This window comes from Mus caroli, unplaced genomic scaffold (genome assembly GCF_978045245.1).
Source record: "Mus caroli unplaced genomic scaffold, Mus_caroli_1 scaffold_1, whole genome shotgun sequence".
Classification (NCBI taxonomy): domain Eukaryota; kingdom Metazoa; phylum Chordata; class Mammalia; order Rodentia; family Muridae; genus Mus; species Mus caroli.
The window spans coordinates 61,343,905-61,488,083 of record NW_028227256.1 but is presented as its reverse complement, the minus strand read 5'-3'; the positions used below and the strand labels follow the sequence as shown (position 1 = coordinate 61,488,083).

General features: G+C 40.6%; 2 protein-coding genes and 1 non-coding gene across 11 annotated transcripts; 2 read left to right on the top strand and 1 right to left on the bottom strand.

The window, feature by feature from the left end:
• Positions 1 to 16,313: 16,313 nt before the first annotated feature.
• Mettl21a (methyltransferase 21A, HSPA lysine) lies at positions 16,314 to 26,883 on the top strand. 3 transcript variants are annotated; one of them, XM_021167306.3, is made up of 4 exons: positions 16,314 to 16,402; positions 17,136 to 17,307; positions 18,450 to 18,561; positions 25,840 to 26,883. In XM_021167306.3, exons 2-4 carry the CDS (start codon positions 17,161 to 17,163, stop codon positions 26,235 to 26,237), a joined length of 657 nt encoding a protein of 218 aa, XP_021022965.1. In that variant the 5' UTR covers positions 16,314 to 16,402; positions 17,136 to 17,160; the 3' UTR covers positions 26,238 to 26,883. The 3 variants fall into 3 exon arrangements, with proteins under 3 accessions (XP_021022965.1, XP_085694041.1, XP_021022984.1); XM_085837915.1 differs by having other exon boundaries at positions 16,363 to 16,566; XM_021167325.3 differs by having other exon boundaries at positions 16,363 to 16,633.
• Positions 26,884 to 29,730: 2,847 nt separating this feature from the next.
• Creb1 (cAMP responsive element binding protein 1) lies at positions 29,731 to 100,943 on the bottom strand. Of its 7 annotated transcripts, none has more exons than XM_029474398.2 (9): positions 100,844 to 100,940; positions 82,244 to 82,365; positions 74,717 to 74,863; positions 73,980 to 74,021; positions 66,295 to 66,395; positions 62,347 to 62,489; positions 58,366 to 58,548; positions 56,325 to 56,475; positions 29,735 to 36,487 (listed from the first exon to the last, which is right to left on the bottom strand). In XM_029474398.2, the coding sequence occupies exons 2-9, from the start codon at positions 82,355 to 82,357 to the stop codon at positions 36,343 to 36,345; spliced, it is 1,026 nt and encodes a 341-aa protein (XP_029330258.1). In that variant the 5' UTR covers positions 82,358 to 82,365; positions 100,844 to 100,940; the 3' UTR covers positions 29,735 to 36,342. The 7 variants fall into 7 exon arrangements, with proteins under 7 accessions (XP_085694037.1, XP_029330266.1, XP_029330273.1 ...); XM_029474397.2 differs by having other exon boundaries at positions 100,728 to 100,939; XM_029474406.2 differs by lacking the exon at positions 58,366 to 58,548 and having other exon boundaries at positions 29,733 to 36,487; positions 100,728 to 100,943.
• Positions 86,919 to 87,027, top strand: LOC115032565 (U6 spliceosomal RNA). Its single transcript, XR_003838210.1, has one exon. It is a non-coding gene; the product is annotated as a U6 spliceosomal RNA (small nuclear RNA).
• Positions 100,944 to 144,179: the final 43,236 nt, after the last annotated feature.

Below are 144,179 nucleotides of genomic sequence, written 5' to 3'. Positions count from 1 at the left end.
CAAAACACATGCACTCCCACGAAAAAGCCTGTTTTGAGAGAAAGCTTCTCTATCCAGCTCTTTCCGTTCAAACCTTCTCTGCCTGATTCAGCCCTGTGAACACAGGTTTATATTTAGCCCCACTTGGAGTCTCCATATGTTCCTTCTAAAAACATTTCCTGTTAAGGAACTTGCAGTTTTGCTCTCTTAGAGAAATGCTGAGTGAAAATGCCTGAGGTGGGTCATGTGTTTGGCATCATGTCTGACTGAAGCAGGCATTAGGGAATATCTCACAGGAAGTTCTCCTGTCTGCTACCTGAGTTTATCTTCCTGCGTATCAGCTATTTCTTGCCTTTACCCACTGTCTGGATACTACTCTGCTGTGAGGAGTAGAGAGGCCTGAGACTGGAAGACATCACAGCATGAGGGGAAACAGGAAGAGACAAATGACCTCTTGTAGGTAGAGAGAAGCCGTGATGTTTGGGCTACCAGGGCAGAGCTAGCTTGGAGTTCCCAGACAAAGCGAAGTCTCTGGGTGCCAAGCACGGGCTGTTTTGTTTCTTAATCTCCTCCTCTTTTTATTTTAGTATTATTTTTAATTATTTCTCTTTAATTTTTTGATATTATGATATAGTTACATCATTTATCCCTTCCTTCCCTTACTCTCTCCAAACCCTTCCATATACCTCTCTTTGCTCTCTTCCAAACCCGTGGCTTTTTGTTTTGTTTTGTTTTGCTATATACATATAAGTATATGAAGTGGAAACTTAGGGGTTCTTTGGAAAGTTAGTTGGATGGTGTTGTGCTGGGGCAAACACATGGAGGAACGTTTAGCTGCAGCAGATACAGGTGAAAGGATGTTCTGCTAAAGCAAGCATGTGAAAGGACGGGATGCCTCACTAATGACATGAGCATGATTTGCTCTGCCTTACATTGTGTAGTTGAGCTGCATTTGCTGGGTCTCCATAGAGAGAAAGACACAAAACCCTCTGGTAGTGTGCTGCAGCTTCTTGCTGCTTCCATGGGCTAGGGCTGATTGGCAGAGTGATGTCAGCTGAGACAGAGGCACTTGCTGATGCACATGCTGAAGTAAGACCTGTGGAGGACATGTGATGTTTGGAGGGAGTATAAATAGGACTTGACAGACACTGACAGAGGCTGATCTAGGTTTGCTTACAGAGCTAGCATTAAAGTTACACCCCACACCCCCATACATATACATACACACACACACATATATATGTATATATATATATATGTATATATACATATATATATATATATATATATCCCTAAGTCTGTATAAACTCACTCGTGTATGTGGTTTAGGCCTGGGCTGTAAGAGCCAGAGGATGAGGGAGTTTGCTGTGAGACTGTGACTCCTAAGAATGTCAGAAGTTACACCAATAAAACCTCAGCAACAAGATTACTTAAACACGAGCTGAGTAGGGTCATCAACAATAGACAAGCTAAAGTGGATTTGAGAAAGCCCTGAGGCCTTAGGGCTACACACAGAACTACAGACAACTAAGCAATGCTGAGAGGAAAAATAGTTTTCTCCGGGAAAGAGCACACACTTGGGTTTTTAATGAGTGGATCTTGGCCAGCTTCAGCAGTAGGTCCCTACGTGGGGAACAGTCTGTAGTCTTGGCAACAGCCTAGATTGTTTGGGGGTTACTATAAGACTGATTTGGCCAACAACTCAATTAAATATAATCCATTCCCAGTGTCAGAAGCATCCTTTTTTAACAAGATGTCCAGCTGGGGTGCTGCCTACCCCATTATTTTCAGTTTTCATTTAGAACACCTTCATTTTTGTATTTTAGAAAGTTTCTGATGTATTAGGTGTCCTACTACTCCTTAAATGGCCCTTACTTTAGACTGTCTCTCCCTATATTCCCTTCCTTGTCACCCTCCCCCACTGGACCCTCCCATTCCAGCTCCCTACACGTTCCATCCATAACTATATTATTTTCCTTTCCTAGGGAGATCTATCTGTCCCCTCTAGTCCCTTACTCTATACCTAGCCTTTGTGGTTTTATGAACTGTAGCTTGGTTATCATTGACTCAACAGTTAATATCCACATATGAGCAAATGCCTACCATATTTGTCTTTCTGGAAACATGTTGTCTCACTTAGGATGACTTTTTCTAGTTCCACTTATTTACCTGAAAAATGATGTGGTTTTTCAGCTGAGTAATACTCCATTGTATAAACATGTCACATTTTCTTTTTCAATTCTTCTGTTGATGAACATCTAGGCTATTTCCAATTTCTAGCTACTATGAATAGAGCCAAAATGAATAAATATGGTTGAGCAAGTGTGTCTGTGGTAGGAAAAAGTGTCCTTTGGGTATATGCCCAAGAATGATATAGCTGCATCTTGAGGTAGATGGATTCTCATCTTCCTGAGGAAACTCCACACTGATTTCCACAACAGCTGGGCAAGTTTGCACTCTCCTCAGTAGTGAACGGGCACTTCCTTTACTCCACATCCTCACCAGCATAAGCTGTTGCTTGTTTTATTTACTCTTAACCCTTCTGACAGGAGTGGAATGAAATCTCAAAGGAGCTTTGATTTACATTTCCCTGATGACTAATGATATTGAATGTTTCTTTAAGTATTTCTCAGCCATTTGAGGTTCCTCTTTTAAGAATTATTCTGTTTAGATCTGTACTCCATTTTTAATTGGACTGTTGTCTTTCTTGATATCTAGGTTTTTTTAGTTCTCTTACATATTTTGGACACTAGTCCTCTATTGGTGGGGAGTTGATAAAAATCCTTGCCCATTCTGTAGGTGCCACTTTGTTCAAATGGCAGCGTCCTTTGCCATGTGCAAGCTTTCCAGTGTTATGAGGTTCCATTAGTAAATGTTCAAACAATCTTTCCCTGTGCCACTGGGTTCAATTTCACTTTATCAGGTTCAGTGTATAAGGTTTTATGTTGAGGTCTTTTATCCATTTGGAGTTGAGTTTGTACAGAGTGATAAGTTCGGATATATTTGGATTCTTCTACATGCAGCCACCCAGTTGATTAGCACCATTTATTGAAGATACTGTCTTTGTTCTTCTGTGTTTCTGGCTTATCGAAAGTTAGGTGTGTGGATTGATGTCTGGGTCATTGATTCAAATCTGTCAATCAGCGTGTCTGTTTTTGTGTTACTACCATGCTGTTTTTATTACTGTAGCTCTATGGTGATATAGTGAGGTTGGGGGTACCTCACACTGTTATTTGATTACTCAGGCTTCTTTCAGCTTTTTGTTGTTGTTTCCATATGAAGTTGAAAATTGTCCTTTTAAGATATGCGTAGATTTGTATTGGAATTTTGATGGGGATTTCATTGAATCTGTTGATTGCTTTTGGTAGGATGGCCGTTTTTACTACGTTAATCCTACTGATCCATAAGCATGGGAGATCGTTCCATCTTCTGATATCTTCATCATTTTCTTTCTTCAGTGTCTTAAAGTTTTTATCTTTCAAGTCTTTCACATTATTGTGAAACTTTACATACCCCAAGATATTATACATTATTTGAGACTTTTGTGAAAGATATTGGTTCCTTGATTTCTTTTTCAGTCCATTTGCCTTTTATATATAGAAGAGCTACTGATTTTTGTGAGTTAATTTTGTACCTAGCTTCTTTGCTGAAAGTGTCTCTCAGCTATAGGAGTTTCCTGGTGGAATTTTTTTGGGTTACTTATGTAAGCTATCATATCTTCTTCCTTTTCAATTTTCTTTTTTTTTTTTTTTTTTTTTTTTTAAAGATTTATTTATTTATTATATGTAAGTACACTGTAGCTGTCTTCAGACACTCCAGAAGAGGGCGCCAGATCTCGTTACGGATGGTTGTGAGCCACCATGTGGTTGCTGGGATTTGAACTCTGGACCTTCGGAAGAGCAGTCGGGTGCTCTTACCCACTGAGCCATCTCACCAGCCCGCTTTATTTATTTATTTATTTATTTATTTATTTATTTATTTATTATATGTAAGTACACTGTAGCTGTCTTCAGACACTCCAGAAGAGGGAGTCAGATCTCGTTACGGATGGTTGTGAGCCACCATGTGGTTGCTGGGATTTGAACTCTGGACCTTCGGAAGAGCAGTCGGGTGCTCTTACCCACTGAGCCATCTCACCAGCCCTCCTTTTCAATTTTCTGATCACCTTCAGTTGCCTTATTGCTTTAGCTAAGACTTCAGGTACTTACTGAATAGGTATGAAGAGAGTGAACAACCTTGTCTTGTTCCTGATTATAGTGGAATTGATTTGCGTTTCCCTTCATTAAAATTGATGTTGGCTATGAGCTTGTGGTAAACTGCCTTTATTGGGGGTAAGGTATGTCCCTTGTATTCCTAATCACTGCAGGGTTTTTATCATGAGGGGAAGTTGGATTTTGTCAAATGCCTTTTGTACATCTAATGAAAATATTATGAGATTTTTGTCTTGGTTTATTTATATGGTGGACTACATTTATCAATTTACATATGTTGACCCATCCCTGCATCTCTGGGATGAAGCCTATTTGATCATGGTGAATGATATCTGTGATGTGTTTTTGAATTCAGTTTTCAAAAATTTTATTGAGAATTTTGGGAAATTGGTCTGTAATTCTCTTTCTTTGTTGAGTCTTTATGTGGTTTAGATACCAGGGCCACTGTGGTCTTGTAAAACAAATTTGGCAATGTTTCTCCTGTTTCTTTCTGTAAAATAATTTGAGGAATATTGACATTAAGTCTTCTTTGAAAGTCTAAAAACCAAACCAACCAACCAAACCAAACAAAAACAAAACAAAAATAACCGCTACCACCACCACCAAATCCCAGAAAGTCTAGTAAAATTTTGTGCTAAAATTATCAGGCCCTTGACTTTTTTTTAGTTGAAAGACATTTAATGGCTGTTTCTATTTCACTAGGAGATATAGGTCTGTTGAAATTGCTTATCTGATTTTGACTTAACTTTATTAAGTTGTATGTATTGAGAAAATTTCCATTTTCTTTTAGATTTTTCAACTTGGTGGAGTAGTTCTTGAAGTATGCCCTTATGATTCTCAGGATTTTCTTGAGGTCTGTTGTTATGCCTCACTTTTCATTACTAACTTTGCCCTTTTTAAAATTTCGATAAGCGTTTGTTGATCTTACTGATTTTTCTCAAGGAACCAACTCCTTGTTTCATTGATTCTGTATCTTTTTATTTGCCTGTTTCTATTTTAGTGATTTCAGCACTGAGTTTTATTATTATTGCCTCTATTCCTATAGGTATGACCTTTCTTTTCCTTTTCTTCCCTCTTCGATCCTTTCCTTTCCTTTCCTTTCCTTTCCTTTCCTTTCCTTTCCTTTCCTTTCCTTTCCTTTCCTTTCCTTTCCTTTCTTTCTTCCTTCCTTTCTCTTATTTATATGAGTACACTATAGCAGTCATCAAACACTCCAGAAGAGGGCATCAGATCCCATTACAGACGGTTGTGAGCCACTATGTGATTGCTGGGAATTGAACTCGCGACCTCTGGAAGAGGAGTCAGTGCTTTTAACTACTGAGCCATCTCTTCAGATGTGTATGCTTCTTGTCCCTTGGTAGGCATCTTCTTTAGGTTATGGACATTTTTCTTCTATAATTTTGTTGAATATATTTTCTATGGCTTTGACCTGGATTTTCTTCTTTATCCTCTAGTTCTATTATTCTTAGAGTTGGTCTCTTCATAGTGTCTCAGATCTCCTGGACATTTTATGTCAGTTTCTTTTTTCTTTTCTTTTCTTTTCTTTTCTTTTCTTTTCTTTTCTTTTCTTTTCTTTTCTTTTCTTTTCTTTTCAGATGTAACATTTTCTTTGTATATCTGTTACAGAGCTGAGAATGAGAGTGTGAGATTGAGTTTGGAGACATGGAGGGAGAGGTGGGGATCTGCAGTTAGCTTACCTGTGTCCCTGGTAGAGTGGCCTGTGGATTCTCAGGGAGTGCCTGTTGGAGTTGGGAGCTAGGATGAAGTAATGAGTATATCTGTGTTGGGGGTGGGGGGCGGGGGTGGGGAGTTGGTAGGGGAAAGCCTTCGTGATCCAGTGGAGGCCAGGGCAATGGAGGCCTTAGCACGTGTTCTACAGAGCTGGGGGATTAGATTTAAAAGAGAGGAAGGAGAGATAAAGATCTGTAGCTAGTCTACCAAGCAGGTAGGCTTGGCCAGAGTGCAGACACATGCTTGGTAACACACTCTCTGTCTCTGTCTCTGTCTCTGTCTCTGTCTCTGTCTCTGTCTCTGTCTCTGTGTCTGTCTCTGTCTCTCTCTCTCTCTCTCTGTGTATGCACATGGTGCACATGCATGTGGAGGTCAGAGCTCGATATTCATTTTCTCCTCTTTGCTTCCCACCTTATTGCCTTAAGGCATTTCTCTCATAGAACCTAACGCTTGCCATTTAGGGTGGGCCTGGCTGGACAACTAGTGCTCAGAATCAGCCTGTCTCTGTTTCCCAACCTGGAGATACAGGCATGCATAGCAGTGCCCATGGGTGCTGGGGATTCAAACTCAGTCTCCATATTTGCAAAACAAGCCATCTCCCCACTCCCTACATATTAATTTTAAACTGAATAAATGGTTTATTATTTTAAGTTTAATGCTGCTAATATAAAAAATATCAATAATTATGACTCATATAAATAAAAGTCCTTTAGAATCCTCAACAATTTTATAATTTAATGGATTCCTAGACCAAGGAGCAGAAGTGATACATTTAAACAGTTACTTTGAATAACCTTTCAAAAGGTTGATATCTCAATATATTTATCTTTAAACTGAGATTACAGAATACTCTTTGTCCTAACTACACTGCAGGCTTCTGTCTATAAAGACACATCAATATCAGGAGTATGGATTTCAATTCCGAAACACAAGGAACTCAAAGACATTTCCTCACCTTTCTGTATACTGGAGATTGATAGCCTAACCAGTTTCCCTCGGATTACACTAATGAAAGTTTACCACAGCCCAAGTTTTCTGGTAACAAAACTAATTTTTGACTCTACACCACATAAACAGTTCTTGAACTTTGACAGGTGGTGTTTCTTGCTACTCTAAGTATGGTAAGTGTAAGGGGCTAGGGAGATAGCCAGCTCATTAGTAAAGTACTTGCATTGCAAGTGTCAGTACCTAAGCTTGATCCCCAGCATCCATAGAAAGCAATGGATGACATGGTAGTGCGCACCTGTGATTCTAGAGATGGGGGGGGGGGTCCCTGAGAGTAGGATCCCTGGAACTCCATCCCTGGGTAGCCTGGCGTCTGTGGAGAACTTCCAGGTCAATGAGAGACTGTCTCAAACAAAAGTGGAAAGTGCTTAAGCATTGCCACCTGGTCTCCACATGCACTCACATGGAAACTGTGCACACAGATGAGCGTGCACACACACACACACACACACACACACACACACACACATGCACACACACACATATACACACACTGGTTTAAGTAAAGCTGCTTTCTTCTATCTCACTGAAATAACTTGCCACAGTAACTTGATATTTATAACCATGTGACCTTAACTTAGAAAGTAAGTTCTGGGTGCAAAGTTGACAGTTTACAGAATGACAGCTGAGCTTTGCCCAAGTACACCACCATGCTTGATTTAGGGTTCACAAGGGGTTTATTTAAAGTATTCTAGCTTTTTTAAAAAAGCTTTGATTCTAAGTAACAAATTAGAGACAAATAAAACAAACAGTGAATCAGCATTATTATCCACTAATGCTATGAGTTAGTCACAGAGTCAGTGGAGTAAGTGATTATTGTGAGTAGGTGTCCACGTGGCACGCTCTGATTCCTCCTCACTGCCCAGTTCTTCCACAATGTAGATGTCACTGTCTCATGCTTTACAAAGGTGAAGAAGTGATCTTGTCGATTTAAAACCCAGACACTGATCCCATGTACTTGAACCTCGGCCTCTCCCCGCTTCAGTATAAAACTGTGGAGTTTAGACAAATTCATAGTTTATGAACATTTTCATTGAATTGTCCTTATTTGTTTGTCTCAGAGGTTGGGTTACTGGCTGTTTTATCTCCCTGCCTCAGAGAGATTCACTGAAGTCCTAAGAACCCTGTATCTGTTGTGTTTCTGTTGCTGTGATAAAACATCATGATCAAAGCAACTTAGGGGAGAAAGAGATTATTTAAGCTTATGGTTCTCAAGGGAGAGCCCATGATGGTGGGGGAACCATGGCCACTGGCAGCCAGAGAAGCTGACAAAGCCAGCCCTGTCCTAGACAGGAAGCAGAGAGAACAAACTTGGGGCAAGGCTACAAACTCTCTAAGCCAGCCCCCAGTGGCATAGGTGACATATTTCCTCTAGCAAGGCTGAGGCTACTAACAGTTCTAATACCACACCCAAACAGCATCACTAACTGGAGACCAAGTTAAATACCTGAACCTATATGGAGCTTTTCTCATTCAAATCATCACACACTCAAATCTGTAAAAAAGGAATTACTTGCAAATACAGATATTTCTCAATGTGTGGGGTTTGCTCCTTATACAAATCAATCATAAGTTGAAAATGTTTTAAGTCAAAATGCATTGAAGAGATGACATGGTGGTATAGGCCTGGAGTCTCAGCAACATGAGAGGCTGAGGCAGGAAGTTCAAGTACAAGGCCAGCCTGGGCTTACAGAGTCAGTCTAAGGCTAACCTAGGCAACTCAGTGAGACCATCTCCATGTTTCCAAAAAGTAAAAAGAGGGCTGGAAAATAACTCAGCAGTAGAGTGCTTGCCTTAGTACCAGAGAAAGGGCAGGCACTGAATAGTATCTAACCTATGGACTATCATAGCTTGCAGTACAATACACTGTGGTGTGTACATTGTTTCTCCTTAAGATCAAGACATTGATTGTGAGACACTGGCCAGCATCTCAAGGTACTTACCAAATAATGCTAGCCTGAGGAAGGATGAAATGCAGCCTGAAGTAGTTTCCACTGAATGCACGCTGCTGTCCCCATTGCTGTACCTGAATCATTGTAAGTCAGGGACCATCTCTACTTATTTGCAGATATAACCAAGTAAAGATGAGGTAATATGGGGCTGGGGGTGGGTCTGAAAACCAGTAACTGGTGTCCTATATAAAGAGGGGGCCTTGGAGACAGATGCAGAGGGAGAACATTCATGTGAAGTTGGAGATAGAGCCTGGGTTTCTCTTGCTACAGCCAACGGGCACATGGAAGGCCACCAGAGGCAAGGGAGGACCCTTTCCTGAAACCTATGGGGAGAACAGGGCTCTGATGATTGTGACATCCGAAATTCTTTGTGTGTACTTGTGCATGTTTCAAGGTGACTTGTTTATTGTCCTTTTCTCAAAGCAGCCCTGGGAATGAGTATAGTAGCTTGCTCTTCTGGAGCCAGCTGAACGTAAGATCTGGAGAACGGGTCATGACCTTCGCTGTCCTGCTGTAGGCGGATCAAGTAGATTCTTCTGGACAGATTATCATGGAATGAGCAGGAACTAGAATGAACTGAACTCATAATCTGATGCTGCGTGACTTTCCTGGGAAGACATCAACACCCCAGATAGGGCACTGACAACAGACACAAGGAATGATTCCACCCAAGTTCAGTGTAGTGAAGCAGTGAGATTTTGGGGGGGTTACTCACAGGAGTGTGGGTGACTCAGAGGCAGCTGCATCACTCGAAAGCCCACCCCAGCCTGAGTGGTGATTCATGAAAGCCATATCCTTGGAGGTTGCTGTCCAGCTGGAATGCAGCGCCCTGCTGAGAGACTCCTCTCTTAAGAATTCTTGCTGCTTTTATAACCTTGAGAAGGGACCTTTACTAGTCTTGTAAGTTTCGTTTGCTTTCTGGGTCTCACTAGGTCCCAGGAGGGGCCTGGGAATGCTTCATTTTGGAGGAAATAGCTGCTCAGCATCTGGTCCTGACTGCGCAGATTTTAATGGGCTAGTTATAAAGTGAGGTCATTGAGAATCTTAAAACTGTAATGAGACACTGCCTCGGGTGTAAGGTAAAGAATGGGATAGCAAGTCCTTCCATTTGACAAAACAAACGTGAAGGCAGTGAGAAGCCCTTGGAGAGACCTTCGGGCTCCTCATTGCCTTCATGATTGTTCAAAGGCTGCATAAGTAGAAAAGAGCAGTTGTTTAAATGTGTTTCCCCAGTTCTTGTTCTGGCCTGGGTTCGGATCAATGCATGTTGTGCTGTCCAGTGGGCTTTCCTTACACTGCAAGGTGCACCTCATCACTAACCAGCCTTTCCAGAACAGGAGACCAGCTCAAGGAGCTTTAGTGACTGCGAGAGCAGCACAAGTTCAGGCCCTATCCTATCAAATTCCCTGATCTCCCCGTGGCATCCATCACCGGCTGCTGCAGGGCACTTGGATTGCTTTAAGAGGTTCCTTCCAACAAGTTGGATTCGGGATCACAGAAGAGTGGCCAGGTTTGCAGGGTTGTAGAAAAAAGTGAAACGCAAGCTTCCCGAGAGCAGCAGCCACCTAGGGAAAACCTAGAGGCAGCACCCACTGAGGAAGCCGGAGAAAGGCAAGACCAGAGACAGCTGCTCCAGATGTTCCAGGAAAGCTGCTAGGCCAGAAGGACCCGGTTACGTTCTGTGGGAAGGTCTGAGGGAGAGGGAGGGATGGACTGCAGGTCAGGGACCAGGCCACAGGAACTCTGAGGCAAGTCTGAGCCACTTACACCCCTGACTGTGCTGGAAAGGCAAAGAGCACCTTGGAGAGAAGCTTGAGAGGAAGCTAGGGAGCCTGAAGGGGACAGGAAACAGCTGGAGTGTATGCTTCCTCAGGGTCAGTGACAGTGAGGGGACAGGACCAAGGGCATTTGCGCTGGTGTGCTATTTTGTCCTACAGTGGACAGAAAGATGAACCAGAGATCATGCTTCTGTGCCGCAAGTTGCTTTTTTTTTTTTTTGAGACAGTCTCACTGTAGGTAAGATCCGACTGGCCTGAAACTCACTATGTAGACAGAGATCTTCCTGTCTCTGCCTCCTGAGTGATGGGATTAAAAGCCTGTGCCACCACAGCTGGCCTGCTGTGCCACAAATATTTTCTAACTTTCTAACACATATTCAGGACAGGGTTGTTTTGGCAAATGTATGTCCAGTTAGCATCACTAAATCATGTATGAGGAACGGACAGAATGTCTGTGTTCTGTCTACAGGATTTACTAAAAACAACCCCAAAACAAAAACAAAACAGAACAAGAAAACCCACCATTAACCTGTTCATTAGGATCCTGAGTGGTATTGAGTAGTATGTATCAGACACGCAAGTAACATTACACACAAGAAATGGTGCTTTATCCCATTATCCTGGTGCCCATGGGGCCCAGTAGTCCACATGTATCCACGAAGGGCTTAGGACTAGAAATACCTAGAATCTGGCAGCTGTGCCTGTGGGTTTCTGCAAGCATCTGCTTTTCTGCTCACACAGCACTCTGACAACAGCCCCTACAAGTGTGATTTTATATCGTCTTTGTTCAAGGGACCAGCCAGATTCAGTGTGTTAGGATTGTTTTCCTTCTGCAAAGAACACCACCAAAAACAACTCAAAGGGCTTAATCTAATTAAAGAACTTAATGGCTCACACAGTGGAAAATTCTAGGCTGGCTGGATCCAGGTGGTTAGAGGTCACTAACAGGAGCTGCCTCTCCCTGTCAGGACTGAAAAAGTGCCCTTTTTTGTTTAATGTTGCTAGAGCGTCAGATACATACAACCCAGGATCCCAATGAATAGGTGAATGAATGAGTGTGTGTGTGTATAAGTAAATCATGTAGACAGAACGTCAACATTCTGTCCTCTAACCAGTTTTCACTGGCTCAGTTCTCTTGGATCAGATAACAACTAACTGGCTGGACTCAAGGTCCTCTCCTTCACCAACAGCCTGGTTTTCTGAGAATGTCGAAAAGCCACAGAATGGGCTCTGGTCAAGCTTTGGCTCAGCCACATTTTCACTTCTAGTCCATGTGGACTTCAGATGGAAGGATGTGCCCAGAGGTCAGGCCCAGGACCCACCTTAGAACTGGATCCTAAGATAGCACACCCCAAATATACAACAGTAAGAGCAATTGTTCTGTGCTGTGTCCTGTTGGGGGAAGAATTCTAAGTAGGAACCCAGTTCCTTCCTCGTTTTGTAGTGGTCATCTCTTTATCCTTATTTGATAGATGGAAAGCAGAAACAAATCCCCACAACCAATAGTCTCCAACGTATAATAGTCTGACCTTAATGACAGTGTAAAGATGACGTGCATTTAATAGAAACCGTACTTTGAGCTTGGAGCTTTTCCCAGGCTGGTGATAGATGCAGCAGGAACCTCCCTTGGGATGCTGAACAGTGCAGCAAGCTACAGCTTCCAGTCAGCAGCACAGAGGGCTGTCTGCAGCAGTCTGTGTTGCTAAGCTGCTCGCTGCTCCTTACGTGCAGTGTATTCTGTGCATTCTCAACTCAGTATTGTTTTACTGGCAATGGGCTGAGCCGATTCAGAACTTGGACCCCAGAAGCTGGACTTTTGACCATTCGTAGGAGAGACCTGCTCCAGGAAAACAGGAAATAGACAGCAAACAGGCAGCAAAAGCAGATGCCCACAGCGACTCTGACTCCTTCTCTGTGAAGCCTTAGGCTGGACTTCCAGCTTGGTCAGAGGCGAGGAGAAGAGTAAGGAATCAGGTCGTAGCAAGGTGACTGCTGCTTCTGTGACCCAAACATGGACACATTCCAGAAAACAGGAAGGACAGAAGAAGTGTCCTTCTCTGCGATTCTTCTTGAAGGTGCTGCGTGATGGCAGTAGGCAGCAGTTCTTGTTTTGTTGATGAAGAGGTGTTGCAGGGTAGAGCTGGGGGCAGGGATGGGTCAGTGGGTAAGACACTTGCCATGTAAGTGAGGGCCTGAGTTGGGCCCATGGTCCCCAGGACCAGTAAGGCCATGTGTTTATACCTAGTGTTCTTACAGTGAGCTAGAAGACAGGAGGCCTCCCAAAGCCTGCAGGTCAGCTGACCTGGCATAGGCAGCTGTGGACAACAATGACATCCTGTCCCAAATGAGGGCTGCACCCAGGGTTTTCCTTTGACTTCCACTGAGGTGCCATGGCACACACGCAGCTGTACATACATATACCTCCCCCTCTCATCTCCCCTCCCTCTCTCCCCCCACCCACACACACGGGGGCGAGGAGCAAATGAGCAAGAGAGCTAGATTTATTGCAGCAGGGAGGGAACTTCCCACTTATCTATATTTAATAATCGTGTCTTTGAACAAGCTGACAGTAGACAGTAACAGAAGAAAAGGCGATTTCATTTTATGCATGGGTGAACCAGAGGAAAGGAAAATGAATACCCCTAAGCCTTCATGAGATCTGGAAACTTAGAGAGGATCCCGGATTACAGAGAGCAACAGGAGCATGGGCCTCCTTGAGGAAGGTGTTGAGAGCAAGCTGTGAGAGGAAGGAGGGAAAGTCTGAGAATATATTGGTGAGACCCAAAAGCTCCTGGGTAAGGAAAGTTGCTCAGAGTGACAGAAACCATCTGAACATGACAGTGACCTCCTGTGGTTCTGCCTCCTCTAGTTGAGGAGCTTCACAAGGGAGAGTGTACATGACCATCAGTTTCTTTTCAGAAAGCTATCTGAAGAGGTGAAGCAAACTCAAGAGAAAGCCCCTAGTAACATCCGTAGAAAATAGCATCCCCAGCAACTGCACTTCAGCGTGGCATTCCCCGAACTACTTCACTGTCAGCTAACTGCCTCTGGCCTATTTGTATGTAGCCTACTCTGAGTGTGCAGGAAGGCGGCCAGCCATCACTCTGTGAAGGGGCTACTACACATCTGGAGGGGAACCAAGCTCGTTCCCTATCTGTTTTGTCATATCCCAGGAAAGGACCACAGGAAGGAGCCCAGGGCATCTTTCTCGAAGGAAAAAGCACAATCATTATATTTAGATATATTTCCAAATCACCCCCAGACAATGCAAAAAGTAGACCCTTTTGCATATCCTCAGCAAAACTGAAAGGAAGGCCAGGGATGTTGGCTCACAAATCAAGATCTCATTCAGCAAGCCGAGGCAGGAGGATTGTCATGAGTTTAAGACAAGGCCAGGCAGTAGAGCGAGAACCTGCCTGAAAGGAAACTGAACAACCAAAACCAAGGGAGGCTGCCAGTGAAGTGTCCTCTCTGTTCTTAGAGGTACACCGTGGTTAAGGAGTCAAGTCCTCTTAACTGACAATGACACCGGGGAGTCAAGAGGACTAGGAAGATCTTATAAGCCTTGAAGGTCTCCAAGAATTCCTACCTTGCCAAACAGTCACACTAAAGCATGTACCTCATTAATTTTGTATGACTCTTTTGAGGGCACATACATATGTTTACTGTATGTGTGCTTTGTGCATACAGGGGACTGAAGAGGACACTGGGTCCCTGGCACTTAGGTGGAGTCTTGGATCTTTGTGAGGCATTATGTGGGTGCTGGGTTCTGAACCTGCATCCTTTGCAAGAGCAACAGGTGCTCTCAACCACTAAGTCATCTCTCCAGCCCTCTACCTCACTCATATTGGAAGTCTCCCAAGTTGTTAGCACCCCCCGTTGTGGTACCACGTAAGCAATGCTGCAGCATGCTCTGTTCTCCACGGTTACAAGGTTTCTTTCTTACTCCTGTTTCAGTTGTGAAGCTCCAACCGGGGACCTGGTGCTAAAGAGAGCCTGAATGTTAAGACACAAGCCTTGGCTAGGCATGGTGACACACAACCTGTAATCTCAGCACTTGCCAGTCTGAGGCAGGTGCATCTGAGTTTGAAGCCAACCTGGTATATATAGTGAGTTCCTGGACAGACAAGGCTATGTAGAGAAGAGAGATCCTGTTTTAAACTAAACCAAACCAAAGTCCTGGAGTAGTGAGAAAGGAGCAACTACACAGTTGTGAGGGGCTCTTTCACCCACGTTCTGATGGTAAGAACAATTTGTATGGTCAAGTATGAACTACGGATAGGAAAATCCCTGGGAAGGGTATTAAAGACAGGCATATAGCAGGCTGAGCACTTAAACATGTACTCTATCAAATGCTCATTTCTCTCTCCCCCAAGGATTAAACAAGTCTTTCTTCTCAGATATTTAGAGGCTCACCAGTGGTTTCTGTTTGTGCTCTCTTTAATGTCTACACTGCTATAGACGTTGATTTTCCTAAGTGGATGTGTGCCCTTTCTAAGCAAGTCGGCAATAATTCCAACACTGGGAGCTAGGAGGGGCAAAAGGAACACCTCTCGTTGGCAGTGTGCTGGAGAGCTTGGGGGAAGTTTTAAAGTCATATACATATGTATGCAATCCTCCCCTGTGTGTGTATACATTTTCAGTGGAAAGATGGAGAATAGGGAGACAGAATGGCTAGCTAGATTCCAGGAATCTGGGGAGGTCAACCCATTTACATTTTTGAACGTTTTTCTGACCCAAAGTCTACACTTTCCTGTGCCTATTGTAGGTCCCCAAAAGAAAGAAATAAAACAGAAAATACACGGAAGAAAGGTATTTCTTCTTCTAGTAACTACATATCAACGTGCGTATTCACCGATGAAATTGGATTAGCTCTTTCTAGTGCAAAAAAGTGAGATTTAATAATAAGAAAAGGTAACGGGGAAGCTGAGAAGCCGAGATAGCACAAAGCCATGGAGCAAGTAAGGAGAAAACTTACTAAGAGAAAAATGGAGGAAGAAAAGACCCAAACAGGAAACTCAGTAACTTGAGGAAAGGGCTCTTACTGGTCCCCAGTTTACTGCAGGCCACTTGCCCCCAGTCTCCCGCAGCTGGTGCTGGAATGTGGAGGTCAGGCGCGCCCCCTGCCGGCCAGGAGAGGCGAGGGCAGTCGCAGCTCGGCAGGGTCCTGCACGCGGAGACCCTTTGGTGGCCAGGTCCGGGGATGGAGTTTGCAGCCGAGGCTGCGGGCCAGGATTTAGAAAGGCGTCCGCTTCGGCAGCTGGGTGGCGGCGTGGAGCGACGCGAGCGCCCGAGCGCATGTGGTCGGGCTCAAAACCGGGCTTGGGCGCCGCACGCCCACTCCCCAGCCGCACCGTGGTTAGGGATGCTCGGTAGCGTCTCTCCCACTTCACTGCCACCAAACGCGGTGACTACGTTTAGTTCTCTACTTCGCTACGCATCCTTGGGCGCCAACGTCGCCGACTAACTGTCCACTTTAAGGTCGGCCTTTCTCCCTTGCAAGGCACCCCACGCCCCTGTGCACTCGCCCTCCCTGGCGCCCCCAAACCGTAGGGCCTCACAGGAACGACACAGCACGGGCCAGGGGGAAGCGGTGGTACCGGGGAAGGGGACCGGAAATCCGCGTCTCCCTTCCCCCGGAACCAGCTTCCACCGCCTTCTGCCAATCTAGCCTTTTAAGGAGGAGCTCCGCACAGCGACTGGGCAAGGCTGTGCGCTTGCGCGGCTCGGGCACCCTCCCGGAACCGTGAGTAACTACGTGGAGGCACTGCAGGGTGGCCAGCGGGCTGTGTCGGCGCCAAGCCTCCACCGGAGGGTCCGAAAGGAGTCTCTGCAGTGCCCTGCTCCCACCCGCGCTGGGTTCCCGGGACTCTTAAGTGGGCGCGAGGGAAGCGCATCTGTGGCCCCCAGGTGTCGTGCGGGACGTGCTTTTTGTCCCGCGGGTTGTCCGCCAGTATTGTCGACTCCAGCGCCCAGGGTGACTCCATTCACTCTGCCGTAGGGAGCCTTCTAGGGTCAAAAGGCAGGGCGAACCCTTAGGATTTAGCAGAAATACGCATTTGGCTCCTTTGTCCTAGCTGAACATGAGGATGTAGGTTGGCGGACCAAACAAAAATTTAAAAAAAAAAAAATGTGGGAGCTGGGTCCGGACAGATCAGGTGCCCAGGGCTGTCACTGACATCGTGTACCTTTCTTTATGTAACTCCAAACCCAAGTAGTAACAGGAGCCTGTAGGGTACCACAGTAGTTAGAGATGTCTAGGTGTTTCCTCCTCAGAGTTATTAGTTGACACCAATTCAGAGCCAATTTTCACTTCCCTCAAGTCTCGGAGGAAAAACTGTTGAAGAAATTGGATGCACCTCAGTCTATTTCTTAGTTTGAACTTGTAATAGCGTCAACAGCTTTTCCAAGTTACTTAAGTAAGATACAGCACACAACTTCTGACTCTGGTGTCACTCAGGATTCTTTTTGCATGACAGGTCTCAGCAGAGATAGACGGAAGAAATGGCCCTGGTACCCTATGAGGAGAGCGCGGCAATAGGGCTCCAGAAACTCCATAAGCCTTTCGCCACCTTCTCTTTTGCGAACCACACCATCCAGATCCGTCAGGACTGGAGGCAACTGGGAGTTGCTGCAGTGGTGTGGGATGCGGTAAGTCAGCACGGCAGGGCCTTTGAAAACATCCACAGCTGCAAGACTGTATTCTAAAAAGGAAATTGATGACTTTATTGAGATATGATTCATATATAGTCTCCACCAATGTAAAGTCTGCAAAAACACTGGGTGGTTCAGCACATCCATAGTAGTACATCCATTACATTATTTACAGTTTTTCATGGTCCCTGCATCTCCTTGACCACCAGGCATTCCCTTTGCCCCCTTACATACATTGCACTTTGCAAAGCTGAGGGAAGTGAAATGACTTAGTTAGCTGCCCAGTGAGGACCGGAAGACTGAAAAGAAAGCGTGGGCCTGACTGCTCTGGGCACTCATTAAGTTCGTTTCTGAAAAACCACACAAAGAATGTGTAGAGGCAGAGTCTGAAACTGATGTCATGGTTTCAGTTTTTCTTGGTTTGGAAAGATTATTGCTTTTCTGCTTCTTATGAAGAGTCTGACTTCAGCTGTTAAATAAATGATTGGCTTAAAGACTTAGTTATACTCCTAGGGTATAGCTCCGGCGGGGGCGAGGGAGGGGTAAAAATTATCGAGTTGTAAGCAAATGCTCATTCAGCATGTGAAATTCCAAAACCCGCTGATGCCCAGAACATGCCCATGGTCCCTGTGGGACAGTGACTCAGCGTCAGGGCTCAGGCAGCTGTGAGCACTGAGACTCGTCTTTCTAGCATGGCTTAGGAACCAGACAGCCCCTTGAAGAAAATGAAAGATTCACGTCATTTCTTCCAGAGCAGTTTTGTAAACTTCATGGAGATGTGCTGTGACACAGGAGGAAATGAAGCTTTTTAAGCTAAGCTGGCCGGTAGCTAGCTCACTGTTAGTAAGAGGCTTGGGGCACACTGTTTGCTCTAATATGTTACCTTGTAGCAGCAGCAGCAGAGGCTGCGGCAGCAGCAGCAGTGGCAGCGGCAGCAGCAACTAAGTTCCTGTGCTTTGGGAATTGTACTTTTCAGGCAGGGAGGGAGGGAGAGGAGAGGGAGGAGAGAAGAAAGGAAGGGGGAGAATAGGAGTATCTTCGTTCACTGTTTCTTCCTGCCAGCATTCGGCATCCTGAAGTGACACAGCTCTGCAAACGCTTGCTGACCTCAGTCGTGTTCACATTGTGTTTTGACTCAGGCTGTCGTCCTTTCCATGTATCTGGACATGGGTGCTGTGGAGCTCAGGGGCTGCTCTGCTGTGGAGCTGGGTGCTGGCACAGGGCTGGTGGGCATAGTGGCTGCCCTGCTGGGTAAGTGCAATGGTCTGGCTCACCCCTTAGTGAGCAGAACTTATTGAGAGGTACACTTGCTGTTTCCATAGCAGAAAACACATGGTTGGGATTCCCCTTTCTGAGTTAGCTTCTCCCTCCCATCCTGTAGACAATAACCCTTGTATACAGTCTCTTTGGTTTAAAATGTCCGTAGACTACCAGACTTACAATCCCGTGAGGTAAGTACAACAGACAAGCATAATCCTTTCTTGTTGAGGAAAGGGCTGGTTTTTTTCCTCCTAGGGAGGGTGGGGCCTTCAAGTATCCCCCACTGACATTTTAAGAAATTATATTAACAGTATAATTCTTAGTTGATAACAATCTATCTATCAACCTTTATCTGAGACAGGCATTTATTAATTTTTTTTTTTCTTGCTGGAGACAATAGTCTCCTGTAGTCCTCCTGAGTAGCTGCGATTACAGACATGCTGCACCGCTGTGCGTGGCTACTTTGACCATTTTTAAATTGCATTGTTCTCTTTTTTCCCCCCCACTGTTGACTTCTTTCTACAACTTCTGACTCATTGTTTAAGTTGTCCGTGATAACTAAGTTTTAGTTCAGCATCTTTCATGCCAACCACCCAAGTATTGTCATCTGGGGCTCTTCTTACGGTGTGGTTTCTGATTCCGTGGCTCTGGAGTGGGGCTTTAGAGCTTGTTTTGTAAAAAGCTCCCAGGATAATTATGCCAATGCTACAGGTTCTCAGAGCACACTAATAGTGTGTGTGTGTGTGTGTGTGTGCGCGTGTGTGTGTGCGTGCATGCACGTGTGCGTGTGTGCATGTGTGTGCGCCTGCCTGGGATTACAGAGCCTTGAATTATTTGTGCTCTACCCATGCTTTAGGCCCAACCTAAGCCCCTCTTGTCCCACCCTTTTTTTCCTTCTGATTCCTTTTCTGTTTCAGTGCCGAGTTCTGTGTTGTTTTGCTCAGTCTTGATTAGAGAGGCGGAGATGGTGGACATAAGTATCTTAGAGCCGGAGAGATGGCTCAGTGGTTAGGAACCCTGGCCGCTCTTCCAGAGGACCTGGGTTTGATTCCATCCCCCACATGGCTGCTCAGAAAAGCCTGTAACTTCAGTGCCAGCGGATCCAGCATCCTCTTCTGGCTGTGTAGAATCTGTGTAAGTGCTACACAGACACGTACCCAGGCACAACACCTATCCACGTGAAACTGAAGGTTAACATTTTTAAGGTACATATCGATTGATTCTTCTGTCTGTCTGGAAGCAAAATAAGCCATTGGTGAGACTCTTGTTGGCCGTGTGTCATTTTTTTATCCTTCAATGGTCCTTATAAACATTACCATGGATGTCATATATTATTTTTAATTTTGTTTTTCAACTGAATCTGGCATTTTGAGATATTAAGCCACATTTAGTGTCCTTATCAGCAGAGATTCAGGACTCAAAGAAATGTCAGCTCAAACGAGGTTCTTGGTATGCTAACTAGTCCTCCCCCATCTCCCTCCTCCCCCGATTCTCTACTGTAAGCATAGGCTTCTTGCAAAGTTTTGTTGGCTGGTATAGAGACATGTTAGTGCATAAATCTATAGTTGTAGTTATAATTAATTTTGACACCTCGTTTGTTCCATTTGTTTGAGCGTGGCCACAGTGCTAACCTCTAAACACTGACTTCTCCATCTGTAAAATGGGGTAGTGATAGTATTTGCTCCTCAGTGAGGCTCAAGATGGGCTAGTTTCCATCTATATGTAATCAGCTAGGTGGTTAGCTCTTTAGCTGACAAAAGATGTGCTCTGTGATGTGTGAGTGTGTATGTATATATGTATGCATGTGTGCTATGTGTGTATGTGGTGTGTCTTAGTCAGGGTTTCTATTCCTGCACAAACATCATGACCAAGAAGCAAGTTGGGGAGGAAAGGGTTTATTCAGCTTACACTTCCATACTGCTGTTCATCACCAAAGGAAGTCAGGACTGGAACTCAAGCAGGTCAGAAAGCAGGAGCTGATGCAGAGGCCATGGAGGGATGTTCTTTACTGGCTTGCCTCCCCTGGCTTACTCAGACTACTCTCTTATAGAACCCAAGACTACCAGCCCAGGGATGATCCCACCCACAAGGGGCCTTTCCCCCTTGATCACTAATTGAGAAAATGCCTTACAGTTGGATCTCATGGAGGCATTTCCTCAACTGAAGCTCCTTTCTCTGTGATAACTCCAGCTGTGTCAAGTTGACACACAAAACCAGCCAGTACATGGTGTGTGTGTGTATATAGGCATTGTATGTGTATATGAATGTGTGTGTATGTATGCATGGTGTGTGTGTATATGTATGCATTGTGTATGTGTGTGTGTATACGTATGTATACATGATGTGTGTAAGTGTAAGTATGTGGTGTGTATGAGTGTGTATATGTATGTGGTATGTGTATGTATGTATGTGTTTATTTGTGTGTTCGTGTGGTATAGTTTAAAAGATCCTTATATTCAGTATATATTAATGCTGGAAATTAATACAGTGACAATTATTCCTTAACCAATCTTTTCCCAAATAACCACACAGAGACCTTTTAATATTACAATACCTTAGGGCTTAGCTGGGTAGACTCTCAACAAGCTCGACTAATTTAACCTGTCCACCCAGCCCCATCCAACCACGTGGACAGCTATACCTTCCAGGCCTGTAGTCACATCCATCTCTCTTCATGTCTCCTGGCAAAAAAGGCTTTCCTCCTTCTTTTCAGAGTTCCTGTCCCCTTCCCCGAAGTCCTACCTTCCACTTCCTGCCCAGTTAATTGTCCAGCAGATTTTTATTAAAGCCAATCAGAGAATGCTTTAGGTAGGTGAGGAAGGACAGACACAATTTCACACAGTGAGTGTACCACCAACAGTGTAGGGTAGGTGAGTGTGAGTGTGTGTATGTGTGTGTGTGTGTGTGTCGGTGGCTAGTCTGGGTGCTTCTGTTTTTAATGAGGAGTCTGGAGCCGTGGGATTAAAGAGGTCAAGGTTAGGTTCTTCAGGCGCTATTTTAGACTGAAGGATAGCAGTTGCTTCAGGTGTCTGTGTGTGTCTGAGGCTGAGGCTCTTCACTCATTCTTGAACAGTGCCAACTGCTCAGATACTGGGATACTTGGCTAGTTTGTGAGTAAGTCATGAACAAGCTAGGGCCTAGAGAGATGGCTCGGCAGTGATGAGCATATTGTGATGACCTGCTCTGCACAGCACTTCAGTTTGGTTCCCAGCACCTACATCAGGTGACTGACAATTGACTGTAAGTCCAGCTCAGGGGGATCCAACACCCTCTTCTGGACTCTGGGCACTTACACTCACACATGCATGCACACACACACACACACACACACAGAGTTTAAAACTTAAAAAGGGGCTGTAATGGGATCTGATGCCCTCTTCTGGTGTGTCTGAAGGTAGCTGCAGTGTACTTATATACAGAAAATAAATAAAGAATTCTTAAATAAATTAAAAAAACTTAAAAGGAAAAATGAGCCAACCATATTGAAGACTTTTTGGATATTTTTCTCTATAAAACTGATGTAACTTTATTACAAAAATAATTATCTTTGAAACAGGTGTCCTGTTTGCATTTTGATATATTTCCTTTCATACGCTTTTTTCGTCTGTATTTACATATTCACAGTTGTCATTATGGTTATATATGTTTGTGTGTCTGTACATGTGTGTGTGCATATCTTCATATGCCTATCATAAGCATTTGTGTTGCTATATGGCTTTCCTACTCAGTATGAAGTATTAGATAGGAGAGATTTTGATGTTAAAAATTGAGAGTAAGAAAGCTTTAAAAATAGAAACAGGACTAAAACATAGTGATTTTGAAACAGGAAAGGGGTTGATTGTTCCCTTTCTAAAGTTTGTGTTTTGCTAATCTTAGTCTATTGTCCCTGACTGCAGCGGTTACTTTAGAAAGTAAAGTGCCTGCTAGCTGGGCGGTGGTGGCGCACGCCTTTAATCCCAGCACTTGGGAGTCAGAGGCAGTCGAATCTCTGAGTTCGAGGCCAGCCTGGTCTACAGAGTGAGTTCCAGAACAGCCAGGGTTATACAGAGAAACCCTGTCTGGAAAAACCAAAACCAAAAACAACAACAACAAAGAAAGTGCCTGAGAGATCAGGGTAGGTACAAAAAGGTTAAAAGAAGTAAAGGATGCTCTGCGGAGTGTCAGTATTGGATGTGAGGCTTTCGAAGTGAAGGAGCAGTTCCTGTGTGGCAGATGGGCTGTGTATTCAGGGTCAGTAGAGTAGACCTGTGTCATAAGTAGGTCTGATCATGCGTTCTCAAGTGTTGACAGAGGGTTAGTAAGTAAGTCACCTCCCCAAGGTTGCAAAGCTATGAATCATGGTGAGACTTTGAAGCTACTTCTGACTTTCAAACTCAGAGCTTGAATTTTAAAAAAAAAAATCCCCTGAATCTTTATGCTAATTGGAAACTATTTCTAGATGGGGGGAAAAATCCCATTTTTGAAGATAGGACTTGGTAGGTTGGGTTGGGTCAGAGAATCTGCATTTAAAAAAATCTGTAATTTGATGCCCAGTTAAATCTGGAGACCCTGTCCTAAAATATAATGTTTAGGAAGATGCCGTCTGTTGAGTAGCTGCCATCCTATTACAGCTTTCTGCTGAGCCTTGGACCTGTGCTTCTGAAACGATCACGGCTCCCTGGCTCTTTCCCAGTACCTCAAGCGGCACAAGACAACACATGGACATCTCTTCCCTTTCCTCCTTGATTCGGAGTTGGTGCCATTGTCTACGCAGTCACCCAGGAGTTGGATAGGCTGTGTATTTAGTCTCATTCTTAGACCAGCCTTCAGTGACAAGTAGACCTGACTGACTTGCTGTTCTCTTCATGTGCTGTAATGAAGGGGACCACAGAGTTGATGGATTGTGGTTAGATTTCAAATTCAGTCGCCCTGGGCCTCTGTGGAGTCTGTCTCAACTATCTCTCTCTAATGCTGACTTAAGCCTTCACCGTCTCTCCCATGGATGACCATAGCCGCCTTCCACCTGGCCCTTCTGCTTTCTCAGACTTGCTTCAGGAGTAACTGCCAGATAGTTAGCTAAAGTGTACAATTAACTGATGTGCTCTGTGTTTAAACACATCTTTCTGTTGCTACGGACTCCATCCCGGGCTTGTATGCAGTTCATCAGCTTCTTCCATGTTTTGTGGAGTTTTACCTAGAATGGCCTTTCCCTTTCCCAGTTCATGTGGCCTTGTCTCATACGTAAGTTCAGGAGGTCCTTCCTTTGGCCTCTCCCTCTGGTGCACAGCTGCCCTGCCTCCCATTGCGTCATCCCACTGCGTCACAGTTATTCTTAGCTGTCTCTCACTCAGGACTGTGATCCAGGTAAGGGTTTTCTTGTTCAGCTTTGTGTCTTTTACATACATTACATGGTATATGTCTGAATGTTTAATCAAAAATAAAACAGTATTTGTAAACAAAAACTAAAAGCAATGACAAAGGTTTACACATTGTTTTCCGTTCCTGAGTGACAGCCCATTGTGTTTTTACTAGGTCCATTTTCATTGTCATTCATGGACTAAATTAGCTTGCTTTTCTATTAGCAGTACTTACCTTAGAGGAAAATATTTCTCACTCTCTTCTTGTTTGGTCCAACATCATGTCCTTCCTACCTTGCTCATGAGGCTGTAACCAACCTAGGTAAAAATTGGGTTCTCCTGCCAGGGTTCCCAGACCTGTGCTAGGTCAGCTCTGTGGCTGGAGTGAGCTGGAGTGAGCTGGCTGGCGGTGGTCACTTAGATATTTGTAAACTGGTAGATGTTAGGGTAACGTTCGGTTGATATTACAATCCTATGTCAGCTCTGGAATGCCTTGTAAGATAATAGTACCTACTTGGTAGAGATCTACTTGCTTTCCTATCCAGGATAGACTTAGAGAAGTTATCAGGGTTAAGTGCTGAGGTGACGCTTAAACGAGTAGAGCACTGTGTCCTGCTAAGAACTACACAGATATAAGGAAACAGTCAAACCAGGAAGGCTGCCTGCAGTTTTCATTATCAGAGAACAGTCATTGAATTGTGCTTATTGGGCAACACTGTGGGTGAATCATTAGAGTGGCATAGGCCCAGGCTTGGAGACTTGGACAGCTTGGGCATTTTGATTGGCAGCACCATCTGTAAAGCTCAGATTTAATTGCATACCGCCTTAGTGTTGTATCAAGAGAAGAAACACCTGGTGTGAGCTGCCACTGGAAGGGGTTGGGGTCCTTGGGGAGATTAGAAAAGTATGTATAAAGGAAAGATACTATTATGAAGGAATAAAACAATTGTAAGTTTTAGATTTTCTGATGTCAGAACTAGCCCTGACTCCACTTTGTAATGGTTTGATGTAGTTCAGTCTTCTTTTACCCACATTGGTTTAGAAAAGTAGATGTTACAGTTCACTGTCTAATAACCCATAAAGACAGATGAATGAAACACTGTGCCATCAATTCCTCCTCTGCATGTAGAACAGCATTTGGAGAACATGTTACACATGAACCTGGCACACACTAAGTCTGCACACTAACTCAGAAGACAGTTTCTCTTAAGTTATGTTGTATCACACAAACAGCTTAGCTGCTTCAGAATAGCATCGTAGTGGCCTGGAAATTCTCAGTAGCTGAGTTGTCTCTTGTGAGTGTGTTTTAACCTTAGTTCCTCTAAAGCAGACTTGTTTGTTTTTGTTTTTGTTTTTTTTTTTGAGACAGGGTTTCTCTGTGTAGCCCTGGCTGTCCTGGAACTCACTCTGTAGACCAGGCTGGCCTCGAACTCAGAGATCTGCCTGCCTCTGCCTCCCAAGTGCTGGGATTAAAGGCATGCGCCACCATGCCCAGCTTAAAGCAGAATTTTTTTGGTTTGTATTTGTATCTTTTTATCTTGATAGCTATATCCTGCTGCTTGATTTTCTATTCTTGGATTGTCCCTGAGCCCTACTGATTTGAAGGTTATGACCCAATGAATCCAGTTGAATGGTGACTACTCATGAAAGTTGGAGAATTCAGGAGCACTGGCTTGTGTTACTCTGTGACTCTACAATATACTAGAACCACGTTGGCAAACAGTAGGCATGGCACAGAAGCAAGCTGATCATTTATTTCTATTTACACAGCATAAAGAGTTCTGCTCTGGTCTGGTTACCTGCCTGTAGAAGGGTATGGTATTCTGCATAATAGCTGGGTATTTAGAGAATGCCTTGTGTTAACTAGATAAGACTCTCCATTTACTACGGTCGTACGATGTTCACCTTCCTTTCCTTTTGTTCCACATTGTAGGTGCTCAGGTGACTATCACGGATCGAAAAGTAGCATTAGAGTTTCTTAAGTCAAACGTTGAAGCCAACTTACCTCCCCATATCCAACCTAAGGTTGTTGTTAAGGAGCTGACTTGGGGACAAAATTTGGAAAGTTTTTCACCTGGAGAATTTGATCTCATACTTGGAGCTGATGTCATATACTTAGAAGATACCTTCACAGACCTTCTTCAAACACTGGGACATCTCTGTAGCAACAATTCTGTGATTCTTTTAGCTTGCCGAATCCGCTATGAACGGGATAGTAACTTCTTAACAATGCTGGAGAGGCAGTTCACTGTGAGTGAGGTTCACTACGATCCTGAGAAGGACGTACACATTTACAAAGCACAGAAGAGAAACCAGAGGGAAGACTTGTAGTGGGCAGTATTTTCTAAGAATTGAATGTACCAGGGAAGGTCTTACAGCTAGAACTGTTAGCCATGTTAATGACGTGACTGACTGCAAGTCAGTTCGCTCAGAGCTGCACATGTGTACTTTGTAGACGGTGCCTTGCCTCATAGCTGTAACTGTCAGCCAGATTGGCTCCCTTCTGCAAGTGGACATGTGAGGTCTGGCTGGTGTTTATTCCTTATCCTGTGTGCTCACTGGGTAAGCAGTCCCCACTGATGGAGACTGGTGACCTGGAGAGTCAGTCATACATTCTGGGATGGATTTTGTCTCAGTTTCCTTGTCTGCTGAGTGTAAGCAGATTTATTACATATATTCCCTGAAATGTGTGTACTGTTGGAGTCTCTTGTGTTAGTCTTTTTTTGTGTTAGATAAGGCCTTACTTTCTCTTCGGCTGTGGGCTGGACTGAAACCGCAGGCCAGGCTGACCTCAAGCTCGCAGTGGTTCTCTTCCCGGGATTACAGGTGTGTGCCATGCCACCTGGCTGACTGCTTAGTTCTTAAGCACCCTGAGATGGAGATGAGTTCTCTGGGTCTCATATCACACCTTTTTACCAGATTTCAGGAGTAAGGATATAAGCAAAGAAATAAAAATAAAATTTTACATTTGAAACTACCTAAACTTGTAGGTTAAAAATACTTCTAAAACCATGCTTTTGTTTGTTTCAACTTTGCTGTTTCTCAGTTTTGCAGTATCTATTTCTTAGGGTTTGTTTGTTTTTTTCCTTCTAGTATGTCAGTTTTTCAAAGTTCAATCTCGTTTCTTCACAAAGGTTAGCTCCCAAGGAGCAGTCTGTATTGCACCTATAATCACCCATTTGGTCTACAGCTCCTGGTGGGCTGCAAGCTGCGGGGAGGCCTTGCAGCTTTGCTTCCCCAGGGTCCAGTAAAAACCAAGTCATCAAAGAGAATTCCAGTTATAAGTAATTGATGTTTCGTGGTGCTAGGGATCAAAAACCAGGGTTTTACGGAACTTGGCAAACATTAGCCTTGAGTTATTACATTCCCCAGCCAGGTTACTAGTTTTTTTGTTTTCTCTGGGTAGACTTTATGAATAATGTTATCAGTACAAGCTTCTTCTTTTACATTAAAGCTTAACTAAAAGCTCAAGCGATTTGGAGCACAGGTATTATAACTGCACAGTGGCAGTGGTAATAGAAATTTGTTCTCTGATTGGTCTTTTACATCTATGTGTTCTGGTCATTAGGGCACACCCTTGGCCTGAAGAAAATACCCATAAAGGGGTGCAACTGTCAGGAAATATATCCCTTTACATAGAAATCAGAATTGTAATTCACCCAACTATAATGAACTGAATAGTAGATTTTTAAAATTTGGTATTTTAATTGTGTGCCTGTGTGCAGATATGTGCATATAGTGCATATAAAAGCTAGAGTCATTGCAACCTGTGTAGCTAGAATTACAGGTTGTGAGCTGCCTGGGTGCTGGAAATTAAACTTAGTCCTCTGAAAGAGCGGCAAATGTTCCTTACCACTGCAACCACCTATCTAGGGCCTGAATGCTAGATTCTTTTCAGGTAGACTCCTGTTACTGCTATTTCAGACATACAGTCTAGCCATGTTGCCCAGGCTAACCAGGAACAACTCCTACCAGCACCTCCCTAGCAATGGAGTTACAGATGTATGCCATCACTCCCAGCTTGCCTGCAATCTTGTCTTAACAGATCCAGTTTATACTGGAAACAGCACACCACTGAATTTTGGGTGGTCATAAAAGGCAGCTCAGTAACATCAGTGCATTAAAAAAAAAAGCTCTTTATGATTATCTAAATGTACCATGTTATGTCTGCTTTTCTTTCCTAATCCAATCTGTCTCAAGAAATGGATTCTCAGGCTGTTAAACATAACAAAGCATACTCTCAATAATGAAGTTACTCGAATGTGTGTAAGACTGACCAATCAATAATCAATGGCATTTCACTACTATACTTTTCTTTGCCCTTTGAGACCTGGTCTCATTAGTCCAGGATGATTTTAAACTGATCCTCCAGTCTCAGTCTCTTGCACTTTGCTATATATCCCCAGAGAATTGTTATTCTTTATTGCAAGCATTTTCTACTAGTTCTTTAACAGAACAGAATCTTAAAGTGCTTAAACAAAACAAAACACAACCAATCCTATACAGTGTTGGTTAAGTTGTGCTGGAATCCAGCACCTGACTTTTATGAGTTAGTAGAAGGCATGGGTTTCTGTGTTCTAACCTTTCTGCTGCTCTTCCCTGTCTCATAAAAAAGTAGCAGTCAAGTTCTTTACAGAACAAGGGGTGTCACTGTGTTGAGAGGCTGCACTAGCAAGCTGTGTTCTCACACTCGCACAAGCTGAATAATCTAGGCAGTCTTCAGTTGTGCCTCAACATTTGAAGACTTGTTAACTCATAGGTTCTTAATGCTGTAAAATGGTAAATACTTCTTGGCATAGCCAGGAAAGGGTTAAGTTTAAAAATCCTGAGACAGTCTCAGGAAAACAAAACAAACAAACAAACAAAAAACCAAACCATTGTCAACATGGGGGCAGAAGGGAAAACCAACCGACTAGAAAAAGTGTATACACATCATAGCCTTGTGTAAACCTGGCTCTGCTATTCCAGTTCTTTCAAAACCAACAGAGTCAGACATAAAAGTAAAGGGATGCAGTCCAGCGTTAAATCACTTGCTTAGCATGTCAGAGAGAGCCCAGGGTTCAATCCCGGCATACTTGAAGATGGAGGATGTAGTAGAACGTGGGACTAGTATGAACACTACTGGGTTTAATTCCAGTGTCCTAGAAACATGTTTCATGAAAAAAGCTAGACACAAAGTCATATCCACATTACGATCCCATTTATTTGAAATTTCTAAACTTACAGAAGCAGATTGTGGGTTGCCAGAGGCAGGAGGACACAGGGGAAGGATAACTGTTCTACTAAGTGGTGCAGGGTTTTATCCAGATGATGGAAATGTTTGTGAACTGCACAGGAATGGTAGTTGCCCAAGTGTGTGAATGCAAATGGGTCACTTTATGATTCTGTTAACCATTTATCAGTTAAAAAGCAAGAATAATATATTCATCGCTGGAAATGAGCCTGCCTTCCACTTGATGTTAGTCTTTATCTGGAGAATGCTTAAAACTGAAGAAAATTCAGTCTCAGGCAAGGTGGCATGGATGAACAGTGCTTTCCTGGGCTTGACCGTCAACTTAATGGAAAGTGGCACCGTGTGTATGACATGGAAAATGCCTGAAGGGACAGATTTGGAGGAGAAATTTGTTCTGTTTGGGACCTGTGCTTCCCATCTAACAAACACATGGAAGTCTAGAATTCATTGTAGAGGAAAGGGATACCAGCTATATACAAAGTTATATTCTTGGAGGACTATTTTAGATTTTGAGAAGTACTTTTCTCCTGTTACTCTAGTTCCTAGGTCCTCAAATGAATGCCAAGTCACAGCTACAGGAAGATAGGCATTATTATCTTTCCGAGGCCCAATAGCTTCCAAGTGATATGATCACAGGCTGAACTGCCTGGTACAACTCTGGTTTACACCTGCCTTTCAGGTTGTGACTTTTTTTTTTTTTTTAAGGGATCTCACTATGTAGCTCTGGCAGTCCTGGAACTCATTTATGTAGACCAGGCTAGCCTCTGTCTCCCAAATCCTGGGATTAAAGGTATGTGCCACCATGCCAGCTTCCATCCTTTCATTTTTAAAATATTAAGTCTCAGTAATTCGGTTAAGTGTGGTTGCTCTGCAGAAAGGAGAAACAGGAAATCCATGTGACCCGAGCTTCAAAACCACATCTGACAAGCAACCAGGAAACATTACACAGCTTACTAGTCAAGTTCCTAGGTTCCAGAACTTCAGAATACTATAGGGATCTTATTAGTTCTTTGGCAATAATAGATACGTGCATTTCAGGATTCCCTTGTTCATACCCTTCCTACCAGATAGCCCGCCTAGCCTCTGGTTCTGCCTTCTGTGCCCGTGAGGCTGGGATTACAAGGGCATGCTATTGTACCCACCTTCCTTCTGCATTTTATACAGTCACATATTTCAGAATAAAGGTGATCCGAGTTTTTATTGTTCTTTCAGGGCATGCACACTTCTTAACTTTAAACTGAGGAACACATCTCCATTAGTTAGTTACTCGACAGGAGAACAGCACTTGGGAGTTTTAGATCATGCTTAACCTTACTCAAAAAAGTGCTAAAAAGAATTCAGTAAAATTGAGTGTTTAGATGTGTTGTATGAATTACAGTTTTCTGTTGCTAAGCATTACAAGCTTGTGATCATTCAATGTAATCTTTGCTCATTTGACAAAATAACCTCAAGTCCAAGAAAATGAGGGTAAACAAATACTAGCTTGGCGGGGAGGGGGTGTCCCAGGCCCAAAAAAAGAGACTTTACAGAGTTTTTAAAAGCATGTTTATGTGACTGCACATAAATGTCTGTGTAAAAAGGGCATTATGACAGTTGATACCACAAAGATTACAGTAAGAAAAGCACTTTAAGACAATATTTCACAAATTCACAAGGATCACTTTAATATACAAAGTAACTGCTACCATTCTGAACACAAAGCAGCCAGTATGTACATAGTGTTAATAAAATGCATGATGTCTTGGTACTTTTATTCTTTACACATAAAGCACAAAAAGATTTAGGTAAAAAATTTAAACAGGGATGTTTCTAGATTGTAGGGAAGGTTATTAGAAATGTATTTCCCTTCTCATAGTTATTAGTACTCTACTCCAATAGGAACATCAGAGTTAAAGCTGATACCCTGTTTTGTGCTGACAGTTCTGGGGAGGTATTCTCTACTCCAGTACTCAAGGAAAAACCAAACAGCCAAATACCATTCTAGGACTTCCCTGGTTATTTTGTTTTTCAAAAGTTTCAAGTGACATGTCTAAGTTCCACTGGGGCATTATAACCGATGTGTACAGATCAGCTCAAGACAGCTTTACACAGAAAACTGCTAACTAGCACACTTCTTCACCATCCTAATAAATCTACAACACACAGAAAAATGTTGACAAAATTTCCCACTTTTAATATAAATAATTTTATTACATACACATTGAAGTGGCACCTGGGTAAAAATACGTCTATAAAGCACTTACCAATTCAATTTTAAAAAACATAAGAAAATAAAACTTCCCAAATATAATAAATCATTTCATGTGGCCAACATAGATTATGATCTGCAGTGATCTTTCTTCCCTACTGATTTTTTCAACATCTCAGACTTACTCTTATCTTTTGAGATGCCCTTAGAAGCTTAGAAATGCTATACTACTATGGACAAGTAGTAAATCATGCCTACGAAAGTAGGAGTTTCCTACTTTTTGACCCTTCTTCCTTTTTCTTGCTGGTAACAATGTAACATTTCCCCAGCTAGGACCTGCCCCACTGCAGCAGTGGGACAGGCCAGCTCATCCTCAGCTCTGCCTGCTTTCATACTGTCAACTCGCTTCCCAAACTTTGCTCTCTTATTTATTTTTTTTTAATTTTTCTTTTTTTAAAAAATAAATTTCAAGCTAAAACACCTGAAATATAATTCCTCCATTCAAATGTTATCTGGTCCTTGTTAAAGTCTGTCTGCCCCTGAGGACACACACAAAGGCTTAAAACTACATTCACTAATCAGTAAGCATACCATGAGCAGATGAGTCAGCCGGAACTTCAGCACCCTGTTTGATTTGTTTGAAATTCTTCCATACTGACTCAACTTCATGATACCTTCAACCCCTCAAGGATTATATGCCTCTCTTGGCCATTGATTCTAGAAAGTCAAGGAAACCAGTTCCTAGCACATAACAGTGACTGTTAACTTAAAAAGTCAACATTAACATTGAAAGTAATCAAGACACACACAAGCCACCCAAAACTCTAGTTGTGCTTTGTACATCTCAGTGAACATGTTTATTCTAGAATGAGTCACCTACAGGCCTAACAAAGCATACTGTACTCCCCCGCAGTCAGAAACCAGTCGCGTTTAGGCAGCATTTCTCCGAAGTTAACAAAGCCAAATTAAAATGATTTAGTAACAACGAATACATGGTTCCCCATGATGACAACAAATTATTTGCTTTAACAAAGTTTAAAGCAATCCTCTGAAAAAAAATCTTCTGAAAAAATTTTTTTGGCATGCTCTACATAGAACTAAAGTTGGAGGATGAAATTTAAAATTGTAAGTACTTATTTTTCCTTCAGTATTAGTCAAATCTAATTCCCAGATATTTAGCTTTTATAACATGCTTAAGGCTAGCTATGATACTGTGATCAATGAAAAGCTTCTATTAAGGAGTCATGATTTGAAGGAGGAAGACAAAAGGGTCAGCTGAGAACTCATTTATAAGGAATTTCCCAAGTTGCTGATACCCAAACTGGGTCCTTAAAAAAAAGTGCAAGTTACAGCAAACCTTTACAAAGAACTAATGTAAATACAACCCCAAGTCAACATCCAGCCTGTGTCCTGGGCCCCGGGATGATGTGCCATCCAGAGTTTCAGTGTTACAAAGGCAAGACAAAAGCCTCTGGAAGGAACTGAAAATGAAGCAGCTATTGGTAGAGAAGCTGATTTGTGTTACCAGCTGACTGGAGTCAACAGAGAATCAAAGCTTCCTAAACAGGAAAGGCAACATTTAGATTGAAGTCACTTCAAGTACGTAAAAGCATTCCGGGTTATATAAATGTTTGTTTCTAAGCCCCAATATTTGTATGATTCCATGTCACCCTAAATGGTCAAAAACAGTAGGGAGGAGTCCTGAGAGACAGAGACCGACTTCAGCCAAGAGGACTTCTGGTTGGACAGCCTGCCTGACTGGTTTTGTGCTTTAGACACTAGCACTGCTTGCTGGCCTACCATCAAAACACATCTTGACAAAAATCCCTGTTCAAATGAAACATGAAAAGTCTTCGCCCAAAATGATTCTTGAAACAATTCTCTTAAAAGCTATTTCAAAATGTTCTTACCAATTTTATAGCTGCCAGAAACAAAGCAGGGGGAAAAAAGCTTGGGGTTTAGGAGTTTTCAAGTGACTGGTAACATACTCAAAAGCATCAAGCCAAACAAAACAAAAACCCAATAAAAAACTGGAAGAAAAGAGAAAACCCAGTTGTGAGTGCTGGAGTAATACAGTCACTGAAACACCAGAAGAGATGCAGGAGAACGCACAGCAAAGTGGAATCTCATCTGACCTCAAAACGCTAGAATACTCAGCATTCCTGACATAACAGCTCTCAGAGCATTTAGATGATATACTGTATGTATGTATATATGTACACATATATTACAAAATGCCACGTCCCCACCCACTCTATAACATCTAAACAAGCACAGCACCTAGGACAATATGATGGTTGCTAATATGGTACTTGCTTTTGATAAAGAACTTAAATTGTATCTCATATCAATTTTTTAAATATGAACATATTGGATCTAGCCCTTTCTAAGCCATTGTTCAGTTAAACACTATCAAAGCTTGAAAACTCAGAAGAGTAATATATCAAAAATAAACCTATCCCATTTCATTTTTATTAGAGTTAATCTGTCCTATAGATAAAAGTGCCACTATATATATGCAAAGTGAGCAGTACCAAACGTGCTATTCTCTAGGCAAATCAGTAGCATATGTACAGATTCCTATGACATTCTCATTCCCTTTTGGCCAACATGAAGAGAAAAACATTACCGATAATGTGGCCACATACAATTTTGGATATAAGAGTTTTTAAAAAATTATGTCATTTTCTTAATAAAGATTCTCCACATAGCTCAAAAACAAGTTGTTTTTTTTTTTTTTTCTCATTCTCATGTTAAAAAAAAGAATCCAGCTTGCATTAAAGAGGCTTGATTTCTTTCTGTATGAACTGATATTTCGAAGTCAGGTTTCACAACACCATATATTTCTCACATTATCAAGTAACTGGTGTCAAACTAGTACAGTCATGCTCCAAGCATAAAGACCCAGGCCTCTGTAAATTAATATCCATCCAACTAGGAAGTATGGCTGAGACTGCCTTGGTCTCTAAAGGGTTAAGGAGACCACCTATTTCCTCATTATGTAGAAAGCCTCAACTTTTGAAGATAGACACTTACAAATTACAACTTCTGCACACTAGGCAAATTTTCCACTTGTGACATTTAAAATGTTCAATCTGACATTCTGACTTAATGTGAAGTAATTCCAGTTTGTTGACAGATTTGTGATTCTGCTTCATTTTTGTTTCACCACGTTTAGTAAATGATATATCTACTTGCTGGCACAGACAGCTTTTATGCTATCTCCTTCCCAGCAAGCTCAGCAGGACAAAGATCAAACTTTAGTCGTTTGAAAGCCTTCTGGAGAGCCTGGTGAACTGTTCAGACAGAAGGACTATTACATCACTCAACTCTTAGAATCATGTCCTTCACAAACTGTTCATCCTTGAAAAAAGACAATGGTTTGTTATAAACAACACAGAACATTTACAGATAGCAACCAAACAGTTCCCGCTCATACGTATACTGATATTAACATGAGCTTTCTTAAGATCCCAAAGCAAATATAAGACAGTCTTCCGAGTCTGAGCTCTTCCTCAAACGTGAAGTAGCCTAACACACCAGCCTCCACTGTCCTCATATTTGTCTTATAAAGAGGTAACTCTTAGATTTTATTAGGCTTAATAAAAAAAAAATGAGTTATTACTAAGTCTTCTCAGGAACAATGTTACCCATAAATGCAGACTCTGGGTAAGGGTGTAAGTAGAAACAGCTTCAGAAACAGAACAGCTTTTGGAGAGTTAAAGCAGTACCACCTTTTTTGGGAGAAAAAAAAGTGTTTGCCAAATCTTGTACCATAGCACACACTCCAATGTCTGAAGGAAATTACTTTTCTTGTGTGCATTTAACACAATGCTTTAGAATCACATCCTTGTAACTTCTTTGACTTAAAAAAAAATATTCCAAGAGATTCTCTGACAGAAATGTGACGATAGAAAAGGTTGTCTATTTAGTACTTTCCAAGGGCATCACTTTGGCTGGACATCTTGAAAACGTTCCTGTTGGCTGCACAGTGTAAATGCAACAGTGAACCAGGAATAGCTTTTCAGATAAATGAGTGACAGTATAAGGATTTTGAAAGCAAGGACAAAAGTTTTTATTTATTAAAAACCTTATTGTATAACTCAAGGAGTTAGCTTCCTGGCCAGCACCTACTCATTAAGACTTAGTACTCACCAGAATAAGGTTTATACTATGATTTTAACTTAACTCAAAATTCAAAACCATGCTTTCCATTCAGTTGGTTACTTCTATTAATGCATTCAAACTGCTGAACACACAGAACTGAATGGAGAAGCAACAACTGCCCTACAGAGGAGCTGGAGTGAGTACCGTGCTTCTCAGCACCAAGGACAACTTGTCAGTACTGAAGAAAGGAACATACATACAAAGTTTACTCCCAACACCACACTAATATCCTTATTTAAAGGATGTTTTTAACAGTTTTACATAATTCACAATGAAAGTGTAAAAACATCAATTTGGCAGTCAGCACTTCTTCGTTGCACCTTCCTTCCTTCCTTCCTTCCTTCCTTCCTTCCTTCCTTCCTTCCTTCCTTCCTTCCTTCCTTCCTTCCTTCCTTCTCGTGTGGCCCACACATTCCGTCAGCTCAGGAGGCTGGGTGACTGTCCCTAAGGCAGCCATGGAGCTCAGCAAACCTTGAAGTCATTAAAAAGAAAACAAACCAAACAAACCTAAAGCAAAAATAAGAAAGCCAAGATTTCATTTTCCTCATTTCCCCCAACAATTTACAAATAAGCAAATGATTACTTCTTGAGGGTGGTGGAGACGGAGGGCAGAAGTCTCTTCATGATTCCTGGCGCTGCACATTTCTTGAGGGCAGAAGTGGAAGTAGTTGTTGGAACATTCACAGTTTAATGCAAAAGCAGAAATGAATGAAATTCTGTAGTTGCTTTCAGGCAGTTTTGCGCATAGAAAAAAAGAAATGTTTAGAAAATAATTGTTTATTTGTCTTTCTGGTTGTGGCCAAGCCAGTCCATTCTCCACCATAAGAGGAGGGAACTTAAATCCCAAATTAATCTGATTTGTGGCAGTAAAGGTCCTTAAGTGCTTTTAGCTCCTCAATCAATGTTTTGTTTTGATTTTCAAGCACTGCCACTCTGTTCTCTAAACATTTCACATATTCTTTCTTCTTTCTACGACATTCTCTTGCTGCCTCCCTAAAAATGAAAAACACAAAAAAATTTATGTTCATACACTTCATTCCACTAATTTTAGAACAGAATGTTTTCTAGAGAAACAGCTGAAATAAGCAAATGTTCAGTATTATACAAGAAATGCTCAGGAAATGATACTGGCATGGCCTGATGCGGCAGCACACTGGTAATGTCCCTTGCTGCTAAGCTGGACAATCTGAGTGCAGCCCCTGAACCCCACATGGTCGATGGTGAGAACCTACTGCTTTTTCTTTACTTATCTGCTCCCACACATGTGTGCACACACTAGGTAAAAACCTTTCTTTTTCAACTACCTAAAAATAGCTCAGTAGATTAAGTGCCAATGCACAAGCAGTGGACGGGATTCAGATGCTTAGCACCCTGATAAAAGCCCACAACGGCTCAGACAGAAGGCAGAAAGCTCCATGGAATGAACTGGCCATAAAGCCTAGCTCAATCCTTGAGCTCCAGATTTAATGAAAGACTTTCAAAAATGGAAGTTGGTGGGAAGGATGTAGGCTAAGTGAGGTTCTCTTTTTTCCCTGTCCCTCCAAACCCAATCCCGTGTCACCTGCAGAGGTTTCTTCCTTCAACACCTCTAACCTCCCCCCCCCCCCAAACTCGTTGCCTTATCTCAGACCCCAACTCCAACAAGAACTCCCTAGGAATCCACATGCCACTCTGACCAGGGAAACAGGCAGACTAATTTCCAATCTTCACCTATATTTCCTCTCCTCCAAAACCAATTCCCCAGTCGCATCCATAGCTATGTAGCAGATTACCTCTGAGGCCTCTGTGCCACCTCCTGCGCCCATCTCCTCACCTCTTCCTGTATTCCTCCAAGTCTGTTCCTGAGTCTCATCCCCAACTCTGTAGAAGACTACTTGTAACTTCTCACTCTGGCCTCGTTCCCAGGGGTCTGAGCAGATCCTGGTGGAACACCCTGCTTTGCTCTTCCCTGTGCACCCCACCTCCAGGACCATCCTAGATCAACTGTGTGTCAGATCCCAGAAGAGTGTCCCACTAGACAACATAGAGTAACAACAGAGAGTAACCACACTCTCCTAAGAACCAGAGGGCAACAGAAACCAAGAAATAAATCATGCTCACAAATACAAGATCTGATATCAAGACCTAGAATTACATTCTTCTCAAACCAGATGTCTAGATGTCAGTATAAAAATAGTAACAGCTAGGACAATGTATCCAGTAGGGCTCAGCAAACTTACCAGAGCAGGCCTTGAGTATCGCAACAGAGCAGAAAACAAGAAACCGATTTTAAAATAGCCTTTATTAATATGATAGAGGGCCTTAAAGAAGAAATGAACAAATCCCTTAAAGACTCCCATGAAGTCACAACAAGCAGTGGGATGGAAGGGATAAAACAACTCAAAGTCTGAAAGTGGAAACAGAATAAAGGAACCCAAGCTGAGGAAACTCTGCAAATAAAAACTTTAAAACTTGAACAGGAACCACAGAAGCAAGTCATATGAACAGAATGCAAAGATGATGAGGTAATCTCTGGTTTTGAAGACAGGACAGAAGAAATTGATCAAAGAAAACGTTAAATTTAAAAATTCCTGGCAAAAGACATCCTAGAAATACGGGATACCACAAAATCTAAAAATAACAGGCAGACAGGAAGCCTAAGAAACCCAGATCAGTGGTTTCCATTTGGGACCTGGAGTTGACCCTGTGCCAAAACTATCTGCTCCCCAATCCCGACCTGAGAAAGCTGGTCTCCCATGAGTGCTGACACACCTAAGATCACAGCTGAGACCTACGAGACCCAATCAGAGCCCACAGGACCCAGGAACCATGGTGCAGCTGGGGTTAGGATCCTTCTAGAGGTTTCCATCTGCACCCTGGAGCTGACCCTGTGCCACAGAGCTATCTGCACCCAAGTCTTGCCCCTCATCTCCCAGGAGTGCTAACAAGCCTAAGGCTCACAGAAGGGAGAAGCTCCAGTCAGAGAGAGCAAGACCACTAACACCAAAGATAACCAGATGGCAAGTAGCAAGTACAAGAACATGAGCAACAGAAACCAAGACTACTTGATATTATTAGAACCCAGTTCTCCCACCACAGCAAGCCGTGGATACCCCAACACACCTGAAAAAGCAAGATTCTGATTTAAAAATCATATCTCATGATGATGATTGAGGACTTTAAGATGGACAGAAATAACTCTCTTAAAGAAATACAGGAGAAAACAAGCAAACAGGTAGAAGCTCTTGAGAGGAAACACATAAATCCCATAAAGAAACACAAGAAAACATAACCAAACAGGTGAACGAATTGAACATGGTTATTCAGGATCTAAAAATGAGAATAGAAACAATGAAGAAATCACAAAGGGAGACAGCCCTGGTGTTAGAAAACCTAGGAGAAGCCGGGCGTGGTGGCACACGCCTTTAATCCCAGTACTTGGGAGGCAGAGGCAGGCGTATTTCTGAGTTCGAGGCCAGCCTGGTCTACAGAGTGAGTTCCAGGACAGCCAGGGCTATACAGAGAAACCCTGTTTTGAAAAAACAAAAAAAACAAAAACAAAAACAAAAAAAAAACCTAGGAAAGAGATCAGGATTCATAGATGCAAGCATCACCGACAGAAGACAAGAGATAGAAGAAAGAGTCTCAACCTTGACAGAACAGTCAAAGAAAATGCAAATTGCAAAAAGATCCTAACCCAAAACATCCAGGAAATCCAGGACACAATGAGAAGACCAAACCAAAGGATAACAGGCATAGAAGAAAGTAAAGATTCCCAAGTCAAAAGGGCCAGTAAACAACTTCAACAAAATTATAGAAGAAAACTTTCCTAAAGAAAGAGATGACCATAAACATATAAGAAGATGATAAAACCCTAAATAGATTGGATCAGAAAAAAATTCTTCCCATCAGATAATAATCAAAACACCAAATGCATAAAACAAAGAAAGAATATTAAAAGCAATAAGGGAAAAAGGTCAAGTAACATATGAAGGCAGACCGATCAGATTCACACAAGACTTCTCAACAGAGACTCTAAAAGCCAGAAGATCTTGAGCAGTTGTCATACAGACCCTAAGAGAACAAAAATGTCAGCCCAGACTACTATACTCAACAAAACTCTCAATTGCCATAGATGATGAAACTATCATCTATGACATGTCTAAGAAACTATCTAAGAAATTCCATGACAAAAACAAATTTAGCCACTATCTTTCCACAAATCCAGCCCTACAAAGGATAACAGATGGGAAACTCTAACACAAGGAGGGAAACTACACCCTAGAAAAAGCAAGAAAGTAATCTTCTTTCAACAAACCCAAAAGAAGATAACCACACAGACATAATTCTACTTCTAACAACAAAAATAACAGGAAGCAACAATTACTTTTCCTAATATCTCTTAACACCAACGGACTCAATTCTCCAGCAGAAAGACATACACTAACAGACTGGATATGTAAACAGGATCCGGCATTTTGCTGCATACAGGAAATGCACCTCAGTGACAAAGGCAGACACTACCTCAGAGTAAATGGCTGGAAAAATTTTTTACAAGCAAATGGTTACAAGAAACAAGCTGAAATAGCCATTTTAATATCAAATAAAATCAACTTTTAACCAAAAGTTATCAAAAAAGATGAGCGACTCATCAAAGGAAAAAAAAAATCTATCAAGATAAACTCTCAATTCTGAACATCTATACCCCAAATACCCCAATATGGGTACCCATATTCATAAAAGAAACTTTGATAAAGCTCAAAGCACACATTGCACCTCATACAATAATAGTGGGAGACTTCAACACCCCAATCTCATCAATGGACAAATCATGGAAACAGAAACTACATAGAGAAACAATGCAATGAACAGAAGTTATGAACTGAATGGGTTTAATATATATCTATTGGATATTTCATCCTAAAACAAACAATATACCTTCTTCTCAGCACTTTATGGTACCTTATCCAAAACTGACCATATAATTGGTCACAAAAAAGGCCTCAACAGATATAAAAATACTGAAATAATCCCATGCATCCTATCAGATCACCAGGGACTAAGGCTGGTCTTCAATAACAAAACAAAACAAAACACCAGAAAGCCCATATACACATGGAAGCTGAACAATTCTCTATTCAATCACAATTTGGTCAGGAGAGAAATAAAGGCAGAAATAAAAGACTTTCTAGAATTTAATGAAAATGAAGGCACAACATACCGAAACCTATGGGACACAATGAAAGCAGTACTAAGAGAAAAACTCATAGCTCTGAGTGCCTCCAAAAAGAAAATAGAGAGAGCACAGACTAGCAGTTAACAGCACACCTCAAAGCTCTAGAACAAAAAGAAGCAAATTCACCCAAGAGTAGTAGACAGCAGGAAATAATCTGGCAGAAAATAATCAAACTCAGGGCTGAAATCAACCAAGTGGAAACAAAAAGAGCTATACAAAGAATCAGCCAAACCAGGAGCTGGTTCTTTGAGAAAATCAACAAGATAGATGAATCCTTAGCCAGACTAGCCAGAGGGCACAGAGACAGTATCTAAATTAACAAAATCAGAAATGAAAAGGAGACATAACAACAGAAACCAAAGAAATTAAAAAAAAAAATCAGATCCTATTACAAAAGCCTATATATTCAACAAAACTGGAAAATCTGGATGAAATGGACAATTTTCTAGACAGATACCAGGTACCAAAGTTAAATCAGGATCAGATAAAATATCTAAACAGTCCCTTAACCCCTAATGAAATAGAAAGTCATTAAAAGTCTCCCAACCAAAAAACAAACCCAAGACCAGATGGTTTTAGTGCAGAGTTCTATCAGACCTTCAAAGAAGACCTAATATAAATACTCTTCAAACTATTCCACAACATAGAAACAGAAGGAACACTATCCAATCCATTCTATGAAGCCACAGTTACACACTGATACCAAAACCACACAAAGACCCAACAAAGAAAGAGAACTTCAGACCAATTTCCTTTATGTATAACAATGCAAAAATACTCAATAAAATTATCACAAACCGAATCTAAGAACACATCAAAATGATCATTCACCATGATCAAGTAGGCTTCATTCTAGGGATGCAAGCATGGTTCAATAAACAGAAATTCATCAATATAATACACTATATAAACTAACTCAAAGAAAAAAAAATCTCATTAGATGCTGAAAAAGAATTTTTACAAAATTTGACAGCCCTTCATGTTAAAAGTCTTGGAAAGATCAGGAATTCAAGGTCCATACCTAAAGATAGTAAAAGCAACATACAGCAAACCAGTAGCCAACATCAAACTAAATGGAGAGAAACTTGAAGCAATTCCATTAAAATCAGGGCCTAGACAAAGCTGCCCACTCTCTCCCTATGTACTCAATATAGTACTTGAAGTTCTAGCCAGACCAATTAGGCAACAAAAGGAGGTCAAAGGGATACAAATTGGAAAGGAAGAAGTCAAAACATCACTATTTGCAGACAGTATACTTAAGTGACCTCAAAAATTCCACCAGAAAACTCTTTCAGCTGATAAACTACTTCAGCAAAGTGTCAGGATATAAAATTTACTCAAACAAATCAGTAGCCTTTTTCTACTCAAAGAATAAGCTGGCCGAGCAAGAAATTAGGGAAATAACACCCTTCACAATAGTCACAAATAAAATATACTGGTGGGACTCTAACCAAGCAAGTGAAAGATCTGTATGACAAACACTTTAAGTCTCTGAAGAAAGAAATTGAAGAAGACCTCAGAAGATGGAAAGATCTCCCACGCTCATGCATTGGCAGGATTAACATAGGAAAAATGGCCACCTTACCAAAAGTCATCTATAGATTCAATGCAATCCCTATGAAAATTCCAATTCAATTTTTCCGAGATAGAAAGAGCAATTCTCAAATTCATCTGGAATAACAAAAAAACCCAGGATAGTGAAAAAACATTCTCAACAATAAGAAAACTTCTGGGGGAATCACTATCCCTGACCTCAACCTCTACTACAGAGCAACAGTGATAAAAACCTCATAGTATTGGTACAGCGACAGGCAGGTAGATCAATGGAATAGAACTGAAGACCCAGAAATGAACCCATAGACCTTGATATTTGACAAAGAAGCTAAAGCCATCCAGTGGAAAAAAGACAGCATTTTCAACAAATGGAATGGTGCTGGTCCAAATGGCAGTCAACATGTAGAAGAATGCAAATTGATCTATTCAAGTTCAAGTTCAAGTCCAAGTCCAAGTGAATCAAAGACCTCCACATTAAACCAGATATACTGAATCTATTAAAAGAGAAAGCAGGAAAGAGCCTTGAATATATTGGCACAGGGGGGATTTCTCAATAGAACACTAATGGCCCAGGCTCTAAAATGAACTATAGACAAATGGGACCTCATAAAGTTGCAAAGCTTCTGTAAGGCAAAGGACACTGTCAGAACAAAATGGCAACATACAGATTGGAGAAAGATTTTTACCTATTCTACATCTGATAGAAGGCTAATCTCCAATATATATAAAGAACTCAGTAAGTTAGACTCTGGAGAACCAAATAACCCTATTAAAAATGAGGTACAGAGCTAAACAAAGAATTCTCAACTAAAGAATCTCGAATGGTCAAGAAGCACCTAAAGAAATGTTCAACATCCTTAGTCATCAGGGAAATGCAAATCAAAACAACCCTGAGATTCCACCTCACACCACTCAGAATGGCTAAGATCAAAAATTCAGGTGACAGCAGATGCTGATGAGGATGTGGAGAAAGAGGAACACTCCTCCATTGTTGGTTGGATTGCAAGCTTGTACAACCACTCTGGAAGTCAGTCTGGCGGTTCCTCAGAAAATTGGACATAGCACTTCCTGAGGACCCAGTTTACCACTCCTGGGCATATACCCAAGATTCTCCAACATATAACAAGGATACATGCTCCACTATGTTCATAGCAGCCTTATTTATAATAGCTAGTAGCTGGAAATATCCAGATGTCCCTCAACAGAGGAACGGATACAGAAAATGTGGTACATTTACACAATATAATATTACTCAGCTATTAAAAACAATGACTTCATGAAATTCGCAGGTAAATGGATGGACCTAGAAATATCATCCCGAGTGGGGTAACCCAGTCATAAAAGAACACACATGGTATGTAGTCATTGAGATTGATGCTGTATGCACAGGGTCTGCATAGCTATGTTCCAGGTCCTCTGCATATATATTATGATTCTATAGAAACCCCGAATGTGTGAATGAGATTTATTGTGCCTTCTCTTGGACTCTTTTCCTTCTGTTTGTTTTGTCCAATTCTGGTATGTTATTTTTTTAATCTTATATTTTATTTTATTATAATCCCTCATAATCCTGCTTGTTTTCTAATGAGAAACAGAAAGGGAGTGGATCCGGAAGGGAAGGGAAGTGGGAAGGAACTGGAAGGAGTGGTGGGGAGGGGAAACTAATAAGGATATGTATGTACGAAAACATCTATTCCGGTAAAAAGGAAGACAACAAGAACAACAATCCACAATCCATGTTGGAGGGGCTAGAGAAATGGTGCAGTGGTCAGAAGCACTTGTTGCTCTTGCAAAGGACCCAGGCTTTATTCCCAGCTCCCACGTCATGCCTATTTACTCCAGTTCCAGAGGATCTGACACTCTTTTCTGGCCTCTATAGACACTACACACACTATGGTTTACAGACAGATATGCAATTAATACACTTATACACATTATAAAAATAAATTAATGCAAGCAATGCTTATATACATTATAGAAATAAATCGATATTAAGAGCAAGTTAAATAGTAATTAAAGAAAAGTCCTGATGCTACCTTTAGCCCACCACACAAATGCATGTGCAAGTGTATACATACTTACAGTAACATCTACATTCAAGGAATAAAAATAAATAAATGCTGTTAGGAAAATTGGATCTCCACAGGTAAAATAATGAAGTTTTTCCCTTGCTATTTACCATATACAAAATTTAACTCACAATGGATCAAGGATCTAAATATGAGACCTAAATGTGTAACACTTTTACAACAAAATTGTTCTGAAGTTTGTCTTAGCAGTGATTTCTTGTGTACACCACTGTAAACAGTCAAAACAGACAATGAGGATTTCATCACATTTAAAAAGTTTCTGTACATTAAAGATACAATGATCAATAAAAAGGCAGACTAAAATGAGACTACTTTTGAATAATAGATGATAACTAGTTAAGAATAATTTATCAATTTCACTAGATTTTAAAGAAATCTTTGTACAGCTGTGTCTCTAGCACTCTTCACAATATTCAAGATGTACAAAAGCAATCCAAGTGTCCCTTGACAAATGGATGAAGAAAGCAAAGAGTGGGTCTGGAGAGATTGCTCAGGTTAAGAGCACGGACTGACCTTCTAAAGGTCCTGAGTTCAAATCCCAACAACCATATGGTAGCTCACAACCATCCGTAACAAGATCTGATGCTCTCTTCTGGGGTGTCTGAAGACAGCTATAGTGGACTTATATATAATAAATAAATAAATCTCAAAAAAAAAAAAAAAAGAAAACAAAGTGCTTACAGACAATGAAATGTTACGTGGCCTTTAAAATGAAGAAAACTTTGGTATGTGCTATAATGTGGATATTGCTTTGTGAAGTAAGCTAGTCATAAAAGACAAAACTGTAGAATTCTGCTTCTAAGAGTTGGTTAGAGTAAAATTTTATAGGACTGGATGTGTTTGCCGAAAGATAGGAATGGGGGTAGTAGAGAACTGTCGAATACAGAGGGAGCTGGGGTTTCTTGTTTTGAGATATGATTCCATATCACAGCCTCAGTTTCGTGGGGAGTGTCCACATGAATGAATGATAGGCATGACCATCAGGTTGAGTGTTTTGCAAGATAAAAATGTTCTGGAAATCTATTAAATCATGATGGGAATATATATAGTATTTCAGAATTGTACACTTAAAAATGGTCAATATATGAAATTCTGCTGGTTTTTTTAAGGATTAGAAGGGAGGATGAAAAATCTTAACAAATTAAGAGAATAAAAATTTATTATTTGGCAAGCTTCAAAACAAACTCATAAGCTCAAAAGCTCTATCTATATAGTTCAATAATCCTAGCAATAGAAAGTAAAAATATTCTAGTTTTGTAAAACATGAAAATCTGAGCAATTTTTACAGGCAATCATCTGTAACAGAAGCAGAGACCTATTCCTTGCACATCCTTACTTCCTTACTTGGAAGAGAGGCAACTAGAGAACAGTGAACATGTCTTATCACTTCACTTTAAGTGAGGTCTGCTGAGAGGGTAGGTTTAACCTCTGAAGAACAGAGACTGTAGGAATTTGCATGCTCTTACATGTTTTCTTCTCTAGGCAGTAAGGAAAGAATGTAGAGTCCTAAGAATCATATGTGGTACAGACATGGAAGAAGGAACACAGCTGGCTGGGAGAAACAAGAAATGGGGGCATTATGTGCACAACAGCCTGTTCTGTCTTAAAGTCTTGCTGAGTAGACCTGGTTAGCCTCAAAATTTCAGTCCTGTCTGGCCTGAGTGCTGGGATTACAGGAGCCCAGCACACGGTGGTTGAGTAAGGTTTAAAGCAATGAAGGGAAGGGCAACATTCCTGGCCTTAGGCGAGCACTCACGGTAGCTGAGGGAAATGTGGGTGGCCCAGCACTTTGAGACAGAAGTTTCATAATCTTGAGACTGAGAGAGAGAGAGAGAGAGAGAGAGAGAGAGAGAGAGAGAGAGAGAGAGAGAGAGAGATGCCAGGGACTGAGCCTTAATCAGAACAGAAAGTCCTAGAAAATAGCCCTAAATACAAACTCTTATGTAAGCCACGGTACAGAAAGATGACACCAAATTAAATCAAACAAACAGCTAGTGCTCTGGAAACTGTTCCTATCCCTAAAAACAAGCTAGTCTCCATATTCCTGAAGCCTGTGGTGCAGTGGCAGTGACCATAACAGGACAGCCTAACTCCTCCCCTAGACAGTAGTAATGCCCTCCTCCTTCCACATAGGAGAAAATGTGCCTACTTCGAGGCTAAAAAAAGGACTTATCCCACCCTGGTATGTAAAGTCTTTTGCCTTGTGTCTAACTTTAAATTACTAGACAGATTTAAATAAGCAAACATTCATAAACCATGACCCAGATGTGGGAATATTTAATAGAAAACACAGGTAACTATGATAACATAGGCTTATGTCTCAGAAAAGATGCATGTTATGCATTTCAGAGGGTCAGCTCAGCAGTAAGGTGGTACCTAACAGCAACAGGGATAAAAATACCTCTGACGTAGGAACAAAGGTGGCAGAGCTGAAGCAAGCTCAGTCTGACTGAAGACAGGACACTAGAAATTACATGTACTGAAAAATAAGGGGAAAATAACCAAGGGCTGTCATGGTCGCAAATATTCTAACATATGTAAAATGAGCTCTCAGAAAACTATTTGAAATGCTATTGTGATGGTTTCTATATGCTTGGCCCAGGGAGTGGCACTGTTGGGTGGTGTGGCCTTGTTGGAGTAGGTGCATGCCTTAACATCCATTTCCTAGCTGCCTGGAAGCCAGTATTCTGCTAGCAGCCTTCAGATGAAGATGTAGATGTACACCATGTCTGCCTGGATGCTGCCATGTTCTCACCATGATGATAACAGACTGAACCTCTGAACCTATAAGCCAACCCCAAATAGTTGTTTTCCTTTATAAGAGTTGCCTTGGCCATGGTGTCTGTTCACAGCAGTACAACCTAACTAAGACAGCTATTAGGCCATTTCAGAATTAATGATAAGGATAAATGTGGTAGAATAAAAGAGTAGAGGAAGGGAAGAGGTATAACATGGAATTTCTGGAAATCAAAGGTAAAACTGAAGATAGAAAAAGAAGGAGGCAAAACTATCTGAAATGTGATCAAATATTTTCTCAAAGCTGGAAAGAATTCACTGCCAGTGAACATGTATTTCTGAGAAATAAACTTATAATTATTTTTAAGGAAAAAACAATACATCAGCCTAAACCATGGCAGAGAGAGAGAGAGAGAGAGAGAGAGAGAGAGAGAGAGAGAGAGAACTAAAAGATAAACATACTAAACTTTCCCAATTGTTTTTAAATGTTTTAAAACAGATGTCTGTCTAACCTATGCCCACAGGGCTGCTTGTGTCCCAGAGTAGTTATAAATGCAGACCAACATATCTGTACATGACAATGTCACATCACAATGTCCAGGATTGGGATATGGCTCAGTCAATAAAATGCCTGTTGTGAGACCATGAGAATTCGAATTTGGACTGCCCACCCCTACCCCCACGTAAAAGCTATGGATGAGTGCATACATTGGTTTATAATCCTTATGCTGGGGAGGTGGAAACAGAAAGATCCCCCAAGCTTATTGGCCAGCCAGTCTAGCCAATCAATGAGCTCTAGGTCAGTAAGAGAATCTGTCTAAACACTAAGGTGAAGAATGACAGAGGAAGACACCTGCTGCCAAGTTCTGGCCTTCAAAGGATGACCTGCACACACACACACACACACACACACACACACACACACACAAAATCTACCTATCTATCTATCCATCAATCTATCTATCTACTCTTGTTTACTTACACAGGAACTGCCAATCGTACCTTGTTGCTGGTTTTATGGTACAGGAGGAGGGTTTACTATATCATAACCATGTTCATCTCTCTGTGAGGATGTATCCAGAGAGGATTAGAATACAAGGACTCAGACTTCACACTTTTACTCACTGATGGATTCAAACTCTTACAGACTATTGGGAGGTGGTAGGACTGTGGTATAAATGGGGAAAGTAGGTTTCTGGAATGCCTCTGAAAGATGTAACATAGACCTGATTCTGTTACTCCTATCTGCCCTGAGAGGTGAGCAGCCTCAGCCACTTGTTTGTATTGGCATGTTTTGTATTACTTCAGGCCTAAAGCAATGGATCTAGTTGACAAGTCACTAAACCTCTAAATCCAAACCAAAGTAAGTCCTAACTGCCTCCCTTAAATTTTCCATACATATTTTTCAAAGCAACATAAAATACAAGGCATAAATCCATTTTGTGGAGCAGGGCTCATATCTAAGCAGAGATCACTGCTCCTGTAATCGTCATGGCACTACAAGAAACACCTGTAGTATATCTTCCCTGGTAGAGTGATATTATGGCATGCATGGGTGGACAATGTTGCTTCCAGCATGTGGGTTATTAAATGAAAATATCAGTGTGAGGAGTGAGATACCTCCTTACAAGTTACTGATGAGATAGACCTCAAAGATTCCCAACATAACACAGGTTATTGCCAATGCTCTTACATGCTTACTATAACTAGCACACTAATATAACAATGCCATGCTATTTCTAAAAACACAAAACACTTTAGTTGCTGGACACAAGGAAATCAAGCTGGAACTGATCTGGAAATTTCATCTCTGCTGGCTGCCTTGTACCATGCCGATGGTGATATACTGACTACTGAGAAGAAAAATCTTTAGTGGACTTACTCAGGGTAGACCCTGCATGCTACAATAACATCCTGTAGTGAGAATTCTGGTTTCTTAAAAAAAAAAAAAATACAGAAATATTATAGAATGTGCTTTCATTTTAATCCCAGGTGTAGGAGCATGGGGCTGCTTTGGACGGTTAGTAGCAGCTCGATATGGTTTGCCTAATGTGAGAGTAGAGGTGTGTTTTTGAAAGCTGCAGATAACTTTTCAGAAGGTATATAAATGCTAGGGCCCTGAGAGGTGTGGTTTGGTGGTCTTTTAGGGGAGTTGCTTGTAGTTTGCTGGTAGTGGTGCTCAAAGAAGAAACAAAGAACACATAAAATAGCAAAGACCAGCTACATCATCCTACTCAGCAAGGTATGGCCACAGGTATGTGAAACAGTGATGCGACTGTGACATAGTGGGGAACAAACTGCTTTTTGACTAGATTCAAGGCCTGCCCAACAGGAGGAAATTCATGCCTGTTAATGTAAACATGTCCAAATGCCCATGGCCTGGGAGGATATAGTCCCTAGGCAGGAACTGGGATATGTGTGACAACCTAGTACTGTGCTTTTCCTGTATGGGCATACATTGCAAAACTGCCTTCCAAATATGCGCTTACACACTGACTAATACTGTTCTCAACCTGGTCTGAGAGGCTTTTTATGTGCTGCATGTACCACATAAAATACAATACAAAGGCTGCAAACTGACCAAATGTTGAGTGGTCTACTCCAAATAAAACCTCTATAACAAGTCCTACAAAGCTCAGGAGGGAGGCAGAAACTGAGAGCGAGCTGGAGCACGGGGAGAGTTCTGTGCAGTGTGGTCTTGTATATAAAGGATGGATGTGCTGCTCTTATGATCTCACAGTGCACACAGACAGAGGCAGGATTTTAGCTTTTTATTTAGGTGGATCAGTTAGAGGCAATTAAAATTTTTGCTTATGCTTTCTAAGTTATTTATAACATGCACGCTTTTCTTGCTTTTTTTACTTGTACTGATTTGGAAACATGATAATACATAATCTGCTTTTTTACTACAATGAACATTCTAATCTCAATAAAAGTAAGATATATTTTAAATTTTAATGGCGAACCGTATGCAGTTGGATATATGCACCTTAATATCAAAATCATAGTTTGAAATATTTCATATTTTTACCATATTCATTTTCTGTAAATTTGCCGATCCATATCCTCCACTCTAATCTAACAGTGTTAAACCCCAGGTTAATGTTTACTTTGCTATTTTTCTTTTGTTCTTCACTGAAGTAAGGTTTTTAAATTTAATACGTGAAATCTATTTAACGGTTTAGTAACTTCATCTTTGGAAACCCTATTTAAAGCCCCTCTACACTGTAGGCTATCTAAAAGTAAGGGCAGTAAACTGCATTACTCTCACAATCCCCTCTCTGTGGAAAGAATCCCCATCCACAGCCCACTGACTTTGGCTTGTCTTTCCAGAGTTGTAGCCAGTGGACACAAATGGACATAGTTTTCACCGGAGCCAAAGCATATATATGATTTAAAAACTAACGGTAGGTTGGGGAGATGTCTCAGGGCATAAAAGCACACACTGAACAAGCCTAACTGTTTCATTCCACACAAAAAAGCTGGATCTGTACTACAGCAGCCCTAATGCAGTGCAGTGGCAGAAATGAGAGGTGTGCCTCAAAACAAGGTAGAAGCGGAGAGCCAGCTCCTGAAAAAAAATGTTGGATCTTACGCTCAGGCCCTGTCCCTTCCCCATTTGCCATAGAAAGGCTATGTCTTGAACATGCTGCTCTTACTCAGTGGGGATCCAGGAAGCAACTGGCAATGACGATGAGATATGAAGACAAGCCATAGCAACTGACTTGGAGCTGACAATGTACAACTTATAATGAGAGGAAGAGGTCATGCTGTTCCAAGATGCTGAGATTTTATGACTGTTGCTGTAGTAACACAAAATGTATGCCAATTATCTTCACTTTGGAATAATTGACAACTCGCACACAATAGAATTTTGGGGTTCCTCAAACCAACCCCCCCAAGTTCAGTGTGAGATGGGCTGTGATCAATGTACACGAGGGTCATTTACTGTGGTCAATGATGCTCTAACTTGTCTACTGAAGACTTACAGTAATAATGACACCAATATGGTAGGTGATTCTGGAGATACAGCGTAAAGCAGCTACTACAGTATTAATGTCTTTTGAATTTACTTCCTCTTAAAATTAGAGTTTGTTTCTCTTGACTCTGAGCAAAATGGATATCCCAGGAAAGCAGTGTGTTTACTCTGCTTAGAGGCACAGCGGGATGAAACAAGCTCAGGAGACTTGTCATCAGACACAGGCTCAAACTGTCTTACAGGCTTCTTACCTAAGATACCGGACAGCTGACTGCATATGTAGCTTTTCTCTGGTATTTACCTTCTTTCTCTTCTGCAAAGTGGAAAAAGATCTTATTTGGCTATAAGAGATAGACTGCGTGTGAAGGCTAGTGTCTAATACACACTGTAACTTAGAATAAACCAGGGAAGCTTAGGATACTGAACATTCAAAAGTTGACTAACCACAGAGGTAGAAATAATTGAGAAGAGTATGCTAGACTTGCCAGGTGTATGGGAAAGCCTGTACTTTTCTAGGCACATGTAAGTGATATGGTAAGAAGCCAGATTCTAGGAAAGCTTAAAAAGTTCCCTGGGAAGAGGAAAGAGAACTACTTCAGAGTATGGGCAACTTCCCTTTGACAGACAGTAACTAAATCTAAGCAAAAGCAGCTTATTATAGTCCCCGCTTTTAATCAGGCAGCTTTGTAGACCTCTTGTAAGCAACTATCTTAAGAACTGCCTTCCTGTTTAGTTAACCCTTTTCATTTCCTCATGGAAACCTTGAGCTGCGTATGTGTATGTGTGCATGTGAACACACCCAGAAGCACACACACACACACACACACACACACACACACACGTACTCACATGCACATGAATGTGCACGCATCACTATTTACCTTCCATTAAGGACAAGAGATAAAAGATACAAAGTTAGATGCGATGTGTGCTTACACTGATCTTTAAACCGTCTGCCACAGCTGGCTCAGGACCTGCTCTGCCTTCATGCACAGTAAATGATGAGAAGCTAATGCTGTGTCATTGTCCTTCAGAGCAAACACTGATTTTGCATGAATTCCCAGGGAACTGCACTTCAGTTTACGACCTTTCTTTGTTCCTGTTTTTTTTTTTTTTTTTTTGGTTTTTCGAGACAGGGTTTCTCTGTGTAGCCCTGGCTGTCCTGGAACTCACTCTGTAGACCAGGCTGGCCTTGAACTCAGAAATACGCCTGCCTCTGCCTCCCAAGTGCTGGGATTAAAGGCGTGCGCCACCACGCCCGGCTCCTGTTTGTTTTTTTAAAGCATAGATTTTGAAGCCCATTATATGTCAACAATACATAATAAAATAGTATCTTTTTGCTTTGTACGCTGAATATTAGATACATATATAATATTTGATTATACACTTAAAGACAAACAAAATTTATTTGAAATGGATTTTACTTAACCTCATTTATCCTAAAGTATTATCATTTTAACGCACAGTTAATATAAAATTATTTGGATATTGTACACTTTTATTTTGTCCCAATTGTGGAAATCTGGTGTGTGCTGATACACACCTGTTAGTTGGGGCCAGCAACAGTATATATCCTCGCAGCAGGCAAACTAAGGATGGCCATCTTGGACAGTGGGGCTCTCAGCGTGGTTTTTCATCTACTCCTGGGACACTCGAAGATGTAAAATATCATTTTACAATGTGTCTTTCCTCCCTGAAAATTCATAAATAAAATGCTAGTTGACTTCCTAAATGGAAGATCTTGTTTTTAAATTTTATGTACACTATTTATCCTTTTGATGATGTTTCCAAGCAAAAATAAACCATCTGAGAAGATTATGATTAAAAAAAAAAGTGACCTGCCTTCCTAACCTGGTGTATGTTGGAGGTGGTGACAGTAGTAGAGTGGCTTATGGTTTCATTGGAATGTTCCTGAAAAGGCTTGGCTATGAATAACAGCAATGTTATGAGTTATGAGGACTTTCACCTCACTTATGGGTTAATCCATGGATACGTTCATAATTGCATAGGAAGGTATTGGAAAACTTGGGCGATAGAACTTAGCTGAAGAGAAATGTGTCACTGAAGACTAGGCCATAATTTCCAATCACTTAAAAACAACTTACATTCACTCATTCCTATCCGTGTGGTCTAAGCTTGTGTAATGTGCACGTCTGTACAGGTGCATCTGCTTGTGGGAAGCAGAGGTCGATGAGTGTTGTCCATCACTTCCTACATTACCATCCTTTTACATTTACTGATTTTTGTGTGTCCAGGGGAGATAACTAGGGGGAACACACACCCCACAGCACACACAAGGGGAACAGAGGACAATTTTGGAGAGTTACTTTCTTTCCATTGTGTGAGACCCACTACCAGTCTCTCCAGACATGGTTTTCTTTCTCTGCCTCAAGTCTGCTAAAACGTGAGCCACTCTGTTGCACTGCAGGCTCCTGGCCATGATGTTCTGCCTCACATGAGACCAAAATCAATGGTGCCAAGTAACCATGGACTGCTGAAACTGAGCGTCTTTTAAAACTTTTCTTCTTTAAATTGGTTTCTCGGGGATTCTGTCAGAGTGACTTTCAGAACACTGAGAAGTGGAGAAAAAGTGGCATTGTGCCTACTGGTAAACCTAACAAGTGTTTATAAGCAGGCAATGCTCTGGGCAGCTAAGAAGGTGTAATGTTAGTAGGCTTGGCTGGCACAGGTTGTAATCTCAGCTACTCAGGAAGCTGAGACACAAAGACTGGAAAAAGTAGCCTGGCTCTGTTTTATTGAAACTAAGCTTTGCTTCAGGATTCCAGAGATGAGGTAGGGATGGGTATGTGTCACCGGATCCCAGAGTGAATTCAGATCAACCTGGATAATAGCAAGACCCTGTCTGCAAGTTTTAAAAATTGTAAAAGGGCTGGGTTGAGTCTAAATCAGTGGTAGGATGCTTGTCTAACATGAACATGGCCCCCAGGACAATCCATGGAAGGGAAGAAGAAAGAAGCTAGTGCTGCCTCCCCTGCACATGGTCCCACACCTCTCTGAAGTTCTCTGTAAGAGGATGAACCTTCACTCTACAGCGCCAAATTATGCAGACATAATTTCAAGTCCTTAAAAAAAATTCTGATTACTGCATCTCCTTAGAATTGTTTCTTTAGTTAAGTGCTGCTGTCTGAAATTTTACAATTAGATCTTTACTTGAGACATCTTAAACACCATTCTTTCTTATTTTAGAAAAGGTCAACTATTTCTTAACAAATAGTTTAAAACTGAACGGATTAATGTGTAACTTAATTCGTATTTCCAGATAACATTTAAATAAGAGTTAGGCAGTAGATTCCTATTATATCTTAACTACTTATAGTTGTTTGGTGCACAATAAAGGTCACAGGGCTTCTTTTCAAGATTCCCCTACTATCTCAGAATGGGTTTCTCCTTTTTCATAGGTAGATATAATTTACTAAGACTGTGACAGTTAAGACTATTTCAGGAACAATGATGCTGACCTACCAAAAATAAAATTGTTGGAAGAGAAGGAGCAGTAGAAATGCCATGTGCTATCTTACCTGACCATGACAGCCAAGCTTTGGGTGCAAGGAGGGATCTTATTTTACTCAAAGGTAGAAACCCAAGTTTAGGAAGTTAATGTATTCTTCCAGAGTCATAGCTAAAGGGTGAATGCAGGAATTGAAGTTAGATCTTCTAAGTTCAATTTCTGTCTCATTTACTTTATCATAGTACTTATACTCTTGGGGTAAAAAGAAGAATTTTGTCAATTTTAAATAGTTTACATCTTTATACACCTTGATTCTCTTTTAGTTTTCACCTCCCTCCCCCATTATAGTCCCTTGATGTTTACTCACATGTTTTATGTGTGTGCAGGCTATCTTCCTTAATGTTGCTTTTTCGCTTACTCTTTTAACATGGTTTCTTCAACCCAGAGCTTACAGACAAGCTTACCCTGAAAACCCCACCTCTGCCATCAGAGGAATTACAGGGCCCTACCAAGAATTGTCTATGGGTTCTGGGGATCTGAACCCCAGTGTCCGCGCTTGGATGGTGAGCACATTAACCAATGATGGCCTCCATAGACCATTTGTTTTGTTTTGATCATTTCCACATTAATAACTTTCCATTTTTTTAAGATGGCAAAAACATCTGAAAGCAAATAAATTTCTTTTTTTTTTTTTTTAAATGCCCCAGTTCTGAGACTTTTTTTTTTTAAGATTTATTTATTTATTATATGTAAGTACACTGTAGCTGTCTTCAGACACTCCAGAAGATCTTGTTACGGATGGTTGTGAGCCACCATGTGGTTGCTGGGATTTGAACTCTGGACCTTCGGAAGAGCAGTCGGGTGCTCTTACCCACTGAGCCATCTCACCAGCCTGCAAATAAATTTCTAAGAAAGGCTTTACCTATGCTTTATAGCTTCTCTTATGTACCACTTTAACTTCTTAAGACTAACATTAACTGTGCATTAAGGCTTTGTCGGGAATACCATACTTTTTAGAATTTCTCTGTTTTAAAAGTGTTTGGATGTTAAGTTATTACTCTGAGTATTACTCTGAGTTATTACTAAGGCCAGGCACAGGTTGTGATCCCAGAACTCACAGAGGCAGGAGTGTAAGAGTTCCAGGCCATTCTGGCCCACACAGCAAGACTCTGACCCCAAAACAAAAACAAGACAGGTGGCTGACCAACCACCTCTCAACTCTAGTTCCAAGAGATCTAATGCATTCTTCTGCCCTTTGTGGTATGAATGTGGTACACATACATACATACATACATACATACAGGCATTCACACATATGCATAAAACATGCAAAAATAAATCTTTAAGTGTATAAAAATGCAAAAGAAAGTATTCATTAAAACAAAAATGGCTACTCTATACTTGTTATAAATAAATTTAATGCAAATAAACTAGAGTCTAATGTTAGTATACATATGTGACACTTTGATGAATATTACTTATAATTTTTTAAAAATTAACGTATCCTATTAGCTAGAATAAAGTACAAATTCATTAAAGTTTTATATTTCTCTTGTGGAAAAACTATGAAGAAAAATTACTTTTTTGATTGAAGACTGACCTAAAGTTCCATTAGCCATCTTGTAAATGCAACTTAATAAACAAAGAAGCTTTAGCAAGATCCACTAATTCTACCAGAAAAAGAAAATCAATGCACAGAACCTACTGTTAGCAGATGTAACGGCACACCCAGAAGAGTTTATAGACATACTTGACCCATAGCATTTAAGTATTTGGAATCTCTATACCTGTTCTTCATTAGACGAACCTCTCTCTTCCGTGCTGCTTCTTCAGCAGGCTGTGTAGGAAGTGCTGGGGAGGATGCCATAACAACTCCAGGGGCAATGGTGCTCGTGGGTGCTGTGCGGATCTGGTATGTTTGTACATCGCCTGAGGCAGCTGCAGAGAAGAGCGAACAAGGTATAAGACACAGAAACACTACAATTTAATTCAACTGTGTTTCAATCAATCTAAACATACTTAGATTAAAAGGGAAACAGGGAACAGGACTCTAGCTAAAAAGAAGATTCCAATGGACTGTACTATTAGTACAGGTACAGGGCAGGATGCCTCAGTGTCCCTGCTGAGTCTTATATTTATGTTGTGCTGGGATGGAGATCCATTCTGTGGTTTACATGCTTGTCAACTTTAAGTCTAAAAGAGGGCTGAGCATAGATGATCCTCCTACACAGGTCTCAATATCTTCCCTTGATTTAAGATAAATTCACATTAAAAAAAAAAAAAACAAAAAACAAAAAAAAAAACCTCAAGTAGACTCTTGCCACGACATAAAAACGACCATGATTTTTCATAAAATAGCAAAATAGAAGAAAAACTGGCCATTTGATGCCAATCATGGTATATGTAAACATATCTTAATATAAGTGATTAAAACTAAATAAGTAAACGCTGAATTTTTTTCTTTTCAGTTTTCTAAGACAGGGTCTTACTATGTAGCCCTGGCTGTCTAGAACTCACTATGTAGACCAGGCTGGCTTAGAATTCAAGAGATTCACCTGCCTCTGCCTCTGCCTCCCAAGTGCTGGGATTAAAGGCGTGTGGTTTGGATTTTCCTCACCATATATACAATCTCCATATGTGAAAAAAAAATCACTATTTGTCCATTATTTGCTTCTAGAAACAGTGTCATGATATGCTTTCATAAGTACCCTAGTACTATGTGAAAGATTTTGAATGTCTTTATAAAATCATTCATATCAGTTAAAAACACCGATTGTATCGTTTGAGGGACAAAGATTTATATACTAAACATGTTACCATATTCAAACTGACGTTGAGAATTCAAATTCACTGACATCCTGCTTTACAATTTTTTGAGTACCTGCATGTAAAGTGAAAAGGTGTTTTACTCCCACTAATAAGCAAAATATTTTTTTAAATATCATTGGTCTAATAACAAGATATATAGTATAAATTTATTAGACATTGTTAAACAAAAGATGTTCTACTTGGTGTTGTGATATGATCCAAAAGTACTTATCCATGGTGAAGGGATATAACTCTCATTAACACAGGCAACATTAGTTATTATTAACAAGGTATTTTTAGAAGCAAATATTATTTTTTTAGTCTATAAATTTTTAATCTGGTAATATTGAACTATGAACTGTTCAGTGAATTAATGCTGAATAGTTAACACTCTCCAGAGTCTTGAAATTTTGGGAAAAAAACAAAACAAAATCCTCTCGTCCACCGAGGCTTAAGGGCAACTTGTTCTCCAATGAGCAAGGATCTGCATAATGATGGATGTTCTTTTGGAATGTTCTTATCCAAAATCAAAATTGAGATGACTTCAGAAAAGCTCTATATTCCTTTTAAATTAAAAATAATAAAAACAAGACAAAACAGATAAAACAGCAGAATCCACTAGAACTCTTTAATAGTGACATAGCACACAATGAGGAGGGAAAGAAAGGGGCCCAAGGGAGCTAGTGTTACTTGAGGCCATTCAGCCTGGCTGGAAGTTCCTCATTTCTCTTCTAACATATTTTGGTTCTCCCAATCCTGACTACTGAAGGCATTAAAGGCAGGAAAAACCCCTTTTTAGCTAAAAGATAGTTGTTTTTATGCCATGACATTTTCATCCAAGTGGAAAGTTGCATGAGAAATATTTATGTATTAAATACATGCATATCTAAACTGTTAATATCTAAATCTATACTGAAGAAAACTATTTTAGTAGTGCTTTGTAATATACTTACTTTTCATGAGTATACACATTAATTTTTAAAAGAATGTACCATATGTATGAATTCTTAGTTCTATTACCTTGAACAACAACTTGGTTGCTGGGCACTAGAATCTGCTGTCCATCAGTGGTCTGTGCATACTGTAGAATGGTAGTACCCGGCTGAGTGGCAGCTGCATTGGTCATGGTTAATGTCTGCAGGCCCTGTACCCCATCCGTACCATTGTTAGCCAGCTGTATTGCTCCTCCCTGGGTAATGGCAACTAAAACCCAATGAATTTTATTGTTACAAGTTTAATTAATACCACATAAGACTTTTAAAATACACTAAACCCATGCAATTAGCAAAGCATAATCTAGGAGAAATTATTCTAGAAAATAATATCACCAAGAAAGACTTGGTATATTCAAATAACCGTGTACTCAGGAAACCATATCCAATTTCTATGAGAGAAGAATACTCTATGAATTGTACTATAATAAATAATGCATGGTAACAATATAAAAAGTGAAAACACAAACTCTTTTTGAACTTATTTAAACTTCAAGGAGGGCCTGCTTTACAACAACACTTTCCTTTACAGCACTGGAAACTCCCTCAGATATTTTTACTATCTGCTGCTTTAATTGTAAATACATTTTTTTAGGTAGAAAACTAATTAATTAATATAAGAAGCACCCAATAAATATTTGTTAAAAGTATATTTAATAAAGCCATCTGTCAGTGAATTATATTTTCTAACTCTTAAAACAACTTATAAACTCTGTCAGTAGTGCACTTAGACAGCCATGTGAAAGCATGATACTTCTCAGGGGGCTAAAGCAACAACAACAACAAAAAAATCACTTGAGCTACGAGTTTAAGACTAGCCTGAGAAAAATATTAAGACAGCATCTCAAAATAAATCCAGGAAATTAGTAATATTTAAGAAAAGAAAAAGAAGAATCAGTAATACATTAATGTGCAAGGCCCTGGGTTCAGTCTCTAGCACCTACCACCCACCATCTCCACCAAAAATCTCATCAATAAAGACAGGAAATACCCTGGATCTCAGTTACTATGTGTGTCTCATCAAGTTTAAACTCAGATCCAAGACCCTCAGCTAGATGCACCTCATCTTGCTCTAAGCTCCATGTCTGGGTCTTCACAGAGCCTTCTACTGACTGATGAGTAAGCGCACTAGCTACTATCTGGCAAATGAAAATTAATCAACACTCACACAAGTCACCCTTATGCAACAGTACACAGAAAACGTTACTTGAAAGGTGAGTTCCTGTCTTGTTGGTACTACATAATCTTTAGATACTAGAACTGAAAATTATGATTGACTCCTCAGATAAATCTAAGGATCAAGATTTCCAAAAAAGACTAAAAATTGTTAATTTTACCTGAGCAATTTCATAAAGTGTGTATGTGTGTGTATATGCATGAATGAGTATTGAGAATCAAACTCTCACTCACAGTAGGAATGCACTCCATTGATTGAGGTTTGTTCCCAGCTTTCCATAATGGATTATAATTGCATTAAAAGGAAAGTTTAAAAAGTGTGGTATCAATGTATCTAACGATGTTACTGTTTAACAGAAGTGAATTAGTTTGGGAATATCAGTGAGATCTGGGGAATTATACCATCCTGAGTGGTGTGTACACAGAAAATTGATAATTCACTGTTCAATCAAGAGCTATGAGTTCATTATTATTTAGTCACTTTATCAAGGTGATAAATTTGTGGAAATTAACATACTAGCATATATAACCCTCCTATGTTAGCTAATGGCAGATTCTCTATCTTAGATATTAAAAAAATGTCTAAGAATTGTTCTACAACTAATTTTGTAAGATTACTTGGAAAGATCTGGAGACGTGGCTGCTTTTTCTATTCCCAGCACCGACAGGGAGGCTCACAGCCATGTGCAACTAGTTCCAGGGCACTGGACACTCTCTTTTGGCCTTTGCAGGAGCTGCACACATGTGGTGCACAAAGAAAACATCCATGCACATAAAGTAACAATACACCAAGAGGGTGGGGAAGGGTACGTTAAAGAATCAGAAGGTTAACAAAACCTCTTCATTTCTCATACTTAATTTGCAAATTCAGATGTATTTAATCAACACTCTACTTTTTTCTTGAATACCCAGCAACAGGCTCAAAGTGAATGGAAGGAAAAAACTACACAAGAAAAGATATGGGCTACTCTGTTAAGATCATTTGACTTTGTTATTGTTCCTGGAAATCTAAAACCATCTGCTCTTACAGAACAGATGCATAGTTGTTTCTCTCTCACACACACAAACGCCAATTCTTTAACTATATTCGTCTCATCTAAGATTTGAACATGTCTTTAACTATGCAATACTTACTTGTCCATTTGATAACTTTAAAAGTATAAGACAGTTTTGACAAAACCAAATTCATTAAGAAAATTATTATCTCTAGGTTTAATTAAATTACTACCAAAAAATATGAACAAGGAAATATAATTATGTAAAATTTTAACTTTAATAATCTAAATACAATTAAACTGCATTAGCTGAGGATCTGTACAGGACAGCTTATTAAAAAATAGAACGAAAAAGGATATATATATATATATATACAATCCTTCCTAATGGGAAAGGCTGAAAGAGGTTTACAGTTTATGGATATTATAAATCCAACCCTTCAAGTTTGGTAACCATGTTAACTTTACAAGCTACAAACTACAGGGCTGTAGAGATGATTAAAGGTTAAGAGCACTGAATACTCTTCCAAAAGACCAAATTCACTTCCCAGCGTCAGCGTGGTGGCTCACAACCACCTGTAACTTCAGTGTCAGAGGAATCCAGCTCCCTCCTCTACCTTTTACAGGCACCACATACATGTGCTGTTGATATGCATGCACACAAAGCCATCATACACATAACATTTTTTTAAAATTAAAAATAAATAAGTTACAAAAATAAGTAGTTTGCCATACATGTGAGTATTCATTATTTTGTTTCTTAGTGGAAAAGAAAAATCAAGAACATGATGCTAAACCAGTTTCATTAACGGCACACATGATGTACCAAAAGGATAGTACATAAATGAATAAAGGTTTAAGAAAAATCTCAAAGTATAGTACATTTAAACTAAAGTATCTAAGGGAATGGTAGGTAATCGGTTACTTCTCCCAGTCAGCTCCCGTATGTCTCTTTTCTAGTTCAAGTACGAATCCCTGAGGTAGTAAGTTAGGTCAGGAAGATGACATACCCCTCAGTATGTTCAAGTCTTATACAATGTCAGAGAAGAACCATCTTCAACACTTAAAATAAACTGGAAATGAAATTATCTCAAACTAAACACACACACACAGACACACACAGGCAGGGTGAGGAAGATATACCTTTTTACAGCCACCAATAATTTAAGGAAAAAAATCCATCTAAGCTTATTTAGCTCAGTTATCACAGATAGTAAAGACAGTTTATCAAAAGCACCATCCTCATGGTTCAGACAGATGACGTGGTAGCTAAGAATGCTTAATCCTCTAGGGGACTTAGGCTTGGTTCCCCGCACCCATATTAGGTGACTCACAAGTGTCTGTCACTCTAGTTCCAAAGGATTTGATCCAAAGGCTTCCCAGAACTGCTGCACATAGGTGATGCATATAAACTCATGCAGCACACACACTCATAAATAAAAAGAGCAAATCTTAAAAAAAAAAAACAACAACAAAAAAAACCCCTCCCTTATAAATAATACTAAAAGTTTCAGTGTTGGAAAAGCTAAAAATTTTCCTTTAGGAATCTACTTTAAATACAGCTGGAATACAAATTACAGGCTGGCAAGCCAACATCATGCTAAAATTAAAAATAGTAATTTGTGCATGAATCATGTAAGAGACATGGCGGAAGGCAAGATAGGATAAAGGAAAAAAAAAGTGACATTTCCATAAGTGCCTCTTAACAATTCTTTAATAATGTCTGACAGTAGGGCAAACAATATTGGCAGCAAAAGCCTTGGCATTTATCACTTTCTCAAAGAGACTCTAACAGTTTTCCTTCTCACTTTTCATAATAGAAAAAATGTATTACTCACTGTACTGCCCACTGCTCGTTTGGTAAATGGGGGTTGGCACTGTTACAGTGGTGATGGCAGGCGCTGAAGTCTCCTCCTCTGACTTTTCTTCTTCAATCCTTGGCACCCCTGGTGCATCAGAAGATAAGTCATTCAAAATTTTCCTAGAAAAATAAGGAGCTAGTTTAATTAAAAAAAAAATTCACTAAGTACAAATAAAGATTAGAAAACTACTAACGTATAGGACAAAAATTCAAACACATGAATAAACTCCAAACAAAGCAGGAACTTCAAATGCAAGAATTGCGTGGTGGTATTGGGGGGGGGGGCGGCAGTATACAAATAAAACTACATGTTTATTTTATTTTCTGTGATGCGTTTGGGTGTTTTATTTGCACATGCCTGGTGCATGCCTGCAGAGGCCAGAAGAGGCCACTATATCTTAGACTAGAGCTCCAGATGGTTGTGAGAGACTATGTGACCTGGGGATTGAATCTGGGTCCTGTAGACCATCTCCTCTTACTCACTCCAGCCTTCACAAGCCGTGTGTCTGTGTATATACACATATGAACGTACATGCGTACGTACGTATGTATGTTTGTTTGTTTGTTTTCCAAGACAGGGTTTCTCTGTGTGGCCCTGGTTATTCTGAAACTCACCTTGTCACCCTGTATAGAACAGGCTAGCCCAAATTCAAGAGATCTGCCTCTCTGCTTCCTAAGTGCTGAGATAAAAGGCATGCACCACCACCACCACCTGGCTTTGTGTGTGTGTGTGTAGCCCTGGCTGTCCAGGAACTCCCTCTGTAGACCAGGCTGGCCTCGAACTCAGAAATCCGCCTGCCTCTGCCTCCCAAGTGCTGGGATCAAAGGCATGCGCCACCAATGCCCAGACAGTGTCTTATTATGAATCTCAGGTTGGGAAGATCACAATCCTCCTGCCTTAGCCTCCCCAGTACTGGGATTACAGTTACATACCTTGCATGCCTGGCGCTATCTCTATCTATCTATCTATCTATCTATCTATCTATCTATCTATCTATCTATCTATGTGTACACACACATATATATATATATAATTGTAATATGAAGAAATATTCCTTATTTAGGATTATCGTTGAAGTTTAAACACTATCAATTTAGTCTCACAATCTAATCTAGCTCCCCTTTGTATGAGAATCCAAACCCACAGCTAAGACATTATTCACATTTTAGTTCTCTTTGCTCTAGATCGTATTGGCTGATAAAAATAAATAACTTTACCTAATAAAAAAATAAATTATAAAATAATAATAATAAATAAATAAATAACTTTATTTCTTCATCAATAAATCCAGAATCAGATATTTGAACAACCTGTTTATTTTGTAAGTGGTTTCAGAGACTTTCCAGTTGTCACTACCATTTCACCTTATTTTTCCAGCCCATTTCCTTTGCCTGCTGTGACCTTTCAAGGCACTCATGCTCCTAGCACCAGGGCACTTTATTAAGTTTGATGGTTCTATCATTTGCAAATCTGATATGCACGGCTTCTATTTTTTTCAGAACAATTACTGGTGAAAATATCAAGCCACAAGAGACAAAATGGAGCACCTTTCTGCTGTATACAAATTAACAGCTTTATAATGATAGGTTGTTCCAATAAAAACCTATTTTGTATAATCAATCAATTTCATTTGTCTAACCTTGCAAGCATACTATAAGCACCTGTTAAATAGCTTGCTATAATCTAGACAGATATAAAGGCTACATTTCAGGAACTCATAAACTTCATATAAATAGTATCTCAGTGTGAAGGTTTAACTATAAGGTAAGGTAACAGTACCCTTTACAACCCCTTCTCTCCATGTTTCCTTTAGAGAGCTTTCCTTTGATTAGTAAAGCATGATTGATTTAAATAAATAACTTTTGCTAGGATTTTGGCCAGAAAAATATTAAGACAAACATAAAGCTGGCATTTTTGTGGGTTTTGTTTGTTTGTTTTAAGTGTGAATGTAGTAGGAGGTATATGTGTGGAGGTCATAGAACAATTTGGTGGAGTTGGTTCTTTTCTTCCACCCTTATGTGGCTGAAACTCAGGTCACCAAGCTTGCATCAGCATGTTTATCTGCTGGAGCCATCTGGCTGACTGGCAGCTATGATTTGCGTAGGATTTAGAAGTCATGTGACTTGCTTCTTAATACTTTGTTGGATATGCTTCAGGATCAAAGGTATTACATACTAACATAAGATATATACTTCAATGTCTCAAGATCTAACACATGCTATATTGAAAACAAAAGAGAAGCAGCTCACACTGTTTCTAACTCTAGTACTGGAGGGCCTGACATCACTTGTAGCCTCTGCAGGTACTTCATGCACATGGTGTACAGAAATACAAATACTCACACACACAAAATAAAAACAAATAGTAAAGACTATACATATAAATGCCTATAATATATATCCTACAACATAAAATTTCTTAGGACCTCAAAATTAATTCACTAATAATATTTAGAATTTATAATTGGATGAGGATAGAAAAAGAGCTTAGTAGTAACTCTAAGCAAGTACATGGAGGAAGATAAGGCAATCTGTGGCCTCCCTTCCCCCCAGCCTGGAACCTGCCTGCTCAAGGGTGGAGCTACCCGCTCATTCGTCCTGCCACGCCTACCTACTGCTGGAACCTGCCTCTGCTGCCTGGAGTCACACACGTGTTCGTCCTGCTACTGGACCCTGAGTTACTTGGCGGGAAATTGGGTTCCCTCCCCCTTCCTTTATAAACTGAGTGTCTGGAAATATTAAATTGAGTCTTGATCAGAATGTTGTCTTGACTCCATTGTTTCTTCCGCCCCGTCTAGATTCCTCTCTTTGCAGGGAACTGCCATTCTCAGTTGAACCGTTCGTGTTGTGGACCGCGGGCGGGCCGCAACAGCAATCAACTATTTTTTTTAAAAAAGGAGTAAGGCTAGATAGAGGGCTCAGTGGTTAAGAGCACTGGTTGCTCTATTATAAGGCCTGTTTTGATTCCCAGCATCCAGAGTGATTCACAACCATGGGTAACTCAGTTCTAGGGGATCCAACATCTTCTGACCTCTGTTGGCACTATGCACACAACTGGTGTACAGACATATGCAGACAAAACATCCATTAACATAAAACAAAATAAATCCAAAAATAAATAAAGAATAGAAATTTACATAAATAGGCATAATTTAAACTAACACAGAAGGTTACTGTAAAATTCTGAAGTTAACTGAATTCTTAAGTAAGCATGAGATTAATAGGTAATGTTGTTTCTTGATATACTTAACATGGAACCAATTGATATATTGTAGTAATTGGTTTTGACCTTCTTTTGGGGCAAGGCATAGACTAGGTAGGTAACATCACAGTTGCACTCAAACTTGAGGATGTTAGCAAAGAATTATCCTGAAAACGATTAAATACAGCTGTTTGCTAAGGACCATGACATAAAAATCGCCTATAAATGTGTGACTAAGCAGATCAACAGTGTACCAAGAACGATGCTAACACTCAAAGGTAACTCAAGCTTTTTAAAGGGAGAGCAACAGTCTGCACAGCTACAAAAACAGAAGGAGGGAAATGTCCTACAGCTGCCAGAGCAGTGCTTCTCAATCTCCTAACCCTACGACCCTTAACACAGTTCCTCACAGTGTGCTGACCCTCACCTAGAAAATTATTTTCGTTGCTACTTTGTAACTACAATTTTCCACTATTATGAATCATAATGTTAGTACCTGTTTTTCCAATGGTTTTCAGGGATCGCAAACCATAGGTTTGAGAACCAGTAGTTTAGAGTAATAGTCTTATTTTGTACTGTAAACATCAGCTTATTTGAGAAGTAACTCAAGAGAAATAATCTGCAAAGTACTTTCTGGACCAGCTTTATCGGTGTCTGACATCTCTACCTGCCAAGTACTAAGTCTTCCTGCACGTCTCTGACTGTAACTATTAAATCACATACCTGTAGGAAGGCCTCCTTGAAAGGATCTCCCTTCGCTTTTGGGAATCAGTTACACTATCCACAGACTCCTGCGAATCTTCACTTTCTGCAATAGTTGAAATCTGAAAGCAAAGAATAACTTTATCATGATTATCAAATTTAGTTCCCATAAAATACTTAAGTCCAATACAAGATGTATATATAAATCTTATACACACTTCAGTTTTTAACGGAGACAACCACACCACTAAGATTCATCTCCTATAGACTAACATGATGCCATGGAGACAAAAATGTTTGTTCAGAAAATGTTTTTAATTTCTACCAAGCGATCAATCCTGAATATATCACCACAGCAATGATTTCTTGCAGTTGTTAGAACAGAACTGCCAAGAAAAATAAGGATTCTGACATGAGTTAGCCCTAAGTCTATAATAATAATATGATTTCCTGTAATTGTTGTGCAAACACAGATTTACAGTTGTATAAGTAAGTTAGTGATTCTTTACCAAGTAGTAGACTATTGGCTAGTTTTATGTCAACCTGACACAAGCTAGAGTTATCAGAGAGGTGGAAGCCTCGATTGAGAAAATACTTCTCTGTAAGATCTGGCTGCAGACCAGCCTGTAGGACATTTTCTTATTAGTGATTGATGGGGTAAGGTCCAGTCCATTGTGGGTGGTGCCATTATTTCATAAGCATCAGGTACCAGATGAGCCCAGGTCTTATGTTCATTGAAGAAGATAGAAGAGCTAAGGAACAAGCAGGATAGGCAACTCTATGGGGCCACAAAGCTAAGGAGTGTGGCCTTTGCTGCAGTCAGCACTTCCACTTTACAAGCATTAAAATCCTGGTGGTCCCAGTGTCAGTGCTGTCATAGCAACAAGCTCACAGCACTTTAAATCACTCTGGACTCCAAATCTGTAAAATTTATATGACCAAGTTTTTCTAGCCTATACTATAAGGGTCTCATGTGCTTTCTTCCATGTGACATGATGCTGTCACACTACTTCTCGGTAGTGTCTTAAACAATACAAGAGGGCCTGTGTGTGTTAGCATCGCCTCAAAATAATCAACAACAGCAACATGTAAAACCATATTCAGACAAATTTGAGAAATTCCAAAGGAATTCCACATGCAGTCTAAGGCTCAAGGACTCTCGGGTGGACACTCGTCTTGCGCGCGTCCAACTCGACCACGCTGCAACAGGATCCTTCTGCACACGTTTATTGGGAGAGCTTGATTGTAGAGGCGAATAGACCCCGAGCCCAGCCCTGGTGCTGCTTTATATAGGCCTAGGAGAGGCGTGTCTCATACCTGGATTGGTTATGCTTGGTTGATGCTTACCACCTCATTTGCATTCCTACATCTGATTGGTTACTTTCTCTCTCATCTGATTGGTTAACTTCTCTCTCTTCTGATTGGTCAATTTCTCTCTCATCTGATTGGTCAATTTCTCTCTCATCTGATTGGTCAATTTTGGTTAATTCTCAAAACCTCATCTTGGCAAAAAACTTTCCTGCCTATGTATGCGTGGTGGCCAGCAGAAGCCTGTGACACTCTGCAACGGCACATGTGGCTTCCCACACATTCGTGTCTTTTAACAGTGCTGTATGATGCATATGCTTATTGCAGAGAAAAATAAGGAATGCTCTAGCTACTATACCTAGCCTACTCTAGTGTCTCTATACAAATGTTCTTACGAATAAAGAGAAGATCAGAAACTAGGAAAAGAAAAAAAAACAAAACAAAAAAAAACCCAGAACAAGAAAAAGTCAATAGCCAATAAATACATTCATAGTAGGCACCACTATGGCAAATGTACTTATTTTGGCTAATCTTTGTTCCCCTTTGGCTTTCTACCTTTGACTCTCACATATGATAGCCCCCATCCTTAAAACCATCTTAATATTTTTTCCTGGGGGAAAGAAGAGGCAGAGAGTTTTTCCTGGTCAGCTAGGCTGGCCTCAGACAGACAGACCTCCTAGTCCTGCTTCTAAATGCTGGAGCTATAGGTATGCACTGCCATGCCTTACTCTTAACAACTATCAAGATCTTAAGGATACACACTGACAGAGGAATACCTCATTCATGTTGAAACTCAATAAAACAAGCTCTATGAGCTAGTTTCTTACATACTGGGCTTGGGGATGTGGCTCAGTTGGTAGAGTGTTTGTTTAACATGAACAAAACCCTGGGTTTGATTCTCAGGACCATATGGAAGAAAGTATGGTGCCTTATGCCTACAAATGTAGCACCTGGGAGGTAGAGACAGGAGGATCAGTAGTTCAAGGTTATATATGCCATACAGTAAGTCCAAAGTCAACTTGGGCTTTATGTTTCAACAACAACAAAAATCAAAATATAAAAAGAAATAAAGTACAGATTAGTTTTGAAATAAAATTCTGCTTTTTTAGTTGTAACTTTGTTTCCTACACCAACTCAGTAGACTTTGTTGCCTTAAAAGATTTTGTCTTTTCAAACAGGAAGTATTAACTAAAATGAGAAATCCAAACCACATGGCTATAAAGCATACCAACACTGAGAGCTGTGTATCTTCTTACACTTGGGCTTAGATGGTTACGATGCAGCAGCTCTAACAAATGCAGCAATCAGGAATGGGGGTGTTAACATGGAAGAAGCTACACATGTGGGGGCCAGGAATACATGGGAAAACTCTGTAACTCTCAATTTTGCTCTGAATCAAGCTGCTCTTGAAAAATGAAGTCTTAAAAAAATTATACAGGATACATGCTTTTTACACTAATAAAAATATCAAGATTCAATTTTATAACTATTCATAAGTGTAAGAAATTAAAAGTAACCATTTAAAGTTAAAAACCTAATATAGGTTTCATAATTATCACATTCCAGTAAGAAAGCCCCTCCCCCCCCCCCCCCCCCCCGGTCCTCACACCTCCTGCCACGTCTCTTAATGTCTATGTCCCCAAATTCCTTAAACAGGTTTTTACCTTTGGCTTTTTGTAAACAGTCTGGACATTGCCAAAACCCAAATCATTACTTATTTTTATAATTTGAAATTTTAACAGAACCAAACAGTGACTAGAAATTAAGAAATGATAAAACATTATTAAAACTATACTATCCTTTGCAAACTTAAGTGTTCTGCTTGGCTGGTTTAAATAACTTTTTACTCAATGGATCAAAAAAAGGCCAGATCTTAAAACTTGATCTGCTATCTCCCTTACATTAAGAAAACTGGGGGTTGGAGAAATGGCTCAGATAATAACACCAGCTGGGGCCGGGTGTGGTGGCGCATGCTTTTAATTCCAGCACTTGGGAGGCAGAGGCAGGCGGATTTCTGAGTTCGACCAGCCTGGTCTACAGAGGGAGTTCCAGGACAGCCAGGACTATACAGAGAAACCCTGTCTCGAAAAACCAAAAACCAAAAACCAAAAAAACAAAAAAAAAAAACACCAGCTGATCTTCCAAAGCCTGAGTTCAATTCCCAGCACCTACATGGAAGCTCACAACCATTTCTAATCCAGTCTTCAGGATACTTTCCTTCTGGCATCAATAGGTACCAGGCATGCACATCTTGTACAGGCACACATGCAGACAAATAAGAAAATTCCACGTGGACATATATGTTTATTTGTAAATTTTAAATGTTATTTATTTAAAAAGTTCTTAGGATAGGCTAAATATATTAAATAAATTATTCAAGTAGAATTAAGTTTTCATTAACAGTAAGAACAATGTCATTAAATGTTCTTCATTAAAAGATCACTAACAGCCAGGCAGTGGTGACATCTTTACACCCATCACTCAGGAGGTAGAAGAAGGCATAATCTCTATGGGTTAGAGGCAGCTTGGTCTACAGAGCTAGTTCTGGGACAGCTAAGGCTACACAGAGAAAGCCCATCTGGAAAACCCAAAAGATCATTAACATCTTTCAACAGTGATTCAAGTCAAGTATGGAGGCACATGCCTTTAATCCCAGCACTGAGGCAAAGACTTTGAGGGTTTCCTATACAGTAATACCCTGCCTGCCTAGGTCTACATTTTTGGAAATGTGGCTGGATATCTACCAATTTAAAAGAGAACTCTAAATGTAGAGATTAACAAAACTAAGTGCCTTTTAGCTGTGCTTAGAAAATAATTATTTTCATTTACATATTGCACTCCAGTAAGAAGATACATTTTTTTTTCCTTTTTTGCAACAAGATCTTAGTATGTAAATCTCCACTAACGCTGACAGTGAATAACTGAGGAAACTCTAAGACTTTAAAGACTGAGTAAAGAAGATAAACTTACACTGTTTACCATAAAAAAAGTTAAGAAAGCATTTTCAAATTTCTCTCGACAATTTCTTATAAATAATAATCCTTTCACTTGTGGCTAAAGCCCCCTCCCCACAAAGATAGTACAAAGGGATTTCTATTAGGTAAAATATCCCTCAAAGCCCTTGCTTGCCATCACCAAGATCAGAAATTTTGGAACACTTGTCTTGGGCTAGCAAAACAAAACCAAATATCCCTCCCAATCCCCCAGGCCCCCAAACCCACTACTCATTCTTAATTCAGACACAGTGATGCTGTATGATAGCCAGAACGGAACCACTAACTATGTTGTATAAGGCTTTACCACTGTCTCCATCATATCATTGATGAGGCTATCAACACTGAGGAAGTCTCCATCGTTTTCCTCCCCGTTTTCACTCACTTTAACCAGCAGGAACATGCTACTCTTTCAAATCACAAACATCCTCATTTCCACATCTTTGGCTTGGCTTAGCTGCCTCTCCTGCTGTCTGGTTTCTGCTCACTGTACTGCCCAACCATCTTCAGTGAGTTCCAGCACACTTTCCTTTGCATCTTGCCCTACCCTTTCCCGTTTGATTAACTCTGCAGCACTTATCCTCACCTGACATATTTTATTTTCTCATAGTATGTCTCTCTTCACTCAAATGTGATCTTCATGAGAACAGAGATGTACTGTTTGTTCACTGCTGCCTTTGATAGCACCTAGAACAATGACTGGCACATAGCATGTCATCAATAAACATTTGTTGAAGAAATGGATGTAATAATTTATACTCATAAAATCTATGAATCCTTTCTGGTACATTTAGACAGCACTATATTGAAATGTGGCCCAAATTGGTAAGTGCCACTACTAACCCTATATACACTGTGAAACTGCTGTCATTTTGCAAGAATTCTCATGTCACCTGTGAGATGTGATTTATACACGTAAGAATAAATTAAGGCAGTAAAGTGAAACTGTACATAAAATATTAGTACAGCTCAGTCTCCAATATTACTATATTGAAATATATCAACAGATGTCCTAGTATTCTTACTCTTCCATTAGGAGAGTCATACCTTGTATATTTTGGAAACTTTATACATAACACTAACATTCTACCATCTAGAAGTTTGAGGGATACTTCCACCCTGTTTGATAAGCTATTGTAAACCACTACTTCCTAGTTATTAACACTAACCACTGCTAGCTGGCTCAAATAACCATCAAAGTTTAGCACATTCTTCCGGTGTAGAGTATTTAATGCAAAAGAAACACATTTACATCTCCATATAGTCCAGGCTTCAAGGAGTCAGTTTTCTTTTTCAAACATGTATTTTTAAAGTTATAAACATAGCTCACTGTGATAAAAATGTATTCTTGAAAAGACAAACACAGATTTCTATCAAAGTTAAGGACATTTAATACTTGAGTTCAAATTATTTTGCCCCAAGATAAGATAAAAAATAAGAATACAGGCAACAATTGAATATCATGTTTTATTATTTAAAAACTGTAATATGGGCTGGGCTGTGGTGGCACACGCCTTTAATCCCAGCACTTGGGAGGCAGAGGCAGGAGGATTTCTGAGTTCGAGGCCAGCCTGGTCTACAAAGTGAGTTCTAGGACAGCCAGGGCTATACAGAGAAACCCTGTCTCAAACAAACAAACAAACAAACAAACAAAAAACAAACTAAATCCTGTAATATGTATTTTGTAGCTTAACTTTATTTTTTAATAACAAAAACTTTCTGTAAGTGAAAAAGAGAAAGTAAGGGCCATTTGTGCTTACCATCACTTGACCTATTACTATCCAAAGTAGGTCTGATCTCTAAAACTCTTGACTAGCAGGCAAGCCCTAGAGAAGAATTCAGGGATGGTACTAATGCTAAGATCATATGGAGGATTGGCAAGGTGGCATTGCATGAAATACAAACTAAGTCACAGGACTACTTCTTTTTTTTTTTTAATTTTTTTTTATTACATATTTTCCTCAATTACATTTCCAATGCTATCCCAAAAGTCCCCCACACCCTCCCCCCCTCTTCCCTACCCACCCATTCCCACTTTTTGGCCCTGGCGTTCCCCTGTACTTGGGCATATAAAGTTTGCGTGTCCAATGGGCCTCTCTTTCCAGTGATGGCCGACTAGGCCATCTTTTGATACATATGCAGCTAGAGTCAAGAGCTCCGGGGTACTGGTTAGTTCATAATGTTGTTGCACCTACAGGGTTGCAGATCTCTATAGCTCCTTGGGTACTTTCTCTAGCTCCTCCATTGGGGGCCCTATGATCCATCCAATAGCTGACTGTGAGCATCCACTTCTGTGTTTGCTAGGCCCCGGCCTAGTCTCACAAGAGACAGATATATCAGGGTTCTTTCATCAAAATCTTGCTAGTGTATGCAATGGTGTCATCGTTTGGAGGCTAATTATGGGATGGATCCCTGGATATGGCAGTCTCTAGATGGTCCATCCTTTTGTCTCAGCTCCAAACTTTGTCTCTGTAACTCCTTCCATGGGTGATTGTTTCCAATTCTAAGAAGGGGCAAAGTGTCCACACTTTGGTCTTCGTTCTTCTTCAGTTTCATGTGTTTTACAAATTGTCTCTTATATCTCGGGTATACTAAGTTTCTGGGCTAATATCCACTTATTAGTGAGTACATATCACCGTGGTTTCTCAAAAATAGGCCTTAATCTGTCTAATACTGTCAAGGCTTGTTAATAATGTCCATTCCCAGTATCTTCGGGAAATTAGTAACCAGGATTTCACATAACAGTTTTCTACCCTGTAAATGTTACAGCAAATCAGAAGCCCAAAGGAAAGAAAATGCTAATGAACCTTATGTGGACTTTGATAACAATAACAGAATGGTTCCTGGACAAAGGAGGAAGCACCTTTCCCCTTTGCAAAAATATTAATCAGTTCTGGCTACCATACAAGGAAAACACAGCAGAAAACAGCCAAGGCTGAGCAAGAGAAAATCAACATACACCATATAATAAGTGCTTTAGAAAAATAGAAGCTTGTTGAATCTAGAAAAGTTGCTGTACAGTGGGAAGGGTGTGGGGAAAGAAGGGAAAGGAAGAAGTCTGACAGAAATGAGTGAGATTTGCTGAGTTCTTGGGGTTACCAGGTCCCAATTTTAGAATGCATACTCTGGCTAGTCACACAGTATGGCAGCAGTTAGGCTTCATATCTAATTGTCCCAACCTCAGGAGGTTCAGCTTCCTTTTCTCAAGGTGTTCATGCAGTTCTGGGGGAGGAGAGCTGTTACAGAGACCTGAGCAGTAACTATGCAGTGAGCAGTACAACGGAGGAGTGTAGAGTTTGACTCAAACCCCCAAACTCCATGTTCACAGAAGGACAAAAGACATAAATAATTTCTCACCTTCCTTTCTAAAAATAATTTTCTTCAAATCTAGGACCTAGGACTCACCTGAGTTCCGGAGAAAAGTCTTTTTAAGTCCTTACAGGAAGACTGTGAAGTAAAAAAATATGAAACGGGAGGCTGGGGTTATGGCCTACTTGCATGAATGTTCAGTCTTTGTTTTTTCCTTCAATTAGCTGATTGGTAAAGAATTATCCTGTTACTGCTCTTGGTCCCTAGATCTAAGTAGTCACCTTCAGAACACCTTTATTCCCAAAGCCCCAAAGAAGCAAGCTCTCCAAAGAATCAGATGTATGTGATACAATCAATGATCCTTATGATGTACCTTCTGAATATAGGATTATTTCAGAGTTATATACTCTACCTAAAAGCTCAACAGACAATATGATGTCTGATGTGATCTCTAAGTACAATTTCTATCTCAGGTAAGGCTATTAATTAATCTTTATCAACCCTTTCCCCGTACAAACTTAGGTTCATTTTAAGTTAATTTTCCTTAATTGAGGTACATCAGTCCTACAGTCTTTCCCAACATTTCCTTTATCACATGTATTTACTATTTATCTGTCTAAATAAATGCTTTTTCTTTTGAAGCTTAAAAAATGTAATTTTCTTGAGGTCTAACTTGGTACATATAACAGAACTATGCAGATACAATATACTCCTTTACTGTCAAGTAAAATAAATCTAAACTAGATGTGTCTTTATTTTCACAACTAATGAAAGGAGACAGAAATGGCTATAAACAAGTTATTAAAGTACATACAAAACTTTTATACACATACCTGAACTGTTTGGACTTGTGGAGACTGGATAACTGATGGCTGGGCCGCCTGGATAACGCCATGGACCTGGACTGTCTGCCCATTGGGCAGCTGCACTAAGGTTACAGTGGGAGCAGATGATGTCGCGTGAGCGGCTGGCATGGATACCTACAGAAACAAAGAAAGCAATGACCACCACAGAAACCTCTGTGGGACTACTCAGGTTTAATATTAAGTGACTTCTAATAAGCAAAACTATGACCGTTCTGCTTGACACATATTTTAACAATGTACAAGAAGCCAACAATTTACTACTCTTAAAAGAAGTTCAAACCCTACAAATCTTCTCTACTTTTCAGCCATTTACAAGTGACAAAACAAAACAACCAAGAGCCAGCTACCTCCTGTAGCTTCAAAACATGCAACCCAGTCATCCTCTGAAGGCTAATGAACACCCCATTCATATGGTGTCTACATTTTCCTGTCTGCTTCTTTATATCCAAATTTTCTTTCTTTTTAGATTAAAGGTTGAGTAATAAGGATCATATTTATTTAAAGACAAAAATATGCTAAGAGACTGATTCACTCAAGGTCAACGGCAGACATGCTGCTGGTCTGAAGCACAAAAGTTTTCAGAGCACCCTACTGTTAAATCATGTTTTAAAATCTTAGCTTTTCCAATCTGGGCAACAAGGACTTGCTAAGTTCAGAACAACACATTTTAAATAAAGACTTTAGTATGGTACTTTAGACTAATTACAAGTATGTTTCTGGGCTGGAGAGATGGCTCAGCTGTTAAGAGCACTGATTGCTCTTCCAAAGGTCCTAAGTTCAAATCCCAGCAACCACATGGTGGCTCACAACCATCCATAATGAAATCTGATGCCCTCTTCTGGTGTGTCTGAAAACAGCTAAAGTGTACTTTCATATAATAAATAAATACGTTAATTAATTAAAAAGAAAGAAAGAAAAAGATTTACTTTTTTTAAAAATATGTTTTTTCATTAACAAGAAAGTACATGCATTGTATTAAAAATTTCAATTTTTCACATTCACAAAAAACACTAATCTGGTAACGGGTGGAATTTTAAGAAGTGTTTTCATTTTGGATGAAAAAGGAGCAGAGCTAAAAGAATATTAAAAGGAAACTAGTTTTTCTTGAAGCACAAAGAAGTCAATATTAATGATTCAATGTCCAAATCTTAAGGGTTCCTAAATTTACTGACATGTCTATCAAATAGTATTTACTGTTCCGAAGCTCCAACATATTTAAGATAGAACTTTCATTGCTCATTTGATAAATAGTAACCACAACACATGTACCAAGAGCAATGTTATAAAAACCACAAAAAGGAGAAAGATATAGGGCCCTGCTTTCAAAAAGTTGACCTGTGTGTAGGTGTGCACCTGTTTGTGTGTGTTTGTGTGTGTGCATGCATGTGAATGTGGATGTGTTTGAATGTATGCATGCGTATGTGTGATGTATGTGATGCACGCATATGTATATGTGAATGTGTGTGTATGTAAAATGGAGGAAAGGCACACACGTTGCTAATGTCAGAAGTAGAGATAAAGTAACAGAGGTTCTAAAAGTCTTCAATGGTCTAGTTATAAACACCTCCCTATATGGGCCTGGAGTGATGGCTCAGCAGTTAAGAGCACTGATTGCTCTTCCAGAGGTCCTGAATTCAATTCCCAGCAATCACATGGTGGCTCACAGCCATCTTTAATGGGATCCAATGTCCTCTTCTGGTGTGTCTGAAGACAGCAACAGTGTACTCACATACACAAAATAAATAAAACAAACAAAACCCCACACCTTTCTATATGTCAGATTAAAAAAGCTTTCAAGCGAGACCTATTGTCTCATGCGTTTAAGCGCAGTCAGCACTTGGGAGGCAGATAGCCAGATCTCTGTGACTTTCAGGCAAACCAGAGGTGTAGTGAGACCCTGTTTCAATACAAACAGAAATCTTGCATTTTAGTCAGTAAAAGTGTCACAGGTTTGTAATTCCAAGACTAAAGATATTCGGGCAGAAGGATTGCTGTAAAGTCCAAGGAAAGCCAGTTGAGCCATTCAAGGCCATGTCTCAAAAACAAAACTTCATTTATTCTGAGAATATGGGAAGAACTGCTGAAGGGTTTTTTGAACTAAATAGTATGTTTGCATTTTAGATCAATCACTTTAGTGGCTGAATGCCTGATATATTCAGACAGAGAAAAGTGGAAGTGGTGTACCATGAGAAAGCCTATATAGTTAGGGTAGGCTGATGAGAGCCAGAAGTACGGTAGTAGGTGGTAAGGACAGGTCCAGGAGAAGCGGCTCATATGAACATCCTGAGGCAGATCAAGGGCTTTCTGAAAGGCTGTCTGAAGAGGAATTAAAGACGGAATGAAAGAGGGACAGGGTTTGGGAGAGCTGGGGTTGAGGTGAAAGGTCAGTACTGAATACGTTTACAGACATACCTACCCAGCAAGATCTCTTGAAGATAAGTGAGCTTTAACACACAGATTAAAACTAGAAGTTTCCTTTCCTTAGACATCCACACAAGCCTTCTGTATTAGTCCTATTTTCTCTGGTCATTTTAAGTCATGTTTTATTTTACCTGGTTCTATAAATGTGGTGCAAGGACTATCTGCAGAGTCGCACATGTTGTCCTGTTTGTAATGACAAATTTAAGAGGAAACGAAGAATTCCTTAGGTTTAAAAGGTTCAGCCATAAAGTTATTATGAGCTGAGTGTCTCACCTTAGTTCCATAGGAAAGCTATTTGAGTATTTGAAGCAATTACAGTACCAGTGACTTCTTCCCTGCATCCTTTAAGGGTAAAAACCTAACAAGCTAATCCAGTGATTTCTATCCTAGTTATTTATCAAAGCTCCTTACATTTAAGTTTACATAGACACAGGAAACAAACATAAAGTATTAAGAAAGCCCTCTTTCATGTGTGTATGGGTGGGTAGCAGACAAGTAATCTAACATGGAAATGCATCACCATCCTCCTCCCTTCTTTCAATTTTAAGACAGTGTCTCACTTGATTACCCAGGCTGATCTTGAACTTATGGTCCTCCTGCTCAGACTCCCAAGGAGCAGTTATCTCAAAAGGCTGTCTGATAAGGCCTGGCTAAAAATCCCATCTGTCTCTACTACCAGAATCACCATGGCATTTTTGCTGTGTTCTAGCTCTTTTTATTCTGTGCCACAGATTAAACTCAGGTCCTCCCGCCTCCTAGGTAAGCACTCTCCTGTCACAGATGTCCTATCTTTTGACAATGTAATGTTGTCACTTACAAATGTGTTGGGCCATATTCACAACTATTCTGGGAAGCATATGGCCTGGTCAAAGTGAGACATGCTTGACAGATGTTTCTCAAGACACACAGACACATTCAATTTTTACAATACACTACCATAACCTATTTTTTTGGTTTTAGAGTAATTATAATATCTTTACATAGTCTAAAAATAGAGCTACATTGTAGAAGTTCATTATTTCTGTTTAATTATTTATTGCTTAATACAGCCCTACTCTTCCTTTTGGCTTAGATTTACTAGACGTAACATCCTCCTCTGTGTGGTACTGAGGAGACACAGCACGTGTGAGGCCAGCCTACACAATCCTAACATTGCTTTCCCTTACTACTTGCTTCCTCCCCTCCTATTCATTGGCAAAAGCACAATCATTCTGCCTTCGCTTTACAATGTTTTCCTAGTATTTAAAAACCTGGAGTCAGAATTAACAGGAGGTGTGTCAACATCTATGATACACACCTCCCTCAAGGCTCAGGGAACACTTTAAGAGAACAGCTGGAGGGAATGTAACAGAGGATGGGAAGGAATGCTGGTAAACTCTGAGTTCTGGGCATGACACTGCTGTTACACTAACAAACTGTTACACCAACTCTGATTACCTGCATAAAACATGTATAAGATGGGGCCTATAACATCCTACCATGGATAGAGGCAGGATTTCATAAGCTCTCTTAGGAACTATTAGCAGTTAATGGTTACTGGAAGAGGGACAGACATTGTCTTCAGTGGGATAGCCACTGACAAGGTGTTATGTAACTCCCCACTCATGTTCATGTAAGCATCCATAATTACACTCAGTGGGTCATAACAACCACCACCACCACGACCACCACCACCAGAAGAAGACAACACAGTAGAAGGTATCTTGTAAAGAAGAGGTCTGGTGGGAGCAAAAGGGTATAGAGGTGACACATGTGACACAATACATTATATACATGTATCAAACTCTCAAAAAATAAAAGATAATTTTTTATTAGTGTGGTGTTTTTGTAAAAACAAAACTCAGATAATAACTAAAAAGTAAACTGTAACTGGACAAGAAGAAAGAAGAAAAGCATTCTTAAAATCCACGGTCAACTACACATTCCATTCTAAGTCTTCCATGCTAAAAGGCTGCCTAATAGTAAACTGAGTATGTTCCCTTCTGAATTCCAAGTTATATTTCATGAAATTAATTTCACTTCTATATGCACAATCAAATAAGTGCAAGGACTAGGAAAGGAGGCAGTGGAACAGATGGGTCCACAGTAACAAACTAAGCGGGCCACAGATGGTCCAATCTTGGAGGAAGGAAAGCCTGACTTGCACCACACAAATGCAGATAGATACTCGGGATCTGCAACACTGTAAATGGAAACATGAAGAGAAGGGCTGAAAATAAGTAAAGGGTGCACTGAAAGCTCTTTAAAAACAAATGAATCCTTACTCAATCCCTGCAGGAAAGAAGTCTGGCCCGCTGTGAGAGGAGAGTGCAGAATCACACAGATAATGGGTCTAAATCACATCATACCAGGTTTACTGAAAGTCACTATGATACCCCAGCCCTCTTCTTTCCCTTGGCTCTCAGGCCTTTTATATATAAACAGAGGGTTAGTGAAACCTCTGGGGACCTGATCAAATTCAAGATCCAAGGTACTAAAAGTTAAGACAACCACTGTCCTGCAGCTAAGTTCTTGGTTTGGAGCGGATATATACACAAAGCTTCCACAGCAGCTTCTTCGTCATTTTATATCTGCCTACGAATCACTTAATGTTGAGACAGGAGCCCAGGGCTTTACATGTGCTAAGTACATGCTCTACCATTAAGCGACAATCCTGTCTCCTAGTCTCCCTCTACTTTAATCCTGAGCAGACATTCACAGAGTGTTAAGAATCTGGTGAAAGCCTCTGCTAGGAAAGATGGAGACTAAAACAAATGGAACTGAAGATGAAGAGTTATGTGGCCATGTGAGGAACAGAAACTCAAAATGAGTACCAAATAAGGCGAAAACCACGCCCTAAACAAACACCCCTTTTCCTAAGAATACTTATAATAACACAGGATACTATGAAAATACCAGCCAGGCGTGGTGGCACACGCCTTTAATCCCAGCACTTGGGAGGCAGAGGCAGGCGGATTTCTGAGTTCGAGGCCAGCCTGGTCTACAAAGTGAGTTCTAGGAGCCAGGGCTACACAGAGAAACCGTGTCTCAAAAAACAAAAACAAAACAAAACAAAAAAAAAAAGAAAATATCAAAAGACTACCCAGGGAACAAACATAACACTCTTGGAAACATGATAGCAATTCATCAGTCAGGGGCTGGAAAGATGGCTCAGTGGTTAAGGGTACTAGCTGCTCTCCCAGAGGTCCTGAGTTCAATTCCCAGTAACAAGATGGCTCATAATCATCTATAATGAGATCTGGTGCCCTCTCTGTGCTGCAGGGATATGTGCAGGCAGAATGCTATATATGTTATAAAATAAATCTAAAAAAACAAAACAAACCCATGTTTTGTAAATGAACTGTTTATTTAAAAAAAAATTCAGCAGGCAGGATGGAGTGAATACATTCCTAGGAAGTAGAGCAAAAAGTGAAAAATTGCAAGGAAAATGAAGAAACAAACAAAAACATACCACCACAAAACCAGTCACAGAAGCGTAACATCTGGATCACAAGGATTCTGACAATGAAAAACAAATCCACCACCAACTAATTGAAAGAAATTTCCTAAAACAGAGGGTGTGAGTTTCCATCCTCCACAGGAAAAAAATGAACTTATTAGCATTCATTGTGAGGAGATCCAAGGTATTTTATAACATGTGAGATATAAGAAATTAAATTAAGTCTTCTAAAAATTTGTAAGCAACACTAAGTGGACCATAGAAAACTTCCAAAGAAAATATCTTACCAAGAATGTTTACCTCAGTTAATCTTTTATTCTCAAAATTATGCTACCTACATGTTCTACTTCATCAAGAATACAAATTCCCAAAGAAAAAGTAATGAGAGCAAAAAGAATTTCCAAGATGACTCTATAAAGTCAACTCAGGGAACAGCCAAGCTGGATAGAATATGGTAACCAGAATAGACGACATGCTGAAGGCTGTCGTCATCAAGGAGACTGCTCCGCTAAATGGTCAGCTGTGCCCCAATTTCTCCATGCCTGTTTTACTAAGCCTGCTAAGTCCTACCTCATCTGATATAACTTATCTCCAAGCAGATGTGGTGTTGTCTTACTCGTGAGATCGGCAGGAAAGCCCTGTTCTTAGGAGAAAGGACAGTCAGCTTGCTTACTCTTGACTATTTGGCCTGGAGCTCCAGTATCTGACTCACTCCCACCCTCACCCCAGCCGTGGTAAACCCTGTATTTCCCAGGACTTATTCTAATCAGCCACTTCCAATGGAGATTTTTAACTCCTGGAGAAACTGAAGATAAGCAAAGCAAAACTTTGCCAGGATTATTTTTCTTTGGGAGCCTTCACTTTAAAAACACACAGGCGTGGTACTACGCACCTTTAATCCAGAGGAAGGTGGATCTCTGAGGTGGAGGACACTCAGGGCTACAGAGTGACATTCTGTGTCCAAAAATGGGAGAAGGAAATACCACATTCTTACCCTAGCAGGTTTAATACTTATTTGGTTTTTATATTAAGCACTGTTTTCACTAATATTTAAGCAAAGATGTTAATAAAGAAAAACAGATGAGAACAATAAAGCCCAGAGATGACAGCCTTAAGGGCAGGACTCTTAAAACAAAATCAGACTAATGCATTTAAAATGCACAGGAAAGAACGGCTGTTATCATCTTTAGGACTGAGTCCCACATCAATCTGTTTACTCTGCATTTTAGTATTAGAATACATATAGACTTTCAAATCATCTGCACCTCAAGGTCCCAAAATAAGCTTGTGTGGTATTTAAAATAAAAATAAAAACAAACAAACAAAGAAAAACAAGGCAGTTGTCATCATTGCCTTGAGAGGGCCAATTCATGATTAATAAAAAAGTAATTATTTCTGAATCATGTCACTACACACATTATATTAATGTTTAATGATACATTTTACTAATATGTTAATTTATCATTACTTTCATTTCTAAACATAAGCTAATGCTAATACTGAACAGGAATTCTGATATTCTTAAGAAAATTTCCACTCATTCTATATATATTTTTATTAAAAATTAAATTCTCTTGGAAACATATTACTCTTAAAAGAGATACAGCTTGGAATCTCTCCATGTATTTTTATACCTGGGCTAATGTGGCAATCTGTGGCTGGGCTTGAACTGTCATTTGTTGATTTTCAGCTTCTGTTACAGCAGCATCTCCACTCTGCTGGTTGTCTGCTCCAGATTCCATGGTCATTTAGTTACCTACAATAATATGGAAGAGCGTTACGAGCACTACAGTGCTTTGTACTTGAGTGACTTTAAAGGCAAACTTCAAGTTATGAATAGGCTACGCGGTGGTTAAGTTAGCAAATGCACTTAGAATCTAGCTAAAACAGAATGCAGCTGACCTTTTACTCAACTTGCTCAAATCTGATTAGCTATAAATCTTAGTAACTTCAAATAACAAAACAAACAATGAAGAAATACAAAGTCTTCTCTGTGTGTTTCTTCCTAATAGAAAATGAGGAATGGTCCCTGTCTTGATTGGTCCCTTACTAGCCAGGAGGCCAGAGGAGGCTGCAAAGCTGATTTTCCCAAGCTGCACCAGCCAGGTTCAGAAAGAGTGTAGAAAGCAGGAGTGAAGTCAGGCCTGAGATTCTGGCTTCAGATCCCTTCAGGCATTTCTTCCTATCAGAGCAAGAAGAGCAACTGTAAGCTGCTCCCTAGAAGGTAACTGGTAACATGACAAATCAAAAGCCCATATAGTGGGGCACAGAGGTAAAAAGGAAAATAAATGGCCAGAGCCTAATCAGAGACTTCAAACACTGCGAATCCTCCTACTCGCCACTCACGGCAGAGTACAACACGATACTATACACACAGAGAGAAGCAAAGCAACTTTTTATGTTTGATTGTAAAAGTCTGGATTGTTTTGCATAGCTGTGGAGCTCTCTAACACCTCTCAGCAGCAAGACTCAAGAGAGGAGAACTCCCAGGTGCAGAAGTTATATGAACATTTTACTAAGCTTTCAGACAACTGGGGAAGCAACCCTTTCTAAATTTTGGGGACAAGAAAAAAGGGAATACTTCTCTAGTGTATCCTTCTTATAGCTCAATGCCTACATATGACCAGACAAGATGAACTTATCATGCGTGGTATCTATACTCATCTCTCATACACCAGAGAAATCTCAATGCTTTACCGAACAACTCTAAAACTAATCAAAACAGACATTCATCCTTATGATCATTATATGCTATTATATACTATTCATCCTTATTATCATTATATACTATTATATACTATTCATCCTTATGCTCATTATATACTATTATATACTATTCATCCTAATGATCATTATATACTATTAAATGTATCCGATATTTAACATGTCATTATTTATAATACTTTAAATTTCAGATAAAATGCCATTTCAAAAATTAATATAAAAAGTTAGAAATACCAGTATCCATAAAACATAGATGACAAAGAAAAAAGATCAGCAGACTTGTCAGCATGGGTATTTAAAACATGCGGCACTGGGAGAAGTAACTGCCAAGACCACCACGAGATCATGCAAAATGCAGCTCAGCCAATATGAAACCCTCAACAGGTAGTTTACAGAAAAAGTAGTTCAAAGGTATCTGGGATAGAATTTTGGTGTTTTGTTTTCTTTTCTTTTTGTTTAAAAAACCACAAAACTAGAAACACTATTTTTAGGAGGGATATGAAAAGAATTAATGCAGTAAAGAGAAGCCTGTCTACGATGTAATGACATTAAATACAGTGGAATCCCATTTATAATTAAACAAGAAGTGTGAAGGTGTGGCCACAAAAAGGGTGTGGGGAATTAAACACTAAGCTGGAAGTGGGATCTATAAAAATCTTTTACAGGATGGCAAGTCTCATCATCTGGTACTCTTTTTACATCCTTTAATATCAGCACTGGCTGAAGACTATTTCCTTCTAGGAAACATAGATTCAAGAGTGTTTGTATAGTTTAAGAAATAATTCAATAATTCATCAATATAAAAACTGTATTTCAACACTGATTTGGAGATATCCACTGACATTTTCTCAAACCTCACTTTTTTAAAAAAATTACTGAATTATTTTTATATGCATTGGTGTTTTGACTGCATGTATATCTGTGTGAGAGTGTCAGATCCCCTGGAACTGGAGTTACAGACAGTTGTGAGCTGCCATGTGGGTGCTGGGAATTGAACCTGGGTCCTCTTAACCACTGAGCTATCTCTCCAGCCCCCTCACTTTTTCTTTTTTAAGTAAAAGTACTTATTTTGGCTGAACTATTTACTCTGTATTTATAAATGAAGGAAAAACAAATAATGTAGTTATGAAAATTTATAAAATTATATCAGTTATACTAATTTTTTTAAAGAAACATATTATGTAAAAAAAAAAAAAAAAAAAAAAAACAAACCCACACACACAAAAAAACAACCACCACCACCACCAACAAAAAAAAACCCAAACCATTAAAACAAGTTGGCTATCCTAAAAAGTATCTAAACCTTTTTTTTTTTTAAAGATTTATTTATTTATTATATGTAGAGGGAGTCAGATCTCATTACGGATGGTTGTGAGCCACCATGTGGTTGCTGGGATTTGAACTCTGGACCTTCGGAAGAGCAGTCGGGTGCTCTTACCCACTGAGCCATCTCACCAGCCCGTATCTAAACCTTTGACTTGAACGAAAATGACGTGTGAGGCCGGGCAATGGTGGTGCACACCTTTAATCCCAGCACTCGGGAGGCAGAGGCAGGCGGATTTCTGAGTTCGAGGCCAGCCTGGTCTACAAAGTGAGTTCCAGGGCTACACAGAGAAACCCTGTCTCAAACAAAACAAAACAAAACAAAACAAAACAAAACAAAACAAAACCAAAAAAAAAAAAAAAACCCAAAAACCAAAACAAAACAAAAACCATGTGGAGCAAAGTACTTGTTGCAGGAGCAATAAAGGAATACCTTAATACCTCTTTTGCAGATAAAATACACATGATCATTTTAAGACTTTCTTCCAAACCATACCTTTTCAAAATTTTGTTTATTTACTTATTTATACCTATGTTGCCATCCACACATAGTTTCACTTTACCATTTGATGAAAGGGAGCCTACAGATGGGTCCCATTCCTTGTTTCTATTGAGAACAGCCTGAGGCTACTTGCCTTTTTTTTTTTTTTTTAATTTAAGGTATAAGGCTTCTTGATGAGTTTTTGGAACAGAAAATTTAAGTAGTTACAGTTGCAGACAGTCAAAAAAGGGCTATGATTTTCACATCCCCTTCCTGCAACTAGATAATACTCTCTATCACTGGACACTATGGTATTTCCAATAGCAACAGGTAGGTACTCAACTAAACTGCTAGTATTTTATTACCACTTTAGTCAGGTGGTTACTGACCCTTATTCAAGGTAGGAATCAGTTTTAAATGGTTAACTTTTACCTTAAAACAGATGCCAACCAGGTGGGCAGTGGCACAAATAGTGTCTTTCCTAAGAAAACAGTGCTAGTAAGATTACTACAACAGATGAGAAGGTTCTTGGACTCAACTACAACACTCTTGGTTTTCACCTTAAAGACATGACACCACCATTCTGCCAGTTGGCCTGAGTTGACGTTTGGAGCAGGCCCATTCCACCTGTTTGTCTGCTAGTATGGGAAGAACAGAGTGTAGAGCATCACGTATAGGGTCTTCAATTTTTCTATTAACCCCAGTGTTGTATCCAGGTACAGAATTACCTATCAGAAACAATTTGTAGGATCCTGAACAAGTGAAAATATAAAAACTAATCCCTAGGGCTGAGACAATGGCTAAGCAGGTAAAGACCTTGCCATGAAGTCCTAGCAACCTGAGTTTAATCCCTGGAAGCTCCCTCGATGGCAGAAAGAGAAAACCAAACTGACATCACAGTCAGCCTCTAGCTGCCATCACTACCACACCCATCGTGCATGTAATTATATATTTTAAATCATAACACTTGATGTTACTGGACTTAGAATTTTTAAATTGCAATGGGCTAATTCATAACAAAATAATTTCTTTACTAATATACTTTACTAACAATAGTCTTAAAGTTGATCAATTTACTTCTACATGCTAAGCATCGTTCAAGCTATTGAGTGAAACTGTAAATATCTTTCTTTTATAAAGCTTGCATTCTGCTGTGCAGGAACAGTACAAAAGAGCAGGCATATAAAATGTCCACCAAGTCAGAGGGTGGAAAATTAGCCTAATACAAACAGTGGCAACATTATGCGTGACATACTAGCCAGTATTATGAAGGCTGACCAGTGAACCTGTCTAACAGGCTAGCATTTAAGTTCCCCTAAGTAGCACCTACACAGAAGTGTGCTGTATCAGAAATACATTTGGCAGCACTACCTCCCTATCTGTCTACACCAAGTTAACACAAATTGTCATGAAACTGAAAATTAAAGCTCATCAAAGAAAGTCAAACTGTCACTTTCATAATCACCAAGTGAAGGGAGGTTGTCTACTTCCACTTCTTTTTCCTAAAATATTCTGATTTTCTTAAGAACTTCAGTCCTTAGTATCTTCATCACTCTACAAGTTTTGGAGAAATAAATCTATCTTCAGGGGGCTGGATATGGTTCATCAGTGTATGCTGTTCCTGTAGAGCACCTAAGTTTAGTTCCCAGCACCCATCAGAGGCAGCTCACTCTAACCTGAAGCTCCAACCCCTGGATCCAAGGCTAACTCCTGGCTTCTGCAAGCACCTGCACAAACATGCCCAGTCTCACATGCATACATATTTAAAAATGAAATAAACCGTGCTCGCTTCGGCAGCACATATACTAAAAGTTGGAACGATACAGAGAAGATTAGCATGGCCCCTGCGCAAGGATGACATGCAAAATTTGTGAAGTGTTCCATATTTTTTGCCCCTCCTTAGAATTGGGAACAAAATAACCATGGAAGGAGTTACAGAGACAAAGTTTGGAGCTGAGACTAAAGAATGGACCATCTAGAGACTGCCATATCCGAGGATCCATCCCATAATCAGCTTCCAAACGCTAACACCATTGCATACACTAGCAAAATTTTGCTGAAAGGACCCAGATATGGCTGTCTCTTGTGAGACTATGCCGGGGCCTGGCAAACACAGAAGTGGATGCTCACAGTCAGCTATTGGATGGATCACAGGGCCCCCAATGGAGGAGCTAGAGAAAGTACCCAAGGAGCTAAAGGGATCTGCAATCCTATAGGTGGAACTACAATCTGAACTAACCAATACCCCCCGGAGCTTGTGTCTCTAGCTGCATATGTATCAGAAGATGGCCTAGTCGGCCATCAGTGGAAAGAGAGGCCCATTGGTCGTGCAAACTTTATATGACTCAGTACAGAGGAATGCCAGGGCCAAGAAGTGGGAGTGGGTGGGGACTTTTGGGATAGCACTGGAAATGTAAATGAAATAAATACCCAATAAAAAATAATTTTAAAAATGAAATAAATCTTAAAACAAATCCATACTCCTCATAACCTGGCTATTTAAGTCCTTAAATTCAAATTTAATTATTATAAAGATGTGAGATAATATTTCAAAGAAATGCTTTTCTAACTAGTGAAACATATGCTGTTTGTTAAAAAGAAAATAACCTGTTAGAAATGAGAAAACGATTTTTCAGCGTAAGAATAAGATCTTAACTCATCCTTAACGCTTAAAATTCCAAGGATTTAAGGCAACCACATAAACAGAACTGAAGTTTCTAGGGCAACTTCAGCAAAAGGCGTATTTGGGCACATAATTTAAAAACTGACTAGGGTTAGGGAGATGAGTCAGCAGTTGAAGGGTGTCTGTATTGCTCATTCAGAGGACCTGTGTCTGTTTTCCAGCAGTCATACGTCTAGCAAGCAGCTCACACTCACACTCAGCTATAACCCAGCTCCAGAAGGATCTGACACCTCTGGTCTCAGCAGGTGCCTGCATGTACACACATACACACACACACACACACAAGTTCTGCAGAAGTATATCCAGCCTTACATGGGGTACAATGATTTCTAGTTCTTTTGTACTTGTTTTTAGTTTTGTGAAGTTTAAAAGCCTTGCCAACTCATCCTTTCACCGCTGATATATATGCTCCTTTTCCGAAGTGTCACTGACGAGGGACAAAAGCTTGGGTTCTGTGTGACAATGACCTTGTGGCACCGCCTGTACTTCTCTACCTTATCCTTGCACACTTCTTTCTTGTTCACCTTGAAATATTTGCCATTAGACATTTTGTATGTCTAATCTATCAGAACTGAAATGTATATAATCACCAGAAACTGAGCAATGTTCCAAATTTCTGAGAATAGTCTCCTGGTGGTAAATATAGCATCCCTTCATCAAAACCAGATAAGAAAACAGCATATCCAGTCATCATACGCATACTACTTTACATACATACCCACCCAATTTAATACTTATTAACCTGAACTGTCTAAACCTGAGATTAAGTCAGACTATGCTCTAACAAAATGGAAATGTTGTATATTTTGAAAGAACAAGTCAAGACAGACAATGACATCACTAAATGCTATCTACACCAAGTTTATTAAATTCTCTTCTCAAATTTTCAGAGCCCCTATTAAGGCCTTTTTCAAACAGAGAATGAATCTATACTTAAAGTCTCTCCTCTAGATAACAAAGGCAAGGAATGTAATATGAGCCGGGCATGGTGGCGCATGCCTTTAATCCCAGCACTCGGGAGGCAGAGGCAGGCGGATTTCTGAGTTCGAGGTCAGCCTGGTCTACAAAGTGAGTTCCAGGACAGCCAGGGCTATACAGAAAAACCCTGTCTCGGGGTCGGGGTCGGAGTGGGGGTGGGGTGGGAAGAAAGAAAGTGAAGGTGACTGTAATGTAATGACTAGAACTCTAGGGGCTGGAGAGACAGCTCACCAGTTAAAAGTGTTTGTTACTCTTCCGTGATCAAACTTAGGTCCCAGCACCCACATCAGGTGGTTTACAACTGCCTGTAACTCCTGCTTCAGGAAATCAGACACATATTTCTCACCTCTGCAAGCACCCAAACATGTGTTGCGCACACACAAATCCTAAAGTAAATTCCAGATGCAAAGGAAGACTTTTCAGTTTTCATATTTTCATAGACAATATGTACCATCAGTAAACACCAGTGTAACCTAACCACCACTCCAAATAGAAACAGCAAATAGCAAATAGCAACACTGCAATGTTATTTAATAAATCCCCTGATTTATTTGCTTAACACAGAGAAAGTCCATTTCAGTATTTAATGGTTTACTGTAATTTTGTAATTACCAGATTATTGGAATGCCAGTTTTAACAAATTTAACATATAGCACAGCTTAAGAAAAATACTGTTCTCAAAGCAAATATTCAGCAAGAGTAAATTAGGAAAATGTTATGTGATTTATGTAAACGCTGTGTAACTTATGACATTTATGAATATTTCATATATAGTTTTTCTTTCAACAAGAAAATTGTCAAACATTATCAAATCCAAGTTTTTTGTCTTGTTTTTAAAGTACTGGTGACATTTTCTTGCCTTGTTTTCTTTAAGGTGAGTCTACACATGGTTCTAAAAACAAGCTTCCTGCTACCCAGTGAGCAACTGCAACTGCACAGCACTATTTATACATCTTTTATGATGGTATTAAGTGTCTTATTTTTTTTAAGATTTATTTATCATGTGCATGTATGAGCATGGTGATCACAGGAAAACTTATGTAGTGGATTCTTACCTTCTACCATGCAGGTTCCTGGGACTGAACTCAGGTCACCAAGCTTGGCAGCAAGCACCTTTACACAACAAACCACACACTGGTCTTTTTTGGGCAACTTTTATCCCACCTCTTCTCAGTGAAGTTCCTTCGCAGACATGAGCACCTCACACAGCTCTCTACACTGAGCTTTTTTGGAAAGCCAACCCTTTAGGCAATGACTATGTGTAAAGTGGTACGAAATGGACCCTGAAGTTCATTAAAAAAATTTTTTTTTATTTATGTATGAGTGTTCTGTGTCTATATATGGTGCTTGCCAGAAGAGGGCATCAGATCTCATCATAGAGGTTGTGGACCACACGATTGTTGGAAACTGAATTCAGGACCTCTGGAAGAGCATCCAGCAGTCTTAGCCGATGAACCATCTCTTCAGCCCCAGAAGCTCATTTCTTAAAAATAAAAAGCACTACATCTTCAACAAGTAGTTACTTTTCTAAAAGTAGTTTTCACACTGAAAGAGAGCGAAACTGTCTTTAAGTTTTGCTTTATAAACTAGTTCAATTCCCGAACTGAAAGAACCACAGTTATGTATGACCTGCAGTTAAATATTTAGTATTCTATCTGAGGTGGTCAGCAAATCCTAAATGACTGTGTAAGACTACATTCAAAGGACACTGAGTGCCTACACATTTTGATATTATTGTTGGTAGATTTTTTTTAAGAGGTCTGTAAGTTTAAGCATCAGTGCTAGTGATTTTGAATTAGGTCTTGAATTCTTGATGAAATATTTACAAGTCAGATATGGAACAGTGAAAACTCAGCTCCCTGAGGTGGGACTGCATGAAGGGCAAGAGTCAAAGAACACATATTCTGCATTTAACCAGACAACTGGAGATGCTGAGAAGTCTGTAAGGAATTTATAGGCTTCAGGGCTATCCTCACTGTCTTCAATAGTATAAAAGTGGAGAACTGTCTGTATCGTCAACAATAAAGCTCTACAGAATAGAAAGAAATATGCAAGTCATTTTAATACATTGCTTACCAGTCAGCCAGCAAATGAAAAATGTAAGATGCAACAGATTATATTTAAAACAGTCCATGGATAGTCTATAAAACTGATAAATAGCATGTAGACAATGATACAAGCTTTATGTATTTTTATTGTATTTATTTTTTGACATCACGGTTTATTCTTGGTACTTCACACTGAATCTGGACAATGACATGCATATCCACTATATAGTATCAGACCGAATATTTTTCTTTATGTGTAGTTTTGAGAAGACTTATTTTGAATTCAGTGTTTTTATCTTTGATTGTGACATAATCAACAGCAAGTCCAGCCTTCCAGGGAGCCATGCTTCTTTACTACCGTGACACCGACTTCTCAAGAATTTATTGTGAGCAACACAATCTCAGCACTATGCTTGGGCTCCAGAGGAAGATACCACTGTGCAAAGCATAAGGATGAAAGGAAATCCAAAGCACAGAAGACTTTTTTTTAAGCTACAAAAATAAACTTCCTCTTTATCTTTAAAAACACAAAAGATAAAACCTGCAATTAAGCTGAGCCTGGTGGCACACACCTCAAGCCCAGCACTTGGAAAGCAGAGGCAGACTCATCTCTGAGTTCAAGGCCAGGTCTACACAGAGAAACTCTGTCTCAGGGAAAGAAAAATCAATTAAATTACAGTAAACATGCTTTGTCTGCTTCTTCTAATCTGTACAACTCTAAAAGAATACTGTTAACCCTTCCTTTAAAATTTATGGCCCTAAAAAGAATAAATCGCTAAAGAAATGTTCTGTGTTTCCTGCACGATGGATCTCCAGGAAGTAACAGATGAAAAAACACAAGATCGTCCTCTTGAAGAGCTTACAATCTAGTTAGAGATGAAATACTGTATCAAAGGAGACAAGTACAATGTAATAGTTATGACTTGGGTCCCTATAAATATTCCCTCTAAACAAGCATTTCTGCTTGGTAAGTTATTGAAAAGCATGCATGTCCATTTGGAAATGACTGGGATATAAGAAATTGGAAGTGGAGGGTATAACCTCTCTACTGATAAAGATCTGATTAATAAAATAAGGAAATTAATGCATTTTCCATGACCTACACTAGGATAATCACCTCCAAGTGAGCTATTTATAAATTAAAGCTGATATTGCTTAGAGACAAACTTTAGGAGTTATTAATAAAACAAGAGCCTTGAAAACTTTTTCCACAGAGATAATGTGACCAAAAAACGAGCAGTGTATGACAGTAAGTACATCATTTACACTCCACAGGACCAATTTAGTCTTCTTTAAACAAACAAACAAACAAACAAACAAACAAGGACACTAAAATTTCCCTCACATCTTATATAAACTTCCAAAGTTATATATACATTTCCCAAGTAAGGTAGTTTATAAGTAATACACTATACTTACTCTGAGACCATAAATGAACTAAAAAAAAATAGCCAGTTATTATGTTATATTCAAGATTGCCATTTCTTGGTTTTTCATCTTCATTTTTTTACATAAGTTGCTCCAGAAAAAAAGGCATAAGGACACAGATTAATGGAGAAGAGAAGAAGAAAGTAGAACACAGTTCTACATCCATTCAGTTAGCTGTTTTCCTGCATCCATTCAGTTAGCTGTTTTTCATTAAGCAATGCTATCGTTTGCTGGGCTTTCAGTTACTTGGGGAAAAAAATGTGATGTTTAGAAAAAGATTCTAAAGGTACAAGCAACAGAAGAAAAATAAAATTGATGAACCAGAAATAAAAATGAAAAATTTTATGCCTCAAGCGTGATGGCACACACTTTTAATTCTAGAACCTGAGAGGTAGAAGCAGGCTGATCTCTGTAAGCTTGAGGTAGGCATGGTCTACAGAGCAAATCCAAGGCCAGCCAGAGTTATATAGTGAGAACTTGTCTGCAAAAACAAAACAAAACAAAATAAAACAAAACAAAACAAAAATAAAATGTCAATCTATACAATGGGAGGGAAAAATATAAATTATATATGTACCTGGTAAGGCAAAGGATCTAAACAAATACATTTTTCAAAGATATATAAAGGACCAATAAACACATTTGAAAATATGCCTGGTACCGTTAGGAAACTACAAATCAAAATAGCTTCCTTGTCACCCACACGAATGGATATAATGGAAAAGATAGATTATAGCAAGTGTTAGTGAGGACATGGAGGCATTAAAACCCTTATACACACCCCTTATAAAATACGTGCAGTAGCTTTAGAAAATGGCCTGGCAGTTCCTCAAAAACAGCTTTAACAGGGTTAGCATACAACCCAACACTTTCTTTCCTAGATATCTATACAAGAGAAATGAAAATGTTTATATTAGTATAACTCAAATCAAAAAGCCCAGTGTCCATGAACGAATGAGTAAAATATTGAGCATAATACGGACTATTATTTGGCAACAGAAATTAATACTGATAAATACTACATGGGTGGACTTTGAAAAAATTATGCTAAGATGATAATACACTGTATGCTTTTATTCATATGAAATGTCCAAAAACAAATTAATAAAAGCACAAAGCAGATTGGCTGTTGTCTTGGGCTGTTGTGTAGGAAGTTTAAGGGGTGATAGTTTCTTTCTGAAGTGGTGAATATGTCCAAGGGCTGACTGTGGCAGTAGATGCACAACTGGCTAACAACATTAAAAGTCATGGAACTGTACCTACCAAATGGAAAGATTATATATAATAACACTTCAAAAAATTTTATAGAGAAGCTATGGTGTCCTTTATAATACAACACACTGGAAGTAAAAAAACTACACTTTTAAGGTAGTCATTGTATTGTTCATATACACATATAACACACACACACACACACACACACACACACATTACTTATATAAAACTTAAACCTGAACCATGAGGATTCATTCATATTCAGGATTCCTTAAAGTGTTGATCTGTAGCTAATCTAACTAATTCTCTTCACCAATTTGTGTGTATATCAAGTTCATTGCACTTCAGCGGCCTCTTATGGTTTTCTATTTTACTGTCTATGACACACCCTTTTTACTTCTACGTATACAAATTCTTCAATACTCCATTTAAATGCTACCTTCCCACCAAGTTCCCCATGTGAATTCTTTTCTCTTCCAAACTCTATAGCTCTTCATGACAACAGAGACTTGTCCTTGCATCACCACACCCTACAGTATGTACTGCAAATTCTTTGTCTAAGAGACATATTTGGACTTTTTTACTTATAATATCTAAACATCTTTTTTTTTTTTTTTTTTTTTTTTTTTAGTTTTTCTCCAGGCAGGGTTTTTCTGTGTAGCCCTGGCTGTCCTGGAACTCACTCTGTAGACCAGGCTGGCCTTGAACTCAGAAGTCCGCCTGCCTCTGCCTCCCAAGTGCTGTGATCAAAGGCGTGCGCCACCACTGCCCGGCTAGGAATTATTTCCTTAACTACCTGAATACATTTTCTTGTGATTTGATCATCAACTTTGAATTGATGATCATCAAATGTTCCATGATCAAATTAGGTTGATAAATAGCAACACGTAACAGCAGAATATTACTATTATTATTTGCAGGTTTCTATTGATTCAAGAAAATGATACCACTTTTAACCCCAGCACAGAAGGCGGAGGTAGGTAGATACAGGACAACCAAGCCACAAGGAAAGATTTCTGTCTCAAGACAACAAACAAAATCACACAAAAAAGAAAAACCCTAAGAAGAATAAAAATGCTTCAAATGAGCAATAATTATCACTTTGGTGATGAAAAATAAGAGACTTCCAAATCTCTCTTTGTCAATTGCTAAAGCAAGCAGGGATAAATTTCTGGAGAATGTTTCATTATACCCTCGCAAATTAAACACTGCTTGTTACATCTATATCATAATCACAACCAGAATCTCACATGCGAATCACCAGGTTACTAGGCTACAACTACAAGCCATTGAATACATCTCAGTTTCAAAGAGGACCCATTAATGTTTGGGAAAGAAATTTCCATTCCTACTGGTATTAGTCAACATTAAGACACACCCTTTACCCCAGGAACAGGAAGTGGCCATTTTATCTTCCCACTCAGCTCACTCTTCTTGAACCAAAGTATCAATCTTTTCTCCTTTTAGAACAAACATGCTCTATAAATCCCCTAGATCACCTCCTCACAAACCTTGCTTTCATCTATTTAGGGTCTTGTTCATATAGTCAAGTGCTCTCATTGAGTCACGTGATCACTCCCAACTATTGCCTTGATATTTATGTAAATAGCCTCAAGACTTAAGTACTTAGTTCTGAACAATTTCTCACGGCTAGACTATCTAATGTGTGCAGAAATTATAGATTAAGTTCATCTCCTAAAGTGAAGGAGAATATGAAAGGCAATTTAGGTAACCCAATAGATAACCAAAAATCTAGACAAAATAATAATAAAATATATTTTAAATGAACTAGTCTGGAAGAATTAAGAAAAGAGAACATAAGCTAAACAAAGTCAGGACCTGAGACAAGAGTGTGCTCATATTAAGGGAAGAAATACAATCTGAGTGACGGAGAAAACTAAATGGCTACCCTCAAACTTTAAAACCCACATTTATAAAATAAACTCAGCATCTGTGTGTGTATAAAACAATTATTCTACATCAGCTATGCCTTTAATCCCAACATCTGGGAAGCAGACACAGGTGATCTCTGAATTCAAGGCCAGCCTGTTCTGCATACAGTACAAGTTCCAGGACAGTTAGGGCTACACAGAGAAGCCCAGTCTAGAAAAAACAAACAAACAAAAAACCCCAATGATTTGAACAAAATACTAAACTGAAGGAAGACCCAAAGACATCAAGAAACCATTTACCTTGCTGATAGCTTGCAAATACCCACAAGTCACCTGCCGTTATAAACTTCAATTATCTACCCTATTCTTACCAAATCTATACAAATGCTTTGTGTACACCTTTAATTATGCAGCAGGTAAAAGCAGCATGTTAATATTTTATAATACTAAGAAAAGCTCCAAAGAGCAGTAAGAGTAGTCTTGTAAAACTGTAACCTGCATGACCACAACATTGTCATTCTCAACTTAAGCCTTTAACCATACAAACAACTCACTCTATTGTGACAGCTTTATTTAATAACTAAAAGAAAACAGTGGCATGCACTGTTTGGAAAATCTGTAGCATGTATACTTAAAGCCTACTATAGCTTTAAGCTGCTTTGAATAGCCAATAAAGAAACAAAGAGCTACTGAGACTTGTTCAGTGCTGGGGCTGAAATGCATTTTACATAGTCCAGCTGACTGACTAAGAGCTTTCAACAATTCAAAAAGGCAGCAGTACAGTGTGATTCCCAGGAGATAGACGTGTGCCAACCGACTTGTTTTCTATTTGAGCAAGAAATACAAAACTCACTGATAAATTACACCAAGAAATGTTTAAAAACAAAACTGTAACCTCAGTCCTCAAAAGGCTACAAGCTAGGGCAAAATGACTTCAAGTCTGAGGCCAGTCTACGCTACATAATGAGTTCTAGGATAGACCAGACTACACATCCAGACCCTCCTCAAACAACCAAAATAAACAGAAAAGAGCCATTCTCCCTCTCAAACAAAACACTGGACTAAATTAACCATTCTTTTTTTGTTTTTTGTTTTTCACCAGTAGAGAAAACTTCCAACACTTTTTTTTGGTCAAAATAGTAATTGAAAGTTCAGCTTGGTAAGAATTTTAATGAAGCAAAGTCAGTCCTTCTAAACTCATAGTTTGCTTATTCCTATATACATCGAAATCTTCTAACTAAAGCTTTATAAAGTGGAGCTAAAAATAAGGCAGTTTAAATTAAACCTCAACTTCCACTTATTAACTAGTCCATTCCTTTTCACTCAGATGAGTGTTACTTAAATAAAGTTTGTGTTTGAGACTAGGTTTCGCCATGTAGCCCTTGCTGGAACTTACTTTGTAAAACAAGGCTGGCCTTGAATTTAGAGATCCAGCAGCCTTTGCCCCAAGTGCTGGGATTAAAGGCATGAACTAATACCAAGCTTGGTGGCATTACAATTTAAAAGGCCGTGCATGACCTAGAAATAGAATCAGCTTACTAAAAGGTTAATAAATTTAAGTATACCCCTATATACATGCTTCTTTTAAAAGGTTCAGGTTGGAGAGACAGCCCAGTGGTTAAGTGCTCTTGCAGAAGACCCAGGTTCTGTTCCAACATCCACATGGTGGCTCACAAGTGCAGTTCCAGGGGATCCGATGTCCTCTTCTGACCATCTTGGGCTCCTACACAGACACTGTGCCCATTCATACACTCAAACATACAATTCATACACATATACACATACAATTTAAAGATCTTTTTTAAAAAGGTCTTTACATGCTTATACAAACCAATTGCTAAGTCATTATAAGTAGCCTGGGAAATGAGTGTCAAACAGGTAAGGGAGGACAGAATTGAAGACAGATTGTATAGTATGATATTGTTTGTATAAAGAGGACGATACACATACATGTTTACTTGTATATGGATAGAGCATCTCTAAAACATGTGGGCAACAGTGGGTGACACAGAATATAGGATATGTTGCTATAACTTGTGTTTTACACTATAACCACACGAATAATTAAAACACAAAACTGAAAATACAAAGACTCCTTTTCAGCTCACCAAGAGTGTTCTCTGTCCTTTGATTGTTTTCTAATGACAAATAACTGTTCCCAACAGTTCCTTAAGCATAAAACCAGTAAAATCTCTCCTTGATTTGTTGGTCTTTCTGGCCAACTATATTAAACACAGTAAGTTTGGAGAGATTATGACATCTGTAGGAAGTCCCAAAGGTAAGAGGTAAAAACTAAGATGAACAGTTAAACCCACCCTAGGAAAAGTACTTTCTATTTATCTCAAAACCTCCAGGAGTATATGCTATTATTTTAACTTTACAAGTGAAGAAACTGAGGCAGGGATAGCAGACAGTGTCCCATGGTCACAAAACTCCCCAAATACAGGCATGTGACAAGACTAGCAGTGCTAGGTTTCAAACCCACACTCGTGATTTCCCAAACCAGATAGATGCTCTTTCAATGTACTGCCTATCACTGTAAGTGTTAACTATTCACATCACCAGTGACTACTGTCAAGTATTCAGCAGGGCAATCAAGTTCACACATACATGAGGAATAAACTGCTGTAATTATCTATTTTCTGATATCTATTATATTCTTAAGCTAAGATTTGAGCTCTATTTATTCAAAATAATAAAGCTACCACTAGAAGTAATTCAGCAAGAAAGATGTTCACACGAATGTATAACAGGTGAGTTTATATGGCTGTATCTGCTAACGTATCTGTTTATAATTAACATTTTATATCGTGTAAGCACTGTCACAAGCAAACAATGTTCTCTACTGTTTTAAAAAAGGCATATGAGATTTACAAAACAACAACAAACCCAAGGGCTTTACAAGTGACAAAACTATTTCTCTAAGAAAACTAAAATCCCTATGAGTATCTGAGGGTAGGAAAAAAGAATATTATAGTCTGTTTCTTCAGGCCCTTGTGTGAAATTCTGTTCAAAAGTGTTTAACACTAGTTTTAAATTCCAAAGGAATGCTCACTTATTATTCATTAGGTAAGTTATTGTAAATAATTCATTAGCTTTCTAAAATGCATAGGTCCATCAAAAATAAACAACTAAAGGAGAGGAAGGAGGAAGTGGGACACACACAGTGCTAGAACTTTCACTGACCTCTGCAAGAGAGAATTGTAATTTATTGTCAGGTTCCAGGTGAATGCTTGAAAGTTAATGCACACAAAAAGTGTTCCAAGTTTCACTTGCAATTGCTGAGAGTCAATTTGATTCTCTATAAAAGATCCCATAAATAAAACCTAAAGTATCTTTTGGTCAACACTGAAGAAAGGACACATAGGAATTTTTTTTATTCTCACAGGGGAAGAATCATCTTCATATATCATCTCTATTGGCTTGTAGAAAATCTTTTGAAAGAACTATTTTATCATCAACATTACCATGTATACAGTCTTCACTGTGTGGAAACAAAATCATCTTCTCAACCCTATGGAAACCACTCCTTCTATTGCATCTTAATTTTCTTAACAATTGCAAATTGAAGTGCTAAAGACTAGCAATGTAACTTGTCAAGTTTCAGAGTCCCCATGCATAGAAAAAAATCAAACACAATGGTTCTATTACCAATCAATATTTATTCCTAACCAAAAGCCTTGTATGGACCAATCACAATTCAATGGTACAGTAACTGGTTGTTTTGTAAAAGAAAGAAAGAAGGAAACAACACCCCCCCCAAAAAAAAAAAAAAAAAACTGTGCACCTTTCAAATCAACTAAAATTTTGGGCTTTGCTTTTCAATTGGGAAATGACCATCGGGGCACAAGATTTCAATAGATGGCCCAAAGGTATCTTGTGCTAGATCTTTTGAAGGCAGATGTGATGCAAACTGAGGCTAGGATCAAACTCTTAACTTTGAGAAGATATGGCAGGTTTAAATAGGTCATACTGCAATGCCCTTTAAAAATGTCTTTCGATCTTTAAGGTGTCAATGACTTTTGACAGTCCCCTTTGCAGATGTTCTAGGTGAAGGAAAAAAAGGAACACCACAACCCCTGCTGGCTTAAACTGCCATCAATCTGAGACTGGGATTATCTACGGCAATATACAAATAATGGATAGTTTCAATAACTATTTTTAGAGTGAGAATTATATCAATCCTCCATTAAAGTTTAGACACAAGCGTGTGAGGCGCATGGCAGAGGCTAAGGGGAGATACGGATGACTCAAAAAACCTTGGCAAAACTGCCTCCCTTCAAATGATAGAAAACGAAAAGTACCTCCGCTAATATTCGTTTCTAAGGGTTTCAGAATGATTGACCTCAAGTGATCATTATCTTATTGGAAAGGGTTAAAACCGAAACTGTTTTCAAGCACCAGCTTCCCTTTTACAAGATCCCAACAGTTTCTGCAAAAAGTTATTACACATATGTTTTCTTAGCACCTCTTTTCTTCCCAAAAGAATGCATTCCCCGGACTACTGAGTCGTTCTTCATCTTCAAAGCCGAGGGGTGAGGGAAATAGTAAAAAATAAACCAAACCAAACCAAAACAAAAAACCCCAAACCCTTAAAACAGCCTAGGGCAGAAAACAGCATTTTCTCCGACCGCGTGGGAGCCGGGGAGAGGGGCAAGAATAAAATACAGCACCAGAGAAAACCTTGGGTTTCGAACTTTATTACACAAAGAGCGGTAGAGGAAAGCAGGTCGGACGTTGCGGCTCGCCGAGCGGGCACCGCCGCGAAGGCGGCAGCACCTTCACCTCCTCTGCCCTCAACTGTCTCCTTCTTCTTCCTCCTCCTCCTCCACCCCCCACGGGCACCCAGGCGGCGGCCCGGGCGGCCAGCCCGGCACAGCCGGGGCGAGCGAGCGTGCGAGCAGGCGGGCGGCGGCGGCGAGGAACGGGGGGCGGCGGCGGGCGGCCTCCCCCGGGGCGGCTCCGCTCCGCTCCGCTCCGGCTCAGGCTCCGCGCCCGGCTCGGCCCGGCCCGGCCCGGCGGCGGGAACGCGGGCGCCAGCTTGCCGCGGCCGGCCGCCCGCTCGCTCGCACCCCGCCCCGGCCCGGCCGCCCCCCGCCATGAGCGCCGCCGCTGGCTGCAGGCAGAGTCGCTGCCGCCCGGCCGCCGCTGGCTCCAGTCCGCCGCCATTATTCTTTGTTCGCTGCGAGCGGCGGCGGTGTTGTGGGGCTCGGGCGGAGGCTCCATCTTTACCGCGGCCCCTCCTGCGAGGGGAAGGCCCCGAGCGCGGGTGTCCGGCGCCTCCCCGGCCCCCCTCTGTCCCCCCGGCTCTCTCCGGCTCCTGCCTCCTCCTCCTGCTCCTCTTACCGGTGGTACAAGCTCCTCCGTCACTGCTTTCGTTCGCGGCCCGGATCTCGCTGGAGTTTTATTCTCTCCCCCACGTAACACACCGCGTCAAACTACACCTCCGCCGCGTCACTCACCAACACTCCGCTTCTCCCAGCCGCCCGGGCCACAGGCAGCAGCAGCCGCCGCCGACTGAGGAGCCGCAGCCAGGGAGCCAGCCAGCGCCGCCCAGTGCCGAGTGCGCAGCGGCCACTCACGGAAACAGCCGAGCTCGACCCGGAGCCGCTCGACAGGCCCCGCCCCCGCGCTACTGGCGGAACCTGCCGAAGGCCTTCGGCTTCTTCCCGGCGCTGCGAAGGGGTTGGCCGGGGAAGGCGGGTGTAGGCGGGTTGAGACCAGTTCTGGAGGCACGGTCCGAGCCTCACTGTGGCGGGTGGAGGCTTCGGACGCCAGCTGAGGAGATTTGGAGGAAGCGGGGTTTGTGTGTAGCCAGATTTGGGGCGGAGGGGGGATTCCCGGGGTGGCGGGGACTTGCTGGAAACCCCCGCGCGGTCTGATCCTGCGGCGGAAGCAGACCGCCCGGGAACTTTGACGCGCCGCGAGGGCCCAGAGCCGCGCGGGCGGCGCTGGAAGGTTGCAGACGCCGGCTACCGGCCAGGGGAGTCTGCCGAGAACTATCTGCACGGAGCCGGAGCTGGTTCTTTGCTGGGAAGAAAGCTATGGCACACGTGGCATGTGGGCATTCAGCTCCGCTTTGCGGCCAGCCAGAGCCCCTAGGTACTGGGTACCGTCCTCCCTCTGAGGCTGGAGAAATGATCAGCCATGCTGCTATCAACACTTGAAACAGACCCTCACCCTACCTACCCGCGACATCCTGTGCTGACTTTTCTCAGCCCTTTCTGCAGCGGTGGCACGCGGCTGCGGCGCAGCTTCCACCTTTTGCACCCCAGAACTTGACAGTGTGACTTCCGTAGCCTCAAAGCTACCGCAACTGCTCTCTGAGTTGCCCCTTACCAGCTCTTCACCTTTTGTTGTTGTTGTGCCGTTCAGCCTTCTTCCTATAGTTTTGTTCCTGCTGGACGCCAGCCCTTGCTGACGTTTTGTAACACTGAGCTTGCCTTCATTCTGTGTGTCCTAGCCGTGCCCGCTTTCCCAAGGACATTATACTGAAGAGTAGCTTAATTTTCCTGTTGTTTCTAACCAGAACATGCTAACGTCTCTTCCTCTCTTTAAGAAGACTCTTGTGGCATTGGTGAGATGAATAAAGGCCCTTGCCACCAAGCTAGATAATCTAAGGTCAATTGCGAGAACCCACGTGGGAGAAGGAGAGAACCAGCTCCCATAAGTTGTCCTTTGACCTCAGCACTTACATCACAGTAGTATGTGTGGGCAATAAATAAAATATAGAAACTTCCTCCTTAAGCTCCTTTCCGAGTTCCACAGGTCTCTTACTGCCTCTCTCCATTTGCAGTGGCTCTGAATTGTCACAGTCTTCCTGTCTATGTAGTTTTGCATCTTGCATTTACAAGACCATCCTAGCATTTGATGCTGTTTGACTCTTCCAAACACTCTCCCCCCTCTTCACTTGCCAGTTTTCCTTTTAACCCTACTCCTCAACAACTAGATTCTCCTTTATCTAACTCCTGTGCTGGAATCGCCTGAGCCCGGATCCTCCACAACCCTACTGTAATCTCTCGCCCTAGGTGGTCTCATCCTCTTTTACTGGCTTCAAATGCCTTTTCTCAGACACTCCAGTCTTAGTTAGGTCTCACCCTGGGACTCTGAATTCCTCTTCCCAGCAGCCTCTGCTCCAGGTCCGTTTGCTAGATGCTCAGTGTGGAGTTCTCATATCCCCTCCTAACCTTCCTCCCACGGCCCTTAGCTCAGTCAGGGTCATCATTCAGATACATTAGGAGCCGAGTCCACTTCTGATACCAATTAGGCTCCCCTGGATTGCCTGCTTCCTGAAAACTTGGGTGTATGAGCTGTGTCCCCATGCCTTCTCCACCAGTCTTTAAGCTGCCTACTCTTGCCTGGAGTCCTTCAGTGGCCACTACCCACCATCCTCTAAAACTGCCCCTGCCTCACTCCAGTCTATTTGCCAGTCTGTTGTCAATTGAATTGTAATGACACACAGATTCAGTTAGGTCACTGCCCTTCCTAAAGCCCTGCAAGTGGCTTTCCTTTTGCTTCATCAACACTGGCTTTAGCACCATTCTCTGGACTTGTCTCTTGTCCCTCCTCCATCTGTCTCCTTTACTTTCTGTTCCCTAGCCGTATTTACTAGTCTCTTTATTTGCAGGCTCTTCTCCCGCTTTCCCTCCTAGGTCAGGCTCTTACCTCCAGGCTTTGCTGTTGTCATCCTCTTTCCCCAGAATGCTTTACTCTTACCAAGAAGTAGACTATCACTGTCTCTTCTGATTCTTCACTCCTGTGATTCTTTGTCCATTCTTCTTGTAGCGTGTTTCTAGAGCACGAGTCCCTCTACCTTTTAACTGCCTGCTTCCCTTCTTTCCCACCCCCAGGAACATGATGCCTAGAATACAGCAGGGCTCACTAAATGTTCATTGAACAAACAATGAGTTTCTGTATGATTCCAGATTTATTTATATATATATATATATATATAAACATCTTTGGGTTCAAATCCTGACTCTTAGTGAGCATGGCTTGTTATAATAAAGCATTTAGACTTAGCAGCTTGTAAACAAGTTTCTCCCAGTTCTAGAATCTGGAAGTCTGAGAGCAAACTACCAGTATGGGCAGGCTCTGAATGTGTCCATCGTTGGGAGTGCAAGTGGGCATCTTCTCCATGCAGCTTCACAATGTGAAAGAGGTCAAGAACTCTCAGGTTCCTTTTGTAACAGTACTGATTGGGTGGAAAGATGTGTCAGCAATTAAGAGCAATTGCAGAGGAACCAGGTTCCTTTCTAGTGCCCACATGACAGCTTGCAACAGCCTGTAGCTGCAGTCCCAGGGGATCTTGTGCTCTCTTCTCCCTCAACCTGTACAACTTTACAGTTGACCTGAGTGGGGTGACAGGAAATGAAGAAATGATGGGCACACGGAATGAAAATCTGGGATGGGTTAGGTCTGTGCTTGGATGAAGATGTACCACCAACAGCTGGGGCACAGCACATTTATTATATACAGCACAAAAGAGGGGGGCTGTAGGGGAGCAGTCTGGGGCTACAGTCATAGGCATGAGGAAGTTGCAGCAGCTACTTTCTGCATGTACTGGTCTTAGCTAAATGACAGCCGTTTGTCAGTGACTATCCATACCTAGGACAAGGGGAAGGCCTTGCCGTTCCCATGGATCTGAGGTCTTGGTGTCCTTGATATGGCTGTGCTCCTGTCAACAATACATACACTCAGGATTTTACTCCTCATTCTCTTATGGCTTCTATGGGCACCAGGCACACACATGATGCATATAAATACATATATGCAGGCAAAGACATGTTAAATAAGTCTTTAAGGTTATTATACTGGTTAGTTTTTTGTCACTGTAACACAAACCTAGACATACCTGGTAAGAGAGTCTCAGCTGAGGAATTGCCTCGATCAGACTGCTTGCTCTGTGGGCATGTTTTGGGGGCATATTCTTAATTAATGATTGATGTGGGAGTGTCCAGCCTACTGTGGGCGGTTCCACTCCTAGGCACATAGTACTAGGCTATATAAGAAAGCAAGCTGAGTAAGATGTTGGTGGGTAAGATTTCAGTGTGAACACAAACATTTGATTCGTTGTACTAGTTCAGCCACTTAGCTAATGACACTGGGTAAATTGCTTACTCTTGTGACTCAGTCTCCCCATCTGTAAAATAAAGTAGCACCTACATCATAATGCTGTTGTGAAGCTGAAATAAGGTAATTAAGGTGTACTAAGCACAGTGTTTCACATGTCTTGAATTCATAAAAGTGTTGGCTACTACTAACTTTATTTGGGTTTCTTGTTCTTATGTCAAACGTTTTTTAAGCATTTAGGTTTGTCATCATCCTGATATTTTTCTTACTCTGGCCTTATAGATAATCCTAACATCTTACAATTGCCTGTCCATGCCATAATACCCTTTGGGATCATTTGTTTTGTTTTATTGTCAGCTTAACACAAGCTAGAATCTGGGAAGAAGGAACCTCAACTGAGAATACAACATTTTCTTGATTAATGATTGACGGGAAGGGGAGGCGGCAGCCCACTGTGGGCAGTGTCACTCCTACTCAGGTAGCCCTGGACTGTATAAAAAAGCAACCTGAACAAGCCATTGGAGAGCAAGCCATTAAACAACATTCCTCTATGGCCTGGGCTTCAGTTCCTGCCTTGAATTCCTGCCTTCTCTTTGTTGAACTATTGACCTGGAAGTTGTAAGCTGAAATAAACCCTTTCTGTTCCAAGTTGGTTTGGAGGCAGTATTTATCACAACAATAGGAAACAAACTAAGACACTTGACAAACTTTTAACCTTGGGGTTTTTGTTTGTTTGTTTTGTGCACCTTTCCCTTTTATTCACATTGACCTCTATTTAGGCCTTATTTTTTTTTCCACATTTTGTCAAATTCTAAAGTGCCTTCTAAAGCAGGCCTGTCTGGTCTTTTCCACCTGGATCATACTATCAGACCAGTGGGACTCAAACACTTAAGTCATGTTGTTTTCTGTCTAGTGACCTCTGTACCCAGGTGAACTCATTCATACAAGGCAAGTTATTTTGCTGTACTTTTGGGCACCATCTAATTTGAAACCCAGCCTCCTCATGTATACCCTGCTTTAGCTTCAGTCTGTACATCTTAGACATAAACCAGGAATGCTAAACTTTCAAACACACAATTTGTGTGTCTGGGACTTGAAGTCACCTCTATTTTTCAAATTCAGTCTCTTGGAAGATAAGGTCCATATTAGGGGTGAAGAAAGTGATGAAAGTAGGCCATGTGGATAGAACTTGACACAGTAAAAGATGCAGTATCTTCAAAGAGGCGCAGGAGGGGGGAACATCCCCTGAGATGAGTATAAAAGGCTTCAAGCAGAAAGTGTACTTGAGAGCTTTTCTCTAACCACAGCTTCCTTTTTCTGTTATTTTCCTCTCTTGCTTCTGCTGTTAGACCTAATTTTCACAAACTTCATGGGGTTCAAGTTCCTTGAACCTGCCTATTCCAATTCATCACTTCTATGGCTTGATTTTCTTTCCTATCTAACCCCAAGGCCAGGACAATCTACTTCATTCAAGTTAAAATTCTCTGTTGAACACCAACTTTGTACCATGTACTTTTCTAGAAATTGGAGGGACAACAGTGAATAGAACTTATTGTCTCTGCTCTCACAGGGACCAAAATATTCAAACTGTCTGCTTTTCCTTCATTCTTTGGTATTGTCAACCAGTATCACGATGGCACCCATTGCCCATCATGCCTTTGGTATCTATGTTCACAACACTTAAGCTTTCATCTTACATAATCACTCTCCCAAACTGTGGCTCATTTAAACAACACCCTCCCCCCAACCCCAACACATCTATTCTCTTAGATATTGTCTTAGCTTATGTTCTCCCAGGAGGCAGAACTTGAGGGAAAAGCCTCCGTACTATTTTCTTAGCAGAATCTCAGGACATTGAAGAAAAGGACAGGTCAGGATTCAGTCAAAAGCATGCTTACACCACTCTCCCTCCATCTCAGTGATGCATACCAACTTCTATTTTATGTGGATGTCCAACTCTTTCAAGATGCGTCACCTGGGCATAAGACAGAGTGCTATTGGGTCTACTGCAAGAGGTCAGTTGTCCAGCAGCAGTAGGACAGTAGCCAAAGGCCCCAAAGAACCACAAGCAGAGCTGGGACCATCTAAGGTACAACAAATGGTTACTAGACTTTAAATTCAATCTGTTCAAAATACAGTGGTTGTTTCATCACGTAGATTTAGCCTTTCCTGTCTTACTTAGTGAGGTTAAAATGTTGGCTCACTGATAGAACCTATCTTTGTTCCACATCTCACCCAAAAGGAAACCTCCTTGGCACCTTAAGGATATCTGGGTACACATGAGCCTGGTCCATACCAACCTTCATCTCTTTCCTGGATTGTTACAAAGCATCTTGAGAAGCCTGCCATGGCATCCCTTACTTCCTCCTTTTGGTACGTAAAACTGTTCCTTTATACTCAAAAGGTTTGTTTTTCAAAGAGTCAACACTGTCATATCCTCCCAATATTTCCACCAAGTGGGTCTGAAGTTTTATTGAGGCTTTTCTCATACAGCTTAAAATTGCAACTTGACATCATACATACATCGGTTTTTTGGAATCACTTTGTCTTGCTCCCTGCCCCTATCTTAATGATATGTGACTTCACACATACTACTTAATTTGCTTCATTCTTTTTTAAATATTGAGTAGTCTAAAAGTTAATATCTAGAACCATTCCCTGACATAGCAAATGTTCTATATGGTGTCAAAATTGAAACTTGTCTGTTTTGAGTCAGTTTATTTTCTTGGTTACTTCCACAATCAAAATGAAGACAAGGGACTTTTCATCTAATTTAGTAAAATTTAAGGACCAATAAAACAATTGAAATCTTAAATATTTCTCTTTAAGAGCCTCAACAACATGAATGGCACAAATGTCTCCAAAACAAAATAGGAAATCATGTAATTCACCAGTGCCTCTGAGACGTACAATGTCTTAATTCTATATGGACAATGTCTTAGTTACTTTCTTATTGCTGTGAAGAGACACCATGACTAAGGCAACTTATAAGAGAAAACATTTAATTTGGAGCTCACAGTTCCAAAGAGTAGTAGAATTCATGATCATCATGACAAAGAATATGGTAGCAGGCAGGTAGGCATGGCACTAGAGCAGTAGCCGACTGACAGTGTCTGTTCTGTTGCTGAGAAGAGACACCATGACTGCAGCAACTCTTTTTCAAAGGAGGCATTTAATATGGGGCTGGCTGACAGTTTCAGAGGTTTGGTCCATTATCATCATGGTGGGGAAGACGACAGCATGCAGACAGGCATTGTGCTGGAGAAATAGCTGAGAGTTCTACATCCAGATCCATAAGCAGAAGGAAGAGAGAGACACACTAGGCCTGCCTTGGGCGTTTGAAACCTCAAAGCCCACCCACAATGACACACTTCCTCCAAGACCGCACCTATTCCAACAAGGCCACCTTCTAATCCTTCCTAAACAGTCTCACCAACTGGGAACAAAATAGTCAAATAGATGGGGCTCTGAGGAGCATTTCCATTTAAACCACCACATACATGTATTTCTTTATCTATCAGATTTCTAATTACACATTCATTCACTTGCTCACATGCTTTATCCCATGAGATCTTTGAAGGCAAAGCTTATGTTATTGAACTTGTTTCACTAGTAACTGGCACATAATAGATGTTCAATATTTTTTTTTCCTGTTCTGGGGATTGAACTCAACATCCCTACTTCAACAATGTTTCTTGAATGAAAGAGTGAATGGGTGGTTAGAGTTTCCCTTGGGGGATGTGCCCTAGGAGACATTTCAAACATCTGGTTCATTCATCACTGCTTCCCCTGCAGGGTAGATGGATGTGTGGGACTATTTATTCATAGCTGAAATTAGTGTAAGAAGGGAATGTTATAAATGCTTAATAAGTCATCTGTGATTTTGACTTTCAATACAGAGAAATCACTGATCTATTCATAACTATTATTGATCTGTTTACCAGTTACCCTTTTCCCATTAATATTCATATGTTGTATCTATCTATCTATCTATCTATCTATCTATCTATCTATCTATCTATCTATCTATCTATATACACACACATACACACACACATTCACACATACACATACACGAGGGGGGGTAAGATGAATGAGAATTAGAAATTAAAAACCCCAGGAGTATCAAAAACCCTTTATATCTACCTCTTCTTACAGCTTTAGTAAAATTTTTTTGTTCTTTACAGTGAATTTGTGTTCTAGTTCTTTTTTTGGAGGTAAATTCTCAACCAGATTAATTCCCAGTGTTCTACTCTTTTTTTTTTTTTTTTTTTTTTTTTTTGTGGTTTGGTTTTTTGAGACAGGGTTTCTCTGTGCAGTCCTGGCTGTCCTGGAACTCACTCTGTAGTCCAGGCTGGCCTCGAACTCAGAAATCCACCTGCCTCTGCCTCCCAAGTGCTGGGATTAAAGGTGTGTGCCACCACTGCTCGGCTCCAGTGTTCTACTCTTGTCAAGAAAAACATTTCACTGAGGCTGGCTTATACATTCAGAGATTTAGTCCATTACCATCATGGCTAGAGGCACAGCTGCATGCAGACAGACAAGGTGCTGGAGAAGGAGCAAAGAGTTCTACATCCAGATCCTCAGGCAGCAGGAAGAGAGAGACACAGGGCCCAGCTTAGGCTTCTGCAACCTCAAAGCCCACCCCTAGTAACACACTTCCTCCAAAAGGCCACACCTACCTCAACAAGGCCACACCTCTTAATAGTGCCACTCCCTGTGACCAAGCATTCAAATGAGTCTATGGGGCCCATTCTTATTCAAACCCACCATCCTAATGTAGATAAATCTTTGAGAATAATAAGGCCTTTCTCCTGCTGGTGAGCTTAACCCAGAGAACTTAGATGCTGGATGATTAATGGTCAACAGATTGAGCCTGAGCCGGCGGCTCTTGAATTTGTTGTCTCACATTGATATGAGACATAAACAGACAAAGGAGTTAACGAAGTGAAGTTTATTAAGGAAAAACAGGAAAGACTCTGGAGAGTGGATGGGATCCCAAGAGAGATACTGCTGAGTGGTGTGGTTCAGCAGCCTTTTCTGAGAACAGTGGCAGAATGGACAATGACTGAGGTACTTTTTAGTAAGTTAATTCTCTGGGCATGTTGCTGGCTAAATCAATGGGCATTTGTGTACACACACACACACACACACACACACACACACACTGTGCATGTCCCTGGTCCAACTAAGGAGATGATCATGTGCTCTTCACCCAACAGCCAAGGGCATCATCATATATCATGATGATTTCTGTTCATTTTCTTTTGACCTTGGTATACTTAGTCATGGTTCTCTAGAGTCACAGAACTTATGGAATGTCTCTGTACATTAACGGAAATTATTAGAATGACTTACAGTCTGCAGTCCAACTAACCCAACAATGGGAATCCAAGAATCTAGTAGTTTCTCAGTCCCATGCGGGTAGGTGGTTTAGCTGGTCTTCTGTATAGGCTGGAATACTGAAGAAGTAGGTTCAACAGATGTGCTGGCAAGTAAGTGCAAGCAGCCAAAGGAGAGAGAGCCTTCCTTCTTCCATTGTCTTTATATAGGCCTCCAGCAGAAGGTATGACCAAGATTAAAGGTGTGTACCTCCATGTCTGGATTTGGAACTTGCTCTGTCCAAGGCTGGCCCTAAACTAGAGAGATTTGCTTTTCTCTATCTCCTGGGATTAAAGGCGTATACTATGTTGCCTAGGCCTCACGATCTGGATCAAAAGTGTATGTCAAGATCTGAGTCAGACCTGTGTCTTCCAGCCTCAAGATCTGGATCACGGGTGTGCCCTTCATTTCTGGATTGTAGTTCATTCCAGATGTAATCAAGTTGACAATCATCAGGAACAGCCACCACACTTGGATTTGTCTGTTAGCTGTTAATTAGAATATTCTCTCTTTTTCCTCACATTTTTAGGCTTGTGCTCCACAGAGATTCTTGTAGTTACAGACTGTAGGGAGCTGACTCTTGCCTCCTTCCTGCTTCCTCCCATCTCCACCCTTCTGCTCATTTTCTCTGCCTGTCTCTCCCTTTATCACTGTTATATGACCTTGGAAAATGTGAACAAATATCTCTTCACCTGAAAGAGAGAGAGAGAGAGAGAGAGAGAGAGAGAGAGAGAAAGAGAGAGAGAGAACTTGTTGACTTATAGGAATATCCGTAACCGGAAGGCAATTGCATCATCATAAGCCATCCCCAATGTGGCTGACAGCTGCAGCTTCAGGCACCTCCCCCATACCTGTTCACTGCTTATATAACCTTGGAGAGCAGCCTTGTGAATCTTAGAAATTTCTGAGTTTCTCAAGCCTTACATGTTGCCTCAGCCTCTAGAGTCTTAGCTCCTGGCTCTGGGAGGCTATGTTTCAGTATCTACACAACACTTGCTTTCTTTTTCTTCATAGTACCATTGCTTTCCAGTGTTCTATATGTTAATTCAATTATTGTTTATTGTTTTCATTCTCCAGGATAGGCACTACCCCACAATTCCTACTTTATCTTTAATATCTAAAAGAGTGGCTGAGGTGATACCCAAATATTTGTTGAATGAATGCCGCTAAAACTCAAACTTTAACCTTCTGGCTGTTTGGTGCACTCAGCAGGTCTCCCTCAGATGGATCAGGCCTGGCTTGGGTGCATCTATATTTTCTGTATTGCAGCCAGAATCCTGTTGGCTCTACCAAGGCGTTGCCTTCATGAGGACCCGATTCTGACACAGCTGGGTTATATTTAGAAGTTTTGTTTCCATTCCATAAAATGTGAAAGATAAGACCTCATGGAAGTGTTTTGGACTTCCCATGTCTCCGAGTCAGAGCTGCAGAAGGGATCAGTGAGATTCTGGTTGCTTTGCAGGGTTATTTCAAGGATGATTTCAGATGGTAACGTGCAGGTGCTGCTGCCTTCTCTGCTGTTTCTCCAACTGAAAACAATGCCTTAAGTAAAGTCAAATGGTCCGTTATCCTTCTTGAAAATTCTTAAATGGCCAATGGTTGGCAATTAAAACAGTAATAGTAACAAATAAAGATTTCCTGACTGTCTTCTTTATGCCAGCTACTGCTCCAGACTTGTAAATGTATTATCTCATTTGCTTGTCATAACAATGGAGTGAAAGAAAATAATGATATTGGGAATACTTCACAGCTGAAGGACCAGAGGTCATAGAGGAAGTGTGTCTGAATCCTTAGAGTTGGCACATGACAGTCTCTCTGTAGAGTTTATACACTTGTGTGCTCCAAGCCCTGCAGGTAAAGTGCAGCAAGAGTCAGGGAAAGGGAAGCTTGCTTTGAAAAGCAAGCAAAGAAATTCCATGACTTGGAAGAACCATAGCAACGGAAACACTGCCTTCTCAAGTGAGCCCTGTTGCATTTCCCCTGCTTGATACTAGAAGCAGGTGAAAGACCTCTCAGAGACCCTGTTACTCTTCCTAGCAAAGAAGCAGGCTGTTTGCAGCCCTCTTCCCAAGCTCTTCCTTCATCTTGGCTGCAGGAGCCCCTGCTCTTTAGTTGAGTTCTGAGAGGTGTTGTCGACAGTGAGAACCCTACCTAAAATCTGTCTCCTGGCCCCATGCCAACCAGCAGTTTACTTTGGCTTAGATGCCTGAACTCTATTCCCATCAGAGCTCCTGCCACAGTTACTTTTTATGGTTTGCCTAATGTCTAGTAACTCTAAACTCTGTGAGGGCAGACAGCACACATGCCTTATTCATCAAATCCCTCGTGCCTAGCATGGTATTGGCACATAGGAAGAGTTTAGCAAATTCTTTTTAAATGAATGGAAGGGGTATTTCTATAGAATATCTGCAATCCTACTTACATGTTTCACATTTTCTGTGGCTGGACTAGTCCCACCTTTTTTGAGAAACAGTGAATCTATTTTAGAAATAGTGACGCTCTTCTTCTTTAGGCTGCCTTCTAGCTATTGGGTTTTCAAACTGTGGCCTCATTGCCGATGGCTTTGGGGTTCAATTTCCTCTTCTTTCTGTGAAAATACTTAACAGACTTATAGGCAATCTGACTGTGAGCCTGAGAATAGAGTTTAGAACTTGCAGCTATTTAAATGATTTTTTTAAAAAATATTTTAAAATAATTTATGCATACAGTTGTTTTTCCTGCATGTATGTGTATGCATTGCATGTGTGCCTGGTGCCTGGGGAGGCTCAAGGAGGGCACAGGATTCCTTAGAACTAGAATTACAGGAGTTGTGGAGCACCATGTGCATGCTGGGAATGGAACCAGGTTCTCTGCAAGAGCAGCAAATGAGCTTAACCATCGAGTCGGCTTTCTTGCCTTATAAGTCACTTTTTAAAAAATGTGTTGCATCACTCCATCTTTTCTCATCCTTGTCTGCTGGCTCACAGCTAGCACTCAGTTACTAAGGGATATGCATGGTTTTCAGAATCTTTACAGGCACTTCTTTTAAAAACAAGTTTCATGTCCCTTACTTCCTTTTCCACTTTTGCTCATGTTATTCTCATATTTACTGTTAGCTTCTTCCTCAAGCACTAGTGGGGTTTATAAAAACATTTCTAGGGGTCAGTCATAACCTCTTGAATGGCTTGAGGGCTTTATTGAGATTGGGTTATTTTTATTATGATACCTATGCTCTTAGTATATTTATATCAGAAATAGATGTGAGAAGCGTCTCTGTGATTGGGATCAGGACAGAAACTATTTGGGCTCCTGGTCAAGCAAAGTGGTTGACTGCATGCTTTTGCTCTGCTTTTCCTGACCTGGTGTGAGGCAGAGCAGTGGCCTCCCTGAAGATACTGTTGTACAAACCCAAGGCTTCAAAAGCCTCATCTATCCATGAAGATAACAAAGTAAGAAACTAGACAGTTCCACATGGACTTTAGGTATCTTTAAATACTTATGCAGTCTTCAAAGCAGCTAGAAGACAAGTATCCTCATGGCCCTACAAGCAGCAGCAACAACATTATACAAATGCTGACCCAAAAGAACAGGGTCCCAGTGCCCCAGGGTTTAGCTTGCTATTAATGGATATCTATGTGTTGTTTGCTGGGTCTTGTCTCGCTGCTTGCTCCATCTTCTTCAAAGGAGAGAAATAGCCATTCAAACACCTCCCACAGCAGCCTACTCTTAGAGTCTGCAGAACACTTTCCAAGGACAAGGTCACTGTGACTGCCTCAGACACTGACACTAGAATGTTCTTCACAGATGATCATGTCCTAATTGCTAAAACTTCTAAATATTTATGTTATCTGGTAGAAAGTATTTTTTGTAGATATTATTGAGTAAGGACTTTGAGATAGGCAATTCTCATGGGATGAGTGGCTAGACAATCACAACAATCCTTATAAAGAAAAAGAGGAGTGGGAGCCAGAGAGGAGGAATCAGGGTTTGCTCTCCTGTTAGCATTGGAGATGGAGCATGAGGCCTTGAACTAAGAAATGCAGACAGCTTCCAAGGGCTAGAAAAGCCAATAGAAACAGTGTCTGGTAGAATTTCCAGAAGGTGGGCAGATCCACCTATTATCTTGATTTTAGCATAATGAGATGAATTTTGCACTTCAACCCTTCAGGACTTTAAGTAATAAACATGTTTTGTTTTTAAGCCATTAAGTTGGTATTGATTAGTTACACTGTCAATTAGAAAATCATGCAAACTCCCCTCCCATTAACATGGGAGCAGGAACGGAAATAAGAGCCCCTGAGATAACTTATCTCATTTGGAAGATAGGAAATGGATGGAGGAACACAGCAGACCCAGCAGAGTAGGCAGCCAGTGCCTGAGCTTGTAAAAGGAGCTGGAGACCACATCTTCAAACCATTCCCAGATGCAGGAAAGGAGCACACAAGGATGGGTAAGGAGCATTCACTCGAAAGTTATGGAGTCAGCTAGTAAAGTTCTGATGGTGGACATGCTCTCTCCTGTTGTGAGAGAGACACAAGAAAGGTCTTCCATTCGAAGCTTCTGCTCACTTGCCAGTTTCCTTCAGTGATGTCCAGTTGTAAAGTCCTGGTCATGCACACAGATCACCACTGGGTCATTTTAGTGCCTTGTTCTTTCTTATTTAATTAGTTTTAAATTTTGTCTATTTTTATTCCATGGGTATGAATGTTTTATCTGTGCGTGTGTAAGTGAAGTATGTGTATGTAGTGCCTCGTCTAGAAGCTAGAAGAGAGCTTTAGAAAGCCTGAAACTGGAGATAGTTGTGAGTCACAATGTGAGTGCTAGCAACTGAACCCTGGTCCTTTGCAAGAGAACACATATTCTTAACACTAAGCAATCTCTCTAGCACGATCTTACTTTCTTCCTCCAAAAGATTTACTTTTAATTATGTGTATTTGTGTGTGTGTGTGTGTGTGTGTGTGTGTGTGTGCACCTATGGAAGCCAGAAGGAGATGTGTATTTTCTGCCCCCAGAGCTGGAGTTGTTAATAGAAGCATTAGGAAATGGGAGAAAATAGCAATGATAACAAGTATTGTCTCAAGTCCAACATTCTGTTGCTTCCAGACAATGAGGCCCTGCTGACTATAAATTTCCTTTCAAGAAGCCACTAGGAGCTTTGCAACCCCAAAGTAGGGAGTAAATCTGTTACCCTAGGCTATCATGCAGCAACAAATTACACAAGTATTCCACAACTCATGTTACCCATTTATTTCTTACCCAACAGGTCTGATATGTAGGTAATTCTCCTCTTTGCTGTTCTCATAATGGAATCTGAACCAATGGGTCTTGCCTTTGAATGAAACATTGCTAATTTTGTGAAGGGAAAAGGATAAATTATATAATCTGTTTCTTAAGCTTATATGTAGAATTGACACATCATTGGCCAAAGCAAATCACATAGTCACTTCTGAGTTCCACTAGACAGGGACATAAAAATCAAGAGCAAGTCTGATATCATGGAAGAGAAAATGTAATTCCCACGAAGAGAGAAATGATGAGTATTTTGAATAGTCAATCTCAAAGGCAGTTCTTGTGGGAAAAAGAGAAAGAAATAGCCAGGACATCTGTGTAACAGGTTTAGAAAGGACTTGGCATGCAGTGGGAAGAAGTACGAGAGTTCAGAGGTGCAGTATTCCTGTCTGCAGCTCTGCTGCCGGGCATGGCTCCCACACGGCTGCCTTTCTGGTGGGCACTGAAAGACAAGAGAAGGGTGAAGTAGAGGGTGGGACGGCCATTTTCCAGTCAGCTTTCCCTTTCATTAAATGAATTTTTATCTCACCAGCCACATAATACAGTTGTTTACACATGCTTCTTATTCTCCACCCTGCCCCTTTGCTGAGACTTCTGGAAAGAAGCCAGAGAAGGTCATGAGCAAACAGGGTTAGTGACCCTGAGATGTTGAGTTTTACAATGATAACAGGTCTACCATTTTATAATCCTGTATGTACTCTGCTTATGACCATGCTAGTCTCCATCTGAAGTGGGTAGTCAAATACCCAAGGCTGGTAGGAATCACACAAAGCAAGAGAGAGAGTCTTGCCTCGGGCTTTATCCATGCCACGAAATGTTTCCTGAAATAAAGCAGAGAGCTAAGTCCACATTGATTGCCACTTGGATTGGAGAACTAGTTCTTTACATTGGTTGATATAAACTACAGTTTATCATGGGATGTATTTTAGAAAGACCAGAGAATATTTAAGAATAGTTGACATTTCTTTCAGTGTTAAATGGTCAAATGGTCAGTGTCTTAGTGTTTGGATTGTATTGCTATGAAGAAACAACACAACCATGACAACTCTTATAAAGGCAAACATTGGGCTGGTGAGATGGCTCAGCAGTTAAGAGCACTGACTGCTGTTCTGGAGGTCATGAGTTCAAATCCCAGCAACCACATGGTGGCTCACAACCATCCTTAATGAGAAACTAAATAATAATAATAATAATAATAAAATAAAGACAAACATTTAATTGGGGTCGGCTTACAGCTTCAGAGGTTTAGTCCATTATCCTCCTGGTGAGAAAAATGGTGCAGGAAGACATGGTTCAGGAGAAGCAGGAGTTCTACATCTTGATCCACAGGCAGCAGGAGACTACATTACTAGACATATCTTTTTAAAATTAAATGTATTTATTTATTCACTTTACAACTCAATATTAGCCCTTCCTCTCTTCCCAGTACCCCTTCACATAAGTCCTCCATCCATTCCCCTTAGATGGAGAAGCTCCATCCCATTCCCATCCCCCAACTCCCTACCCTGCACATGAAGTTGCTGCCCATCCTTTAGGCACTAGACTAGAACTAGGACCTGGCTCATCCTCTCCCACTGAGGCCAGACAAGGGTGTCCATTTAGGGGTGTGGGATCCAGGGGCAGGCAGGTAGGCAACAGGCTCAGGGACAGCCCCTGCTCCAGTTATTTGGGGGACCCACATGAAGACAGAGCTGCTCACCTGCTACCTATGTGGGTAGCTGGACATATCTTGAGCATAGGAGACTCCCCCCCCCCCACAGTGACACTCTTCCTCTAACAAGGCCACACCTATTAATAGTACCAGTCCCCATGGGCCAAGCATTCAAACACATGAGTCTATGGGAGCCTTACCTATTTAAACCACCACAGGCAATAGCTCAGTCTTAACACGGGAGTTCATGTGTCTCTAGATAAAATGGTTTTGTGCTGGGGTTTGTTGTCGTGAGAGATGTTTTGGTAACACTGGAAGATATCGATCAGAGCAGATTTACACCCTAGCAGGAATCCTGATGAGCCAAACCCGGGTATGGGGTACTATGTATGGAAAACACAGCCAGGCTCTACATTAGAAAGGGGTAACATTATGTTTAGCCTGTAGTGTTGAGTTCCTGGGCTTTCTCTAGTTAATTATGTTGAGGTATGTGACGTATGTGTTCAGACACTTAGAAAGACTTTCTCAAGTTTCCACTTTCTGTTACACTTGCGTCAGTGACATCTATCTACAAAGAGGGTGAAGGCGAAGATCATTGTATTTAAAACTCCTCCCACCAAGACTTGGTTCCTCCTCACACACCCTTTTGCAGCAATTTAAGAGACACTTTTCATGTGTGTAGTGACAATAGGAAGGGAGAAATACATTTCTATTTTGCTTCTACTTTGCAACTTTATTTCCGTTGATAATAAAATGCTAAAGCATTACATCTCTCTTGGGATTTCCCCCCATATTTGTGAGGGTATAACTGACAAATAAAAATTATGTATATTTACAAAGCAGAGAGTGATGTTTTTGATGTATGTGAATTGATTTAATAAGCTGTTAGCATTTTCATTACCAAACATTCTTTTTTAAAAAAGAAATTGTAGTGAGAACTGTCTCAAAAAAATCCATTCTGCAGTGTATGTTACATTATTACTAATTCCAGTCACCATGCTGTGCAAGACATTCCTAGAACTGAAAAGAAGTGTTTTTTAATCTTTCCACTTTCCTACAAGTGAGAGTAAGAACCTCTAACAACAAGAGTCTTGAGTGTAAATGTCCTTTTTCTCCGCATATTTTTCTTTTTTCTTTTTTTTTGGTTTTTTCGAGACAGGGTTTCTCTGTATATTCTTGGATGTCCTGGAACTCACTTTGTAGACCAGGTTAGCCTTGAACTCAGAAATCCACCTGCCTCTGCCTCCCAAGTGCTGGGACTAAAGGTGTGAGCTACCACCACCCCGCCCCCCTGCTTTTTTTTAAGGATTTATTTATTTTATGTATGTGAGTACACTGTAGCTGTACAGATGGTTGTGAGCCTTCAAATGGTTGTTGGGAATTGAATTTTTAGGGCCTCTGCTTCCTCCGGTCAGCCATACTTGCTCCAGTCGTTCAGGCCTGAAGATTTATTTATTATTATACGATCTCATTACAGGTGGTTGTGAGCAACCATGTGGTTGCTAGGATTTGAACTCAGGACCTTCGGAAGAGCAGTCAGTGTTCTTACCCACTGAGCCATCTCACCAGCCTGGGAAATGTCTTCTTAACAACCAGATGTCGATGAGAGTGTGTGTGTTTATGCCTCCTCTGTATAAGGGCCTTGCATTTGGGAATCAGATCAAAACACTTCTGATGAGAAGGTTCAGCCTGTAAAGCAGCTGCCACCAAGTTTGAACCTAATTCAAACCTCAGGGTCCAAGTAGTAAAAGGAGACAATTGACTCCATAGAATTGTCCCCTGACTGCCCCATTCCCAAACAAGCAAACACATGTTTTTAAAAGTCTGTTCAATCACAAGCCATTGGTTAGAACAGATTCATCCTCAGTTCTGATGTCCTTTTAAGATAAGAGACCTTTGGCACATATATTCTCAAATATGAATGAAGGTGATTGTGGTGGTTTGTATATGTTGGGCCTAGGGAGTGGCACTATTAGAGGGTGTGGCCCTGATATAGTAGGTGTGTCATTGTGGTTATGGGCTTTAAGACCCTCATCCTAGCTGCCTACAAGCGAGTATTCTGCTAGCAGCCTTCAGATGAAGATGTAGAACTCTCAGCTCTTTTTGCACCATGCCTGCCTGGATACTGCCATGCTCCCACCTTGATGATAATGGACTGAACCTCTGAACCTGTAAGCAGCCCCAACTAAATGTTGTCCTTTATAAGACTTGCCTTGGTCTTGGTGTCTGTTCACAGCAGTAAAACCCTAACTAAGACAGCCTTCCTAACAAATCTGTGATCTTTTGGATTAGACTGTTCATGAACCAAACCTGCAATATATTACTATCAAATGCTCTGTGAATGTTACTGTCTTCTCTATAGTTTATGGCATGGTGTTAATCGTTTTGGTTTTTTAGCTGAGGCTTTGAGCCCGGCCAGTAGAAAATGCCTTTGTAACGGTGTATCAGAATTTCTTGTGCTTTTCACAGGAAGCTGGAACTGAATCATCTTCAGAACTTTTATATAACCTGGTCTACCATCTTTAGTTCAAGATTAAGTAAATACCATATGCTCTCGTGGCCTACATCATCCAAGATGTGAAAAGCTATAACTGAAACCCTGCCTAAGTGGGTCGCTACAGTCAGGGATTCTTACTGGAAAGATCCTCTCTTAGCTAGAGTTTCTATGGCTATAACAAAACGCCACAACCAAATAGTTCAGGAGGATTCAAAGGTTTATTGGACTTACGCTTTAGGAAGCCAGGACATGAACTCAAACAGGGCAGAAACCTGGAGGCAGGAGCTGATGGAGAGGCCATGAAGGACTGCTGCTTACTGGTTGTTTCTCATGACTTGCTCAGCTTACTTGCTTGCTTGCTTACAGAACCCAGGACCACCAGCCCAGGGATGGCTCCACCCACAATGGGCTGGGTCCTCCAGCATCAATCACCAATTAAGAAAATGCTTCACAGGCTTGCCCTCAGCCCAATCTTACAGAGGCATCTACTCAACTGAGGCTTCCTCCTCTCAGATGACTATGATTTGTATCAAGTTGACATAAATCTAAGCCAGCACAGATCTGTAATACAAGGTGAAGAAGCTAAAAGAGTTTAACAGACACCCTTCTCTCCCCCTCAAGGCTGGTTTTTATTGTCCCTTCCATATCAGAACTTGTTGAAGCACAGAAGCAGGGCATCTATCTTGTATGTTCACTATTACCCATTCATGCAGTTGTCTAACCCACAATCTATAAATACCTTAAAGACAGGAGCAAGCTTTTATTCATCCTTTTAGCCTCAGTACCCTCCTTGGCCCTAATATAGCCTTTGTCTGTTCATTGGCCTGAGCAGAGGGAGGAAAACCATTGAACACAGGAGAGGCTGACTTCAGTAGAGAGAGTATCTAGATGTGGGGTGACAGATGGGGACAGGCAGGAAAGGCCCTCACTAAGGATTTGTCCCCAGGTCAGGAATTCCAAGGCTATCTCAGTTTAGTGTACTACGCCCATTTTATTGTACTTTGAAGATCCTTCAAGTTGAAGGTGTGTGGCAATCCTATGTGTCACAAATACATCCAAGCCGTCTTTCTACTGGCTCATTTTGTGACTCTGGGTCATGTTTTGGTAATTCTCACAGAAATTCAAACTTCTTCATTATTATCTTATGTTGTTTTGGGGTGTCATGAACCTTATATTGGTCAACTCAAATCAGTAAACATTGTGTTCAGACTGTTTGTTCCCCGTATCCTCCTTTCCTCCAGCCTCCCCAGTCCCTGAGACATAGTAACATTGAAATCAAACCAGTTAGTTTCCCTCCAATACCCTGAAGGTGTTCTAGGGAAAAGAAGATTAATGAATGCATCTCTTGCTTTAAATCAAAATCTAGAAATCGTTTAAACGTAGGGAGAACAGCGTGTAGAACAGTCAGGAGAGGCTGAAAGCTAGGCCTCTTGTACCAAGCCACTAAGTAGTAGATGCAATGGAGCCAGTCCAATAGTCTCCTAGCCAAGACCTATCACAGTAAGACTCGACCTCTCTTTAGTTCTACAAAGGCAGAGAGAAGTGAGGAAGCTGCAGAAGAGAAGTTTGAACTTCCCAGGAGTGAGTTTGTTTGGGGTCAGTAAGAGTGTGCTCTGGCTCCGTTCCCAGCCCTCACATGAGACCCCTCCTGACCGCTGTAACTCCAGCTGAGGATGGAGATGGACGCAGAGACCCACATTGCTTTCATGTCTGCTACCACAACAGCTATTCTGTAGCCATAAGCCTAGGGATAATTTTGGTTTCTAGTTTTATTATTTAAGAAACATATCAAGTACATAGACAGTAATTACTCTGATGGATCTAGGCAATAGCAATTGAAAACATTTTATGTGTATTTATTCATGTAAAATGTATACAGTAAGAGTAAAACAGGGTTGCTATATTTTGCTACTCTTATGCTACACAAATATGAAAATAAAGGGTCTCAAATCTACTGAATACACATTCCTCTTATGAAAAATAGAAATACGGTGGGTATTTCATTTGTATTTATTCACGGTGTATGTACATCCATGTACACTGTGCCTTCTAATATTTTGTAGTCAAAACCAACTAATAGTGTCAGAGACACAAACTGTACTTCTTATCAATTTTGGTGACATTTCAGTGTTAACACAATGAATCAGTAAGCTATGAGGTCTAAAATAAAGAGCCAATGACAAGAAAATCAATATTAAGGTGAATCTATTCTATTAACATGAGAAAAGTCCTCACAGCTGGCTGTGAGGCAGTTGAACTTTCAGGGGAGGAAGTCACTACAGATGTATTGGAAATAGCAGCCCAAGTAAAAAGCCTGGAAATGGAACTGGACTGCGGCAATCTCATGATAAAATTATAATGGCTGAGCTGTTTCTTATGGATGAGCAAAGATAATAGTCTCAAGAGATTTATCTCAAGAAGTTTATTCCTGGGGGGAGGGGAAGAGACTGTGGGAGGGGGTGGCTGGGAGTGGGGGCAGCCACCTGGATGTAAAGTGAATAAGTTAAATAAAATAAAACAAAACAAAATAAAAAAGTTTACTCCTGATGAAGATGTTGAGAGCTATGTTGAAATGATAACACATGTGAATATTAGATAACCTTAGTTGGGAAAGCAGTGATAGGGTTTGACAATATTGGCTTTTAATTTGAAAAAATTTAATGTGATTAAAATTACATAGTTTTATATTTATGTATGCCATGTATAAATATATTGTACATATATACTATAATATATAATTATACATACATACATATCTGGGTGTGGTGGCACTCTCCTGTAATTCCAGCACTTGAAAGATGGACAAGACAATCAGGGGTTCAAAGTTACCCTTAGCTATTCCTCAGTTCAAGACCAGCCTGGGTTATTTGGACGGGTCAACAAACAAATGCTACCAAACAACCTCACAGGCTACAGAAGTCGTTCGTGAAAAGAAGAGTTAATATTTTCCAGACTTTACTAACTTCTTATTTGAAGAAGTTTCTGTATCCACCCGACTTTCAGCAAGCAACTTGCCAGTCAGCAGCCTTCAACATCCAGGCAAAACCTTCTACCAGAAAAAACATTACTACTCGCTAAAGACTCTGTGATGAGCAGCAATTTTAAACAATGAGCTACTTTGACATTAATGCATTATGCTAATTACTTGGCTTTCTGTGAGAAAAAAAATACCTGGCCACTGCAACTTGAGGGAGGGAGGTTTTGGTTCACAGCTAGAAGGTTCAGTCCACAGTGTCAGAGACATAGTGTGGAGGGCGGCAGGAGAAGAAGGTGGCAGGTTGGATTGCGGTCCCAGTCAGGAAGCAGAGAGAGATGGACAAAGGTGCTCAGCTACTGTCTCCTTTTTATTCAGTCTAGGACACTGGCACAGAGAAAGGAACAGCCCACATTTAGGGTAGGTCCTTTCAACCCAGCTAACCTAATTTAGAGAATTCCTCATGGCCATGTCTAGTATTCATTTTAAATCCCATCAATCAAAATTAACCACTAAAGGTATGCCCATTTTTTATTTTTAGAAACAGTGAATTGACACACTTGTTGAGTAAACATGACCCTTACTTGCATTTGGAAACAACAACAACAACAACAACAAAAAGTGTGGAATTTGCTTTATGCAACATTAACTTTAATGAGGTAGTTTGAAACCAAACTTGCAATATCTGATTTTTTTCTATTAAATAACAACTGACATATTTTTTAAAAGTACAAAGATCATAAAGAACATACAAAAGATATCTAAATTTCCTCAAAGGGGAAATGATGGCAGTGACATCAAAGGATTGTTTTGAGGGTGAAATGAGAAGACCCATATCCAATGCACAACACTGACCCTCTGGAGGTGACAGGGCATAGTAGGTGGTATGGTTTGAATATGCTTGGCCCTGGAAATGACAGTATTTGGATGTATGGCCTTGTTGGAATATGTGTGTCACTGTGGGCATGGGCTCTAAGACCCTCTTGCCTGGAAGCCAGTCTTCTGTTTGCCTTTGGAACAGATGTAGAACTCTCAGCATCTCCTGCACCATGCCTGCTGGATGCTGCCATGCTCCTGAATTGATGATAATGGACTGAACTTCTGAACCAGTACGCCAGTCCCAATTAGATGCTGTTCTTATAAGAGTTGCCTTGGTCATGGTGTCTGTTCACAACAGTAAAACCCTGACTAATAAGACAGTAGGTATTGCCTTACCTTTGTGTTACCAGTTAAATGGATATTTTTGCATCAAGAAAAAGTTAACTGTCTTTTCAACTGTGACATGAGTTTTTTTTTTTTAAGATTTATTTATTTATTATATGTAAGTACACTGTAACTGTCTTCAGACACACCAGAAGAGGGAGTCAGATCTCATTACGGATGGTTGTGAGCCACCATGTGGTTGCTGGGATTTGAACTCAGGACCTTTGGAAGAGCAGTCGGGTGCTCTTACCTGCTGAGCCATCTCACCAGCCTGTGACATGAGTTCTTGTCACCAAAATTATATTTATTGATAAACTTCTAGAGTTTTTTGCATAGAATTTTTAACTCATAAACTTTATTTTTTTGTGCAATATATAAAAAGACAAGTATAGGCAAATCACTTTAAGCAGTTTTGGAAGTTTTTCATGTTCAGAGTCTAATTCTTTTAAATCACTTTTAGCTGCAGAGACTTTGTTTTCTGTCCTTTTTTTTCCTTCTTGTTGCAATGTTGCTGTTACATCAGGAGTGTTGGAAAGAAACAATGAACATATCTGAAATGTGCCCCTCTGCTGAACTCAGAGTTTCTTTCAGTTCACAGACACCCACTCTCCTTGTGCTTGCTCTATCTTACCAGAAAGTGCCAATGGAAGGTTGCCAGGCAACCACATTTGTATTCTTTGCTCGTGTCTTGCTATTTGCATTCTTTAAACATTTTTGAAATTTTAATATAATTACACCATTTTCCCCTTCCCTTTGTGCTCTCCAAGTCCTCCATCTATGTAGCCCCATCTTGCTTACCTTTAAATCCATGGCTTCTTTTTCTTTAATTGATGTTACCTGTGTCTGTATATATGTACATATGTACATATGTATGTATGTGTATATGTTTATATATATGCGTGTGTGTGTGTGTGTATGTGTGTATGACCTTATATATATGTACCTTATATATACGTACATATATACCATATACATACATATACACATATATAAGGTATATATGTATGTATATATAAGGTATAGGTTATATATATGTTTAATCACACACACATATATATATATATCCTGCTCAGTCTGTATAAATGTTACATTTATGTATATATCTTCGGAGCTGACCTCTCTTTGCATTCTTTTGCCATTATCTTCCGTCCTCGTGATAACTCCAGTGTGTAGCCTTTCAGAAAGAAGTCTCTGGCATCATTCTTGGCTCTTCTCTATCACTTACACCCCATACCCAACCCAGCAAGGTCCAAAAATCCAGAATCTGCCTTCTGCTGTTCATACTATTTTGGCCGGCGGCAGCAGCAGTATCTCTCACCTATAATTACCCCTTAACAGGTTTTTCTCCTTTTGGCTTGGCCACACAGCAATTCTATTCTCAACACAGTGGCCAGAATAAATTTCAGAACAGTTAGATTATGGCTCTCCTCTACTTATGCTCCCACTACCTGCTTCAGGCAGAATAAACAGCAGTCTTGGTCAAGTCCTATAAGATCATGCTCCCGCTTCGCCTCCCCTCCTTCTGAATTCTCAGATCCTTTGCTCCACATCTCCTGGCCTCTTGGACGTTTCTCAATCATGCAGTATGTATTTCCGCCAGAGGATCTTCACTCCAGTTCTTCCTTCTCCTAGCACCCTTAGAATTAACTTCTTCCTAGTTGCTTCCTGTCAGTGTGAACAACATCATGGACGACACCAACTTGGGGAGGAAAGGATTTATTTCCATTTATAGGTTACGGTCATTTAACAAAGGAAGCCAGGGCAAGAACTCAATGCAGAAGCTCTGTGGTTGAAGCAGAAACCGCAGAGGACTCTGCTGACTGAAGCTGTCAGCTCCCTCTCTTATATAGCCCAGGTCCACCTGCTGAGGGACGGCACTGTCCACAGTGTACTGGGCTCTCCAAGTAGTTAAGTAATTACCTTGCAGACACAGGCCCAACTGATCTAGGCAATTCTTCAGTTGTGAGTTCTAGGACACTCTAGGTCTCTGTCAAGTTGACAGCTGAAGCTAACTATGATATTGCAGCCTTTGTCAGTTTTGACATACAAACACATAACTTTATAACCTTTCTTTTCTTTTTTGACTACAAGATCTCATAGTAATAACACAGTATAAAACATAGTCCAGTTTTAAAAGCCCCATAGTCCTAAAAAAGTTCAACACCTTAAAAGCTCAAGGTCTCTAAAAATTCAAAGTCTCGGGCTGGAGAGATGGCTCAGCAGTTTAAGAGCACTGACTGCTCTTCCCAGATATCCTAGTTCAAATCCCAGCAACCGCATGGTGACTCACAACCATCTGCAATGCAATCCAATGTCCTCTTCTGGTGTATCTGAAGATAGCTACAGTGTACTCATATACATAAAGTAAATAAGTCTTTAAAAAAATTCAACTCTCAACTAGGTTCCTATAAAATCCAAAATAAGTTACATACATCCTGCCGAAAGGAGGGTTTATTTCTGCGTACAGGTTACAGTCTATGATCAAGGGAACCCAAGAGAGAGACTCAAGGGCAGGGGTTTGAGAGGAGAATCCACGAGAAATGCTGCTTACTGGCTTGCCACCCTTGCTATCTTGTTCAACTATCTTGCTCATATAGCCCATGCCCACCTGCCTAGAGATGGCACACCCCACAACGGGATAGACCTCCTATATTAGTCAGCAAGTAAGAAACTGTCTCATAGACCACATGACCACAGGTCGACCTGATCTAGTCAATTCCTAAGTTGAGGTTCTCTCTTCTTGGGTTACTCTGTTTATGTCAAGTTGACAGCAGCCTAAGGTAACTATGACAACTCCCCCACTTTCTTCTAAAATTTGCTTCAATCTCCAGTCTTACCTGAGACACACTGTGCTAATCAGGGTTCTCCAGAGTTACAGAACATATGGAATGTCTCTATATATTAAAGAAATTATTAGATGGACTTACAGTCTGCAGTCCAACTAACCCAACAATGGGTAACTGAATGGGAAGTCCAAGAATCCAGTACTTGCTCAGTCCCACGAGGGTAGGTGTTTCTACTGGTCTGCTGTATAAACTGGAATCCTGAAGAAGTAGGTTCCAACAGATGTGCTGGCAAGTAAGTGCAAGCAGGTGAAGAAGAAGGCCTCCCTTCTCCCGTTGTCCTTATGTGGGCCTCCAGAAGAAGGTATGCACCAAATTAGAGGTGTGTGCCACCACACCTGGATTTGGAACTTGCTCTATCTCAGGCTGGCTTTGAACTCAAGAGATCTCCTTGCCTCAGTCTCCTGGGATTTAAGATCTGTACTACCTTGCCTGGGCCTAAGGTTTTCAAGGCTGCTATGCCTCAAGCTCTAGATCAAAAGTGTGTGTTATCCCATGCCAAGACCTGGGTCAGAAGCCTGTGTCTTCCAGTCTCAAGATCTTGATCACAAGGGTGCCCTCCATTTCTGGATTGAGTTCATTCCAGATGTACAAGTTGACAACCAGGAACAGCTATCAAACATACCTTATTCATCTTATAAAGACTACAACCTAGGGGCTAGGGAGATTGCATAGTGGATAAAGTGCTTGCCTATACAAGCATGAGAACCCAAGTTCAGAGATCCCCAGCACTTATGTAAAAGCCAGGTGCCATGGCACACACCTGTAGCTGTAGAAACGGTGGAAAGAGGAAGATTTCTGCAGTTCATGGGAGAGTATGAAAATGGTCCACACAGAGCACGGAAGAAGGATAGAATGCATTTGGGTCTTAGCTGAACTTTCTTCTTCTTCTTTTTATTTGGTTTTTCGAGACAGGGGTTTCTCTGTGTAGCCCTGGCTGTCCTGGCACTCACTTTGTAGACCAGGCTGGCCTCGAACTCAGAAATCCGCCTGTCTCTGCCTCCCGAGTGCTGGGATTAAAGGCGTTCGCTACCACGCCCGGCTTAGCTGAACTTTCAAGGGTAAAATGAGGCACGTGGAAGAACCACGCAATACAACAAAATCACAGATGTAAATACTTCCTTGTGGCTTGGTCAGCTTGGGCTATAATAACAAGCATCATCGTGCGTAACAAAGCATCAATAGTTGATTGGCTTAAGACTACGTCTCATAGTTGTAGAAGCTTCTGGAATCCCAAAGCCAAGTGCGCCAGATCTGGCGTCAGAGAGTGAATGTCCTCATGGATATCACGACGACCCTATCCCTGCTTCACCATCACCTCTTTCTAACTTTTTCTTTTTTTAACTAAGACAAAATAGGGGAATGTTGGTATTTTGTCTGGACTCCACCCCCACAGTTACCAGGCAATAGCCAGGTAGGCCTGGCCCACTATAAAAGGGGCTGCTTGCCCCTCCTCCCGCTCTTACTCCTGCTTCTCTCTCTTGCCTCTTGCACCCTTGCTCCCCTTCTCTCCTCATTCCCTCCCCCCACCCCACTCAGTCATGGTCGGCCTCTACTTCTCTACTCTCTCCTTCTCTCTGCCTTTCTCTGCCTCTACTACTCTCTTAACTCCCCTTCCCATGTCTTAAATAAACTCTATTTTCTACTATACCGTTATGTGGCTGGTCTTTCAGGGAGAAGGGATGTCTTGACATGGGCCAGCTAACACCTCACCACACTCCCATAGAACATATTCTATTCTATTTATCTTTATATATTCACAACATCTCCTGACAAGAAAGGAGAAATCTCTAGAGTCTTTTTTGTTTGTTTGTTTGTTTTGTTTTTTTCTAGACAGGGTTTCTCTGTAGCCCTAGCTGTCCTGGAAGTCACTCTGTAGACCAGGCTGGCCTGGAACTCAAAAATCTGCCTGCCTCTGCCTCCCAAGTACTGGGATTAAAGGCGTGCGCCACCATTGCCTGGCTCTGGAGTCTTTTATAAGACCACATACTCATTCACAAGGATCCCACCTGTATGGTCTAGTTACATCACTACCTTCTCCTGCTGTTCTATTGGGGGGTAGGAAGGATTTCAGCATTTTGGTTTGTGGTAGCAGGGTACACTCGGTCCATTATACTTGGGTGTTTTTCCAGGTGGTTGTTTAGTTTGAGTACTTCCCAATGGTATTAATTTAGACTTGAGAAGTCCAACTCAATGAAAATAGCCTTTGCAGGAATGTGTCCTCAAAGCACAATACCAGTGCTGTTCTGTATGAGTTACCACATTACTATTAAAAAAAAAAAAAGCAGGAATTCCAGCTTGACCCGCTATGGTACCATGTTTGTTTAGGATGATAGCTTATAAAGAAAATCCTATGATCTGCCAAAATATAAGTTACAGGAGGCCAGAGAAATGGCTCAACAGCTAAATTACAAATTATGGAAGATTGCAATGGGTGTAATTAGAGGGGCGTTCTATGACATTTTGCTAACTGAAATGTTCTCTTGGCATAGAAAAGGGTGTACTTGGCCTTTGCTCTATTGGCACCTGGGATGAGACAAGCCCACTCTTGAATCAGCTTTTAGCTTACAATGGATGTTTTTTATCTGTTCTTAACAATGGGTACTATCTGTTAGCTTTATTGTAACTAATTATTCCTTCCAGCTAGATGACAAACCCAGTTGCCTTTAGTTGTCAAAGGATTACATGTGATGCCAACATGGAAATAGGACATATTTTAGTATTGCGCATGCTTGAGAAAGTTTGCTTGCGACTCTTAAGCTTCAGTGGACAAGTGTAAACCCCCCTCTCCCCTCTGAGTTTTGTCTCTGGAATTTTGCTCACAGAGTCACTGAAATTCAGTCCCTTGCTGGCACATAACAATCAGTTCATGCTATGTAAATGACTGGTTCAAACAAATTTAATTCAGAGGAGATGTTTAGGCATGTGCTTCTAGGACTTGGGGAAATAAAACTTACGGTATCTGTGAAGTGGGTTTCAGCATACATTGGTATTTATGAGAATATATGTTTATACAAGGTAATTATGTGATAGTCTGTGATCGTCAGCAAACACATTTCTTAACAGTTATTTGTTAACTGGTGTGTGTGAGTGCATATTCATGCCATGGCGCGAGTGGGAGTTGGTTCTTTCCTTCTACTATATGAGTTCAGGGGTATCAAACTCAGGTAGTCAGGCTTAGTGACAGGTAGGTACCAGCACCTGCTGAACCATCTTGCCTGCCCCAGTAAACTACAAGTTAAGGACAGTTTTAAACTAGCTGAACAAGTGTTTAGGTACTACTGAGATTCATATGTCCCCTCTCTGCCCCACAGATGGCATAGCCACTGTTTCCCTTTTGATGACATAGTGCTGATAATGTTAGTGTAGGATCATATCATCATTGCTAGCATCCTTGTCATAATGAACCAGTTCAGATTCCATGAGAATTATTGCCTAGACTTTGTGGTTTCTGTAGAAGTTCACAGGTTTTGCCTAATATCACTTTCTGGGCCAGGATTGTAGCTTGCCATGCTTCCTTGTCTTGTTTCTTTAGGCTCTGTTGGCTCTGGCAGTTTCTCAGACTTTTCTTCTCCGATGAAGCTGAGCGTTTAAGGAAAACTGTCATTGTAGGTGGCCTCTCCTCCATTGCAGTTTGTCCTCAGCATATTTTAAGGCATCTAAACGTGTTGGTTACTATCAGTGTTGTCTCGTTTGAAGAGTGAAATATAGAGCGGAAGTGTGACATGGGTGGTGGAGAGTATTGGAACAAAACACTTATTTGGAAGCTTCTTAAGTTTACTTGGGTTTAGAACATGGACAAAACTTGGCTTGCCTGTGTTCACCTTTCTGTCTGTCCAGTGAACCTGGCAGGTGTTCACTGAGCCTCTCCTGTAAGAACAGAAGTGTGCTAGATGTTGGGTTATTCAGTGATAAGAGAAACAAACTGCCCCCATAAAATTTAAGGTCAAGTAGAGGCACAACTAGAGAAAGAAAGAAAGAAAGGAAGAAAGAAAGAAAGGAAGGAAGGAAGAAAGAAAGAAAGAAAGAAAGAAAGAAAGAAAGAAAGAAAGAAAGAAAGAAAGAAAGAAAGAAAGAAAAAACACCTAGCAGATAACTTGTCAAGTACAGAAAATGAAATATTCTTATAGTAGAGAATACCTCAGGAAGTAAGAGGAATGGAGACTAACTTAATTAACATGATACATTAGATTCTCATCTTAACTGTGTGAGATGTTACTTGAAGTAACAGGTAAAATAAAACAGAGCATTAGAATCAGTCAGTCCAGAGCTAATGTGATGGCCCCCCATAGTGCTAGTGTCCCAGACTCCTTCCATTTTGTTGCTCAGACATGCATGGATTCATTTCCCAAGATCATTTCATGACCTAAGAGATTAAAAGGCTCTAGCCATCACATTTGAATTCCTGCCAGATGTAGTTAAACGGGGCAAAGATGCCCTATTTTCCATTACTATGTAGTTCTTAATGTCCAGAATGTAGTTTTCAACTCCCCTCACTTCTTATCTAGTTTTCATCCAAGAAGCCACGTGTGCCTACTAAATATTAGTAGTTTTCTTGCTATAGAACAGAGGCTCACAAACATAGCATGCACCAGAATTTCCTATAAGATGTGCTGACATATGGAATGCTGGACTACATTTCTCATTTAGTTTCTCGTTTAGTAGGAAATCAAGAACTTGTGTGCCTAACAGGTTCTGACATACTGCTGTTAATGCTAGTCTAGGATTATATTTTGGGTCACTGCCATCAAAAAAGAAAGCATGGGTATTAGAGTAGTATCTCTATAGTGGGCCATCATTTAATCTTTGATCCCTTACATTTCTATACTAAAATCATCCTTTTGGGGATCAAGTATTTCTTCTGTAATATGTCAATACTTAACACAATTTAATAATTTGTATATAAGGTTTGTTTTAGTTAGGATTCTATTATGCAGCAAACCACTTCAACAGTATCTTAAAACAGTATCTCTCTCTCTCTGTCTCTGTCTCTCTCTCTCTGTGTCTCTCTCTTCATCTATCTATCTATCTATCTATCTATCTATCTATCTATCTATCTATCTATCTATCCAAAAGAGTGGCTTACAGGCTGTGGACCAGTTAGTTTAACAATGGCTTTCTACCAATGCAAGGTCCAAGAAAAATACAGTAGTTGCTCAGTTCATTTCAGCTGGTATTCTGTAGATGCTGAAATCCAGAACAAGTAGGCTGTAATGCCAGTGAAAGAATGAACTTGCTAGTGAGTGTGAGTGCAAGCAGGCAAAGAGAGGAAGGGTTGCCTTCTTCCATGTCCTTTATGTAGGATGCAGTAGAAGCTATGGTCCAGATTAAAGGGGATCTTCCCACTGTTGGAGTCTGCCAAAAGACCCTCACTCACACAGACCACAGAGACTGATATTGCTGCAAACCGCAAGAGGTTTTTTTTATTGATCCAACACATTGGGGACCCCCCTCAGCAGGCAGGCAAGAGACCCCGAGTGAACAAATAATACACTTTTTATACCTTATAAGGGGCAAATTTAGGCAACAGGGCTAGCTGGCTTATTCTAATTGGTGTAGCCAGTAACCCTTTCAGGCATTGGTTGGTTTCCATAGGGTGACTACCTTTGGCCTAGTCCCTCACTCTGCCTGACCTTATAGTTTTTTTCTTGGAATTTAGTGCGAGGTGGGGCAGGAGAATTTTTCTGAGAACTGTTATTTTTGTTATGGTTATTTTTCTGAAAACAGGTAATCTTGTTTTGGCAGCTGTAGACTTGGTCTGGTCATTTTGACCGCTAAAACTATATGGTTTGGAAAGTCCCTTGGCGGGGGTGGGGGTGGGGTAAGAGGTCTTGAATTTATTTTGGATTCTATACCACCTGAAAAGATAGGGATTAAAAGTGAATCTTCTACTTCAAAGATTAGAAGTAGGTCTTCCCACTTCAAATGATTCAATTAAGAAAAAAAAAATCCCTTCCAGGTGTATCAAGCCATTTGGGTTTTGGTTAATTCCAGATGTAGTCAAGTTGATAAGCATGAACAGTCATCACAAGTCCACTCCTCCTTGTCAAGTTGACACACAACCTTATCTCCTTATGTCATGCTTAATTTCCAAATGAAAATAGTAACCAGGTTGTAATTATGACTAACATGATACAACTATCCAATATATAATTACAAATGCATTATATATTTAACCAGGTCATAATTATACCTAATTTGATACACCTATCACTTGTACAACTGCAAATGTATTATTATACATTTTGAATAGTGACAGTGTCCCTTGAGGGACATTCTTTTCTGTCTCAACTTAAATTTATCTTATAACCACTAATATCTCTTTTTTATTTTGAAAATAATTTTGAAAATACTAAAATAAAATATATTAAGATAAAACAAAAACTAACATTGGAATTGGAACAAACAAACAAACAAACAAACAGAAGGAAAGAGCCCAAGAGAAAGAACAATAATCAGAGACTTACTCATTTGCACACTCAAGAATCCCATAAAAACACTAACCGGAAAGGCAAAGTATGTATGCAGAGGACCTGGTAGAGACCCATGCAGGCCTTGTGTAGGCTCTGTGAGTTCATATGAGCTTTGATCATGTTGCTTTAGAGGGTCCTGGTTTTCTGTTGTTCTCCAACTCCTCTTGGTGCTATTTCAACTTTCTCCTATTTGTTGAGACTTTTTTAGTCTCCAAGTATGTGACCAATTTTGGAGAGAGTTCCATGAGGTGCTGAGAAGGTATATTCTTTTGTGTTTGGAAGAAATATTCTGTAGATATCTGTTATGTCCATTTGGTTCATAACATCAGTTAGTCAGTTAGCCCCAGGATTTCTTTGTCTGGATGACAAGAGTAGGGTATTGAAATCTCCCATTCTAAGGGAGATTTGTGTAAGGGTCAATAATGTGATTTAAGATGAAGCAGTGTTTCTTTGACAAACTTGGGTGCTCTTGTGTTTGGTGCATAGATGTTAAAAATTGAAATGTCATTTTGGTGAATTTTTCCTTTGATTATTTTTCTTTCCTTGTCTCTTCTGATTAGTTTTTGTGTGAAGTCTATTTTGTCAGATATTAAAATGGCTACACCAGCTTGCTTGGAATATCTTTTTTCAAGTGCTTACCCGGAAGTGATGTTTATCCTTGATGTTAGATGTATTTCTTGGATGTAGCAGAGAGATGGATCCTGTTTTCACATTCATTTTGTTAGTATGGGTCTTTTTATTGGGGATTAAGCCCATTAATATTGAGAAATATTAATGAGCAGTGTTTGTTGATTCCTGTTATTTTGTTGTGGTGTGTCTGTCTGTCTGTCTGTCTGTCTGTGTTTTCCCTCTTAATTTTCTGGTCTTAGATTATTATTTTTTCCCAATGTTTTCTTGGGCATAGTTAACCTCTTTAGGTTGGAGTTTTCCTTCTTTTGCCTTCTATAGAGAGCTGGATTTGTAAGTAGATATTGCTTAATTTTGGCTATGAAATGTCTGTTTTCTTCATCTATTATGATTGAAAGTTTTGCCGGGTATAGTAGTCTGGGCTGGCATCTGTGGTCTCGTAGAATCTGTAGAACATCTGTCCAGGCGCTTGTGGCATTTAGAGCCTCCACTGAGAAGTCCAGTGTAATTCTAACAGGTCTGCCTTTATATGTTTCTTGGACCTTTCCCCTTGAAGCGTTTAACATTCTGTCTTTGTTCTGTATGTTTAATGTTTTGATTATTATGTGCTGAGGGTAATTTCTTTTCTAGTTCAGTCTATTTGGTGTTCTATATGCTTCATGTAACTTGGTAAGCAGCTCCCTCTTTAGATGAGGGGAATTTTCTTCTATGATTTTGTCTTTGACGTGTGTTTCTTCTCCTTCTTTTATTCCTATTACTCTTAGATTTGGTCTTTTCACACTGTCCTATATTTCCTGGACATTTTATGCCAGGAATTTTCAGATTTAACATTTTCTTTCTGATGAAGGTATTCATTTCTTTAATCATGTTTTCAAATCTTGATATTCTCTTCTCCATCTCTTATGTTCTATTGGTGAAGCTTGCTCTGAGGTTCCTATTCCAGTGCCTGTGTTTTTCATTTCCAGATTTCCCTCAGGTTGGATTTTCTACTTTCAGGTCTTTGTTTTATTCATTTCCTCTCACTGTTTGTTTGTGCTTTCATAGATTTCTTAAAGGGATTTAATAATTTCTTCTTTTAAGGACTTCTATCAAATTCACAAAGGGTCTTTTAAGGTTTTTTTCTTTCTTTCTTGTCTTCAGCCATGTTGTAGTATACAGAGCCTGCTGTGATAAAGTTGCTGAGCTCTAGTAGATACACATTGTCCTGACTGTTACTGGTGTCTTTTAATGGCTGCATTTAGGCATCTGAGTTAAGAAAGATTGTAATTCTAGGTGCTGATAACTGGCACCGTCTTTGTTGGATGAGTGTTTTGTTCCTTGGTTTCTGTTGTCTTCTCTGATTCTTAGGGGAGTGTGATTGCTCTGTGTTGCCTGGTAAGAAATTCTTCTGAGATTCTGATAAGTATGACCACTGGGGGTTCCAGGTAAAATGTGTTTCAAGGAGCTTACCCATAGGAATGGGGCTGGGTTAGGGGGAGGGGTTGAGGGAGGGAAGCAGGTGTGTCACCTGCATCTGTTTATTCTCCTAGGAGACTGAGGCGAGGCCACAGCAGGTGTTCTGCTACAGAGCTGGGGATGAAAATGGTGGATTGGACTTGGACAAACAAAGAGAGAGTGATGATCTCAAGCTCACCTACCTGCTTCAGTGGACTCCTTGCTTCTCTGTCAGGCTTGTCTAGACAAAACTGGCCTGCTATTCCAAGGAATGCTTGCAGAGATTGGGGGCTGGGATAAAACAATGAGTTGGGGGAGGGAGCTTAGGAGGGGAAGATCTGTGTGATGTAGTGGATATTGGAGCAGTAGGGTAAGGGAGGCCTTCTTGTGGTCCACTATAGAGCTAGAGACTGGAGGATTGGATTTGATGGAGTAAAGGGAGTGGTGAAGAACCACAGTCAGCCTACCTATGGCCCTGCTGGAGTGGCCTGCTGATTCCTGGGGAATGCCTGCTAGTGTTGGGGGCTAGGGTAAAATGATGAGTTGTGGGGAGGAAGTTTAGCAAGAAAGGCCCGTGTGATCTACTAGAGAAGGGCACTCATAGTCTCTTAATTGATGTTACATTACATGATAAATATCCATACAAACATATTCTGTAGAGGAATTTTAATTCAGAACATGGCTACTCTGGCAAGAGATCACCTCCAAACACCTTAGAGGTTTGTGTGATCCAAGTGGAAGGACATACCTTTTATCCTAGGAGACAGAAGCAAGTAGACCTCTGAGTTGAAGGCCAGCCTGGTACAGAACAATTTTCAGATACAGAAAAGCTTAGGTCCAGGCATGGTGCTCTGTGTCTTTAATCTTAGCATTCAGGAGACAGAGGCATGCAGGTCTAGAGTTCTAGGCAGTTTTGTTCAGTCAGTTCATGGGATTCAGAGGACGTTTTATGGGAGAGTTTTACAGAGATGGGTTAAAGCTAGACACAGGTAAAGACAGAATGAACCAGAGAATGAGAAGGAGCCAGAAGATTAGAACAAACTGCTAGAGTTAGTTTGAGGCTCTAAGCAGGGCAATTCAATGAGAAGCTAAAAGAAGCCAGCTTTGGTCAGCTTGGAGAGGAGTTTTGAGCCTGGACAGATGGGTTGACCCAGCTAGCCAGAGCTCAGAAAGAACTAGAAAGAGTGAGCATAAGTCTCAGAGACTGAAAACATTCTAGGCCTAGATAAGATTGTACGGAAGCTGGAAGCTTCCAGGACTAGGCCTATGTGAGCAGACTGAGGCAGTAAATCTTGGAGATGACAATTACATTAGGAAAGCAAAAGTTACTTTAACAACATTCTTAACAAAATATGACAAAAGAACTCATGTCAAATATAATCATCAGTTCTGCAAGTGGCCACATCACCTTAGCCAAACCACCATTTTCCATCCCCAGCTCTGTAGCAGACCACCTACTGTGGCCTCTTCCTACTCTGTGGCCCCATAACCAGGGGACTAAACATATCCTAATAGAACACTGCTTTCCTCCCTCCTGTGACCACCTCAGCCCCTCCCCCTAACCTAGCCCCATTCCTATGGGTAGGCTCCTTAAAACACATTTTACCTGGAACCCCAGTGACCACACCTATCAAAAGAATTTCTTATCAGGCCACCTGGAGCAACCACACTCTCCTAAGTACCAGAGAAGACAACAGAGACCAAGGAACAAAACACCCACCCAGCAAAGACAAGATTAGATATCAGCATCTAGAATTAACAATCTTTCCAAACTCAGATGCCTAAATGCCACCATTAAAAGAGTCTTGGCTCTTTTCCTGGAGAAGGGACCTATATATTTAGTCTTGAAGGGTGTGTGCCCTTTGTCATCCTGCCTAGATTAGGTTGCTATAGTTTTCCATTAACTTTAATCACAGGATATGTAGCACTAAAAGATACCCTAAAGGAGCTCCTGCAGTCCACACATAGTCTTTCTTACCTTCATTGTAGAGAAGCAATCCAAGTTCCCCTTGGTAATCTATCTAGATCAACCACCCTCCTAACACTGTTATCCTTTTCTTAGCATGTTGGTTTAAGAGCATTAGAAGCCCAAAGTGGCCAGGGGAAAATCTGAGCTTCCAGTTCAATGGAATGTCTGCTATGGCTCCTGGCAGGAACACACCTCACTTTGGAACCAAATCTTCTAAGCCAGCCGAACTTAGGTCACAGGGATAGGGAGCAATTTTTTTTTTTCCCAGTGAAACACTAGGGGTGATGGTGAGTGAAACTATATCCTTTTCACACCTTGATTCCTGGATCCATGGATCTTGGCTATGAGAGAGACCATACCATATATTGGATGCTCCTTCAAAATATACATTTCCATTTGATAATTGATTGCTGCTGTACATACCCTATTTTATGATTTGGTGGTTCACCCAGCACATGATGGGTAGATCAGGTAGTGTGGTAACTGGATGGTCCATTGTCAAATGTTTAGTTTCCACTAAAGCCCAATAGCATGCCAAAAGCTGTTTGTCAGAGGGAGACTAGTCATGGCCCTTAGTGGATATGGTAGAGTCTTGGTCCAATTTCCTAAGGGTCTCTTCTCTCATTCATGAATGTGGGCCTGCCAAAGGCTCCAAACACCATCCCTGTCTTCCACTGGCATTCCATGTACCATCAGGTCTGCTGGATCATTTTGTCCAACATCCTGGATGTATTAAAGAGCCTACTCCTGTTCCAGGTCTCACTCAAAGCTAGCAGCTTTCCAAGTCACTTGGTATATGGCCAGAATAACACACACAAGTGAAGAATGTACTATCTCCAGAATTCAAATAGGCCCCATAAAGACTGTGCTTCTTTCTTGGTGAAGGGAAGGGCCAGGTACAATAACTTATCCTTTATCTTAGAAGGAATAACTCTGCATGGTCAACACCACTGGATTCCTAAGAATTTCATGAGGGAAAAGGTCTTTGAATTTTGGTTGGATTTATTTCCCATCCTCAGAACACACATTTATTATGAACAAGTCCAAAGTGGTTGCTACTTACTGCTCTCTTGGTCCAGTCAGCATAATGACACGAATATAGTGCACCAAATGTTATATTTTTGTGTAAGAGACAAATGATCAAGATCCTTTTTAACCAACATGTGACATAGAGCTGAAAAATGAATATATCCTTGGGGTAAAACCATAAAGGAATATTGTTCCCCTTGTCTACTGAAAGCAAATTGCTTCTGGTTGTCTTTATGGAAACGTATTAAGATAAAGGCATTTGCTAGATTAGCTGCATACCATGTACTAGGAGATGTGTTAATCTGTTCGAGTAAGAACACCACATCTGGTACAGCGACTGCAATCAGAGTCACTACTTGATTGAGTTTTTCATAGTCAACAGTTGTCCTCCGGGATCCATCTGCCTTCTACACTGGTCAGATAGGTGAGTTAAAGGGAGATGCGGCTGGAAGGTAAATGTTATTAACAAGCCCAAAGTGGTTGCTACCTCCTGCTCGCTTGGTCCAACCAGCACACTGTCATCAATGTAGTGAACCAGTATGATATTTTTGTCTAAGAGACAATCAAAATCCCTTTGAATGGGGGGTTGGGGATTTAGCTCAGTGGTAGAGTGCTTGCCTACCTGGGTTTGGTCCTCAGCTCTGGAAAAAAAAAAAAAAAGAAAGAAAGAAAGACAAACTAACAAAATCCCGGTGAACGGAATTTTCCTCTCTCAAGTCCTTGATAATGGTACTAATTTATTCAGTTTTTGCAGGAATGTGAAACTGTTTTTGTTGATTCACTATTTTCCCCAACAGAGGCAACTCTAAAGGCTTTCATTTATCCATTCCAGCTATAATAGTCATCACTCCATAGATCAGGAATCAATGTGAGAATTCTGCCAATTTCTGATAATATCTATCCCAATTATACATTCTGGGACTTGGGAAATAACCACAGAATGAGTTCAGAGACCTACTAGACATACTGTGAGTTGGAATTCAGTCAAAACTCCATTAATCACCTGACATCCTTAAGCCCATACTTTTAAACTGGAGAACCAAGGTCCTGTCTTGGGGAAACCTAGCCACCCCTTCATTCAAGCTGCTCTGGGTCTGAAATCTCGCTAAAGTCTGGAAATTGGTTGACAAGCTGAGATTCTCTTTTGCCTTCACCCAATTTAGCCTTTATTTCACTTGTTTGATAATTTTTCTGCTTATACAGATCAAATACAACATGCAGTAGTCTTTTTTATCTATTTCATATGGAAACACTGTGATTGATTGGCCAGGACAAAAGATCCATACGAGTCATGCCACCATAAAATGAACTTTGCCCGTGCTGACTATTACAGGTCAGGCAATTATGGACATTGCTTTGTTTATGCTGCCCATTACAATGACTACAATGACCTTGCCTTTGGCGTGTCAGCTCTGCCACCTGGCCCCTGATACTTTGGGGCCCAACTAAAACCACTGCATTTAATTCATCCAACTGAGCAGTAGCATCTCTAACCCTAAGGTTTCTCACAAGGAAAGGGGCAACAACAAAACTCTTCAAATGTGCTGGTGCCTGTCTCACCATTTTGTGTCTTCTAGGATTAGTTAAGGGCGTGTCTTCTGGGCCTTCCCATTGAGGAGGATTAGGTTTTACACAGAATAAACACTCTAGCATCTCAATTTCTTTGAGCCTTAAAATCCCTTCATCAACGCGAAGCCAAGGGATATCAGGCATCTCCAACTCCTTTTTAGTAGGCCATCTTTTGACAAACGCTTCAGCCAACCATTCAAACAAATAAACATTTGACACTTGTTTTTTGTTTTTTTTTTTCCTGTGTGAGCTTCTGTATTAAATCTAGAATCTCCACGCAATGGGTCCATATCAATTACCTCAGCCTGATCCAGTATCATGTTCCTTCCACCATATTCCCATAACCTTAAGATCCACTTTAACTGCTGACACCAGCTAAGACTGGACTTTTCTCTGTAAATTTAGCCAACCTTACAGTGAGGGCTTTGGTTTAATTTTTGACAACTTGAGCTCTGTGGCTGCTAGAGAGGAGATTCTCTTCCAGGGCACATTTAAAAACGTTCAGTGTTTACAAGCATCTTGAATGGGTCAATTTTATCCTTCAACCTATTCTGAGATGCTAGCAGTTGGTTAATTTTATCACAGAGCTCATTCTTTGCCTTTGCCAATTTATCCAGAGATGCTGAGAGCAATCAATTAGCATCATCATTTTCCTTATTTTTCCACAAAATGTCAAACGTTTTATATGTAGAGTCAGCGAATCTGTTGCCTCTCAGGACTGGTGAATCAGGATAATCAAATGCATTTGTAAATATTTATAAAATAGTTCACACTATGGGCTTTCAGCACTCTCTGAGATTCTGGGAGAGACTTAAGTAACTGGGGAGGCTTTAGGAACCCTAAGTGTTAGCACACTGGAGAGACTATTCCAGATACATTAAAAAAATCATTATTATATTTCTATTGCTCCAGAACCATTCTGGTAATATATATATATCATACACACACATATATACTATATATATGATATATATATGATATTTGTAACCCTGACTAATACAGATTATAATGTGACCATACTGCATATATATGTGTGTGTGTGTGTGTGTGTGTGTGAGAGAGAGAGAGAGAGAGAGAGAGAGAGAGAGAGAGAGAGAGAGAGAGAGAGAGAGAGAGAGATTTATTAGACTGGCATTCAGGCTGTGGTCCAGCTAGTCCAGGAATGGCTGTATACCAGTGTCTTAAAGGATTAGTGAAAGTTCCAAGAACCCAGTCATTGTTCATTCTATAAGACTAGATGTCTCAACTGGCCAGAATCCCAAAGAAGTAGGCTCCAATGCTTGTGAAGTCATAGACTCCAGGTGAGGGCATGTAGGTTAAGAGAGTAAGTTTCCTTCTTCCATGTACTTTATATAGGTTGCTGGCAGAAGCTATGGCCCCAGGCTAAAGGTGCATCTTCCCACCTCAAAGGTCTGGATTAGAATTGGGTCTTCTTACTTCAAATGATTTAATTAAGAAAAACAATCCCTTACAGGTATGCCCAGCCATTTGCTTTTAGTTAATTCCAAATCTAGTCAAGTTGACAACTAAGAAAAGCTACCACAATCGGTAATTTCCTCATTGACCCATGAGCAGGACAGAGCAGAGAAAGCCAGCCTCTCCTCTACAGTCACTGACTGGCCTTGGAAGGGATGCATAGCCTAACATGACCATACTGCACTCTCCTGGGCTTAGTGTCAGCCAGGCAAGTTGGTGCTTTTCTGTATTACTCTGGTAGAATAGCCCCATGTTCCTTACCCAAATGTTTGGGTCTCCATGAATGTAGAATAGAATTTCCAAGGCGTTCTGAGGCCTTAGCCTAGCAGTCACTCTGAGGCCCTTCTTCCAGATTCTACTGTCCAAAGCAAATCAAAACAGCATCCCAGATAAAGGCAGGAAGGAGGCCACGTCACCTACTGGTAGAAAGAGTAACAAAGCCACATGCCTTGCACCTTGCAAGCCATTGTAGGTATCTCTGCAGCTGTCTCCTCAGCAGTCCACCAGTCAGGGGTGGGAGATGCAAAATATGGCCTGGACACAGCATATTCCTCAGTGAGCTTGACCTCTACCGTGACCAGAGCAGGGTCTGGGTAAAAACATTTCCTTGGTTTTCTGGAGTCCTAACAGAAGCATGGCCAGATCAAGCAGTGCATTAGAAAGTTTGGTTGGGTATTGAGATATATTCTTCCTATGCTTTTTTTTTTCATATATGAGATAAAACAAAGGAAAGAACAAAGTTTAGAAGATCAAAACATTTTTTTGTGGGATCTAGCTTAAATACAAGGCTATTTTAGTTGAAACTTGGAAAGTCAGCATTTCCAAAACAATGTTATCCGACCCACAGAATGTAAACTGCCACCATAAAAGTGGGCAGATTTATCATATGTGATATCAGGTTGGATGTAGAGAAATTTCTACATGACTGAAGTTTTATCAGGAATCATTATCTGTCGGCGCATTGCTCAATTTCACTGGGATCTAACACAGCAAGTACTTCTGGGATGTGGTATGAATAATTCAGAGGAACACTCTTTCCTGGACCACGTCTGAGAGCCCAAGACACCTTTGGAGAAAGAGAATGCCAAAAGGCACAAATTGGGTGAGAAATGGTGTGGTGGATTGAACAGGAATGGCTCCATAGGATCACATGTTTGAATGCTCAGTTCTCAGGAAGTACCACTACTTAAGAAGAATTAGGAGGTGTGGCCTTGTTGAAGGAAGTGCATCACTAGGGTTAGGCTTTGAGGTTCTAAACACCCAAGCAAGGCTCAATTCTTCCTGTTCTTTCTTCTTGTTGTCTGAGGATCTAGATGTAGAATTCTTAGCAACTTCTCCAGCACCATATCCACCTACATGGTATCATGCTCCTAACCATGATGATAATGATCTAAATGTCTGATACTGTTTAAGCTCCAATTTAAATTCTTTCTCTTATGAGAGAAAAGGGAAAGCATTTCTCTGTTTGTGGTCATGGTGTCTCTTCCAGCAATAGAACCCTAAGACAAAGGAGAACTAAGGTAGTAAGTAGTCTACAGGCCACTGCATAGGAGACAGGAATCAGGCATAGGCAATGCTTTTGATTTCATTTTAGGTCTTTTGAGACAGAATCTTGCTAAGTTATCCAGACTGACTAGAACTCAGAACCGTCTTTCCTCAGCTGCCCAAGTGCTGTTATTACAAACAGGCACCACCATAGCCATCTTTATCTGATAATATGACATCCAAGTCCACATCCACTTTTTTTTTTTTTTTTTGTTTTTCGAGACAGGGTTTCTCTGTATAGCCCTGGATGTCCTGGAACTCACTTTGTAGCCCAGGCTGGCCTCGAACTCAGAAATCTGCCTGCCTCTGCCTCCCAAGTGCTGGGATTAAAGGCGTGCGCCACCACGCCCGGCTCACTTTTTATTTTAGATAAAATTTTTTTTCCTGCATAGTAGTACTGTTTTCTTCACGACACTGTTTGTTTGTTTGTTTTTTACTCCTTTAACAGTTTCCCAACACAAGTGTTTTTATTATTATTATTCTTAACATCTTTCTTGCAGACAGTGTGTTTTAGACCCTATCATACATACCTTGATGCTCTAATGTTGCTTTTAAGTTTTGAGTAAAGCTTTTCTTCCACTTTCTTAAATAGAGATATATTTATTTTACTTTAGGTGTATGAGTGTTTTGCCAGCATAGATGTATGTACACCACATGAATGCCTGTTGGATTCTCTGGCACTGGGGTTACTAATAATTGTGAGCTGTATGAGTCCTGGAATCGAACCCAGGTCCTTTGCAAGAGGAACAAGTACTCTCAACTATTGAGTCATCTCTCCAGCCTCTTGCTTCCACTTTTTCCTTTGTACCCTACCTTTCAAGATCTAAAAGATGGCCCTGTCATCCTCTGGGGTTGCTGGCACATTGTGGGAAAATTTCAAGTCACAGAGACTGCTGTGTGCCCACTAGGCATGGAAGGCAGAGCTGAGTTGCCTGGCAGCCTGGGTTTTCTGATTTGAATAGTGAGCTTCTTTACCACTGTGACTTTCTTCAGAGGCCCTAGCTCCCTTTTTAAATTTATGCCTTTCCCCCACGAAAACTAAATCCAGTTCAGAAACCCCAGACTGTTACATTCTGAGACGTTGCTTTTGTTTGAGGAGCTGATACCGTTATTCCCAGACAGCAAGAGCCCGGCTCTGTGGCTCCCAAGAAAAGCTCCGTGACTAACAGGATTCTTTCTTTTTCTTTTTAGGAGTTACTTCCTCCCACTTAGCTGCCAGGTCAACTTGTGATAGTTCTGAGTGAAGTGGTTTATCACATAGTGCAGGAGAGATGGGAACTGTCGGGTTCTTTGTACTGCCTGGAAGTTGCACCCCTGGTTTTGCGATATGGGCAGGCAAACGGCTCCTTGCTAGGCTGGGGAAAGAATACTTGACTCAGAACTGTTGCAGTGATGGAAAAATCCTGGGCTCCCAGGGCTGTGAACCAATCCATGCCACCTGCCTTTTGAGGTGAGGGCAATGCTTAGTTGTAGAGCCAGACCAGAGATGAAGGTGCTTACACAGCAGGCTTGGGAATCCACTTGCATGGACTTGACATTTAGGCAGAATGAGCAGCAACTAGAAGGAACAGGCATTTAACCCTTGTCAAGTCTCAGCTTTTGCTTTCTCTCCTCTCTCCATAGGGCAGCCCAGTCTTTAATGGCTGCTGAAAACTCCTCATGAATACACACTTCTTTTCCCAGCTATTTTATGCAGACAAGAGAGATTTTTGGAAAAAGACATGGAGGACTGACATCAAGCTCAATTGGTAGGGTGCTTGCCTAAGATGCCTGGAGCCCTGGGTTC

Coding starts and splice junctions, on each gene's coding strand:
- Mettl21a (XM_021167306.3), top strand. CDS start 17,161: ATGGCCCTGGTACCCTATGAGGAGAGCGCGGCAATAGGGCTCCAGAAA. Junction 17,308..18,449: donor CTGCAGTGGTGTGGGATGCG/GTAAGTCAGCAC, acceptor GTTTTGACTCAG/GCTGTCGTCCTTTCCATGTA. Junction 18,562..25,839: donor CATAGTGGCTGCCCTGCTGG/GTAAGTGCAATG, acceptor TCCACATTGTAG/GTGCTCAGGTGACTATCACG.
- Creb1 (XM_029474398.2), bottom strand. CDS start 82,357: ATGACCATGGAATCTGGAGCAGACAACCAGCAGAGTGGAGATGCTGCT. Junction 62,490..66,294: donor TCAAGGAGGCCTTCCTACAG/GTATGTGATTTA, acceptor TTATTTTTCTAG/GAAAATTTTGAATGACTTAT. Junction 56,476..58,365: donor CAACCAAGTTGTTGTTCAAG/GTAATAGAACTA, acceptor TCTTCTCTGCAG/CTGCCTCAGGCGATGTACAA.